General features: G+C 36.8%; 5 protein-coding genes, 1 non-coding gene and 3 pseudogenes across 20 annotated transcripts; 6 read left to right on the forward strand and 3 right to left on the reverse strand.

The window, feature by feature from the left end:
* Positions 1-1,679: 1,679 nt before the first annotated feature.
* On the reverse strand, positions 1,680-3,285 carry LOC147512639 (polygalacturonase-like; annotated as a pseudogene).
* An 839-nt stretch (positions 3,286-4,124) lies between these two features.
* TRNAT-AGU (transfer RNA threonine (anticodon AGU)) lies at positions 4,125-4,198 on the forward strand. Its single transcript has one exon. It is a non-coding gene; the product is annotated as a tRNA-Thr (tRNA).
* A 1,904-nt stretch (positions 4,199-6,102) lies between these two features.
* Positions 6,103-46,495, forward strand: LOC147512641 (polygalacturonase-like; annotated as a pseudogene).
* Positions 46,496-48,671: 2,176 nt separating this feature from the next.
* LOC147512642 (uncharacterized) lies at positions 48,672-54,239 on the reverse strand. Of its 10 annotated transcripts, XM_086595656.1 has the most exons (4): positions 53,718-54,215; positions 52,096-52,146; positions 49,229-49,409; positions 48,672-49,065 (listed from the first exon to the last, which is right to left on the reverse strand). In XM_086595656.1, the coding sequence occupies exons 1-4, from the start codon at positions 53,724-53,726 to the stop codon at positions 48,818-48,820; spliced, it is 489 nt and encodes a 162-aa protein (XP_086451782.1). In that variant the 5' UTR covers positions 53,727-54,215; the 3' UTR covers positions 48,672-48,817. The 10 variants fall into 10 exon arrangements, 2 of the variants coding, with proteins under 2 accessions (XP_086451782.1, XP_086451783.1); XR_015215040.1 differs by lacking the exons at positions 52,096-52,146; positions 53,718-54,215 and adding an exon at positions 49,492-50,104 and having other exon boundaries at positions 49,229-49,420; XR_015215042.1 differs by lacking the exons at positions 52,096-52,146; positions 53,718-54,215 and adding an exon at positions 49,492-50,103.
* A 3,434-nt stretch (positions 54,240-57,673) lies between these two features.
* LOC147512643 (eukaryotic translation initiation factor 3 subunit A-like) lies at positions 57,674-63,020 on the reverse strand. 4 transcript variants are annotated; one of them, XM_086595654.1, is made up of 9 exons: positions 62,646-63,019; positions 61,132-61,237; positions 60,669-61,015; positions 60,552-60,581; positions 59,300-59,527; positions 59,030-59,191; positions 58,338-58,559; positions 58,050-58,256; positions 57,674-57,946 (listed from the first exon to the last, which is right to left on the reverse strand). In XM_086595654.1, exons 3-9 carry the CDS (start codon positions 60,993-60,995, stop codon positions 57,857-57,859), a joined length of 1,266 nt encoding a protein of 421 aa, XP_086451780.1. In that variant the 5' UTR covers positions 60,996-61,015; positions 61,132-61,237; positions 62,646-63,019; the 3' UTR covers positions 57,674-57,856. The 4 variants fall into 4 exon arrangements, with proteins under 4 accessions (XP_086451780.1, XP_086451779.1, XP_086451778.1 ...); XM_086595653.1 differs by having other exon boundaries at positions 61,132-61,323; XM_086595652.1 differs by having other exon boundaries at positions 61,132-61,340.
* A 4,956-nt stretch (positions 63,021-67,976) lies between these two features.
* On the forward strand, positions 67,977-74,813 carry LOC147512644 (pentatricopeptide repeat-containing protein At4g15720 pseudogene; annotated as a pseudogene).
* A 7,310-nt stretch (positions 74,814-82,123) lies between these two features.
* On the forward strand, positions 82,124-83,973 carry LOC147512645 (uncharacterized). Its single transcript, XM_086598757.1, has 2 exons — positions 82,124-82,254; positions 83,088-83,973. The coding sequence occupies exons 1-2, from the start codon at positions 82,124-82,126 to the stop codon at positions 83,971-83,973; spliced, it is 1,017 nt and encodes a 338-aa protein (XP_086454883.1).
* Positions 83,974-91,609: 7,636 nt separating this feature from the next.
* LOC147512646 (uncharacterized) lies at positions 91,610-92,095 on the forward strand. The gene has a single exon (XM_086598758.1). The coding sequence runs from the start codon at positions 91,610-91,612 to the stop codon at positions 92,093-92,095; it is 486 nt and encodes a 161-aa protein (XP_086454884.1).
* Positions 92,096-104,529: 12,434 nt separating this feature from the next.
* LOC147512647 (Ankyrin repeat family protein) lies at positions 104,530-108,600 on the forward strand. 3 transcript variants are annotated; one of them, XM_086595659.1, is made up of 10 exons: positions 104,530-104,964; positions 105,043-105,099; positions 105,179-105,243; positions 105,655-105,883; positions 106,035-106,138; positions 106,894-106,969; positions 107,069-107,128; positions 107,198-107,248; positions 107,700-107,778; positions 108,339-108,600. In XM_086595659.1, exons 1-10 carry the CDS (start codon positions 104,881-104,883, stop codon positions 108,410-108,412), a joined length of 879 nt encoding a protein of 292 aa, XP_086451785.1. In that variant the 5' UTR covers positions 104,530-104,880; the 3' UTR covers positions 108,413-108,600. The 3 variants fall into 3 exon arrangements, with proteins under 3 accessions (XP_086451785.1, XP_086451787.1, XP_086451786.1); XM_086595661.1 differs by having other exon boundaries at positions 104,802-104,964; positions 106,912-106,969; XM_086595660.1 differs by having other exon boundaries at positions 104,808-104,964; positions 106,906-106,969.
* Positions 108,601-125,368: the final 16,768 nt, after the last annotated feature.

Genomic DNA, 125,368 nt, shown 5'->3' on the forward strand with positions numbered 1-125,368 from the left:
AAAAGAAAGTGAATTATGATTATTTTTGTATAAACCCAAAATAGAGGTGATAATTTTATGTATTATACTATATATTTGTGTAAACCCTAAAGAAAACCATATTTTCTTGTTATTTTACATTATATTTATGTATTATACTATAATTATCTAAATTGTATAAAAATTATTAAATTAGTTTTTCAATAGGGATAAATTATAACATAATATAATATATGCACTTTTTGTAATTGATTTAATGATATGTATATAAGTCATACATAAAACAAATCCAACCCTAACAACATAGTTAAGTATTAAAATGTAGATATTTTAAGAATATCATCTCTTCCACCATCTCTATCTATTTTTTTCTAAAGATATAAGAATTAGTTTTGTATACTTATATACATATCATTAAAATCAATTAAAAAAAAAAAAAAAAAAAAATAGTAAACTAGTGAAGTATAATTAGATCGCCCGGGCCGACCACGACCCTCGGTTGAATCAAAACGGAGGGAGGGAGGGTTAAGGGTTTGAGTTTTCATGCTTGACCCTACTGACCCGACCCTCAATATCAAATGGGAGGGGCTTGACCCGACCCGCCCCTCAATCATGAGGGCTTTTGTAGGTTGAGGGCGAGCCTAGCCGGCCCTTTTATCACCCCTACATGGACCCATATCACATAACCTCCATATTATTTAGGTCTCATTAAATAGCCTCTGTTTTTCCAAAAAAAGAGATAAAATCTTGTATGTTTTATTTTTCCATTTTATCTTATTTCCTTTTTACTCTTTTTTGGGATTGAAAATTTCCCACTATATATAAATATATTTTTATATAGTCATATATATATGTTAAACTATATTTGCATAGTCATTGGAACTATAAAAACTTAAATTTATATAGTAATTTTGGGATTGAAAATTTTCCGACACCCTGACAAAATATATGTAAATGTATTTTTACATAGTCATATATATATGTAAAATTATATTTATATAGTCATTGAGCTATGAAAACTTAAATTTACATAAGAACTTTTGGAATTGAAAATTTTCTCGACGACATCAGGGAGAATATAAATTTAAATTTTTCATGAAAAAAAAAATCATATGAAAAATTTAAATTTAAATAGATTAAAAAGATGTAGTAATTTTACATTGTTATATGTAAATAGAAATTTACATAGGATGACGCGTCGATCCGGTTTGTCCTTAAGCTTGAAATTATAAGTAAATATTGATGGCGAAGCCCGGTTTTTCACAGAGTATTTTGGTCTGTTTGGCTTTGATGTCATGTTTTAAATAATAGGAAGGTTTTATACATTTGTCCGCTTATAGGGTTTTTGCGAACCATTTAAATACCAGGGATATTAAACCCATTGTCAGGATATACTTAGGGAACTACAATTCCAGTTTGATTGAGTAACAATTATTTGGGCTGGGCAAAATCTGTTCTATCATTCTAATTATTCTAATTAGAGAGAATCTGTTAAAGGAAAACGTATCTAAATGAACGCATCGTTTCCTCTATATTCACAAAATAATCAGTACAAATTACAAAATGGATAAATAATATTTGTAACGACAATTCCTATAAACAACTTGGTGGGAACACAGAACCAAGAACAACTCCACGAGCATTTTGACAAGAAGATTCAGCTAATTCACCCAGATATGAGAGCTGTATATTTTGTTCTTTTATTCCTTCACATGGAGATGTTTGACTGCAGTCAAACTTAATGGCAACCTAGTTGCTGATGTTCCCTTTATTGCTGTGTAAGTGACATTGCTGATTTGTATGCCCGAATGCTGGTAAAATGCAACGAAATTTAGATACATTCTAATTTTGTAAATTAAAAATAAAATGAGAGAAATTAATTGTTTTATCGTCATGTTAAGCTGTGCCGTGTGAATTTACCTGGCCTGGGCAGCCTTCATTGTTAGGGCAGTAGTTTTGATCAATTAAAATTGGGTTTTGAACATTATTCATCACAACTTGCTTAAAACCACTCCTTTTCACATATCCCTTGCTAGGTCTTCCCCAAGATTTGATTCTCAATCCATTTTGTGTTCCCGTAAATACCACACTTTTTACTACTACATTCTCCACGCCTTCTTCATTCACTTCCTTTCCCAAACTCCCAATACTGCAACATGCACAAGTCATTATTAATTAACTTAGTACTCCACAAACAATATATATGATCATATATACGATATGGCCGTAAGTGCCAATATTTGTTACCTGATTCCGTGCCCAGGTCCACATGCAACACGTTGAATCCATAGGTCCTTGGTGCCTGGTCCAATGGAAACACAATCATCTCCAGTCTTTATACCGCTGTTCAATATACGTACATTGAGCGACTTTTCTACATGTACACCATCCGTATTTGGGCTTTCCTCTGGGGCATAGATTCTGACCCCTTGTAGTACAACATTTTGGCTTGAAAGGATTACAATGTGGTAGAGTTTCGCGTTGATTGATGTCAAATTTTGAATGGTTACATCTTTTGAACCGAAGAAAGTGAGGGACTGCAGATGAATAACACATATCGGTTAGCAAGATTGGTAACACAGTAACACACACTATTATAAATCTATAAGAACTTATCATGTACACAACTTAAGAAAAAAAAAGGCTTTCACAGCTCAGTTCAACTCTCAATGAAAGCAGCAGCTAATCATGTACTGAAAGCAAAAAAATTTGGTAGACAATATTTCTATACATACATTGTAATTTTTGTTCAGATTCTAAGTTTTAAAAAACGATTTGTCCATGCAAAATTCAATAGAGTACTGTACATACCGTTGCACCCACAGGACAATCTTGACCTGCAACTCCCTTACATGACCATAGGCTTGAGCCTTGACCATCAAGAAAACCGCCAGTAATGTTCACACCCTCTACCTTATCGAACAGCATCCAATATTTAGCAGAACCCATTTTCTCATATGCAGGAGAAACCAAAATCCCATCTATTCTTAAAGTAATTCCTGAATTCGTACAAGGTCCTTCGAAGGTGATCTGACCAAGTAAAAACCTTCTACGTGGCACATATATTGTTGTTGGTTCAAGTGAACTGCAAGCAACAGTCCATGCCTTGAGAAATGCTGGGCTTGCATCTGTCTTTCCATCTCCCTCGCCCCAAAATCAACAACATTGATTTCGACCGCATACGTCAATGAAATGAAGGGAATGATCAAGAGAAGTACGAGTAGGAAGTATGTAAGGATGGACATCATTTTCGTTGTCTTTGTTACAGTTAAATGTGTTTGTGATGAGTATAAGTTTACAAGGCAATGTTATTTGAAGCGCCTAGCCTGTTGAAAATGTTCAAGGTTGGATCTCCTCTTTATAGCACTTGGCTAGTGTGAGGTTGTAAATGTTATTGTTTTAAGTTAGCTGCGATGAGCATATAATACAATGGTCAGCATCATATATTTCAAATATAAAGGGATTGGATTGAAAATGCGCTGCCGTTAGCTTCAAAAAGGACATACCTTTTCAATGTGTTTTTATTTAAGTTTTAGATTATAAGCAATGGTGTTAGTAGTCTTTGGTCATGCTAATGGCTGTATTGGCGGTTGTATGCAAAACACTCTATATCCTAAATTCCTAACTGAATGAATATCATTCATGTCCATGCCGGCCTCCATATATGGCACATATAAATATTGATTCTTACAGGAATCAGTCTTTGATCAGAGCATTTCCAAGGGTTCAATTCACTCGTTTGGAGTGTGTCGTAAGTAAAAAAAGTATAAAGAATTCTACAGCCCTACGTTCTTGGACATTAGACCATCACTGTAATATTCAAGGTACTTTCTCTAGGCATCGATCCTAACTCATTGAGTCAGATACTCAGATCACTGTAATATTTCCGATAGATATTAATAATTTGTTTTGGATATTAGTTGTACACGTTAACAAGTTCCGATTTCAAATTTAGAACGTGTAACTTTAGCAATTTGCCTTACTCTGAAATAATTATGTCCTTTAAAATGTGGATGATAGCAAAGAATACTAAACTGATGCAGATTTAAATTTTCACACAAAATGTAAAATAAAACGCAAACATTATGTCAAGCCACATTGCACTATATTTTTCTTTTTTTATTACTTCGAGCTAATAACGTTGTGCTTTCATAGCTCAGTTGGTTAGAGCACCCGTTTAGTAAGCGGGAGGTCTTGAGTTCAACTCTCAATGAAAGCACTGCACATCCAGGTTTTGGTTGCAACATCAACTTATTTGCCAAAATAGATAGATGCCCATAGCTGAATGTGTTTTTGCTGCTACTGCAGTGCGCCAACCATTCTCATGATTATCAATGAAGAAAGATTCAGTCAAAGGGATCATAAATATTGAAATAGACCGATGGAGTGCTATCTATGCAACCATGCGGTTACAGAGTCATATACTTGACAAACTCATCTCAAGGTACATAGTATATTAGTCTATATGAACATCATTTCTTGCATTTTAAGACAAACATGAGAATGTATGGAAAACGGATATCGCTTCATATTCAAGCTACTTGGGCAGTCTTTTCAATCCAAGCTCTTTTTTTTTTTTGCTCTGAAATGTCAGGCTAGCATTTGTTTCCAGTTTCTGTGATATGCGTGGAGAAGAATTTGTTTTAGGTCGTACAACGCAACTGAACACATTTTTATTTATCCGATTTTTTCGAGGCAACTTCTAATGATTTGCTTATTAGCAACCCTCAACTTGGATTGTATCACAATCCAAAGAAGTCAAACACCTCATTCCTGGCTGACAAACTCTTGAAATTGTCAATGAACAAGTACTCGAAGGAATGAAGTACGATCAGCTCAATAGTTTTGAATATGAATTCGTACATGGACATAGGTTAGAATGTTAGATCCAGCAAATGAGTATATACAGTGATTCTTAGACAACCGCCAAAATAGTCATAAAGATGACAAAATTGACCTCAAAATACCACTAACACTGTTTCCTGTTTCTTTGTACGGAAGATTATTATTAAAACTTGCCTGTGGAGCATCCCAATAAGGGTGAGCCACACCACTTTTATTTTTTTAAATTTCCATTCTAAGTGAAATTACTAATTTTCCTTGTTTTCCCAAAATATGAGCGTTTACCTTCATTTAATTACAATAAGGTACATTTTGATTTTCGATGTTGTTTCGGTTTTATAAAAACGAAATATTAATAGTTATTCACTTAGATTAGGAGAAAAAAAAAATGGGATACAAAATATATACATATAAAGCTCAGTAGCAATATCACACAAAAAACGTATAGGAGCAATTTAATAATTTTCAATATATGACACTTTTATAATTTATTTAAGAGCATGTCTTCAGTGCGCGAGATGTATGGTGCGCAGGTAATGTGGGCTTTTAGATCAGTACTTTTGCCATGCAATACACACGCACCCTTTGGTATGAGTGGCCCAGATTTGATAGCATACCATACGACCTGCGCACCATAGATTTAGCCATTATTTAAAATGGGTAGAAAAACATAAGGATGTTTTTGTAATTTAGATAAAATATAGAGACTAATCTTTAATTTAGACAAATATAGGGACTGTTATATAATTATTGTACAGTATAATGATAGTTCTGTAATTACCGTAAAGAATAATAGGGACCATTTTATATAAACTTAGGAATCTTAAAAAAAAAAAAAAAAAAAAAATAAATTTGACAACAATACCTCTGTGACCGAACATAAAATGTGACCTGTAAATTTTCCTATTCATCAACCTCCATATTTTTCTAATATAGTAAGATTAATAATTACTTTTAAAGCTAACACCTTCCTCTTTTGAATCCAAGCGTTTCGTCGAAAATATTAAAGCTAATATTTGTATTTTGAGCAGCTAACTTAAAGAGTTTTCCAATTAAAAACCTTGAAAGGACTTGAATACTATAAAAGGAGGGTGCAAACTGGACAACTTCATTATTTTCAACAATTAAAGGGTACCCGAATTAAAAGCTCAAAGCTCAAAACATAAAATATTCTTTCATTATCATATACACGTACACAACAAATACAACATACACACAAACAAACAATGACAACTTAGAAATATCCTTCTCACACTTTTAATCTTTCCTTTGTTTTCATTAATGTTTGCACTAGATATCAGTGTTATAGATTTTGGGGCTGGGGATGATGGAAAGACTGATGCAAGCTATGCTTTTATTGAGGCATGGACTGTTGCTTGTAGTTCAGATATACCAACAACAATATTTGTTCCTAGTAAGAGGTATTTACTTAGCCAGACTAGCTTCATATAGGACCCTGTAAGAATTCTGGCCGGCTTGGGATCACATTCCGGACGAATGGAATATCAGTTGCCCCAGACTATAAGAAAATTGGTTATACTGATTAATTACTGGCTCTGGTGAACATTATTGGAGGTTTTCTTGATGGTCAAGCAGGCTCAAGTTTGTAAGTTTGTGGGAATGTAAGGACTAAGGGTGCTAATCAAGCTTGTCCGATCCTTCGGTGCAGTGGTAATTAATTCTATGTCTTTCAATTTTACTTTTACGCGATAACATAATATCTTCTGAATACGTCAACATTTTATCTGATGATCGTCACGCACTGACATTTCAACCTTTCATTTGCAGACACTTTCATTCTTCGATAGACATAGCCATCCAAAATGTGACATCGATCAACGCTGAGCTCTATCATATGGTCATACATTTATGATTTATGCCAAAACGTAATATTACAAGGGTTCAGGATTCATGCCCCAGAGGAAAGCCCAAACACAGATGGCATACATGTAGAACAATCGTTCAACATCCGTATATTGAACATTGGCATGAGGACTGGGGATGATTATTGTGTTTCCATTGGACCAGGAACCAAGGACTTGTGGATTCAATACGTTGTTTGCGGACCTGGCATGACATAAGGTAATAGAACCACTTTATCATGCATTTGTCACCAAGTACTCCGGTTTTTTTTAAAATACTCGTTTAAAACCCAAGAAAATGAAGAGGATCGAGTTTTATATATGTTTAAAATATGAGATTTCGATTAAAACCCATATTTAACGATTAAAATCCGTTGTAAATGTTTTAAATGTGTTTATATATTACGATATTTTTAAAATACCTCGTTTTAAACTTTTATAATTTTATTTTGAAAATTTACATAATTTATTATCGAAAACTTCTATATTCTTGTTCTCTATATTCTTTACGAAATTGTAACATCTAAAATTGTTTCAATTAGTAGGTACTTGTCAATTTGTCTTGTAGTGTTGAGGACAAGAAATTTTTAAATATCATTTGTAGAACATTTTCATTTGTGATTTTTTTCAATCATTCATAGACAAACAAAATCCCCACGTCTATCGTTATTTTTTTTTTCTCGTTTTTTATTGCGTTTTTTATGTTTTAAACCCGTTTTCTATTTTACACCAGTTTATTTTGCCAACGTTTTTTTACACATTTTTTTTCCCGTCTTTTTACTGAGCTTTTTATTTTAAATCCGTAATAAATTTTTATTAAACTTCTCATTAAAAACCAATCCCGTACTTGGTGACAATGCATGCATTGATGCATCTGAAAAGTATTTGATATATGATTACTATATATCTAGAAACATTTGGTTATAAATTGATTCCAAATCAGTTGCCCAAGCTTTAATTTTAATAATGACACCATCCCATATCTACTATCTGTATATATATATTATAGCTCTCCCCTCATCAATTGAGGGAGAGTTTTGAGAGTGTCCACGTGTCCCTAAGTAATTACGATATAGTAGGCGTTAAAACAGGAAAGTTAGCAATTCCAAATTCACGCCCCGTTTATTTACGAAACAGGAGAGGAATTTTTGAACAAAACCACACTCCACGAAAAACCTGAAAACCCGAAACTCTTTATTCTCAAATCTCAATCACTTTCGGTCTCCAACTCTCTATAGCCTGTGAAAAAAGAAAAAAAAAGAGATCTACGCCGCCAACATCATCTTTCTTTCTCTCCCCATTCCCTCAACAAGAAAAAAAAAATGAATTTGGGTTCATTGCAAATGTTCAAGTCTTGTTGAGTATGGTGCCCAATGATAGAGGAGATCTTTTGTTGAATATTTGAGAAAAGAAAAAGCAGTCCTGTGTTCTTCTACTTCAATTTATTTATATATTTATTTATTCATTTTGAATAAGTGTATAAGAGCCAATTGAAATTGTTCTCTGAATTCTTATGTTAGGGGTTGACATGGTGCTATAGTTTTAACATCTTATTATTGAACCTAGAAGTTCGAGGAAAAAATACTTCATGTGTACCCCAGTGTAAACCCACATAAGCAAACTGATTGCTGTTTTTTTAATGATGATGACTTTGTTTAATTCATAAAGGTCAAGTATGCCTAGAGATAGTCAATTCCACGAGGTATTTATATGTGAAATCATGTGAAACTATGATTGTGAGCTATACAAATTTAGATTTTCATGGAAAAACTTAAATTTGTTCTTGAGAGATGGTTGAATCCTCTACATAAGACAAAGGGAAGGAAATCTTAACATAGCAAGTGATTTATTCTACATTTGTGTGCAATAGGAGCATAATTCTTAACTAAAAATGTCGGTGTCTCGGAGTGTCCCTGCCGTGTCTCGGTCGTGCCTGCAGTAAACATAGGAGCATATGCTCAGGGATTTTGGTTATAGGAGTTTTAAGGTATTGGGCTCTTTCTTATTGTCAAAAGTTTATTGCAAATTCTAAGGTATTGCTTATCATAGAGCTCGAGGAACCGGGTAGAGACTACCCTAGCGTTATACAAAGTTATATAGGCCTTTCTCAACAGAAATGTTTAAGTGCTTTACAAGTTGTAATTCAAAACCCGATGAAACCCCACAATCATCGACCTTTATCGACACACGCTCCACGAATGTGCACGCACACACCACGATGCTTAGAATAAACACATAAATTTTAAAAAGATGAATAAATTACAGGGATTAAATGGAGTATCTACACCCTTGCTTTCATCTTTGCCCACATCTATCCAACCAGATGGGTGGATGAAAATCGATAAGGCTAGGTAAAAGGGACAACTTTGCAAGAAGCAATCTCCTAATAATTAAGGTTTCAAATCAACCCGCGAATCTGAGATACCTCATAGAGGGAAGACACATAAAAGTGTTTGAATTCGGGATGCCAAGAATGAGGTATGATAATCAACTAACAAAATATAATAAGAGCCTAATACTGTTTAGGCAAACCAAATAAGGGAGTTCATGGATGTCATTGCACAAGACAACTGACCTACCATAACATTTTACAGTTAGAACTGGTTATATTATTAAACTTCATTCCCATATTGTTAAGAAAATAAAAAACCATAAATTAATTACGTGAAAACCCGATGAATGCTTTGCACCTTCAATTAACTTCAACTACTCTGACACAAATATGAAGATGGAGATACTTCCAGGTGTCGGTTCATCTTATCTATTTCCTTTGCTCGAGACTAGGTATCTCTTTCAGATTCATCAAGTAGGGAATTTGCAGGCACATCTTGGATTTGGAATTGCGGTATCTTCTTTACAACCTCAGGAATTCCCTTTCTTGAGGAGTTGAGAAAGAGGGTCGTATATATGGACCTAACTATGGCAGGCCAATAGTCAGAAAGAATTAGCTGAGGTTAGTTTATCTCATATATTTTGTTCTTATAACCATTACTTAAGTCCCAAGTAAATTAATTTCACTACCAAATTGCAATGCTTTGTTTTGTTTGATTATGAATTTCTACATTGGGAACTTGCACAGTTACTCTGTCCTTCATGATGTTAGCTTTGTTAAATTACACGTTACAAGCAAAAAAAAGCTTGAAGATTCTTTCAAACCTAAGTCGGTCTTTGCAATCATAGATACATAATTTCTTCATGAACCTAAGTCTTCCCTCGGTCTCCTTAGAAGCGGCTGCTTATCCATTGCCTTAAACCTTCCGACCTACGACCACGAGGTCTTGGGGGTATCTACAAACTGGAATCAACCTCTTTCCCTCTCTCTTCCACTTTCCTTTTCGGAATTGCCTCGCCCATAGATGAGTGTAATATCAGCTTCGTTACCTCCCTTTACACCTGATGGGCACTCCCTATGATCACGGTGAATATGCAACCACTGATATAAACACGCCCGTGAAACAAATGACCACATGAACTAACAACCGGTTCCTTAGCCACATCCAAACACACATTGCAATCAAAATTAGCCATTCCATTACCTTTTACTCCTTTCCATCCTGTCCTAAATCCTCAACCACAACGCCTTCTATCTTTTTTGGGGACACACCATCCATTTCATTCAACCCCTCGAAACTATAGTACCACCACCACTAACAAAATGCGGATCTGCTAAAGAGATTTGGTCATATTGAAGAAAGACAAACATTTAGCCATTGATCCCACCTCTTAAGCCGATGAACTGCTACGGTTTGGTCTCAAGTCAAGTCCTGTCACCAAGGTGGAGGGAAGAGACCCCCTAACTTTGTTTTGACATCATTTGATTCAAACTTATCCTGTCAACGACATAGTCCATCAATTATTATCTTTGTAAGTCACCATTGTGCACCTTTACTTTCTTCCTCTTCATCTCATCAAGAAGCTGGAAGTCCTTATCCATACTATTCTCTCGACAACCCTTTGACCACCGAGGGATGAATCATTAAACGCTGTAGGAACTTTTACCTACACAAAGTAGAAATCGGGATTAGTTTGGGCGCCTATGATTGCTTTCGGCTCACCCCTATCATCCCATCCTTGAAGAAGTACAACACTAGACATGAAACTCATAATAAACACCACCCTAGAATAAGGACCTTCCTAAGATGGCAGTCCTATGCCGTGATCCTACAACCCAAGAAGGTAAAGCCCGTGTCCTGTGCTTCCGAGACCCTGTTGTCTTTGTGATTGCACTTGGTCCTTTTACAAGGCAATGCACATGGCATTTCTGCAGGAATTAACGCAAAACGAAACAACGTTAGTTTTGTGTCTCTCTAGCCTAGCTTTACACCTCCTCGAGCTGATTCAACTTCATTTGCTTGAGATTTTTCAGTAGCGAAGCTTGATTTGGAAATACATATTCGTTAGAGCTTAGAAATAATCTCCGAATAGATATTAATTAGAACAACGAAGAAGTGGACAAATGAAGTAAAGGCGTCTTTGTTGAGTGTTTTTCTTTTTTTCTATTTTCCTAGCTACCTAAGCAAACAAGCCGTTAAGCTTAGGTTCAAAGTGCTAAAAGGCAAAATTGAGGCTGGTGTTTTAATGTTTAGTCACATAAAAACTGAAATTGGTCATCATCACTCCCATTTCATTGCTTAAAAGTAGGAACTAATCAATGAACCAACCTAATCCCCCTAATGATCACAGAGGGTCACTGAAGTACTACGACTACTATCATAAGCTAAGTTGCCCACCCTCTCCGTGTCTTTCGGACCATTATGTTTTTAGTTAGGTTAATTAATTCATGAAGCCCCAAACATTAAACTAGACTTTATGTTTCGAAATGCGACCTTGCAGACAGTTTAATATATTCACTCGAGATTCTCTTCATTTGTTTTCTCAGAAATCAACTTTGTCTCTTCCTGAATTGAGTTTAGTAATATGAAACTTGGGATATAGACAAAGAAAGAGAGATCCCTTCAAGTTGAGGCAAAGAACTCTACGTGTTGGGATATTTTAGTTGCAACACTAGCAAGTTGCAACACTAGCTCTTGAATTAGATATCGGTAGTTATGAAGCTTAACAGAGCAATACTTGATAAGGTCACAAGGATAATGTTATCATATTGTCGATTATAGTCCAAAACCCGAATACTATATACTACATTTTTATAACATATTACTATATTAGGCTTCATTTTTGGCATTGGTAAAACAGTTTAGTACTTTTGTTCTTATGATTTTGAACTTACAAAGTTACATGTAATGCATGCACTATCTCCTTTAAAACCAAACACGAGAGTTTGTGGTCCGAACTCATTCTTCGAACTGTAAAGTCAAGCTTTATCAAAATCACTATCTTTGAGTGAAACCATTTGAGTAATAATCGTTGGCATATGGTTTCCATTTTGTTTAACCTCCCCTATCCAATTTGTTAGAATGGTTAGAATGGTTCCTGGATTTTTGTGAGACCGTGATTTTTGTGAGACCATGCTTTTGTCTCCACACACTAAAAATGTGGAATTCCCATATGGTAGGCTTTATAGTCGTGTATTCGGACTCAAATGTTGTTTTTGCATTATCAACTATTATCTCCAATTGAAGTGATACTAAAAAGAATTCTATTACACTTGAAAAGAACGTTATATTAAGAAAAAAAAACTTCTTCGCCATGAATTTTAACTCTTTACGCATTAAATAAAGTTTACTCATGATTTTGTGACCCAGTAATTAAGACTTTTGTTAGTTGACTATGCTGAAAAACCAAAGCTTCATGGGACGACACACGTATGTTGTATGTGTTATAATACCTCACTTTGGTTTTTCTCTGTGTTGGACCTTGCGTATCCATGTTGGACACAAACATACGTATCAATGTCAGTGTAAGTTAAAAAAAAAATGTGACTTTCCCATAACAAAGTAGGAATAAATGGATGTATGTTGACACATATATATTTTCCTGAGTTAAGAGTTATTATATATCCCCTCTCATGTTTAACACGATCTCTTTCTTTCTTCGGGCACTTTATGTGATGAATCCAAATAAGTTCGGGCTTGCGAGTTCCCCGATTCAGTTTCATGAACCACGTGCTCACTAAGTATGTCGTGAAGCTCCAGAAACCTTTGATATATGGTGCTACCATGTTTTTATCCGTGTGACAGATTATTTGTATGAGTTTTGCTTTATGTATTGTGAACGTTTGGAATCTAATAGGCGTTTTGTTTGCTCACCATCGAGAGAACAAGAATTCTTCGCACACTTTTAAGAAAAGTCCGGATGTAAACACAGTTTTCCTTTCAAAGGTACTTAATTATATATGTCATGCATGTTTAATACCTTTTTAGGTGAATTTAGACTTCTTGGCTCCATCTCTGTTCGGCTCAAACTTAAGTTACTTAATTTAGACTTTTTAGGTGATTTTTCAATGAGATATTGCCATCAAATCTTTCTTTATGAATATAATCTTGATATGTCTAGGAATCATAATCAATTATTATTGTTTTTGTTGTTGTTACTGTTGTTGGGAATCAATGGTTTTATTGTTTTGTTGTTATAATGCTGGTAGATTAAATTTCAACCCTCGCATATTAATTGTTTGAGGAAAGTCTTCATAACAGTATTACATGAAAGGAACACATGGGTTTTCTTCCGATGATATATCTCTTGCCGCTCTCTCAATGCATCTACTCATCTGTAAGTTGTTAAATCTAATATCAATTGAAGTTTTATGCTACCAACTCACGTTATGTCCTAATCCTTCTCTTTTTTCAAAAATAGTAATATAATAAACAATAAGGCCACTGAAATTTAATTGTATGAAATTTACTTACTATGGTAGTTTGATTTTATTAAACGAATGGTATTACTTGATTATTGATTGATTTTTTTTGTTTCGTAGTAGTTCGAGAACTAAGAATATAATTCACGGAGCAGATATCTACAATTATTATTATTATTATTATTATTATTTTGAAATGTGTGTTGCAATGTAAGTTTTTCATTGAGGTATTGTTGTGCTTAAATTGATAATATTTGAAACGAAAGTGTTAACAATAAGAACCCTTCTTAAGGTCTGTGATTGAGTCCAGCCAAATTGGAAATTGCTACAAAGCTACAATAATTTTTCTAGGCAATGACATACCTACAATGGACCTGGATTGTCCTTTTAAGTTAGAAGGAACAAATGTGAGTTTTTCGACTTCTTATTTTGGTTTTTTATGTTTCATCTTAACTGAAGTTATATGAGATTATACATAGCTATGAGATTATTGGTCGTATTGGTACTTGCATAAATGCATAGCCCGTAAGTTGTACACTTCAAGAAGACTTCTTTTTGGCAAGATTGAATGCTAAATCTTTAGCATTTTTAACATTCAAGAGAAATGTTTAACATATGGACTGATTTCTAGGAGGCTTACATTATATGTTGGTCGAATGTGATTTTGCTGCAGACAAATTTCTGTAGTTTGATGACCTATGGGCAAGGAGATGTGTTTCCTCACCATCCGGGTTCCTTTGGGCTCGAGCTCTAGCCCCAACAGTCACCAAGGATTGCATACACCGGAGGGTCCTAGCAGCCTGTTTTTCTCACAAGGTAACCCTTTACAAGTGCTTGCAACTTCACCAGTTCTTTCGGTGCACAAAGCTTTCCTTGATCAAGTTGCAATGGAAGATACAGAGAGTTGATTTATCTAACACGAGACTTCTAATTGGTAATCTTTATATTGTGACAAATGGTGATTGTTTTGAAAATTATACCAGATACCCACGGAAGAATGCTTGAATCCTGATTGAAGCGAGCCTCTTGAATTGCACTTGATCTTCTTCTAGAAGTGAACGTAATTGGGTAACGGCAGCGCCGGGTTGTCCAACCGCCATGACCGCGTCATTACATACCCTGCCTCATCCGTATTATCTTTAGACAAGCTACTGAGCTTTGCTTTATTATCAGCTCCATTTGATGAGTGAACAGCAGCTCCAAGGAAAACTGCAATGAGAAAGAATCCAACACCGGGAAAAGAATTTCGGCTTTATTGATGCGGTCATCTAAGAAATAGTTCAGGGTAGTGCCTGTTCCACAAATACATTTATCACCATAATCCATAAAAAAAGTATTCAGATGAAATATATCGGTTTGTAGATGGTACACGGTACTATACAAATGACCTATAACAACAGCTATGCTTGAGGTGACGACCTCGATTCGACAGATCCTACAAAAGAGATGCTATCCAAATTGTTTTGTAGAAGGATTTAGTGCAAGGGTAGATTTCAGCACTTTTTGAATGTTAATTATGGTGATTTCCCATGTTGATGGACTTCTTTCTTTTGTTTCGCCCGTTGAATACAGTTTGTTATTTTCTCCGAGCCAACAAAATCACACTCTAAACTGTTTTGATCCCAAACCAAAAAGTAAGCATACCAAATTAACGGATCACGAATTACATTTTCAAAACTTGATTATTAGATATTGTTGCATACCAAAAGTAAGCATACCAAAAAGTAAGCATACCGATTATTAGATATTGATTAACGGATCACGAATTACAAATTAACGGATCACGAGATGCACAAACATAATCGGAATATACGTGAAAAAGAAACGAGATGCGCAAACATAATCGAATATCGTGTAATACAATACAATCGTCTATAGTTGCCATTAGAGTATCCCGTGAACAAGTTCGATAAAAAAATGCATATCTATAATGGATTAGTTAATTGATATGTATTAGTTATTGGATATGGATACGAATTAGTTAATAGATATGGATACGAATTAGTTAATGGATCAACAACAGAATTCTTATGCTATACAACTGCTGTCATATTAAAATCTATATAAAGACATAAATATTCATGAAGCATTCAACAAAAACCTATTGAAACCATACACCAATATAGAGAAAGAAATCCTAAGAAAACACATCAATATTCACGAAGCACACACCATCATCCTTCTACTGCAAGTTTTTTTTTTTTTTCCTGGACTGAAGGTTTTTCCCTGGTACACCATCTTTCAAAGGACTCCAAATTCTTTCCACTGAAGGTTAGTATTTTTTTACTGTTAGTATATATTTTTTGGTACATATTTTTTAGTATGAAGCGTTATTTCCCGTTGGGTGGATCCCGACTCTTCCGGGAACCAGTAACGCGTAAACCATGTCAAACCAAGACCGATCAATATCCGAACGGAATGGATTCGAATTTCTCCTAGAATAGTTTCCGGTGCTATATATAGTTTCCGGATTCGACAAACTGTCCATTGTCGTCATCTGTCTCTCGCCCATATATAGGATCAATGGAACCAAACTCTGAGGGCGTGATTGGCATAAACCTCGAAGAAAATAGGTGTTAGACTCCAATAAATCACATATTAGATATAATTTTATTTTCGTGAGTAAAGATAGATGCATACTAAACAACTAGCTGCATACTTGGGCATACAACATGCATATTAAAACAACCATGCTAAGTTTGGCACGGAGATTGACCAAACCAAGATCAACTACTTCTTCCCGGATTCCCAAATATGAACGGAATCAAAAGCAAGCCTGCATGATAATCTGCCTAATTTCTTTGAAAGAGAGTTATTAAAACCGCTATAACAACACTTTCATGGAGTATTATGTCGACCGTGAGGTAAAAAGCACTACCTATTACATACCCTCGTGGCATGTGGCATGTGGAATGCCCTATGCTTTAGACAAACTGAAGATTCGCGGCACATACACCACGCCGGCAATTGCAGTGGTGTGAGCCAATTTTACTCTTATCCACCAAAGATGGTGATGGCGCAGTTGTCTTAAAAAATCCTCGGATATATTGGTAGTAATACCATAGTTTTTACCGGAAGCCGCCACCAAATGATTTTGATATATACCTTTGATGACGATGTTTACGGCTTTAAGCAAACTTGGTTAAAATTATGGCTTAGTTGAAACTTGAGTAATATATGTTGATCGAAGAAGTGGTTGTTCATGATCGGATAGGATAGTGTGTAAGCCACCTAATTTATATAATGTTATGGCTATATCAATTGTAGAGCCGAAACTTCATTTGTTGCCATCCGCAACTCCTCCAAAAGGCTTTCAATCCTCGGGTGTTACATCTTCACTTTAACCTTCACAAAGAAATGGTTCAAGAACCATGTATAAGCATTGAATTGAACAGGGTTATTAGCTTTAATGATAAAAGTAAATGTATGCCATGATGCACTTCAGAGCAAAATAGCTCGATGCATATTTATCCAAAAGTGACATGGGCCGACTCGTGGAGGCCATCCAGATCGACATATTTTTCCAACCATCGGGTGAATAGCATGCATCAAACCCTTATTGATGCTCTATAGCTGTAAAACTACAAAGATTTCACATCCACCGGTGTCACGCTTTGAACCTAGAAATCTTAGCTATGAAAGGGTAACTTGCTAGCACCGGTATAGTCAAAATAAGTAAGTAACACTACCACGCACAAGAAATATCACTAAATTCACATATTTGTTTGATTCTCTACTTTAACTTACTCATTTCTTTCCAGCTTCCAAAGATTCGTGTTCTACATGATTTCATTGACGAGAATTTATCCAGTAGAAAGCGATGGACACCAACAACAATCCAACTTGAAAAACTACATCAAGTATTTGATCAATTCAATGGAAGTCCAAATAAAGAGATAATTAACAATTTGAAGGCTGAACTAAATCAACACGGTAATGTTTCGTAAAAAATATAGTTACTTGGTTTCGCTGAACATGCGCGTGCTAAGTTGAAAAGAAAAGCACTCATTAACGCAGAGAAAGATTCGGATGAAATTCAAGTAGAGATTGAAATTTCTCCAAAGAAGACCAAGCCTAATAATATGGAAGAAACTTCTGGTGACATTGTTCCTTCACAAGAAAGTATGTCTTAACTTACAACGATTCGACAAGTACTTTATATATTCATGATACTAATGTTACTCTTAAATTGCGGTCAAAGATCAAGTATCGCTTAGAAAAACAACAACTACAAAGTCTACCCCAGCCAAAAGAAAACAGAGGAGGAAAACACAGAAGAGAAGTTATAAATCTAATCGTCTTAGTAGAATGAAACGTTTTGGTAAATATTTTCTTCTTATGTATTCAATTTATTGTTCTTATAGCACCAAATACTTTATTAAATGACATATTATTATTTTTTAAACAGTATCTATGCCCGGAACAAGTGAAGAAGAAGCTAAAATAAATAGAGCTAAACGAAAAGAGATGCTGAATTTGAAGAGCATTGGAAACGATAATTACATTGACGATGAAAGTGATGATGATTACCTATCACAAATGAGTGGATCAGATTCCGACATTGAAGTGGACAATGAAACTGAAGTTTCCATTTCATGTGGAATAGATGTCTCACATAAAAGTAATTTTCTTACAGCAATGTTTTATATTCTTATTATAATTAAATTCAGCAATGTTTTTATATTCTTATTATAATTAAATTCTTTAATTTTAGTAACTTTTGCCTTGCGTGAAGTTGTTTTGAGCCTTTGATTTTGGATGTCCAACATCCATATGTTCTCATCAAGGAGCTATTGTCCGGGTACGAAAGAAAGGAATGATAGGAGCAAAAACCTATTAATCCTAAATTCTCAATATGTTGTCGAATGGAAAGGTTCAATTGCCTCTTCTAAAAAAGATACTCCAGAATTTTTGAAGAATCTTTTGGATTGCAATGGAGGGTCAAAATCGTTAAATTACATGGAAAACATCAAAGATTTACAACTCAATGTTCGCTCACATCTACTGGTGGACAAGTTCGAGCTCAATTAATGATGGAAAGGCACCCTTTGTTTATAAAATAAAAGGGCAAAATCACCACAAAATTGGAACATTGCTTCCAAAAAGGAGTATCGTCCAAGGTTTGCAGTTTGTACATACATGATAATGAAAATGAAGTCACCCACAGTTGAACTCTCTTAGTAAGAAAATTGTTAAGAGGAATCCAAAATATGCTTTAGATTCTAGCATTGTTCAAGGATTGATAAATATGTTGAATGTTACCAACGAACTCACCAAGACTTATAGAATGGCAAGGGATAGATTTAAAGAATGTCATGTGGCCGACGCCGTCGGCATACAATTGATTAATAGAAGACAAAAAGATGGAAGACTTTATAATTTGCCATCATCAAAAGAGATAGCTGGTCTAATCGTTGGCAATGGTGATGAATTTAACGAGCAAGTAGATGTTATTGTGGACAAAAAGGATTTGGCTTGAAGAGAATCAACGAATTGCTTCCAAGTTTCATGGCAATGCAAGATCCACTTTTGTTCCCCATCTTTGAAGATGGATACAGACTTGACATTCCATATAGAAACAATGCATGAGTTGGAAAAAGAAAAATATTAGCATGAGAGAATACTATGCTTTTAGATTACAACTTCGACGCAATGAAGGCCGCACAATAGTTCGGTGGGAAAAAATTGAGACAAAGAACTTTGTGTAGATTCTTATACAAACGTTGAACAAAATAGAATGGATTGGGTTCAAATAATCAACAAACGATTCGCGTAATTGTATCAAGGATTAGTAGATGCGGTTGTTCTTTGGTGACACGAGGCCCGGCATCAGAGGGCAAACGGTTAGTTCTTCCTTCATCTTTCACAGGTGGTCCAGCGGTACATGGTACGGAACTATCAAGATGCCATTGCAATATCACAGCACACAAGTTCCCCGATCTCTTCATTACTTTTACATGCAACCCTAAATGGCCGAAATCCAGAGATGTATTGACATGATAGCTCCCCGGTTATAAACCGTAAGACTTTCCCCGGATATTGTTGCAAAGAGTTTTGAGATGAAATTGCACCTAACCCGATGACTGATTTACAAAAGCGCAAAGAAATTTGGGAAGGCTTGGGCAGGTAACCTATATACTATACTGTTTTAATTAATTTAAAAATTCATAATATTTTATGAAAATATTAATAAATCGTGTTTTTGTTAATGTTTTGCAGCATTATACACTATTGAATTCCAAAAGAGAGGTTTACCGCACGACGCACATTTTACTTTTTCTCGACAACGCTCGGGCCTACTACTCCTTCACTAATCAACAAGCTCATATCAGCAGAGTTACCGGACCCAATTGGTGACAAAATTGCTTATGATTCAGTGCTAGAATTCATGATACATGGGCCATGAATAGAAAACTTAGATTCCCCTTGCATGAATGAGAAAAAAGTGTACTAAGTTCTATCCAAGACCGTTTAGTGAAGAAACAACCATTGACGACAATGACTTCTTCAAAGTTCACGGAGGCTAAATAACAATCGAAAGGGAATGAAGAAGAATATAGAAGTTGATAATCAGATGGGTTGTTCCACACAATGTTGATTTGATAGTTAAGTACCAAGCTCATATTAATGTGGAACACTGCAACAAGGGAAGATCAATCAAATACCTTTTCAAATACATTAACAAGGGAAGGGACAGGGCTACTCAATTATTGTTGAAAACATGGTTACGACAAAAGATAGTACTCATCAAATAGTAAAGGACGTTGATGAAGTTGCAAATTTCTTAGATCACCGATTCTTATTTGCTTCCTCAAGCGGTTTGGAGACTATTGAAATTTGATATTCAAGATCTAAGACCCACGGCGTTGAAAGGTTACCATTCCATCTTGAAGGTGAGCATTTGGTTTATTATAGTGAGAGAGATGATGCAAGAGATGTTGTAAACAGGAAATCTTCATCAAAACCAAGTTCACAGAGTGGTTTAAAGCAAATATTGAGTATCCGTAATTAGCTATGGGTCTTACGTGATGTTGATTTTCCTACTCAATTCATGGGATAAGAAGGAAAGGAAGTGGAAACCAAGAAAAATGGGAAAAAAAATTGGGCGGTCTACTACGCACATCCTACTTCGTGAGAGAGATTTTATCTCATGATCAAGTTGTCAATATCGCCAAAGGTCCTTTGTCTTATGAAGATATTAAAATCTGTTAATGGAAAAGTTTATCCAACTTTCGTGAGCAGCATGTCGGTATATTTTATTACATATTCCATATTAACTTTTTTTTTTATATTGAATTAGATTGGATGGGACGATGTGGAATAAAATTAGAGTTGTTCTCTGTCCAAGTCTGACATAATCAATATGTGTTGAGTAATTATAATCCAACACACTAACATAAATAATTATCCAAAATAAACTTTAACATAACTATGTAAAATGCTAACATCGTAAAGTGCGAACGTCTCAATTCGAGCTCGAAGTTTTAAACTGTGCTCAAACTTGACTCATATTATTGAATGAGAGAGCTGTTGACGAGCCAAGTTCGAGTTACTCACACACCCACGCCTCATAATAAATAGAATAGATGGAGATGGGCATGGCATCCCAGACGGGGAGACTAAAACCGAATCCGAGGTTGCTTCTCAGATTCCAACATTCAACTATAAAACTACCTTTGATGTTTCTTTGGCATTTCATTAGTTATCTGTAACGGCCATGAGCCCATGACGTTGTTGCTCCTACAGTCCTACTTTAGTATCAAGATATGTCAGATTTGGCCGGATTGTGAATATAGGCAGACTAGGCACAAAAAAGAATGCACTTCTAAGTTCTAACACCTCTGATATTACTTTAAAATATAATCTATTCGTGAAAACGATTGTGAAAAATAAAATGAAAAAAATCTTAGTAGTACTGTCCACGGGGATTGTTATGAACTGCCAAAAAAATAACACCCAGAATGGAACATTATAGACACAAATACTTAATTGGGTGCGTTTACAGACAACAACAGGGGTATTAGAAAAGCAGCCTCTAAATCTGATATTTCTTTCTAATGAATATATAACAATTAAGTTACAAATGGACCTATCCTGCAGTCCATAATATGTACTGTGGGGAGCTGATGGTTTTACTCCCCTATCTCTGAACCTCTGCAATGAAGGCCTTTAGGAGATTCAACTTCCACTTGCCAAGTCCAAGTCCACCGTACCGAGATGAACACTAATTTACTGGCAGTTTCTCTTGAATTTGCATCAGCTGAAATGGACCTCCTCCATAATGCTTAAGAGACTCAAATTTGGTGCACTTAGTGTACATTGTCCACCTCTATGCATATTACACAAGTTTGCTGCATATTATGCAAATTTTCAACTCCCAGCAACTAGGAACTGAGCAGATGGACATTCGCGCAAAAATGGTGGGAGATCAACATCTGATGGATCTGTTGCAGGAATGGCTTTTGATATATCTTCGGTAGAAAAGGGAATGCTGCAATAAAGAGATGGAAGAGAATAGGATATATACTATGGTAGAAAATCTACAGAAGTAGTAAATGAGCTCAAGTAATCAATTTCACACGAAGTAAAACTACGCTTCAAATTACTACAATATTTTGAAACAGCAATGACCAAGAGATCTTTCATTATGCATGCACTGTAAGCTCAAATATCTAAAAGGTAACAAGAAACTCCAGATCAAAAAATATTCAGGGTCCGACCTGATTCGTGAAACCAATCCTGCAAAACAGTTATTCCAATTAAAAGGCCATTAAATGTAATAAATATTTGAATACATTAGAAGAAAAATAATAATAAGAAGACAATATTATATATAAAACAAAACCTTAGCTCATTTATGATGGTTTACTATTAAAATGCAATTCATATTGTTACATTATTATTCTAATTTTTCATTTTTATATCAAGGCACATGGATTACTTGAGGACGACAGTGAATGGGATGACGCTATGGAGGAAGCAAGTCATTGGCAAGTTCCAAAATCTTTGAGACAATTGTTCGTCACATTGATTTTGTTTTGTGGGGTGACATATCCTGAAAAACTTTGGGAGAAACATCAAAAGCACCTCGGAGAAGATATTTTGTTTCGATATAGAAAGAAGAACAATAATGAGAATCTCACACTCACCGAAGAACAGATTAGAAATGAGACTCTCTGTGAGATTGAACAAATTATGGCTGAAAAAGGATTATCTCTCACAAACATTCCTGATTTCCTAAATTTAATATGTCTTCAAGGATCTCCACAGATAACGATTGATTGTCAAGAATTAGATTACGAATCGCAATGAGTTGCGAAAAGAATATGAGATTCTTAACAACGGAATGAATGCTAATCAACGCCGTATTCAACTCGCTAATGATGCGCCTCAATCTCAATCGAGGTGTTTTTTCGTGGTAACGGATGCGGAGGAACTGGCAAAACATATCTTTACAAAACAATTATATCTAAACTTCGGTCCGAAGGAAAGATTGTTCTTGCAAGCTCGTCTTCGATAGTCGCTCCTACTTCCAGTGGAAGGACTGCTCACTCTAGGTTTAAAATTGTTATTCGACCGATGAAAACACCAATTGTGACATCTCTCAAGGGACATTATTACACAACCTTATCGACGGGCGATCTAATAGTGTGGGGCGAAGCACCAATGACTCACGACATGGATTTGAAGCAAGAAACCGCATTAATCGGAGGATCTTTTAAATCACAAGGCAAAGAATTTGGTGGTAAAACATTCCTAATGGGAGGAGATTTCGCACGATATTACCACCATTCCAAGAGGCACAAGAACTAATGTTGTTGATGCTTCTATCAACAAGTCAAAATTATGGAAAAACTGCAAAGTCTTTCACTTAACTGAGAACATGCGACTGAAGAATGGAAATATAGAATCAGCTACAACAAAGTCTATTGAAGAGTTTAGCAAATGGGTTTTAGACCTTGGAGACGGAAATCTTCCTACTTCTAGAATGAGTGACGAGGTGGAATCAACTTGGATCAAAATTCCAGAAGACCTGCTTATTCCGGATAGTGATAATCCAGTAGAAGATATTGTGTCATGCATATATCCGGATTTGGTCAACAAATATACAGATATTCAATATCTTAAAGAAAGAAGCATTCTAGCCCCGAGGAACGAAACAGTTGATGAAATTAACTCCACAATAATTTCAGAACTCCCAACAGAACTAAAGAGATACTTAAGTGCAGACTCACTAAGTCCAATTCAAGGTAAAAGTGCTGAACAAGATGTTTTATACCCGACAGAATTCTTAAACACTCTAGAATTTTCCGGCATACCGAACCACAAACTGGATTTAAAAGTTGGTGTTCCGATCATGTTAATGAGAAACCTTAATCAGAGTCGAGGACTGTGCAATGGGACTAGGATGATCGTCACAAAATTGGCTTCCAAAGTGATATATGCGGATATTATTACAGGCAACAGAGTAGGAGATCCAGTCTTTATTCCAAGAATAGTTTTGTCCCCAAGCGATACGAAATGGCCATTTGAATTCAGAAGGAAGCAATTCCCTGTTAAAGTTTGTTTCGCTATGACCATAAACAAAAGCCAGGGACAAACATTCGAAAAAGTTGGAATATATTTGCCAACGCCGCTTTCACTCATGGCCGCTTATATGTTGCGCTTTCAAGAACAAGCTCACGAGAGGGACTCAAGTTTTTAATCGAAGGAATGGGGACGAGCCCCAAGGACATACACAAAACATTGTCTATAAAGAAGTTTTCAATTCAATCTGAATATTATTACACTCAAAGGTATTTTCTTAAAACAAATGATTATTATATTTTTTATATTTTAGACAATCGATTTTATTTTTTTTTACATTGTTTAATAGGAAAATCTCCTTTCAACGGAATATAGGGAAAACAAATAGAGACAAGATGGCCATAAACAAAGACAGAGATCAAATCCTCCTTACTTCAACAGAATTGATTATCTCCTAAGCCCCTCAGAGTACTACGGACAAGAGGGAGATAATGTTAGCTACCTTAACGCTCCCTTCTACTCGCCTTCTTCATGGTTCTATTAAATCATATTGTATGGAATCTTATATATTCTTAATTATTCTTTTTAATGTTTGGAATTCTTCTTAACATGCAAACTTTATTAAGTACATTAATGCTCGGATTGTGTACTCATTCAACAATGCAAAGTTGAGAAGACCATTTTGGAACCGGAAGGTAATGATTCTAAACACTTCGATGCTTCCAAACACCAATTTTTTTGTTTCTATGTCCCGATTTCTGTCCGCTGCTTTTAAGTTTGTTAGAGTATGTATAAAAAGACATATAGTGACATGCAAATAAATTGAGGTGACCAACATGATTACTTGACAGTTCAGTAGGATGGCCCGTGTTAGCGTAGATTTCACCGAGCAAAGAATTCAGAATTCGCACCTACTCCGCTTATATCGATTTAAATAGATCCAAGAAACAAAGATATGTTTTTCATGCAAGGATAAGAAATATTACATAAAAATTAACCTGAAGTCCAAGAGCCCATTTCCGCTCAACCGAAGTGACGCCTCGCCGATTCCCCGATAATCCCTATACCCCACAAAGCGATGCCCCATGGTCAAGCCGCAGTTCACTTGGATGCATACGACCAAACTGCTATCCCGCTTAAGCAATGTCTGATCCACGAATATAATATAAAAAGAGGTCTCAAAAAAGATGGATCTTGATAAAAGGTAAACCACTTTGGGATTTATATACAGATTAGTGGTGCCACATGCCTAGAACATGACGCCAGTGAGAAAGTTAACCATGCTCCCAATTCTGAGTTTGTACATGCACTGCAGAGTGTTGATGGTATCAAAAAGAAGTTGATACCTTCTTAGTAAGTTCTTTCCTCACCAATCTCAACCAGATGAGCAGTTAGTTCCATCGTACTACCACTCTTGACATCTTCGGATGATTTCAGGTACTTACTGCTCAGAATAGTCCCATCGTCGCTTAACACAGTAACCTGATTGATTAAGATGTTAGTGAGAAGATGGGAAAAGGTGTCTTCAGTTGCTTCACTTATCTACTTAGTCGTAACTATGCAACCGTGGTCAAGAGAGCATGTCAACAGCGGATCTCAAACAACTAATTTCATGGTCTCCCCGATACATCCGTACTATGGATTGACATAGTTTTCAAAAATATAGTGCTTTGGTGTCAAAACATCCTAAAAGTTAGGAAAAGAGAAGAAGTTGCATAATACAATGTGGTATTTCAAATATATTGATGGTCGGAAGGAAGAGAGGGGAAAGATCTTAAGTTAAACATAGTCATAAGAACCAAGTTTGTCATCACATTGCTATACATATTAGTGGAAGGACCAAACCAAGGGTCCCGATAAAAGGTAAACCACTATGGGATTTATATACAGATTAGTGGTGCCACATGCCTAGAACATGACGCCAGTGAGAAAGTTAACGATGCTCCCAATTATGAGTTTGTACATGCACTGCAGAGTGTGTGTGTGTGTGTGTGTGTGTGTGTGTGTGTGTGTGTGTGTGTGTGTGTGTGTGTGTGTGTGTGTGTGTGTGTGTGTGTGGACCTGTATATAGGTACATAACCATGGAAACAGGCGGGAACATAAGCTAATTTTGGCAGTGGAACATAATAATTTCAAATTTTGGTCGGATTTTTCAGAATATTTCAGAATTCCAAACGGAATTCCAACAATTCTGAAATCCTTAACTATGGTAGTATTACACATTAATATGCCAAGATGAAATTCAAGTTACAAACAGCTAGCGAAAACGGTTAAATTGTTATACAAGATAAATGTGAGTAATTTGTGTACTCACAATTTGAACGCGACCAATGCAGTTTCAGATTTTCCCCGATCATACACAATCGCGGTAGCCATATAAAGTTCTCTGCATAAGCAATTCACTATGAAGTAATAAAACCAAAGGAGGAGGGGAGGGGAGGGGGGATAAAACATTAAAATTCTGCAAAAGTATCTCAGCTTACGGCCGATGATTCCAAAGTCTCCTTCGATGGACTGTATAGCTAGACAAAATCCGGTGACGAAACAGGTCGAATGATGCAGAACCAACAAGTGTCCCAGGACCTAAGCCTACAGATCATAACAAAAGATGCACTTAAGTGCATAAACAAGATAACCAACATTTATTGATAGGCCTATATAGTTTCTCTTAATTCGTAAAGATGCAAATGTTGTTAAATGCAAATGGAAAGGTGGCTGAGATAACCACGGTAATACAAGTTAGAAAGTTCATATGTGGAGGGGGGGACGGGCATCAAAACACTAATCCTCTTAGTGCACCCAAAAGTACAACACAGAGTAGTGGGTGAATTCAATATACAAATTTTAAATTATTTACAGCTTGCCACTTCATAAGGCTGTTACATTTTTTCAATACAGAGGGTTATGGCCCCTTATTGATGTACTTTACCAAGCTGTGAAGGTGAATAGATTGTCCATAGGTTTATATTTCTCATTGTTATTGTCAATCCTGCTAGGCAAACAGAATTCACTATCCTTGCAGGCTATGTACGCTATGGCGTCTATTCAACGACCACATCAGTTTCACCTACCCCGCCATGGGAAGGAGACTTTCTGATAGATGCAACACGTAGATCCGCCTCGAAGGCTATTCATCGCTACTTCATTCACCGACTGCATAGTCTTCTGTCATCTAGAGATATTCTGCCACGCACCGCAGCATGGCAATGTTATCCGTACTTATTTCGAAGTTTATCCCATAAGAATTATGGCAGAAGATGTCAAATATTATTTTTGCTCTTGGACCTCCATCTTAATTCTAATTCCTCCATTGCCTAATGAATGGCCCATATCATCACCATCAGAATTTATTCAGAGCCTTCAATGCCTTCAATATTCCCAATCTAACACGCATTTAATTCTACTTATATGGGAATTAACATCTTTATATTCAACCCACCATTTCAATCTGTATGGCCAACATATACCTCAACTATTCAACCAAGTGATCACCGTGCCAACATCGGTTTCTCTCTATATTCATGGAAATCTCGCAATTGAACACTACTAAGTTTCATTAATAATGATGAAAAGAGCTCCCAAAAATCACCTCAGCATGAAATATATGATCCCGATCCTCAAAATAGTCGACGCCCCGCAAAATATTATCGGCTTCACCGACGACCCATATTTCCCCTCGAGTCAAGAGTTGCCATGGGCATGCACCCCTATTAATCCCTCGCCTTCTTCAACTCTTCTCTACCAATGTATTGCATCACTACACCGTCATGAAGGAAATATTTTCTCCATTGCAAAATGGCAACTAAAATCTAACTGGTTGCACACATTTTACAGAGACAACATTAAAACTTCTTAGGGAAATAACCTATTGAACTATTAGAAGACCTGGAAAAGTTAGGCGATACATGATTGTTACAATGAGAATAAAAGGCCTATGTCAGATATATCATGTCAAGAATGATTGTGGTATGGAATGACTTTCCATTCAATTTTCCACATAAACATGTTAACAAACCAAGGCAAAAAGTTTGGAAGAGATGATAAATTTGCAATGACATCTTATTTACTGAAGGCGCTTGATTTATATTACTGGTTGGATAGTGTACAACAAAGTCTGATTAGTTCGAGATATTGCTTCTGCATCAGATGTCACTATAGAGGATTTTCTCAAGTCCAAGTCGCATGGATTCGAATACTGACTGCTTATGCGAATCCAATACTACTTAAATGAAATCATGACCAACGTATATTCTCCCTCGACACCAATTTGGTGCGTCGATGAATCCGGGCGAGGAGCTTGCGGCCGCATTGGTGTATGGACGTTATAAAAGGGTTATGGGTGTATTTCCCGGCCCCCAATTTGTGGAGTCGGATCCTACTTCAAGAAGCATCTTGAGTTTGGATTCATTATTGTACTCGAACTTCACTGCCTGAGTAAGATATCCTGAACTAGCAAGGAAGTATACGGTCTAATTCCTAGGCCTACATAACGACTTCTTCTACCTAAAGAATCCTATTTATACTTAACTTCCTAAACAAACATATCTAATAAGAATCCTATTAATACTAAACTTCTAATAACATAATAAAACCTAAACAAACCTATATATAAAAAAAAAAAAACCCACGATCCTCCTAACACACAAAAAAAACAAAGGTAAACTTTCAGGTTTTTCTTTTTAGTCCGATTTACATTAGTTTTACATATATAACTCGAAGTTTTTTTTTTTTTTCATTGCATGCAATAGAAGATATTCAATCAAGGCTTCAGAAAGAGTTAACAAAATCGATAAGGTAAACAATTTCTTTTCCAGTATTTCTCTTTTATGATTCAACTGATGATAATATTAAAGTTTAAACACATGAGATATTAGCGTTTTTTAATTCAAAATTATATTGAACTATATTGAACTTAAGACCTGTATTAGTGTAACAACCACTCACTATTAACTGTTCGCGTGGGGACGGACCAGGGAGGACCGCATTTGATGGGCTTAGTGCTCTTAGCTAGACTAGACTTCAGAAGTTCTTTTCTCGTCCCATCGGTGCGGCTTCTTAGTCATCTCTCGGATTTCATGTTACCATGGGAAGGACCGATCACTACGCTTAGAGTATAAAGGCCCACAGGCTGAAAGAGTAATCACCGTCTTTTTTCAGCTATCCTTACCTAAAGGCCCCCGCCCGATAGAATGGGTAAATCGACTTTATACTAGGAGTCTCGGAACCAAAGAGATTTAGAGGCATAATCAAGCCTGGCCTCGATTCTATTATCCGGGATTCAATCCGGAAGAAGGAGATACTATGAAGCTCATTAATTAGAGCTTTGATTCAAAAGTAAGCTTCTCAATATTGTGGATAGACAAGTCTCGGTCTCCTTAGAAGCGGTCCCGCTTATCCATTGCCTTAAACCTTCCGACCCTACGACACCAGGTCTCTTGGGGGTATCTTCAAACCGAATCAACCTTTTTCCCTCTTCCACTTTCCTTTTTTAGAATTGCCTCGCCCATAGATGGGTGTAATATCGCCTTCATTACCTCCCCCTTTGCACACCGGCACTCCCTATGATCACAAAGTGAATATGCAACCACCGATATAAACACGCCAACGAACAAATGACCACATGAAGTAACAACCGGGTTCCTTAGCCACATCCAAACACACATTGCAATCAAAATTAAGCCATTCCATTCCCTTGCTCCTTTCCATCCCGTCTTAAATCCTCAACCACAACGCCTTACGTGACTATCTTTTGGGGACACACCATCCATTTCATTCAACCCCTCGAAACTATAGTACCACCACCACTACGAATCACTGGGCCGGTGCCGCTGCCGATGAAAATGCCGCACTCGAAGTCGACTCCACCCATAAGGAACCCTAGACCTATACCTCCTAACCCCTCAGTCACGATTCGCCTAATCAATCTCCTAAAACGAAACTCTCGGTATTGAAGAAGGTCTCAATGAAAAGAGCCATCATCAACCCCTCGATACTTAACGAGTGACAGGACCACCACCCAACCCGCCACCAATATTATCGGTATTATTGACTTGATTAGTAGTAGTAGGTGAAACCGAAAATACTTTAATAACATGAGTATGATAACCCAAAACCGACGCTTTCAATCCAACCCAAAGATGAACAAGATCGAAATGCTTAACCTCCCACCAAAAATCTCATTCATTCCGCGACTACTGCAAAGAAAGAAAGACTTCGCACCACTAAACCCCAAACATCTCTCCAACCAAAAATCTCATTCACAAGCAAAGACTCACTCCACTAGACCCCAAACCACTCTTCCACCAAAAATCTCATTAACGGATAAAGTGCAGCAGCAAAAAGACTCCACCCTCGACCCCAAACCACTCTCCCACCAAAAATCTCATTGATCGCTTTCAAACTCTAACGGCAAAGACTCGCCACACTCAAACCCAAACCATTCCCTAACGGCAACCCTTTCTCAAAGTGTTTCTAACAACAATAATGCAACTCTTTTTTCCAATCATTTGCATTTTGTTGACATAACATAATATACAAGTATATTACACAACCACGACAATTCAATAAAAACATTCTAACAAGTGTACCACCAAATAACGGGAGGCCAAAAATAATGCTCGACATTACTCGATTATATACTTTTCTAGAACATACAATGCAAATTAAACACTAATTAAGAAATTATAATCAATAAAGCAAATTAATAATGCGAAAAAAGATACTAACCTCGTGCAATCATTCTCGGTGAAACCTTTCTTAAGTAGACTACATCCGGAATCTCCCTTTTCTCCTGAAGACATTCGTCCCAGAAAATGTGTAGGGCTCGTCTCTCTTTCCCAAGAACTCAAAATCTATCTCATCATGCTTTGAGTTTTGAGATGATAGTTTAACATCATTTCGCACATTTGCGTAAATATAAGAAATTTGGAATACTTCCCAAGTGATTAAGTGAACAAGAACTTTTGGTGAACAGAACCACTTACATAGAAGGCATTGCAGATTCAGTCGCCTCATGCCAATCGGCAATCAGTAGCATATAGGTTCCATTGTTTCCACCGTCCCATCCGGGAACATAGCTTCAAGCTCCGACATTAAATCGACGCGTTTTTCCCGTGTTCGGAGCCCCGCCAAGTTTCTTCTATTGAAGACCTCACACAATCCATACTCGATCGTTACCTTGACCTCATTATCGACGTCCATGTAGTTTATGCGTTTTTGTCGACGGTACATAGTGCCGATACAATCTGTGAAGCCGTTTGTACGCATAACGCAAGAAAGGCGATACAATAACTCGCGGGATTGGTGCTGAAAGATTGTCCTTCAATTGTTTTCCTATGGCGAAAGCTCTAGCTTTACTCCGTGGTCCGGCGGAGGCGGATCCCATGGTCGCTCTCACTGTTGATTTCCAAAGTGGATCTTCACAGCCTAACCGATCACCATGTCTCATCACAATGATACCATCTTAATTTGCATACTTGAAGTGTCCAAACAAGTAAGACCCCTTTGATCAAACCCAAAGACTTGATACACGGATCCAAGTTAAACACTATCAAGACACTTTCGGGTTTTCCCAACAAAAAAGCAGAAACATAATTGAGTATTGCTCTTTACAGTCTTACCGGTGTATTTGTCAACGAGGAGTGAATCTCATTACCACCATTGAAGTACTTAATGTGATCAAAAGCCCATGTGGGCACATAGTTCCCTGTTAAATGTAACATGAATGCGACTTTCTTTGGAGCTGCACTCATTGCTCCCGATGCTAAGAATAAAAACACCAAACACAGAATCCCCATCAAGAAAACGACCATCTTTACTTCTTTTGGAAAAATAAAATGAGAGCTAATGTAACAAGAGCAATGGGGGTCTATTGTGGCTGCGTTTGAGTGTCTAATAACAACTATAATCAATTTAGTTTGAAAGGAAAGCTGTCATACGAGGGGGACCAGTTCCTTGCTTGCGTCGATTCACCCCACGGTTAAGGGTTCATGGTCATTTCAAGCTTTAGACAAAGAGAGATAATGGAGGAAGAGATATGACAAGACGGATTCAACCTCTGAATCTACTTCCCGCTGGTATTCTTTGTGCCTATATGGTGTTTACGGGTGGGACTAAAAGGTGTATACCTTCCCCTCGTCTTCGAGCTATTCGCTATTCTAAGGCGCCTTTTCCGACTAGAAAGGCAGGAGAAAGATGGCTACATATCACAGCTCTATACCGTCCGAAAAGAGGTACCAATTCAAATTTGAATTGATACAAGTTACCAGCTAAAACATAAGTTATAATTTGTTGGCCCAGCCCAAAAGTAATAGTATACTTATAGGTTTCTAAACCAGATAGCTTCTACCTAATTTTAAAAAAATAAATCTAATTTAAAATAAGGTTATTTAGTTTTAGGTCGTCCCAATAATATGGGTATTTGCATTGGACCCAAAGTTTTACGTTTCTTAGCTTTAGGTAACTCTATCGTTAGTTAACGATTCATTTACCAAGTTTGACTGTCTATTGTGGTGTGTATGGTGTTATGCCCTTTCAAAATGCAACAACAACCCTCACACGCTTTGCACGCGTGCCACACTATAAAATTCAAAATCCAAATTATAATCCATGATCCTGATAAAGTGGAGGTTGCAAAAAAGGATAAGCCCACTGTTCCAAAATATCAAAATTTAAGAGATATACAAAACTAAAAACCTACGAAAATTGAACTTCCAATCCCTTAGTAAAACATAATCTATTAACCTAAAAAAAACAATTTAACTACACATATCGAAAAACCAGGTAGCCTATTTTCTTCCTCTTCTCTATTATTTACAATTGTTTATTGACTTTATTTTATTATGTATATTGCAGATAATGGCGTATGAAAATTACAGCTTATGTAAAAAAAAAATGTTAAAGGAGATTCTAGAAGCGGACTTTAACATTCAACAAGATCCAAATCTACAAATACGTAATTAGAGAGCGGACGATTCAAAAAGCACTGTGACATTAAAGTTACCAAAAGACTTATTCTTTAACAAAGAAGACGTCATAGTTAAAGAAATTGATGGAAGCCCAACATATTCTGTTGCAAAAGCAGAGGATTCAGCAGCTTTTCACGCAATACAGTTTATAAAGGATGAACGTGATATGGAAATTGAAGACTTCAATTTCAAAGAACTTATAAAGAAAAGAATAGAAGTTGAAGAAAAACAGAATCAACTCGACATCCTCAAAAATATTATGCTAGATTGTTTGGTTGATGATAAACACAACAAAGATAAAATATATTATCTCGAAGAAAAAATTAAAGGAATGAAAGGCATGGAGAGTTCCATAATAAAGAAAAGAAAACCATGAGGATTAGTACTTTAATACCAAAACTTTATTATGTTGGTCACATAGTATTTTTTTAATGGCCAAGGTTTAACGCTTCTTATTTATGAAAGTTTGTCACTATAGAGTTAGTTAATTTTTAGTTTAAATTTATAATATAAGCACGCTCACTTTTACAATTCTACTACTTCAAGTTATATTGTGTTCGATATCAAAAAAAAAAATGCAAAGCAAAGATAACATATCCATATTAAATTTTTTGGATGTAGATGGAGGAGGAAAACACAGGGTACGAAATCAAAATTATATTTTTTGGATTAAGGTTTGTTTTGATATTTTACATTAGTACAAAACAACATGTAAAGCTGGCTTAGGGGCTGAAAGTTTACAAGCAGAAAAATTAAACACAAATACAAATCAAAGGAATTAACACATCAACATGTTTAATCAGTCTTAACTATCGTATGTCTGAACAACCTATATACGTCTTTCGTGGTTCTTCTGATTTCAGTCTAACCAAAGTGGGTAAGTATATTACATGGGATACAAATGCATTGAACTGACCTCATATAATAATTAATAGGAATCGAAAGCTCAAACAATATATTATTGAAAGAGGTTAGATGCATTATTTATTCGACAGAAGCTTCTAACCAACTCAATTTTTAAATTAAGTTACTTGGTCAAGCAAAATGCGTTGCTTATTCAGCCAAGTCTTCAATTTAGTTCGGATTTTATCCAATCATATCGTTAATAAATTTCACCAATTCCAATAAATTTCAACATAACAAACAACAACTCAGATGCAAATGCATTGAACTAACTTCAAAGAATAATTCACGGAGAATCGGAAATTGGATACAAATGCATTGAGCTAATATCAAATAATAATTAACAAAAATCAGAAACTAGATGCAACTGCATTGAACCAACCTAAATCGAATACTGAAACAAATTTATCAAACTAACCTCAAAAAATTATTAAAGAGAAATCGAGAAATTTGATGTAAATGTAACGAACTAACCTCAAAAAATAATTAATGGGAAATTAGAACATGAATGCAAATGCATTGACCTAAACACAACGAATAATTAATCTGGAAATCGAAAACCGATGCAAATGCATGGAACCCGACCTCAAAGAATAATTAACGAGAAATAGAAAAATAGATAAAACATATTGAACTAGCCTCAAAAGAATAATTAATGGTAAATCGTAAACTGGATGCCAATACATCGAACTAACCTCAAATAATAATTAACTAAAAAATCGGAAACTGGATAAAAATACATCGAACTAATCTCAAAGAACAATTAATGGAAAATTGGAAACTGGATACAAATGCATAGAACTAACCTCAACAAATTATTAACGGGAAATCGAAAACTAGATGCAAATACATCGAACTAACCTCAAATAATAATTAACGAAAAAAATCAGAAATTGGATGTAATGACATCGAGCTAACCTCAAAGAATCATTAACTAACATGAAATCATAAACTAGATGCATAATCGCAAATACAACGAACTAACGAAAAATCGAAAACGGGATACAAATACATTGAACTGACCTCATAGAATAATTAATAGGAATCAAAAGCTGGATGCAACTACATTGAATTAAGCTCAAACAATAATTAAAATGAAATTAAAAATATGATGCATATGCATCGAATTAACGAGAAATTGGAAACTGGATACAAATGTAAGGAATTAATTTAAAAAATAATTAACAATAAATCGAAAATTGGTTGCAACTGAATGGAACTAATCTCAAAGAATAATTGATGGAAAATTGGAAACTTGATGAAATTGCATTTAACTGACCTCAAAGAATAATTAACAAGAAATTATAAAACTGGATGGAAATGTGTTGAACTAACCTCAAAGAATAAGTAACAGAAAATTGGATATAAATACATTGAATTAATCTCAAAGAATAATTAACTTGAAATTGGATGCAAATGCATTGAATTAACCTCAAAGAATAATTAATGGAAAATCGAAAATTGTATGAAAATGCATTGAATTAAGCTAAAAAAAATAATTAACAAGAAATCGAAACTGTATGTATAGACAAGTGTTTGAGTGATAGACAACTACGAGTATATAGTTTGTCTTTTAAGCTATCACTAAGTTTTTGAAAAAAAAATAGATTTTAGTATGATCTCTAATTTATCATAAGTAAAAGTTAATAGATAAATATAATATTAATATATTTTTTTTACTTATTAAAGAAAAAATAAAAATATATGTTTTTTTCAAATCATAAGAAAAAAAATATTTTCATATAACGGCACCCGTTCGTAGGACGGGTTCGAAAACTAGTCTATATACTAAAGCAGAGACCTTTAAAGGAGAATTTTCTCTCTCTTATGTGGCACTCTAATATAAGAGTTAGCTTTTTATCTATCCTATATGACACTCTAATATAAAAGATAATATTTTCTAATAACCTACAATCTCACGTACAAAGAACCTCTTTGGAGAGTTTGAGTGTATTTCTAATTCTTATATTTTGAGAGTTTGAGTGTATTTCCAATTCTTATATATTTGATCAAATAAAAAAAAATACTAAAAAATAAGTGATTTGGAGAATGTAATTTCCTATAACGAATCAAACACTTTAAGTGTTCCAATTTTTATATATTTGATCAAATAAAAAAAAATTGCTAAAAAATAGGTGATTTGAACCTCTTTGGAGAGTTTGAGTGTATTTCTAATTCTTATATTTTGAGAATTTGAGTGTATTTCCAATTCTTATATATTTGATCAAATAAAAAAAATTGCTAAAAAATAAGTGATTTATAGAATGTAATTTCCTATTACGAATCAAACACTTTTAGTGTTCTAATTCTTATATATTTGATCAAATAAAAAAAAACTGTTAAAAAATAGGTGATTTGTAGAAACTAATTCCCTATTACAAATCATACAATTTTAGAGTCTATGATAAAGCACCGACTTATTTCGAATATATCCTTAACACGGCCTCAAAACATAGTTAAAAACAATTATACAAAAAATAACACCACAAACTACATAATAGAAAATGGGGGGAAAAAAAACCGGCAAAGCAATAATGACAAATATTTTAAAATATATATAATACTGAATGAAACTAACGACAAAAAAACAATTAATGGTGAACCAAAAACTGGATGCAAATGCATCGAACTAACCTCAAATAATATTTAACGGGAAATAAAAAACTAGATGCAAATGCAAGCATTAAACTAATCTTAAAAAGTAATTAATAGAAAATCAGAATATGGATACAACTGTATTAAACTAACCTCAAAGAATAATTAACGGAAAATCAAAACTTGGATGCAAATACATCAAACTAACATAAAAAAATAATTGTCAGAAAATCAGAAACTGAATGCAAATGCATTGAGCTAACCCTCAATGATTAAATTAATGGGAAATCGGAAACTGGATGCAACTGCATTGAACTAAAATCAAAGAAAAATTAATTATAAATTGGAAACATAATGCAAATGCGTAGAACTAATTTTAAAAAAATAATTAACGAAAAATCGAAAACCGGATGCAACTGCACTGAACTAATCTAAAAAAATAAACTAGATGCAAAATCTCAAGAAATAATTAACGGGAAATCGAAAACTGGATGCAAACTCATTGAATTAACCTCAAACAATAATTAACGGGAAATCGAAAACTATATGCAAATACAACTTGATCAAATAATAAACGAGAAATTGGAAACAATTAACAGGAAATTGGAAATTGGATGCAAATGTATTGAACTAACCGAAAAGAATAATTAATGAGAAATCAGAAACTGGATGCAACTACATTGAACTGATCTCAAAAAATAAATAACGGGAATTGAAAATTGGATGCAACTGCATTGAACTAACTTCAAAATATAAATAACGGAAAATCAGAAACTGGATGCAAATGCATTAAACTAACCTCAAAATATAGTTAGGTTATATGTTGTAGGAATGTCTCGATAAGTATAGTTTTGCATTTAAAATGGTGTTTATCTTATCTCTTTCCGTATGATTGGGAACTTTTTGCTATTCAAGTAGCTTTAATATATATGAATCTCGCCTTATTAGGCAATCTCACAAAACTTCAATTAAACTTCTATTATTAAACAACAAAATGAAGTTGAAGAGTTTTATCAAAGGTGAGTTTTTTTTTTTTTTTTTTTTTTTTTTGGAGAGTGAGGTTTTCACGTTATAAGAAATTTGGTTGAGTGATCAATATAATATTAATATATAATAGTTCTGCATATTTACAAATATTTTTCAGAATAATTAATATAACAACACCCGTTCGTAGATAATCTTTGAAAATTCCACATAATGAGTCATGAATAATTTAAAGAATAATTTATAATCTTCAATGATCCCACATAGTAAATTAAGCATAATTTACTTTTTATGTTATGTTTGCAAGAACACTACAGATGGATTAGTAAAAGTTGGTATTACACACCACATTGGATAATTATAAGAAAATCGGGAACTGGATTCAAATACATAATTGAGCTCAAAGAGTAATTAACGGGAAATCGGAAACTTTATGCAAATTGCATTAAAATAACGACAGAGAGTAACTAATGGGAAATTAGAAATTGGATGCAAGTCTTTGAAAAATATTTAATGGAAAATCGGAAACGGTATGCAAATACATCAAACAAACCTCAAATAATAATTAATGAGAAACCGGAAACTGGTTGCAAACGTATTTAACTTAACTCAAAAAATAATTAACAGAAAATCAAAAACCGAATGCAACTGCATTGAACTAACCTCATAGAATAATTGGTGGGAAATCAGAAACTAAATGCAAATGCATTGAAATAACCTCAAAAAGTAGTTAACAGGAAATCAGAAACCGGATATAATTGTATCAAATTAACCTCAAAGCATAAATAATCAGAAACTAGATGCAGATGTATTGAACTAACTTTAAAGAGTTATTAACGGGAAATCGGAAACTGGATCAAAATGCAATAAACTAATCTCAAAGACTAATTAACGAAACATAGAAAAATGGATGAAACTGCACTGAACTAACCTAAATGAATAATTAACAGGAAATTATAAATTTGATGTAATTGCATTGAACTAACCTAAAAAAATAATTAATGGGAAATTGGAAACTTGATGCAAATGCATTGAACTAACCTCAAAGAACAATTAACATAAATTTGGAAATTGGATGCAACTGCATTAAACTAAAATCATAGATTAACTAACGAAAAATTAGAAATTGGATGCAAATGCATTGAAATAACCTAAAAAAATAGTTAACTAGAAATCGGAAGTCGGATGTAACTACATCGCACTGACCTTAAAGCATAAATGTCCACTTTTTTAGCCTTCTCACATGAATAATTACGAGTAATTAGGAACCCAAAATGAAAGTGAGTTTATAAAAACAGACTCTTACATGTATACAAACTGTATATAAATTGTAAACTATCGAACTAACCTAGAAAAACAATTAACGATAAATCAGAAACTAGATGCAGATGTATTGAACTAACCTCAAAGAGTAATTAACAAAAGATTGGAACCTGGATGCAAATGCAATGAACTAATCTCAAAGACTAATTAATGAAATATCAAAAACTGGATGCAACTGTATTGAATTAACCTTAATGAATAACTAACGGAAAATCATAAAGCGGACGCAATTGCACTGAACTAACCTCAAATAATAATTAATAGAAAATCAAAAACTTGATGCAACTCATTGAACTAACCTCAAAGAATAATTAATGGAAAATCAGAAACTTGATGCAAATGCATTGAACTAATAACCCTAAAACATATTTGTATTATATGTAGGGGGAATAAATGTCTCGACAAATATAGTTTTGTATTTTAAATAGTGTTTATTATAATTCTTATATTGTGATTGGGAATGCCTTGCTATTCAAGTAGCTTCAATATTATCTTCGTCACATTGGACATTCTTACAAAACTTCAATCAAACTTCTATTGTTAAACCTAACAATAAAAAGAAGTCGATGAGTTTTATCAAGGTTTGATGCTTTCTTTTTATAGAGAGTGGTGCAAGAAATTTAAATGAGTAATTAATATAATTTTTATATCTCGTAGCTATGCATAGTTGCTAATATTTTTTTAGAATAATTTAATATAACGACTCCCGTTCGTAGGACAAGTTCATGTGATAAATCTTTTCAAGTGGGAGTAGTGTATTCTTTAAGGATATGGAAACAATCAATCTATTTTAGTTATTTGTACACATTAGTACGTAGTTTAACGGTGATGATTTACCGTTAAATTACCATAAATCTAATAAAACTATTATACAAGCTAGATCGAGTTTAAGATAATTCTATTTGAAAATTGCGGATTAATATTCTAAAACACAAAGTGAAGAGGCTATCTCAATTTGATCCTTTAGTTTCCAAGTACTTCTGCACTATAATCGCTGCTCATTAACGTATTTCAGTTTATTTTAAATAAAAATATAGTCTGATTCGAAAATTTGCCACTAAATCACCATAAATCTAAGAAAACTATTATACAAGCTAGATCGAGTTTAAGATAATCCAATTTGAAAATTACGGATTAATATCCTAAACCACAAAGTGAATAGGCTATCTCAATTTGATCCCTTAGTTTCCAAGTACTTATGCACCATAATCGCTGCTCATTAACGTATTTCAGTTTATTTTAAATAAAAATATATTCTGATTCGAAAATTTGCCACTAAATCACCATAAATCTAAGAAAACTATTATACAAGCTATCTAGATCGAGTTTAAGATAATTCAATTTGAAAATTACGGATTAATATCCTAAACCACAAAGTGAATAGGCTATCTCAATTTGATCTCTTAGTTTCCAAGTACTTATGCACCATAATCACTGCTCATTAACGTATTTCAGTTTATTTTCAATAAAAATATATTTTGATTTGAAAATTTGACGCTAAATTACCATAAATCTAAAAAAACTATTATACAAGCTAGATCGAGTTTAAGATAATTCTATTTAAAAATAACAGATTAATATCCTAAACCACAAAGTGAAGAGGTTATCTCAATTTGATCTCTTAGTTTCCAAATACTTATGCACCATAATCGTTGGTCATTAATGTATTTCAGTTTATTTTCAATAAAAATATATTCTGATTTGAAAATTTATGTGAGACATTTTGTAAAGCCTTTTTAGCACACAAAATATTTAATAGATCCCGGATTAAAATATTTTAATAGATCTCGGGAGTAGTGTATTCTTTGAGGATATGGAAACAATCAATCTGTTTTAATAATTTGATAGATATTTTAGTTATTTGTATACATTAGTACGTAAGCCGAGCGGTGATGATTTACCACTAAATCACTATAAATCTAGGAAAACTATTATATAAGCTAGATCGAGTTTAAGATAATTCCATTTGAAAATTACGGATTAATATCCTAAACCACAAAGTGAAGATGCTATCTCAATTTGATCCCTTAGTTTCTAAGTACTTATGCACCATAATCGCTGCTCATTAACGTATTTCAGTTTATTTTTAATAAAAATAAATTTTGATTTGAAAATTTGTCACTAAATCACCATAAATCTAAGAAAACTATTATACAAGCTAGATCGAGTTTAAGATAATTCCATTTGAAAATTATAGATTAATATCCTAAACCACAAAGCGAAGAGGCTTTCTCAATTTGATCTCTTAGTTTCCAAGTACTTATGCACTATAATCGCTGCTCATTAATGTATTTATGTTAATTTTCAATAAAAATATATTCTGATTCAAAATTTTGTATAAGACATTTTGTAAAGTCTTTTCAGCACACAAAATATTTAATAGATTCCGGTGTATGCCCGGGTCTAAAGTCTAGTATGGAACCTAAAACCAAGATGGATTAGAGATTTAGAGCCACTTCCAAACTACACCAGTGGAAACTATCACATAACTGGAGGCAAATTTTAGCGCTGATCAGACTTGATCTGCCGCTAAACATGGTGCTATTCTAAACCAAAAAGAGCATGTATGGAGCGAATGTAGACAATCATTTGTTCCTAGCTAGACTAGAAAACCCTGACCAGATCTATTATAGGTTTGTTTAGTATTTTTTCTGTGTCCATGATATAAATCAATTTGTCTCACATGTACTCTATTTATATATTTAATATAATTCACATTTTTCTTGCTAAAAATAAACCCTGAAAGTATCTGATATATGATTATTATCTAGAATGCTAAATGACTTGTGTGTGATGCAGTACGTGTTGGGAGTTTGGGAAAGGTAGTGGATGAAGAAGGCGTAGAGAATGTAGTGGTGAAAAATGTGGTATTTAATGGTATTACAAATGGATCAAGGATCAAATCTTGGGGAATACCAAACAAAGGATATATATGTGAAAGGAGTGGTTTTTAAGTAAGTTGTGATGAATAACGTCGAAAATCTGATTCTTATTGATCAAAACTAGTGCCCTCACAAGAAAGACTGCCCTGGCAAGGTAAATCTATTTATCTAACAAAACAGGGAGAGTGGGAGTACAGATTCCATGTCATAAGGTGAGACGTGGTCGACACACCCCCTAACCATAGCCACTCAAAATTCATGGAGGGTAAATTAAAAAGCTTTTATGGGGTGAGTTAAACAGTTTTTCTCACCTCACCCACCCCCACACAAAAAATTCAACGTTGCACAAAATTTTTATGGGTTGAATCTTTTATGGGCTTGGAACCATGAGCATGGGCTCAATTAAAATTTTTTGTAATAGTGGGGGTAGACATCCAAAAATCAGCCAAAAGGCTGGGCTTATAAACTGTTGGGCCTCCAAATTTGACATGATACTGCACAATTGGCTGACCCAATTGATGTTATTGGGCTTATGGATAATGGGCAATTGGGCTAGCCTTGCGCCGCGACGAGTTGTTTCGCGCCAAAGATGCACATACACCTTGTGTCGAAGGCGTGATGAGTTGTTTCGCGTGGGCGTGGCGGGTTGCCTTTACCGGCCCGGCGCGCGTTTTTTCGCGTCAAGACACGTGTTTCGCACGCTGCGACGCCTTACCGAAGGCCTGGCGAAGTTGTCGGGTAGCGGCAGCGCGTGTTGTTGAAGTCTCACGGGTCGTAGGCACGGGCATACCCTAGGCAGGGGGCCCAAAGGGACCCATCTGTTTTATGTGCGTACGCCTTGCACCGAAGGTGATGAGGCAATGGGTTGGCCTTGATTGGGTTTTGGCATCTTACGCTGTTGTTTCGTGCCAAAGACGTGCGTACGCCTTACGCCGAAGGCGTGACGAGTTGTTTCGCGCCGAAAACGCAAGTCGAACGTCGGGGTAGCGCCGCAGGCGCGTCGAGGTCTCGCGGGCCATAGGCACGGGCATACCATAGTAACTATATAAATTAAGAGTGATTTTTTGCTCCCTACTATATTCCCTCCAAAGGCTCCAAGCCCAATTAATAAACAACACTTGTCAATTATATTGGAGATTCAGCTACCAACATATTTCTTTAGATTTGCACTTCCGATTTTACTTTTAGAATATTGGTCAACAATTCATTATTTAGTTATTTAATTTAATCAAAAAATTCAATAATTATCATTTGAGCCCCGATAAAAAAGAGATTTATGGGGAATCACAATAATCATGAGTGGACATAGAAGATGAAAAAAAATAACACTTGAAAGATCATTTCATGTTATTTTTAGCAAATATTTTAGATTTTCTATTTAAATTTTGACGAGAGCAAATTGGTAAGTCTAATAAAAGGGCAGTTATTGGTAGTTGGATTTCAAAATATTATAGACATGTGTTGCTTCTTGATTGGGTTTGGGTCCCTTGAAGGAAATATGGCTAGGAGCAAAAATTCACTCATATATAGTTTATGTACTTAGAGCATATTTAGGAGTGATACTTTCCTTGCATCAAACACCAAATTTCCAATAATTTGGTGTTTTTTCAATTTTAGGAGAGTCACATGTTGATGAAAACAACAAAAAAACACCAAACCAAACACCAAACCGACCAATATTTGGTTCCAGCTTTGGTGTTGTACCAAATCTCGCTCTCACGCGGTTTTGGCAAAACCGCGCGGTTTTTCCAACTCCGCATGGGCTTGGGCTGCTAAGTGGGCTTCTATGGCGCGGTTTTGCCAACACCACTTGGGCTTGGGCTTCTATTGGCGTGGTTTTGCCAACGCTTCGTGCGTTTTTTCTAAAAATTAGGAACTGTGCATTGAAGTTCAAAAATTAAGAATTGTGCATAGAAGTTAAGAAATTAATAATTGTGCAATTGAAGAAATTAAGATTTGTGATCCAAAATCTAAGAAATTAAAGAAATTAAGAATAATGCAATCCAAAATCTATGATTATGATCTAATATCCAAAATGATCCAAAACCTATCATATTACATAAAATTTATTTAGCTCTCTTCTTACGCCTCTTACCACTCGATGCCTCTCCTCTCTCTATTTGGATGTTCCGAAGCTGCTCCTCTAAGTTCCTAACCTGAGAACCAAGATCTTCTCTGTCTGCACGAATGTTAACTACCTCAGCTTGAAGTTCCTCATATCCCTGATGTTGTTGCGTGTACACCTGCTGAATATCCTCATACGCTTTTCACATCTAGTCATACGCACGTTGGGATTGCTGATATGTTTGAGAATATGCATCCTCTCTTTCTTGGCTATAATGATACATGACAGTCCTCATCCCATCAAACATATAAATCTGGTTCTAATATCTTTCCTGAACCTCAGCCTGAAAATCTAAGAAAATACATTGTGAGTACATATTATATATATAATGAATAAGAAAAATAAAATAACTAAACTCACCGTGGTATACTAATCAATCTGCGGCTCTAACTCATGGCAATGAGCATGAGGCACCTTAAGAATGGAAATATAAGTAGCCTCCCCATCAGGTCCACACACGGCAAACATCTGAGGATTACTGGTAGACACAGGAGCTGGATTATATGCATTCAAAGGTTGTGGGTTGTAAATAGGCTGTGGCGGATGAAGAATACGTAGCTCACGTCTCATCCCTTCTAGGCCCACAAACTTGAAGTTGTTAGCCCGACTAACAGGGGCAACAACGGACCCATGGAGACACGGTTCCACCATCTATAATACTGATCAGCAGTTTGCTCAACAACAAAAGAAGACACATCTGGCCAAGGACCATAACTGACATGAACTTCATGAACTTGAGTTCTACTCTACAACTTCGCATCACTAACATCTGGCATGGGAGCACATGGAACTCCATAACGTCCAGTCATCTATCTCTAACATCTGTTGCCATAGTACCAAATCTTACAGTCACGTGCGGCAAAAACAATTCTGTGATGTGACAACACACAAGCATGCTGAACAACTGGATCGTCAAAGGCAGTAGACAAATGCCAAGGTCTCCACTCAATAGATGACAATGATCTAATATTAATCTGAGCACGAGCCATACAGACATTATTTCTAATCTGCCCTTGTTACGAGTCAAGTGAGGCCCTGACCAACTAGCAAATCTTGGGCGAGTATCAGCAATCATGTCTATGTTAGAACAAAGACATCGAAAGTACTCATAAAACCAAATCTCTAAAAGTCCTGTGAATCCTGCAATCTGAGGACTTCTACTTTCAATTCGAATGTCTGTGAAGCTTTATCTAACGCCGATATCAATGTGGCATATACTGAGCTACCAAGGTCATAATCTATCATATTATGCAAATCAGAAACATAAGCATAATATCCAAGTCGTACCGTAGAATGACCATTTGGAAATAGAACATGCCCAATAGAAAACATAAAAAAAACCCTAACATACACATCAGCATCCTCACTACTAGGTAGAACAGTCAAAGCTAACTCCGCTCGTGTATCATGATCCAAGAGGGGTTCCATATATGCAGTCTTAATATGAGATAGCTTAATACCAGAATAATCATAAGTATCCGCATCCAAGCGAGGAAAACTCATAAGCATACTACCCATATTCTCATAATTTGTATCAAAAGGTATCGGTTGGCCTATACCGATACTCAACCTAGAAATCATGGTAAAGTCTAGTGGTGTGAATCCTAACTCCACACAAGGAAAATGAAATGTATGAGTTGTATTCCACCATCTTTATACTAAAGCTATAACCACTGCCCAATCAGCCTTCTCATAATCAACATCAACCAAAAGACCCAAAGGTGTACACAAAATACTATCTCTAATATATACAAACTCATCCAAACTCTTAATAAACTTCCACCACTCTCTAACACCAAGTAAAGCCGATCTAACTCGGTAGTCAATAACATGTTGATATTATGAAAATAATAATAATGCGTATAAGATAAATAATTAATGGGTCCAACTCAACTAATTAATGCATAATATTCAAAATATTTAATCAAAACTAATTAATTACCTGAGTATTAGCCACTGCACCGACACGTGTTTTGTATTACGTGTAGAAGACACAACTTGCATATCAAGTGCTTCATCGGGATTAAATTGCCAATCGAAGTCGTTCATTTGATACTCAAGTACATACGGATGTCTATCAGTCGGCGCGACATCCTCGGCTTCTTTTTCCCCACCGTCTTGTATTTCCTCGGGTTCTTGTACCTCTCCCCCATCGCCAATGTCGTTTGTGTACTGCCAATACACATCGTCATTATCGTCATCACCCTCGAAAGGTTTAAAAGGATCCATATAAAATTTCAAGAGTTTAGGTAGGTTTTTGTTTTTTTTTTACTAAGGAGAGGGTTTATAATTGAGAGAAAAGTTGAAAGTGATTGAACAGCGCGGTTTTGGTCATGTATATATAGAAATAGCACGCGGTGTTGAGAACATCGCGCTGTTTTTGGAAAACCGTATGGGCTTGGGCCTGTCACATGGGCTTAAGTGGCATATTGTTGGGAAAACCGCATGAACTATTTGGCGCGGTTTATCCCAAAACCGCGTCATTTGATGTCGAAAATTTGATGTTGCTCCTAAAGATGGTTGGTGTTTTTTTGGTTTGGTGTTTGATTTGGTTCAAAATTTTGGTGTTTTTTCGGTTGCTCTCCTAAAGATGCTCTTAGTAACCATATAGTTAGATGACATACTTTTTGTGTCTTTGACAACATTTTGGGATACAAATTAGCGATGTCATGTTCTCAAGAATAAAAGGAACGTCATCAACCAAAATTGCTATGAAGTTCGACTGCATGCAGTACATCCAGGGCCGGCCCTAGGGACAATCCACACAGACGGCTGGCTGGGGGCCCGAAATTTGGCCCAAAATAAGGGCCCCCAAGTCGACAATCAGTTGGGATCTACTGTTCTTTGCAGTCCAAAATTCAGCTCTAAATTTGGCCCAATATGAAGTCTTTAACAAATAATAAACCCGCCTGTTCTTTTTTCAACAAATAAAGCCCAAAAACCACAACAGTAAAATCATCGCACTCAATCCTATTCTAAGTAGCAGACTTGATTAAACTACTATATATATATATATATATTTATTTATTTATTATATTATTTATTATATATATATATATATATATATATTTATTTATTTATTTATTAGGTTTTTTTTGCACTTTGAGACTATGACTCAATTCTGGTCAATCAATGCAGATGTGGCCACCAGAATACACAACGTGTCCGTTCATTTCATTAGGTGGCACAAATAATACATGTGAGAAGCATGTGATGTTGGTTTTTATTTTTATTTTTATTTTCTAAAAACTAAAAATTAAATACCAAAATTCAAATCCAGCACTCAAAACCAAAAATCACAACTTCTTCTCTACAAAACCAAAAACAAATTCAACAATTTCTTAGGTGATAAAAAAACACAAACTTTTTGGAATGAGACTTGGTCAACAAATTGGTGGGTGTCGAAATGGGGTTGGAATTATTATTTAAAAGTTCTTTATACAATTTCTTGATTTATGAAAGCTTATGAAGATGAGAAACTGCGACGCGATTAGCGGATTTGATGTTTTGAGGAATGGATAGAGAATGAGAAGTTTGTAATTGAAGATAAGAAAATTTGAAAGATGAAATTGTAATAAAAATAGTGGAAATTAGGTTTTGGTAATTGGGATTTGTTTGTTTTGGTGAGTGGAATTGGGTTTAAGTGCTACAATTTGGTAGTTGTTAGTGATAATTTCTTATTCTGAAAGAGAAAGTGGGGAAGGAGAGTAAAAATGTGGTCACATGCCTCATGGGTTTTTTTTAGCTGGTGTGGCATACCAAACAGACGTGACGCCACATTAGTAAGCAAAAATAACATGTCAGCATTTTTTTACCGAAATTTGTCCCATGGTCGTTGTCTGAAAGAAAATTTATTGTACAATGTACTGCAGTGCAAAAAAAAAAATAAAAAAAAATAGGGTATCTAAATTGCAAAAAAATGTATAGTACGTTGTACATTTTGCCTATTAAGTGTTTGCAAAAAATATGACTTATTTATAAATTTTGTTATCCTTCATCGATAAGGGCCACACTTTAGGAACTCGCCTAGGCCCCCAAAACTCAGGGCCTCCCCTGAGTACATCTCCATGCAAAGGGATCAATCAATGTACAAAACATATAACTCACGTATCATCAGGGCAATTCATCAGAATCCTTTTGTCAAAATGTTCATGGAGTTGCTAGTGGTGCTGTTTTTCCTCCTAGTTGTAAATATAAGAATCATTTGTTGTAAATATTTTTTCCTTCTTTCCTCTCTTTCTGTGATTCTGTTGTAAAGAAAATAAATTCAATTCATTCTTTCCCGACTTCCAGTGCATTCTCGTCCAGTTTATATAATAACACAAAAGAAAAAGATACCAAACATTTTATGTGATATATAATGCTAGTTAGCGCTTGTCAGAGTCAAAACTGGAGAAGTAGTAGGCCTGAATTTGTAAGAGTTATAGAATGTCCTCGTAGAACTTACTTTAGGTTCACCTGAAAGTTCTAATGTTGTAAAAAGATCTTCCCAAAAAAAAAATGAGAGTCAAAACTGGAGAACAAGACGGCTTAAACGGCAGCCTAGTAGGTTACTACACATCCTCTTGCAGAATTATGTAATCTTAAAGTATTCAGTTAGCAAATTCTGAAGATTAACAGTTCTTTCGCTTCTCCTTCTTGAGGAAAACAATTTAGTTTTATCAGTCCAGGCAACACAAAAACATTATTCTCTGTCATTTGCTTGCTGCTATTGCTGTTGGTCAAGGTCGTATAATGCAAGGTCCAAAATATCAAATTTCTTGGATCGGTAATATCATGGGAATGGCCGAAGGTGTGTAAAATTGGTATATAAATTGGAAATATTAATATCCATTACCTGATTTCCAACATATCACCAACAACATCAGCTGTAAAGACATTTTTTTTTCTTATCGTTTCTTTTAGTTATAATGCTGATATTCCAATATACATCTCTAACGACTCCAAATTTTATATTCAAGTACTTCACATTTACCTGGATCGTAAAGTGCAAAAATCACACAGTCAGCAAAATCCTATTTTATATTAGTTTGGTTTTGACTGGTTAGAAGGCTCGAGGAAGACATCAATTGGCTTCAACCAAAAGATCCACGACCTGTCGGTTGCCTTGCAATTGGTGATGACCTTGACCAACTAGCTTCAGAAAATAGCCGTCTGCGATCATAACCTACGCCCCCGGCCAGACTAGGGAAGTCAGGTTCTAGCGATGAGGTAGCCCCGGCGACCACCCTCTCGCAAGTGTATCGGCACATATCTTTCAGAGGCCGGTGCCTCACTTCTAAGCCCTCTCGCAAGTGCTTCTTCCCTACTTTCCCTTCTACCTCTGCAAAAATCAAAGTTTTAACAATACATCAGACTATCGCAGTGCATAAAAGCACCCTTATTACCAATTCTCGGATATGTGACTAATCAAATAAGCTGGTTGTCCATTAGAAAAATAGAGTATTAACACAATATTGGAGCACTTAAAAGAAAGAAGAATATACCTTTACGAGTCCGAGCTTCCTCCTCTTCATGCACCTTTTTCTGCCTATCCTCTTCCGTCCTTAAGAAGAATAACATCTTCCGTTTAGTCTCATTTTGATTCCGAATTTGACAAATACTTTCCTCCTGTAATTTGCTAAATTCGGCTTTACGACACCTGAAAATTCTATCCTGGAACATGATCTGTAATAAGACTAATAACAAAAACATGATTAGTGAAAGCCGCATACAAAAAACTACAGATCATTATTTGTAGAAGACCTACATGGAAGAAGAAGTAGCAAGACCTACAAACAACACCCTCCCCCTTCTCCCCCAAAAAAACACACAGAATGCCAGAAGTTCCAGAAAATAGACCTTCGTCAGAGGGAAAGAGCAAGAGATGACCAGCATTGGGGCCAATGGAGTTGTTTATATGAGGAAAGCATCTATATGTGCCTCTAAGAAAGATCGAAGTCAGATTCTTTTAGTTTTTCTTTTTGTTTCTTGTATTTGTAGGATATCTCATCCTTCGTGTAATAGTTTTTTCTTTAGTAATAAAAATTCTCATTTTACCGATTAAAAAAAAATATTAGTCAAGCCCTTGTGAACATTGGGTTGCATCCATATTATTCTTATCAGTATACCAAAAAAATCTTCCCACAAAATCAGATCACCAAAGGCCAACAATTCAACTATTATATTAGTGGAGATAACATAAAGCACTAGCCAATTATATATAAAACCTAGACTCAGCCTAATTTGCTTGCATGTTCTAGTGCATGCAGGTAACCTATGGGAACCAATATATAGCACAGGAAAACAACAAAATCAACAAAGAAAAGCAGATGATAAAGCAAGGTGTGGACCCAAAGCCCAACTTTTGCCACTGTAAACGAAATGCATAAACAAGCTTTTTATAGATGATATAGAATCCACACAAAATAGAATTCATTTCCTTACTTTCAAACAGATGATATAATTACAAAAACAATTAAGAAAAACAGATAAACGGGTGTTTGTATTATAGATTCACTACATTAAAGTATAACTTAGAAGATTATCAATTCATTAAAAGTTAGTAATATCATAGCTTATAACCCACACATGGGATTAGTAAAATTTTATTATAGCTAATGAAGAGAAAATTTTGGGGAGAAGAGAGAACAGCTTAATAAGTTTCTGCCTTCTCTCACAGTCTCACACTGTTGATATTAGGAAAAATAGTCGGTTTACAATATGGAAAACAAACAAAGAGTTGGGATTCTAACAGGGTAATATAACCCACACATGGGGTTATAGATGTTGAGATATTTTAAATAATACTAGTAAACGGGCACGTGTGTTGCATGTGTTACACGAAGACGGTGAATTTTTATTTGTAAAGAACGAGACTAAGGTATGACATGGAATGTTAGCCACTGACACAAAAGCATTGCACAAAATAACATTTGAACTTGCACGTGTTCTTGACTAATTTATCTGGCCATCAACATTAAAATAAAGTATGCTCAGGATTAAAGTTTTGAATGTAATCAAATAGCATACTACTCTAACAAATACCAACAAAGATTTGCAATTACTTTGAAATCAAATATGCTCAAGCAAATTCTGTGCGTAGTCCTTACAAAGAAACTATAATAATTTTCTTGATCAGCCTTGAAATGAAAAAGCCTATCAGGTTTTCTTTCCAAATTGCTTTATGAATACAAAGTGAAAGGGTCCGACAATGAGCATCTGGTAGAAGACGATAATCCACAAAAGTTGTTAGAATCCAAGATAAGACTGATGTTCTCCCTGAAGTCCGCTGCTACTAATCTGTTGAAGTTGATAGCGGAAATCGAATTCGATCTTAAGGTTGTCACACATTGGTAAATGATCATCATATCCAGTCAGTAATTGATTGTAGTGTAATATCACTGAACTAACGAGTAACGAATGAGGGAAAAAAATGATACCATAAGTAAGGATAGAAAATAAACATAGAAAATAAACATGTAACAACTAATTGTAATATTCATTATTGCCAAACATCATGTCTTGGAAAACCCACAATTGGCTTGAGAAGCTGAATCGATTGGTATGCGTTGTCCAAAACTCAAACAACCACATGATCAAAGGATGATCCGTGAGGAGGGCTCACATCATATGCACCAAAAATCTTGCTACATGTACTGCTAACAGAAAAGGATAGCATATCTATTTAAATGAGGAAGATATTTGTTACATTATCCGTTTTATTGAGTATACCTATATCTATTTTAGCATTCAAAAGAATTTAATTGTTCGGGACTTACTATTTTAGCGCAGAATATTTAAGCACACTGCATAAATCCTGAGTTTCCTACCTCCATAAATCCAGAGGCTGCTACTTCCAGCAAAACCTCTCTTTCTTCTTTATGATTGATTTCCCTCTTATTTGACTAAATAGATTGGTAAATGAAAATTCGAATTATAGAACCCAGACTTCTCAATTTACTTACCCGACCTAAAATTTCATTTATTTAAATTATTAAGCGAAGGGCAAGATGGGTGCTGAGTGTAAAGATCGAAATAAGAGAATGATGAGTACATCCTTGACTTGGTTTGTCTATATCTCAGAAAAGAGGTGTAAAACCACGATGATTCTAAATACTTCCGCGAGAACAATCCAATAATCACCTAGTCAGTCAAATATATTGGAATTACTATTGGACCTCTATTCAAGAAATTTAAAAAAGAGAAATCCTCAATTTTAAACATGAAGCTAAAATTATTTGTCAAGGTTAATATTAGCATTTTGAATTGAACATAAGCTTTTATTTGGTAGGTAAGTTCGGTTTGAACGCACAATCTGAATCATGAAAAAGAAAAAAGAAAATAAAAATAATAAGAGTACTAATAAACTTGCCTGGCATTGCTTAGACACAGACCATGAAGTATCATTTGGACCATCCCTGGACTGAACATAGAAGGCAGAGATGACGCCACTAACCAATCTTTTCGTAAGCAATAGAAACAATTAATTCAGAGCTTTGAACTTCAGAACTTGACAAGTATATACAGACCTAAAACAATTTATTGTAGTATTATTAAAGCTAAAAATGTATCATAATTTCCCTTAGTGAAGAATACCACTGAAAAGATGACCAATGCAAAAGCAAAAAGGAATGAGTACGTCAAAAAAACAACAAACTAAGAAAAAAAAAAACAGATATAACCAAAAATTAGTAAATGAAAATGCCGTCAGACCAATGCCAACTTTTTTCATCTTTGTTTTGTTGAAACAAAAATTCTTAGTACCAGGTTTCATGAATGACTTGAGTACATTTACTTAAAGTACAGAAAAAAAATACTTGACCTACCAGGTTTCATGAATGACTTGAGTACATTTACTTAAAAGTACAGAAAAAATACTTTACCTTACCTAGGTTACATTGGCACGGACACGTGTGCCCGTATCTGACACGGATATGGAGTGTAGGACACGGAAAAATATCAAAAACTAAGGTATATCACACAGAATATGTGTCCATGTGTATCCCAACAACACACGGATATATCCGACACATTATTTTTGAAATATGGCGTGTCCATGTAACATAGGACCTAAATAAACTAAACAACTTTGGAAAATTGCAATCGCAAACAATGTACTGCATGTGTTTATCATTCACCAACTATTTATTTATTTAATGTGTTGACAATAAATAAACTTACCATTTACTAAAACTGTTTAAAACTCCGATCCATAGTCAGTAATCACGGCCAACAAACATAGCTAGTAAATTAAACACGGCAAAAAGTTCGGCACGTCAATTATTATCCTAAGATTCAATACTTTTAAATATTCAGTCCAATAAAACGCTAACGGTAAAAATAAATATATATATGTTTTAAACGGGTATATACTGAATATATTTCTTTAAAATTCGCTATATATTTTTACATTTAAAATTTTGATATATAAATATATAACGTTTTTATTTTTATTTTACAATTTTATTCATGAAAAATAATACAAATATCATTTTATTCGCCAAACCTTATAATTCGTGAATAATTCGCTAATAATTAGCAATTATAAGCCCGACCCAACCAATTCGCTAATTAAACCGTGCATTCAAAAATTACCGAATTATTCGTTTTATTCGCCAAACCTTATAATTCGCGAATAATTCGTGAATAATTCGGCGAATTACTAGCTATGCCAACAAATACTAACAGGGTAAAAACTTAGAATAGAATAAAACACATAGGAACAACAACTTGGTTGAAATTTACGCATGACAGATAAAAAGTAGGTGTTCTAGGTAATGAAATTGTTGATATTAAAGACATCAACGAACGTGTGAAACACTGCAGAACATGTGAAACACTACAAATGGAATCACGTACCACTGTGTAGGCACACGATTTAAAGAAATGCAGGAAAATAGAAATTCAGGAAGATGAAAAAATAAAGAATACCGTTTAAGATCAAATTGAAAGTTAAAGGAAAAGTGAAATTAGAAACATTAAGATCAAACTAACCTCTTCCATTGAACAGAGGAGTGAAATCGGAATTGAACTATGAAGGATAACAAATCGCTCGAAAGGAATGAGGGAGAGAAATTGTTGGAGATTGGGAATAAAGGGATACAAAGAGAGAGATTAAGAAATCTGGAAAATTAGAGGGTAGAAGACGAATGGTTTAGTTTTTCTAAATTGGGGTTTAAAGATTGTAACATTTTTCTAACATTACTAATTTGCCCTCTCACTTAAAGAGTTCCGAAAATTTAGGGGGTGAAACTTTCGGGTACCCTTTTGATTTAAAAGATTACCAAAATCAGGTTATATAAGATTAATATAAGCATCAACCTCTAAAAACGGAAAAAGGGTTGAGTTCTGAAGGCACAGGTATGTTAAGTCAGTGATTGTTGTGAGTGTCAAAAAAACTGGCAATGCCGGAGGTACCTAACTGACATTATTGCTGAAGGCACGGGGTATTCTTGTAACATCACAAAGATTAAAAGAATAATTTGAACAGCTAGTTCATTTGCCAAGAAATGGGCCTCAGCCCCCTCAATCAAATCCTGTTATATATAAACTCCCCAGTCACGAGCGTATATGTAAAACCTCCCTATTATTTAGGCCTTGCCAAATAAACTCCTCGTTTTTGAAATTGTAAGCGATTTGCGGTCTAATTTTTATCTCCTTAAATTTTTGGTTTCCTATTATACCCTTTTCAATAAATCAAGATCGTTCGGAGACAAACTACCTTTTTCAATAAAGCAGCAAAGATTCTTCGTTACACTAAAAAAATAACATTGATTTCTTGTGATATAAAATGGGTTCATGGATAACCATATTTTATAGGTACAAATTTGAGTGGTATATATTCAAGGTGGGGGAGAAGTTGAATATGCTCACTACGTATTTGTGGAAATGCCCAAGAGGAAAATAAAATGAATGAAAGCAGTAGTGTTGCAAGAGGAAAATAAAAAAGCGCAAGCCGCAATTGAACTAGCAATTGGCACTGTACCAAATTTTTAAATTTGAACAAACATGACTTCTGATTTTTCCTGTGAAAATTTATATTTACATAGTTGGTTAACATGATTTATTTACATATGAAAACTGTCATTTGCATAGTAGTTATTGAAACTGAACATGTTTGTAAATTTGAGATAACGTATGAAAGTTTATATTTTCATAGTAGTTAACATATGCAATTTTATATTTACATATGCAAACATATATTGTCATACTAGTTAAACTATGTAAAGTTATATTTACATATGAAAATTTAGATTTTCATACTAGTTTAAACTATGCAAATTTGTATGTACATGTGAATATTTTGTTCTAGAAAATGGCTACCTGAAAAGAAGATGAGAAGATTAACAATAACACTTTCTTCCTATTTTATAATTTTTTTTTTTTTACATTTGACTGCATTTATTTTCATACACGAAGATGAATAACGGATACCATTCATGCATTACCATTGTAATCAACTAAACTAATCATACAACATTAGCTAGATTGGTACTATGCAAACGTAAAATGTATAGTAGTAGTACTATACAAACTTAAAATTACATAATACCACTAAAAAAATTTTAATTTGCATAGTTTAACTCTCCAATCTTTGTGAAAGCTAGAACCAAAAGAAAAAGGTCCCTAACAAACCCAAATGACCAAACACAAGTTTTGTTGGAAAACTTCTACAACCAACGAATTTTAACCTTCAATATTTAGTATATGGATTTCTCTACTTGCATAGGTTATCAACAACCCCAATAGAAAGTTTAACCTAATATATAATGAGAGAAGATTTAGAAATTGAATTCTCTTTTGTTAATTATCTTCAACTTGTTTTCGATCTTCAAAATTTGTGGTCGGAATATGAATACTAAACAATTGCAATATATTAACAGTAATAGTACAAAGATAAACTCCCGAAGTTATGATGGTTATCGAAACAACTTTGAGTCGGTTCCACCCACTTATTTTTTTTTCAATTTGAATTTTTAAGCCTTTTTTTTTAACTATGCTTGTAAGACTTTGATTATGTGTAGTGGTTGTGTTTCTCTAACATTGTCTTTGTGATTGTACTATCGTGAAACACCATAAACAATTTTCCAAATGGCATTTCTTTCAGCTTCAATTCACAATATGGTCATCTCTAAAAGTTTCCTTAAAATCTTGCACATGACCCCTACTACAAAAGCTATGAATTTCTTGTACACCTTCTTGTTTACATTCTCTTATAATAAGAGAAAACCAATTAATAACAAATATCATCTAGGAAAACTTTAAAATGCATAAATGTATTACTATGCAAATTTAAGAATGCGAAGTACAAATACTATACAAATTTAAGAATGCAGAGTATAAATACTATGTAAAGTTAAAAATACAGAATAAAACTACTATGCAAAGTTAAGAATGCATAGTAAAATTACCACCACACATTACACAAACATGAAAAAGCAAATAAAAAATATTGTGCAAATTTAAAAATGCAGAGTAAAAATACTATGCAAAATTAAGAATGCAAAGTATAAATACTATGCAAAGTTAAGAATGCTAATAATTACCACCATACATTACAACAAACATGAAAAAGCAAATAAAAAATACTATGCAAATTTAAGAATGTAGAGTAAAAAAACAATTACGAAAATATAAAATGCATAGTAAAACTACTAGATACAAAACATAAAAAATCTAAACTTGAAATTGCAAAACTATGAAAACTTGAACAAAAGATTTGGTTTGTTCGAGTTTTTTTTATATAATCTTTTCAATTTCATCTCCATCTCTTCTAAACTTGAAGGTTTGATTTTTTTTTGTTTGATTTTTTTTCGCTTTTTCAAATTGTAGAGTTTTATTTTTCTCTTTTGTTGCTTTCATTTTTTTTGTTGACGAGAAAATAGAGAATTTACTCGTGTACTATGAGAATTTGCAGTAAAATATGCTTCAGATCTAAAAAGCTAGCCTGAGAGATGGAAGCGATAAGAAAGTGTGGTCAGAAAACAGAAAGTTCACGAGTCTATTTACGTGGGGGTATTTTGGGTAGTTTTTTATTTTATTAAATGCAGGGAGGTTTTGTGGTGAGAAAAGAATTGAGGGGGTTTTAACGTACCGGTTTCTGTGGGAGGGAGATTAAACCCAAATCCTGGTTCATTTGCACGGTATTTGATCCATGGCACAACGAACTAACCTTATTGTCCAACATTCGGACCAACCTCCTCTTCCCCTGAAGGTCTCCAGCATGGCGTTGCCTGCTCAGGTCAATCTCTTGCTGCAGATTGACATCGAACATTCTGATTAGTTTTTTCTTCTTATGATAAGGAGAACATTCAGATTAGTAATAGTTTCATTGTTCTGTACATAAATTCTGTTAGATGGATTTGATGGAATTGAACTTGAAAACATAGATTAAATAGGCACGCACTGGTGAGGAAAAACACAAAAAAAAGGGGCTTATTCTGTGCAATTTATGTTGGGAGAGATAATTGCAAAGATTTTCTAAAATACTGCATTTCCAACCAAGTGAAATTTAAAATTTGAACTACTATGTCTAGATAACTTAGGAATAGGAGAGATGGGTGAAAAGCATTTCACCCATAAGGCCATAATAATAAGCGCGTAGGTTTACAACGAGACATTACCAGATAATATCCAAAAGCAAAAGTGAAGGCCATAATAATAAGCGCATAGGTTTACAACGAGACATTACCAGATAAGTGATGTAGAACATTAGTGTGTTGCTGATGTTGAGCGCGTGCGCCCCTTAGTTGAGTCCAAACCCATGGTTGTATAGGAGTCCATTAATTAGTTGTGGACACATTTCTATTGGTTTATTGGTTTCTAGGTTTAGTATAATAAAATGGTTTGTAATTAGGGTTGGGGGTGTTGAAGTTTATGAGTTGTGAGATTCAATAAAAGAGTCATCAGTTTAAATCTACATAAAAAAGGAGAGTAAATAAGGTCTAGTAGACACTATAAAATGCATTATGGAATATATATCAATATATGTATTAAGGGAAAAACATATTTATTGACCAAATGCAGCCTCATGTTCGTGGAGTATTTTTTCTTCCATCAAAAACTTCTAAAATGCAGCCTCAATTAGAGGTATCTCCTCCTCTCTTTTGGCCCTTTCCATGTAATCCATTGTTTTAACAAGTTTCAGCAATTTCTTCTCCATTTCCTGCCTCTCTGAGTTGCTCAGCTCTGGCTAACTCAATCAAAGCGTCCCTTGTAACCTCCTTGAACCCATAAAATTCATATTTAATTAAACAGGAATATAATTTAAACAGTAAAGAAGAGAAGCAGATATTCGGATGATAATACATGAGAAACTACACTTACTCCTTTTATGACTGGCTTCTTGCCCTTCATTTTACTTCGCTTCACAACTTCCTCGAGCAATATCTGAGCGTCGTCGAGTTCCCTCTGAACAACTTCTCTTTGGATCCTTTGTGCTTCCCTCTCATTAGAATCTGAGGCAAGTCCTTTCTTCTCTGCTTCCTCCATCAATTTTTCTAGCTTTAATCTCTTTGACTCTTCGTCCCGTTCCTTGTGGAAAAGAAAGAAAATTGTATTATGTATCACAAGCAGGTTATCAGTAGGACACGTATTAGCTTTTACAACAAGTACCATTTCAAGCATATGCCGTTCTTGTTCTTCTTTAAGTTTCTCGATTATTGCTTTGCGAGCCAGAAGCCTTTTGTGTTCCTTATCCACGATATCTGCTAGTACAGGTAAAGCGTTCCCGAGTTTTGATGCCTTCTTTACTGGAGGATAGATCAGGGACCTCACTTTATTCAACGATTCAGCAATAATAGTCAGGTGCACCCGCAATCTGTCAGATTCAAGATCCTGAACAAATGTGTATCAACTTCTATACTTAGGGGAAGATGATTAATGTTCAAACAGTTTTGATCAGAATGTTAAGAACTTGCAGACACACAAAAAAAAATTCGAAGTCAATTTTAGTACTTTACATTAAAAAATGTGAAACAATATTATATATATATATGTGAATGATGTAAACCATTGCGTAAACAAAAAAAGAGCAAACAGAACCCTTCCCATATACAAAACCTATACAGATGCAGATAGGACTTAATTGTGCTATCTGGGCATGAAAAACATTCCTTTAAAATCAATCTTGGACAAACTAAGAAAAGGTTTGAAAATCATTTTTGAACTATAATATCTTGAGTAATTTAAGTAAACACAAGGTTATATGACTATTTAGCAGCAGTAAGTTTAAGTGTAAGTGTGTTTGAGTGTGTGTTTACTGGACTACATAGATGAGTTTTTGACTGAATGAAAATTGAACTTACCGAATTTCCAAAGAAAGCAACACCCTTAAAGTGATCAAATTCGACTGCAGTGCAATTATATTTAACGGCATCAACAGAAATTTTTTCTACGACAGAAAGGTCAAAAAAAGGGATCATCCTAGATAGCGCCTCAATCTTTATCGTCTGATACACATGAGAAACCTAGAAGGAAATTTGGTAAAAATAATAAAAAATTAATTAAGCAACAAAATATCCACAAAAGAAAAGAAAGAGAGAGATCAGTAATGTATGAATAATATCCATGCAAACCTGCTGTAGCAATCTCAAGGTAGCCATCTTTTCAAGGCCAGGAACATATTGTGATAATTGCACCTCCGGAACAGATGAAGCTGAAGAAACCTTCCCCCCAAGTTTGGAAATTTTGGTTAGCAAAGGTTGGACTTTTGATGCAAGATCCAAGGTGAGAAAATCACGTTCTAAGAGATTGTATAGATCTTTTACTTCCTGAGAAGCACAAGACATTACACCTTTGGAAACCTGCACATATTGATCAGACTAATTAACATCCATAGTTACATGTAAACTCCAGAACAACTATAATGACATGTAAACTCTTAAACATCTAATGTTCCCAAGTGTGCACAATTCCTACATATCATTATGCAAAAATCCATGAACATGGAGCAAAGTCAGCAAACCTTGGCCAGCGCTGTTGCCAAGGCCTTTCCGTATGGTCCCTTGGCAAAGGGTAAGCTTAGCTTTTGATACTAAGTGACTTCAGATGTAAGACAAGTATTAAGTAACATTACAATCTTTTATAGAATCATCTTTAGAAAACTGTAATGATACTTCAGTTTCGTATTAGATTGAGGAAGCATCTCTCTCACACAATTTTTAGAATACAATTTCCTCAGTTGCACTAAAGAGGCCCCAACAGACAACAAATAGCCTTTAAATACATCAAACAAAGTGAACAAGCTCCTCCTCACTGGTACTAACTTCTGACGCAAGCGACCTCATAGTTCATCCACATTTCAGTATTAACTGGTTAGAGGAACATATTGCGAGATCAGCTCTGCGGGATTTGCAGAAGAAGAAAAACAGAAGGCCTTTTAGCAAGATAGGATGTTCATAGATAATTCTCGATCGTAAAGATTTGTTGGATTTAGGCAGGAGCAAATTCAACCATTAGGTGGCTGAAATATCGAGATTTTGTTTGTGATTGGGAAACTGTTGTCACGTAATATTCATGTAAATCGTTTGGGTTGTACTTTTCCCATAGTCTTGCTAAGAGAGTGAGGGATGGGATCCGTTTTACTCCCTCTATTGGTCGTGATGTAAGTCTATTATATCAATTACCTACTTATAGCACTTTGAAATAAAGTACAAAGCAAAATCTGCAAGGTTATAAGTTAAAACAATATCTTGTTCTCTCTGTGATTATGGGAGTTACTACACCCATTTTATTTTGATATGGGTGCTATTTAAGTGTTGCTAGATGGTGCCTGTTTCCGTAACACTGTAAATGTGATTACTCTAAGTAGATGGAAAACCAACTTACAAGTTCCGAGAGTAGTGCCGACCTGGAAAGCTGAAAAAAGAAATGCACTTTGTAAGGATGACATTGTTGAGAGCAATAATAATTTACAATAAAAAAGCAGCATTCATATTACATTACCTCTTCCCTGCTTTGAGATTTAGGATCAAGAATAAACCCTATAAGGCTAGACATCCTCAAACTGCGCTCTTTTTCATTTTGAAGCTCCAGATGAGCTGCACCACGCATGTGATTATAAGGAACCACCGACAGTGCAGCTAACACAATGGAAGAAGCTATTAATTGTAGATCATTCTGTGTCAACTTCTTATTATAACTTTTCTCAAGTGTAAAATTTTTGAGCCACACATAGGCATGAAAAAGGTGACTATCTGACGCCCAAAATATATCTGTCAGCTTAGCATAATAAATGACCAGCAGGGATGCCTTGGGGGATTTCTTAACCATGCATATCAAACCATGGATATCTGCACAGCAAAGGCTAAATGAACAACGAGAAACACAAAGGATCCAAGTACTGTAAATGAATATATTTTATCATATATGCATGTAAATGCACAGAAATAGTCGCATAGACACGCACCTGCCAGAGTCCAAGTTCAGTTGCAACCTTAAGCTGTTCAAATCTTGTGTCCATGTAGAGCTGCAAACTCTCAGGATCTGACAGATCAGGTCTGTCCCTCTGGTCTCTGTATTTGTTCAGGTTTGCCAGATTAATTCTGATAGTTTCACATAGCCTATGAAACTCCGTCTTTCGATTATACTGTTTACAGAACTGGAAGGTGTGGTGTGCTGTCATTTACAAATTAATAAAAATGAGGTATGTTAAACTTAGCATTATTGACGCCCGTTAACCTCTGAGTCTTCGTAAACCCATCTTTTAGTACAACACTCTAATCTAAACTCAGTATCATTCACAGGAAGTTCCTGGTAAGAGTATTAACGCAATGGTTCATGCTTATACGTGATGAGATAGAAAGAAAAAAAACTCATGCATTTTGACAACAAATAACCTACATACTAGTATACTGCAAAGCAGTGGGAGTGAGCGGAGCTGCTGAGTGAGAGAGAGCGCAAGTTAGGACTTTGGGTGGGTGAAGAAGGAGAAGGAGTGTTTGGTGAAGAAGAAGAGAAGAGAGATTGAGGACAGACATAAACCTACCAAACAACGTTTTGGGCCACGCACCCCCCACCCGGCCCAAAAACGTTCACTCCGCTCACTTGATAAAAGTTCCTAAATAGGGGATGAGACAATAAGAACTACTCCAATTGTCCATCACACAGATAACTAGCCAGTTAAGCATTCCATCCTTAACTGACTTCAATAAAGCTAGCAGCCCTAAGCATAACATAAAAAGGCCATATGCTACGTGTTCTCCTTAACACACAAACCGAACAATTATACCAACTCAAACCAAAATATTCTGAGTCCTCATTATTGTGCCCAAAGACATTCAGAGAATGCAGCTCGTTTAACATTCATAGTTCACAATTACAACACTCAGATACAGATACTGAGACAGATGAAAGACTTGAGGATCAGTAAATCATCAAAATCAAGGACACAGACACAGACACAGAAATGAACAGGAGCATCCTACAACGACATAATTTAAGTACCCTTTCCCCTGCTCCTTTAACTGGGCTTGGGACCAGCAATGCAGGATTGCAGTTGACACTGGCGGATTTGAAAAGGTCCAAAAAGTATTTAAAAAAAAAAAAAAAAAAAAAAAAAAAAAAAAAAAAAAAAAACTTTGAATTGCATTTAAATAACTAGAAATTAAAACTATAGGAGCTGATTTTTAGTTATACATGTATAAAAATGCTCTACACTAACCCTACTCCATAATTAAGCTAATTTAAACTTCAACAATCAGCTCTTAGCATCATAATGATGAATAAGATGTACAAGTTTAATACCCCCACTGCAACGACTTTGACGGTCAAATGAAATCTAACCATATTCCAAAATAGGGTATACAAGAAGAGAAATTAAGAATTTTAACTCCCATCTGAATTAAGGATTAAGAACAGCATGTGCACAAGTTCAGACACGCGATTGCAAATAGTTTTTGATGAGAAGGAAAGATGACTTACTGCATATAATGCTTCCAATTTGGAGTTGTTGCGAAGAATAACGAGAACTATTCTGTATGTTTCCCAAAGAAACTTGAAGCTCAGGATCAGACCTATCCTTTCCCTTCTCTCCACTAACATAACTCAGCATCAAATCTTCCGGCCTTCCGTCATCTTCTAAGTCATCAACATCTAAAGCCTCCTCCAAGGCCTGTGTCTGGCTTCCAGCTTATTCAGCTTTCTCCATAGACAATTGAAGAAAGTGCTTAACAACTTCCTCTAAAGAACTAACATTCACTTGCTGACAAGCGTTACGGTACTGAATCCCCGTGTTTTTATTATTTGTTTTTTCTATAATAATAATAAAGATAATAATAATAGATAATCTTATCTTTATATATAAAGCGGATACCAGATTTCCCAATTAGTTCCTGTATTTTCGGTTTTACACCAAAGTTTTTGATGGGATGGGTACCGGAAAGTTAGACAGCCACTTTCCTTTTGTTCTTCATTGAAAGGGTAAATCGGTAATTTACATCATTTTCCGGACTATAAAACTCAACTTCTTCGTAAAACAGAGACCGTTTCCAATTAAAAAAAAAAAGAAAACTGTTTCGTTCGTCTTCTCCGCTCCTATATTCCCAAATACTAAAATAACAATTTCCATCCAGTTTCTTCAATTCTTCCCAAACTATGAAGGTCAACTTATTCAGCAAACAGAGACAGAGACACCGTTTCGGGGGTTTCACAATTAAAAAAAAGAAACCCACTCGTGTTCTTCGTTCCTGACCAATACCCAAATTAACTTTAAAATCGAAACTACAAATTTGATAATTCCTAACTTGCTCTCCATCAGAATGATTTCTATTGAACCAATAGCCAATCATTTTAAAAGGTTAGTATGCAATTTTCTCCGGTGTTTATACTTTTTTCCCTCTTAATTCTTCTTTTCACTTCAAACCCGAATTCTATGGGAATTCTTAATTTTAATTTCAGTTTCTTAATTTTAAAGTTGTCACCGAAAGTCTTGAACTCTCCGCTTTGCCAGTGTTTTAAATTTTATTTTTGGTTTGTTGTTGTGTAGACTGCAACATTCAAGCAAGCGATCAAATCATTGTGTGCTCCTCGTCTCCGCTAAAAATCGTTAAAATCTTATGTTCTTCTCTCCACTCTGTGGGAAAACTTGATAATTCTTCGTTTTTGTTTATTGCCCACTATTATTGGGTCTCATTATAGGTGCATGGGGAAAAGTTAATGGGCCTCCACAATCATAGTGGTGTTGTCGGGGCTTCGTCTCTAAGATAATGCACGGATCGAATTGCAATGCCACACACATATCACTCCGACGGAATGGTACATGTCGCGGGGACACTTTTCATGTTTATTTACTTTTTCAAGTTATATGCTAATTATTTTCTCTTAACCGCCAATCTCTAGGTTGTTTTAACCGATTTACTGAAAAAAGATCGGAGGAGGTAAATAAAGATGCTTTTACTCCATGTATAAATGCTTTCGATGTATGAATGTCTATACAAACTTACTAAGTAGAATCTGAATTCTTAGAATAAAATACATTTTCCCTTTTAATTGCGGCCGGCTTAGATGATATAATCAAACAATTAGAGAATGATAAGGAATCTTCGGTCTTAGAAGAGGTAATCATGTTTTATTTTAATAATAAGCTTTCTTTAAGGTTTCGAAAGAGATTAGATACCAAGAGAACCAACTCGTGTAGTGTCCTCGTTAATAAAGCATATTGTTTAATGCTTTGTTTTTCGCCTCTTGGATTTGGATGAAATCTATTGAAGGAAACAATTGCTAAGATGACTAAAAATCAAATGGAAGTATAGGCTCTCGTATGGCTCATTGGCTCCACTGGATGGAGTCCATCTAGAAACATTAAATACCTTTTGATATAGCATTGTGTAAGTCGTTTGTTAAACTAATAAAAAATCATAAGTTCGGATAACCAATTTTTAAAGGTGAGAAAAGACAATGTTAAACCACCAAGAAATATGACAAAATGTAAGAGCATAAGAAAAACTAAAAAACCTCTTTATAATAAAGGATGTTGCTTACAAGCAACTAGGTGTAAAGAAATGACCCCCCACCCCAAAAAAAATGTAAGTGAGAATCAAACCTAGGACCTTCTGATACAACCACGAGGGCCTTAACCAGATGATCCACTGGACACTTACAATACACACAAGCTTTGGTGGATATCATTTTAAAAGTTTGCTGGTGAGAATAGAACTTAATCTAAGGTGATTCAAGGGCTTTGGTTGTCCTAGGGTTAAGTTCATAATCTAAGGTGACAAAACACTGGTGTGGCTTTTTGTTTTTAGAACATTTTGTATTTGGATTGAAATTTGGATTGTATAAAATTTGTCTTTAGTATGTGGCTTTTTGTTTAGTAAAATTACACAGGCACTACGATTTGCAAGTTTGTCTTATATTAATGTGTTTTAATTTTGTTTGGTACTCAGTACATACTGGTTCTTCAGCGAATTACATTATATATACATATACATTCTTTTAAGAAATGCCAATTATGAATTTCTAACTTGAGTTCCAAATTGGTGTTCTCTCTCTGTTTGCCTTCTCTTCTCAGGCCTTTCTGGTTGACAACTATGGCATCACCAATCCAGTCATGTAAGTTATTTTTTTATTTTTTTTTATTTTCTTTCATTTGTTTGTTAGAATGAATTGAGAAGTTTATTTGAGAGATTGAGCTCAATGGAATGTTCAAAGCACCTTCTTGATATGCATTACCGAATGCATCCTAAAATAAGTTGTTTCCCAAATTCGAAGTTCTATCAAGAGAAGGTCTTGGATGCTCCAAATGTTAAAAGTCGGAGCTATGAAAAGCATTATCTTCCTATCTTGGAAGAGAAGAAGTTGATGATGTTGGTCATAGGAGGAAAAAACATAGTAGAAGTAGTTGTTGTATTCACAATTGTCTTGAAGTCTTTTAAAGGTATTATATGTTCTAACCCACCCCCCTGTTTTTCCCCTATAAGATATCTTGCTTTTGTATGGTTCAAAAGAAAATTTTAATTACACATTATACTTACCATTTGCCCTCCCTGTTTTGCTCATTGTTGGAGTTAGGACCGAAGGAGGGTACTAAATTATTCTCCACGTGTATACATGCGTTATTCACCTGTTGTTTTGATATTAATGACTTCATACATTGTTGCTTTTTTTTTTTTATGGGAAGTATCCAAGCAAAAGATTAGCATCGTTATAATATCTCCCTATGCCGCTTAGGTTGCTGCAATTCAAGAGAAATTTGGAAGGATGTACCAGAACATTGAGGACTTTGATGTAAGGGTGAAGTATGTAGACGGATTTCAAGGTGGTGAGCAAGACATCATTATAATCTCTACTGTTAGATCAAACAGTGGTGGAGACACCGACTTTTTATCCAATTTCTAGCGTACTAATGTTGCTTTAACAAGGGCTAAGTATGTTGATCTATGGTTTTTAATGGATCAAAAGTTGTTATATCCAATCTATTACATTGTAACTTTTTGTAATTTAATTTCCTATATTAAAATACAGGTTATGGATGACATTGCGAACAATCGTCTCTAGATTTTGGGAATGAAACAACTCGGCTAATAGTGACTCTGTCTAGGCGGCAAAGATTCAACATTGTGAAGGATCACAAGTGTTTCTTTTATCTGAGATGAAGATAAGGGGCCTTCGAAAGCAGTAATACAGGTCAAGAAAGAGCTTGATCTATGCTCTTAGTGAAGTTATGCTTATATGAGACAGATTTCGGGAGTAGCGGTCATGGCCATTCACTCAAAAAAGGATACGGGGTAACTCATAGTTGATGTTGCATCACCTTGCTATCATTACTGGGATTCATGAGTTGGATAATTGTAGATTCTGTGGGATTCAATGAATGTTACTAGATGGAGGTAAAAAGAGGTATGTCTTCATTCGAATTTGTTAGCAAGCTACTTTGTGATGTGGTCTTGGGACAGTAAATATTTACTGTGAGAGCACGTCGCGTTAGCTCACAAAAGAATTGTTCTATCTCTTTAGAGTACTAATACATCGTCTTTTAAGCTTATTTTCCAATTTCTTTAAAAGTGAACTTTTTAAAAAGACTGGCAATCGCAGGATCAGATGATAAGTGTTCTTAAAAGTAACAAATTCACAATATCATGAAGAGAAAAATAATCAGACTTTGTTGGTTATTGTGTTAGTAAAGTATGTTTTTTTACTAAATTACATTTGAATGGTTTATAAGCTTATCGTCCTTTTTATTTTCTTAGAATGTAACTATGTAACCATTAAATCTTTTAGTTATTCTACTTCTCATCTTCTCGGATTGTTATTTTTGTATTCCTTGATTTGATATTCTCAACTCGTCTTCTCTTCCTGTAGATCTTAAGAAACAGATTCAAGCTTTTGCCTCTCGGACTATTGCATCCCGTTTCTCATCTACATTACTGATCGGCTTTCATCGTTATGCGAATTTTTTAGTTCAAAAATACTATTGGTTTGCATAGTAAACTAGAGTGACTGAATCAAGAGAACGAAAAAAATGGAGGGTTGTACCTGGTTTTGTTTGTATCTGTATTTTTTGATACCTCCTAGGCTATTTCAGGCTGCGAATAGTTCTTCCACGCTTTAATTTCTTGATCACTAGGCCCAAACTCTCGGTTTCTTTGTAAAATGAGAATACAAGAAGGCTGATAGAAATTGAAGTTCCAAAAAGTGTATTGGCTTGGTTTGTTGCATTTGTATTACATGGTACTCGCAGTTCAACCTCTGTGTAAATGGCCTCCTTATATATGAGAATTGTTTTTCATGTCTGTTTTTGGAAATGGTTATAAAGCTTTTCAGTTGCATCAACTTTTAGTTTCTATTTATTTTCCTTACAGGGTTTCTCTAGACACTCAAGGGGAGCCAGAACAATGGATATTATGTCTTTTGTTATCAATCTGAAATAATAATTACCTCGTGCTTTTTCTTGAATTTACACTTCATATATCTGTACTCTCTGTGTAACCTCCCAGCAGTAGTTAGCAGCTCAATGCTAATCTATCTGTAGAAGAAAGTCGAATCTTTTTTTTTTGTTTTTTTTTTCCCGGAAAGTTCAGTATTAAATTAACCAACTAAATGAATGATTTAGAAGCCAATTAACTTTTTTACAGTTCTTAATTGATTCAAAGGTTGTTGAAACGCAGATAAGCATTCAGTACTTTTCGTATGTTTGAACTTCGAAGTTTCAATTTCAAACTGGGCTGCTTTGAGTTTAGAGAGATAACAGTGAAAGGAGGTAGCTAGCTAAGGCCCCATTTCTCATTTCTTGGAGATAACAATGAGATAGAAATGGTGGAAGCAACTGGATTGGTGAAACACGTACTGATGGCAAAGTTTAAGGACGTGATTACCCCGCACCCAGTTGATCAACTCATCAAGGGATATGGCAATCTCGTTACTCTCATTGAACCCATGAAATCTTTCCAATTGGTATATCTCCATTTCTTTAGTCAACTTATTAGCGGGTATTTGTAGTTAAGCTTAATTTGGGTGTTACAAACTTTTGGATTAATTTGTTATGATGATTAGTAGGAAGTTATGCCCTGACCTGCATGTGCATACCTGAAATTACCAATCATGGCATGTCTCATCTTTCGTTGAAGCAATATTAGAGTTTTTAATACCAATCCAACAATTTTTTTTTTTTACGAAGATCACTACCATTTTTCCCAAGATCACTACCATTTTTCCCACTACACCAGTCTGTATTATGGATGTTTCTATAATCAAAATGTTGCCGCTTGACAAAATGTTTCTATAATCATCTAGGCATATCATAGTTATTATGCACAATGGATCACGCTTATAATGCCTCTTTTACCATGCACTCTGCACCTGCTGCTAACTACTCAATCATTACACTTAATTTGACTCTCAAAGAACCAACATTCCATTGCATTATGTTAATCAAGTTGAAGCCCAAAACTTGCCAAAGTTCTGCATGTGGAGTTGGGGGTGCTAATAGCATTTTTAGAATGTGGACTAATAACCAATGTAAAAATTCAGCGATGCAACTAGCTAGCATCCATAATTTCTTCCTTTTGTATTAGCCTCCATACGATGGATTGAAAAAAAACAACACCATATCATTTGAATCATTCAATCTCTATACACATGAAATAAGATCCACATTATATTGAAAGCTTTTAAATTGTAATCTTGCCACATAACCATCTTAAAAAGCTATTATTTACACATTCAATTCACACCACATATTCACTCCAAATATTAACAAAGTTAATCCAATGCATTTTTTTCTAATTATTTCCAAATGTGATCGTTTCTAAATAATAAATAAATAAAAATTGTTTTTTAAACTAGCTACAATTTTTTTCTCAAAAGCTACCTACTTATTTAAACCAACAAAAAATTAATAGCCATGGTAGAGCATCAAAAATCGAATCAAACAAAGAATACAACTAACGCATTGAAGTGGTTTTTTCCTTATTGAACTTTTTAATTTACTATTCTAATTTACATGCGTTTATTCTTTTCCCCAATTTTTCTTTCCTAGCACGTGCAACGCACGTGCCCGTTTACTAGTAGATATAATAAAAATAGGATAAGTGTTAGTGGAAATGGGAGACGTGGGTTTATGGGATAAACTCTCGTCCCTATTTCGGGGGTTTTGTTTTGAACAGAACAAAAAAGAAAAAAAATAGGGTTGGTGAAAAACATAGAGTTTTTCAGAAAATAGAGTTTCACAAAGAGGAAAGAGAGAAGTTTCTTGCTGGAGATTTTGCTGGGAACAGGAGCGCGCTAAAGGTGAGTAGCTATTTTGCTATTTCACCGGATTTATAGTTTTCGGGTATACAGACAAAAAGTTAATGTCTAAGGTTTCGTTCATTTTATGTAGATATTCGCTATAATGTCGAGTCTAAGGTCTCGCTTCATTTGCTTGTAGTTATTCTCTATAATGTCTAAGTGTTAAATGGGCTAATGTTAGTATAGTGTTGGCTTCTTTATTTTGAATCCAAAGCTTCAAGGAGCGCCAATGGCCCTCCTGTCCCGTCTAGCGTGGATCGAGATCTTGTGGGGGTATGGATATATATATTGTTTTGAAACCGTATAAACGGCTATACCGTTGTTCTATGGTTGATTTGATTTTGATTTGGTTTATGTCGGGGACGTCGGGATTGAAGTTTGGATGCTTGTTGGAAGCTTGGAGCTTAGCGCTTAATGTCGCCCATCCTCGGTTCGTTGGTTTGCACTTTTTGTAGTGAGGTTAGTTGTGATGTTGGTTGTTGGTGTATGGATGATTGAGTATTGGAGAGTTGGGTGGGGGCTGTCGAATGGGGATGACAAAGCTTGAATGAAGCGTTAATGGCGCAATTTGGGCTGAAATTCTTGGCGTTTGTTGTGAGGTGAGGAATCGAGTTGGAGCTTTCATTAAAGCTATAGGGGTTTTGATTTGGAGCAAAACCGCTGGAAGGAGGAGATGAGATAGTGGTGGCCGGGATTCTAGCCGGTGGTGGCTGGTGAGGTGAGGAAGACAACCTGATGGTTTTCATTGGGCCTGGGGCTTGGGCCTTAGGTGGTTTAGGTGGTTGGGCCGGATTCTTTTCATTTACTTTTGGTTGGGCCTTTTTCAATTAGATTGTTTTGTTTGGGCCCGATTTCATTAAGTGTTGGGACCAGTTTTAGTGTTAGTTGTGGGCCGAGTTCTATTTCAGTTTTAGGCCAGTTTCTAATATTGCATGGGCCAGTCCATAGGACTTAATATAGATCCCAATTGGGTCAGGTAGAATAAATAAGTTGGTTTTAGACTTCCGGGTTCTAAGGTTTGGGCTTGGCCAGTTGGGTCCGAACCATTACCTTGGTCAAGAGCTCATGAGCCATGCACATTGACCTTAGCCATGAACCATGGCTAGCTATGACCCTGAACCTGTCGAACATGGAAATGACAGTTTGACTTTGACCATGATATGTTGACTTTGACGTTGATATGGCGTATTTTAGACACGTGACAAGATTTATATTTTAAGAGACATAGCCATAAAGACCTTTGACTTGGCTATGATTAAGTCTATTGGGATAGGTGCTTAACTTTAGGCTAAGACCTGTATATATATGTGTGTGTACGTGTATTAACTATTATGTGATATTTCAATCTTTTATGATATGCAACGTTATGACACTTAGACATCCATGAAATTAATAACGCGTAAACCAAAAATACATGAATCAAGATACTCTTTCGTTCTCTGAAATAATATATGATATAAAGTTCAATAATGCGTAAACAAATTTACCGCACTCTTTTAGAACTCTCCACGCCTCAAGTTTTGAAATTGAGTTTTTATGACTGTTGATGTCATAGGTTAGGTGGGCATTTATTGAATGTGCCATAAATGGCCCGTTAGCGTTATCTATGGGTATTCATTGAATGTGCCATGAATGACCCGGGTATTCATTGAATGTGCCATGAATGACCAGATTGTTTGGACTACCCTAGAGAGGAACTAAGGTATTCGCCTTGCGGGTTAGTTGTATTCCTTGAGTGTACGGGAATGTAGGGTTGGGTATTCCTTGAATGTGGCAGGAATGACCTAAGGTACATAGGTTGTGAAATATGTGTATAAGAAAAGTAATTGATTATTTGATAAGAGAAATTGAATTGATTGTGCGAGTGTGTTTGGGTTTACTTCAATACCCTAGGATATCTACACATATTATATAAAAGTTCTAGCTTTCTTTTGCAGGAGGGTAGGACTTAATAACATTTTGTGCAGGGACGCGGTCCTACCCTTATACAGCCGTGGATATCGGTAAGTGTTAATGCAATGATTTAGATATTAAAATGAGTGATTTGAATGAGTTAATATAATGGAAGTCTTGCTTGGGAAGACGCTATGCCGGTTGAAATGACGGAACTACCTGTCTTCCAAGCTGATAATGATTAAGTTATGGGAAAATATAAAGTGATTGTTTGGATAATTAAAGTATGATAATGTTTATATGTGGTTAGTCTACTCATACCAGCAAATTCTATTTTGCTGACCCATGTTTGCTTTATTTTGGCAACGTGGGTGTGTTCTTGGGAACATAGGTGGAAGGCAGTGGAACCATGGCGTGTGATTGGGATTCTCGCCTGGAGCAGTCTGGGAGTTTAGTTTATTAGGTCTGATCTTTTGGAAGGATGTAATAACGTAGGTTACATTTTTATATGACATGAGAATACGATGTTGGAAATTGTTATTCTTAAAGTTTGTTTATGTTTGTATTGGGATGGAAGAAAGTTTTTAATAAAGTGATAGTTGAGGAATTTGGAGATTTTTGTTGTTAAGTTGATCCTGTTGTGATGTGGGTTTTAGGTTTTGACATGTGTTGTATCCACCCCGTCATAGCCTGGGTTTTTAGACAATTAAACCAAGTGATGTTTGAGATATTTATATTTCAAATGTTCATTTTTTTTAATTGTTTAGAAATTCGGGCTGTGACACCATCCTTTGCAAACCTCCCCATACACATATCCACACAAACCTCCACATACTTGAACATTATCAGTTCAAGTGTCTTGTTCCATCATGGAGTAATTGCAAGGCAGCTTGTTTCTGTCCAACTATAATCAACTCTGCATCCATGTAATAAATAATTCACCACAAGTTTTATTACGACAACCTACGCCATGATACGAATAAAAGAAAAGAAAAAACAGTACAGTTGAATGAGTGGATTGACCTTCAACACGCTTCAGAGCGTTTTCAGGTCTTGAAAAGACCGTCATCGTAATCACAATGAGTCAATGACAATGTAGAAGTGAATGTGTATAAATAAGAGTAATGAATAGTTTTTTTTTATTAGGGAGGTTTAACGAGGGTTTTGTCAAGTACTAATCAAGTGAAGCGAACGTTCTGGGCCGAGAGGGTATGCGGACAAAAAGTCATTTGGTTGGTTTCTGTCTGTTTTCATTCCTCATCTCTTATTTTAGTCCCTCTCCCTCTCCACGCCCTTTCAATCTCTCCCTCTCCGCTGATGCCCCCACCCATAACAGTATTGACTAAATTTTATCTCTCCCTCTCCGCTGACGCCCCCACCCATAACAGTATTGACTAAATTTTGTAAAGACAAGGCAAAGATATGACCAAACTTGCTTCGTCTAGAAAAAGGAATAGTAAGAGTGCATCACTTTTCAAACAAAAAATAAGATAACCACGAGCATTCCAAAACGATTTAAAAACACCTTAAACACTTTAAAAAAAAATTGTCTGCTTCTCTTTCTTGGACCTCATCTTCGATTTGTGGCCTCATCTTCAACTTTTGCATACTTGTTTTGTATTATGGTCACAATTTGTCCATGTTACAATGACCAAAATACCCCAACTGAATATAAACCTGTTTCCTTGGAATGAAGATTCACCTTAAATCCAAAATATTTCTTCTTAATAAACCTTTCCCGCCAAAACCAACATACAAAACCCCACTTCATTCAACACCTCCAAAATTCTATAATTTCAGTCCGTAAAATCTGGATTCCTGGATGATACCATTACAGCAAACCATCTTCTGAACGCCTATGTAAGACTTGAAAATATTAAAGATGCTCAAAAGCTGTTTCACGAAATGCATGATCCGAATGTCATTTCTTGAACATCTCTCATGTCCGGTTATATTAACGAGAAAAACCTCAAAAGGCTCTTGGGGTTTTGAAATGATGTTAAAACTCATGTTTTGCCTAATTCGTTTCGTTCACTACCTCTTGTCATAAATGCTTGTTCCATTCTTTCGGGACGTTGAAAATGGTAGAAAAATTCATGCCCATGTTGAGATTATTGGTTTAAAAGATGATATTGGAGTTTGTACTTCGCTTATCAATATGTATGGGAAGTGTAATGATGTTGTTGAAGCTCGTAAAGTTTTTGATCTGATGGTTTATAGGAATGTAGTTTCTTGGACTTCTATGATAGCGGTGTATGTGCAGAATGCATTAGGGGAGAAAGCACTTTTGTTGTTTAGGGAATTTATTAAGTCAATGTTGCCGAAGTCATTTTACTTTAGGAAGCATTATTAGTGCTTGTGCAAGCTTGGGTAGGTTAGGCTGCAGGAAAGTGACACATGGAGCTGTATTTCACCGTGGTTATGATGGTAGTAATGTGATTCGCGAAAGTACAATCGGTTGACATGTATGCCAAATGTGGTTGCATTACATATTCGAATAAGGTTTTTCGGATGATTCAAATCCATATGTTATTCCATATACATCAATGATTGTGGGAGCTGCAAAGTATGGGCGGGGGAATTTGTCACTAGACCTCTTTCAAGAGATGCTTGAAAGGGGAATTAAACCCAATGATGTAACTTTTCTTGGCGTTTTGCATCTTTGGTAACCATTCAGTCTCGTTGACATAGGCCTTGAATATTTGAATTCAATGTACACAAAGCATGGGATAGTTCCCCGATGCAAAACATTACATCTGCACTTGTTGATATGCTTGGTCGCCTGAGTTGCCTTGATGAAGCTCATCCGGGTTGGCTAAGACTATTCGTCTGAAGCCAAAGAGGCGGCATTGTTGTGGGGTTCACTTCTATCGGCTAGTAGGACTCATGGAAGGTTAGATATCATTGTTGAGGCTGGACAAAGGCTAATCGATTGAGACCAACAAGTTGCGGGTGCATATGTGACAATGTCAAATACATTTGCAAAAATTGGGAAGTGGGATAATGCCTATAAAAAATACGGTCCGGAGATGAAGCGACATGGTATCCGAAAAGAACCTCGGGTGTAGTTGGGTTGAGATCAAAGATGCAACTTACATATTCTATCAGGGGATTTGTCTTCATGCACGCAAGAAAGAAATCAATCACAACCGTTTGAAGGAACTAGAACGAGAATGAAGGAGAGGGGGTATGTAAGTGCTAGCAAAAGGATTAGTGTTTGTTGACGTTGAAGAGGAAGTGAAGAGACTATTGTTGGTCTCCACAAATGAAAAATTGGCGTTAGGATTTGCCTTGATAAACATTCCCAAAGGGGTGGCATTAGAGTGATGAAAAACTTGAGAATGTGTTAGAACTGTCATGAGGCCTTCAAGCTTATCGGTGACATTGTGGAAAGGGATATTATCGTTAGAGATTTAAACATATTTCATCATTTTAGGGACCGGGTCATGCACTTGCGGGATTTCGTAATCGTACATGTATCAAAATTGTTAATATGGGGAAATGGTCTTTACCTCGGCCTGAAGTTCTAAATATGGCGGTACTCTCGAGAGCACTTCTCACACAAGATAAAACTGGTGAGGATCAAGATATTAAACAACTCTAATTGCCTCTAAATGTATATTCTGCAACAAAGAGAGAAAAACACTAGTCACTTGTTCTTCAACCGTGATTACACGAATAGGATATGGAAGGAGGTAATCGGCCGTCTTTGGGATTCAAAGAAATGTACAAGTCCTGTGATGAAGAATGGGGATGGATCTTAGACACAACAAAGAAGAGAGAACACTGCTCTGAGATCTTTAAGGTATGCCTAGCCACCACTCTAAATTGGACTTGGAGAGAAAAACGTGAGAAAGATTAAAAAAGAGGCTACGAAAGAACAGAATTACTAGGATACAAGATAATCCGAGGAATAGAAACTTATTAGCAAACTGAATATCTCGGTAAAGTTCAAACTCCCTAATCTCATCTCCTTCAAATGGGAGCCACCAGATCTAGGAATACTGAAGCTTAACACATATGGGAGTCTTAGACATGATGGGGCTAGTTCAGGTGGCATCATTAGAGATCATAATGGGGACACAAGGTTAGGCTATACAACAGAAGGAGGAACAAGGTCTGTGTTAGCGCAGGAGATAATTGCAATTTTGCAAGGGCTGAGGATATGTGTTTGAGAAGGCTACATGAAGATCGAGATAGCCACAGATTCCAGACACGCTACCCAAATTCTGAATGAAATAGAATATATTCCATGGACTGTTGAGGATGAGGTGCGAGAAATATTGGAGATGAACAACAATATCAAGAAAGCCCTAATTGTCCATGTTTACAGGGAGGCCAGCAGAGCAGCGGATTTTCTTGCATCTTTAAGAGGGCCAAAGTGTAGTAACATTTTTACTAATCCCCAAATGAAGGAACTGCACAAAATCCTTGAAGAGGATAGGAATGGATTACAATATGTAAGGCTAAGAATATAAAGCCATAGGTAGAAGTCGCTTGCTTTTTTTGCAAAAAAAAAAAAAATTTGTTAATATGTCTTCATCTTTGTGTTAATACTAGAACCTATTCCTACACGTCATGATATTGTTGATGCATCACAAGTTCACAACTCTTTTACGGCTAGTGGTATGCTGTTGAGCCATCAACTTGCCCTTGGTTGTTCAGAAACTACATGCCATTTTTATGTTCTTCTGATTCTCAAATCAACCTGGAAATGAAGCTTTAAGAAAGGAGGAAATTGTTGTCAGTTCCGCTAGGGTACAAAATTTACAAGGTAAACTAGGCCAAGCCAAGCACAGTGAGATCGGACTCACCTAACGAAGTTGAAATCATTTACTCCGGATTGCCGTCAATTGTATATGGCAAATGTCTTGTACATGTGATGTGAGAAATCAATAAGTTGTATTGACTTAATTTGGCTTTTACTTAGGTGGTTGTACAATTGTACCTTCAATTGGTTGTTGTTCTATTCTCCTACATTGTTGAAAAGTACTATATGAAGTGTTTATGATATCCATGGCAGTGTTGCCATTGTTTTTGTTCTTTGTTATTTTCTCTGAAGAATGTACCAATAGTAGATATACTTAAAAAGCAAAACATTTAATATACACCCAACTTGCCTTTCAAATATAGAATCTTAATTACAACATGTGAATCATGATACGTATATACAACAAAAAATAAAAATATGAGATAATCATCTGGTTTTTTTTTGTTCTTTTTTTTAGTCTTTGCACCAAGTGACTTCGGGCTGCCTCGCGTACCACAGGCCAGGGACATGAAACCCTGCCTCACTTACTGGGATCAAGCTAACACGTAGTTCTAAAAGAAATTAAAACAACCAATACAAATTAACCCTGCCTCCTTCTCAAACTGCTAGAAACTTGCAACATCTTCAGTCGTATCACCATGTTGAGGAGGCTTGTCCACCATTAGATCACTGAGTAATTGGCTGTTTGCTGGATTAGTAAAATACTCCAAGGCGTTCTCGAACTGCTCGAACCTTGTAATATCTTCAGTCGTATCACCATGTTGAGGAGGCTCCATATATTCTCTCTGTTGGTCAATACCGATTTCACTTGATGCCTCATACTGATCTTCGTTGCAAAAAGTTGCAGCATAATAATCCGAGAGACCCAGTAGATATTCCGCCTTCTGGGTGTTCGCTGGATTGTTAAAAAAGTTGTCAATGCCCTTCTTGAACTTGTCACTCTCTTCTGTTTCTAAAGCGCACCGCGGATGTTCTTCTCAAGCGTTTCTTTTCTGCTGAGCATCGGTTTTCTAAAGGCGGTCGCGGACTTCCATGAATACGCAGTCTCATTACCGCAATGAGGAGGAGGCACGGAACATTCTTTCTTGGACGGGGATGAAGATACATTACCCCTCCCTCTCCTGATCCTACATAGAGCCCACGATTCTTGATCACATGGATGTTCTTCCAACATGTACTCATGCATTATCCAGCTACCAGTAGCATCTTTTTGGGTACCAGCATCCAAGAAAAAATTCAAAGTCCTCATATATCCTACTATCTTGGACTTATTCTCGGAATCGTAAATCTTCTTGGCTTTTCCCTGACCCTTCCACGTTCCTGTCGCCGTCTTCCGATCGAAGTAAGTTCCATTACCAAACTTCTTCTTGACCAGAGTATAAAAAAAAAACTCATCGGCTGAACTCCCCTTGAACATCTCCCTGGCTCCTTTCCATTGCTCCCATAAATTTCTACTGAATCCTTCATAATATTAAGAAATCCTCCATCAGCTCTATTTACTAAATAATAAATAAGTTCTTCATCCGTAGGTTGGAAACGAAACCCAACAGGTACATTCACCATCTTCTCTTCTATTGGTTGTAAAATAATGAGATTTGTGGTGTGGCTGAAGTCCCTTATATAGCATTGTGTTGTGGCGGTACCTGTGGTTCTTCGATCCACTTGTTTACGTTCATCCGATCTAAACACTGCTCCAACTCCACGCAGATCACAAAGGCTTCGGAAACTTTTAGAAATGGGTTCGAGTTGCGAGTTTTTAGGACGTTAGATAGACTGGCGGGAATAATATAGTTCAACTTTATACACTGGATTGTCATTGAGATACGAGCATCATCATCATATAAACTTGATGGCACCAGTTGACACACATCTGCGGAGCCATACATGCAGGCCCACTAGCTAGTTCGTGGGCAAGCCCATTACAATCTTCTTGTTTTTGGAATAAAATCTGTATTTAGGCTAACAGCCCAATCAATTAAAGCCACATCATAATTGAAAAACTTACGACAAATACACGAATCGGACCCCAAATTAGCATATATACCACTATTGGGTGTTGAAATTGTTGACCCATGTTTTGTACTAAAACAGGATGTCGGACCCACTTGCTAATGTCAGCAAACAAATATGAACTTCCTACCATGCCCTTCTTCCTTTCTAGTGTTAATACTATTTTACCCTTGTGTTGAATCATGCCCTTTATTAGTCTCTTCCAAGTTAGGACCTCATCATCTTCTCTCTCTACCCATCTTCTGCAGTTTGTTTCAGAAGAGAATGAAGCACATTTCCCTATCTTTTTCCTACCTTTCCCGCCCAATGTTCCCTATATTTCCTTCAATTTCTTTGGAACACCTGTTCTTGGAGCAAAAGAAACTCTTATCCCCACACTTCCCGCCCAATTTTGTATCTTATAATTCCAGTATAGTGCAGTATATTTTATCAAATCACTAGTGTGTGTACATATTACAGCAAATAAATATGTTACATGTGACAACATCTTCTAAATGCTCGGGTATGGTCTTATTGTGGGTAGGAAGTACCAGAACACACTTTAAGTCCAGGTCCTGACTAACTCACTTCCTAGGTTCAGGAGTGAAATAAGAAGAGGAGGTTTGAAATTGGTTGGAGTAGTAGGTTTGGATTGCTAACTCCTAACTAGGAACTCCAAATCTGAAACTACTATGTTTGGAACTCCAACTTAATTCTAACTCCAAATCCGAACCTGAACATGTTTCCTTGTTGTTCGAGTCAATAAAGAAGACTTATTGATTTGGGAAACTAAAGCTTCTAGAAGAGTCTAGATAAGACTTAATAAGAGACGGTCTCCTAGTTAAACACTAATTGGGAAACCTCATCTATTCTTATAAATATAATAGCTGAACTACGTTTTGAGTTTGATTCCTATTCACAGGATACGTAGGCAGCCATCAAAGAACGTGGTTCTACTTATCATCTTCTACATCTCTTCTTCTTCTTGATCCAATACTTCTCATTGTTCTTTGATCATCAACAAAATACTTGTGTTTCTAGATTACGAAAAATCATCACACAATTGACGTTGTTTGTGGGGAAACTATACATAATTGATTTGATTTCTTGGTCGAAATTTTTTTGGTTCTAAGTTCTCCTACCCACAAATTTTTCTTGGGTTTGTTGTTCTTTAAAAAAAATATATTTTTTTCACTTTGATTCAAAATCATGGTTACTACAAGAGCCAATGCGAATCAAAGTAACAAGGGGAATAATGAGATCAATAACCCACCTGTTACTTCTCAAAGACAATCTGAACGTAGAGGAGATCGTCGTTTTGTACAGGGTCGTGAAGAAGATGAGCCTAACAACGATACTCCCCAATCTTCCATAACCAACCAAGCCATCATGGATGCTGTAATGGCCGAACGTGGTCGACAAGAGGCTTGTTTGCGTTTTTTACAATACTACTACAGTACGTAGGAGGTCGTTCACCTCCAAGAATGTTGCCTACTGGTGGAAACTCGAGGGGGCAATTTTGGCCACCAAGTCTCGACCATGGTGAGGGTTACGTCCCTATGCCTTATATCCCTTACTTCATTGGGTATCATAGCGACCAACTAGATTCGGATTATAATCCGGAATTGGATCCAACCCGACACTCAAGTTCACACAGAACTGACTTCTCTTAGTATTCAAGTTCTCGAGGTACGAGGGATGGACGCCCGAATGTGTTTGCCTGGAATCCACAACTATCAAGGTCACCCTCGGTACAAAGAAGACTTTCAGTTCCAAGGGAACCTTCATTGCCTCGGAATCCCTCAGTTCCCCGACCCAGTTTTGCAAACTCCTCCACTCGATCTTGGGAACCGGAACCACGATATCATCAAGATGAGAACTATGAGAGTCCAGGTCCGAGGTATAACAATGAGAGAACTCCAATTCATGAACCGACTACTCTTGCACAACTCAAGGCGCAAATACTGGAGGAACTACGAGGTTCGAAACCAACCAAGATGGATGAGTCAGTTGTTTAGTCAGCAATCGAGGGTGACATTGGAACTCCTTTTTCATGGCATGTTATGAGTGGATACATCCCCCATGATTATAAAGCACCGAAGTTCTCTAAATTTAATGGCAAATGAGATCCGGTCTCTCATGTGCTTAATTATCGTCAAGCAATGGTGGGTCTTTCTAAGAAAGATCATTATTTATGCCGGTATTTTGCTTCAAGTTTGATAGATTCGGCACTCATTTGGTACACGAAGCTGCCCAGGGGCAGCATTCATGAGTTTAAGGTGTTATCCATCAATTTCATTAAGAAATTCAGTTGCAACCGACCCTACATTAAAACCGCTGATGCACTGTTTAACATGAAGATCCGGAAGGACGAACGTATCAGGGATTTCACCAAAAGATTTAACGAGGTTCAATTGTATGTTGACAATGTCGATGAGACCCTCTCCATTGTGGCCTTTAGAAAGGGATTAGATCCCACTTCTGGTCTATACATGTATTTGAAGAAAAAGAAGCCTACGAACATGACATAGTTGCAGGCTCGAATCAATAAGTATGCAGAACTAGAAGGAGATCAATTGGAGAGGGAATCTTCTCATAAAAGAGTGATAGCTAGTGTCACTGCCGCTCCTGTTAGTAGGAGCTCTGCTAGTTATTATGATGATAGGAAGTCCGAGGAACCACAATCGGAGCACAAGTCAGTCGACAGGAATTCCTATTAAGATAAATCCAAGAGGCAGAAGATTGGTGACATGTCAGGAAGTGAGCAACTACCCCTGCTGGATAGGGATTTTACCACTTTAACTCATCCTTATGAAGACATCTTCGACGCCATCAAGAACAAAAACCATGTTAAAGAACCCTCCAAAGATGAAGCCCGACGCTATTAGAGTCAGGAATACTAACATGTACTGTAAGTTCCACAAACAGGCTGGTCATGGAACTAAAAATTATAGGTCTTTTAAACATGGGATTCAAGATCTCGTAGACCGAGGTTTACTAGATGAATATAAGGGTACTCTAATTCAGAATACTGCCGCAATTCCTGACACCAATGTACACAATGCAGAGACAAGAACTGATAAGATAGTGATTCACACGATCGCTGGGGGCAATTCTAAATGCCCATTTGAAGAGTTGAGTAGAGGGCAAAGGTACCAGGCAAGACAGGCGAAGCATTTGCGCATCATTAACAATGTCACTTCCACACTCGGATGCATTGGTTATGTCTTTAGAAGTTGCTGGGTGTGATATGCACATGATCCTCATTGACCCTGGGAGTTCTGCAGATATACTTTATTATCATGTTTTCAAACAAATGCCGATTCTAGATACAGAACTTCATCTCGTGAAATCTTCTTTGTATGGATTTAATGGTGACATGGCCGATGCAATAGGAGAGATTGAATTGACAGTCAAAGCTGTTAACGTCGCTCTGAATGTCAACTTCACGATTGTCAGGGGAGTTACACACAATATAATGCTATTCTTGGTAGGAGTTGGCTTCATCGCTTGAAAGCGGTTCCAAGTACTTATCACCAAACCTTGAAGTTCCCTCATAAAGGCAATATCGTGGTGATCAAAGGATATCAACAAGCTTCCAAATGATGCTAGCCAAACTCTTCTAAAAAATGGTTCCGGAACTGCTCCAATAACACTGGGGGCAGGTTCGGTACCTGCCAAATAGCAATTACATAACGAGTCTCCCTCTCAAGACATAGTGTTGGCACCTTTGAATGTAATTCCATTAGATTCTATAGGGCTGGATGAGAGGAGGACTCCACCAACATTAGAACTAGTTGACGAAGTAGACATAGGAGATGGTTCCGAACCTCGACTTGCCTCAATTGGCACCATATTGGACCCGAAAACAAGAGAAGAGTTGATAAGTTTCTTACAAGAATTCTGAGATGTATTTGCTTGGAGTTATGAGGATATGCCTGGAATTGATCCCTCCATAGGCTGCCATAAGCTCAATTTGGATCCGAACGTCGTGCCAGTTAAGCAGAAACTCAGAAAGATGGGTCTCGAACGTACTGAGGCTATCGATAAAGAGGTGGATAAATTGCTTAAGGCCAAGTACATACGAAAGATCACATACCCTACTTGGATCTCTAACGTTGTCACTGTCAAGAAAAAGAATGGGAATTGGTGAACATGTGTCGATTATATGGATGTGAACAAGCACTGTAAGAAGGATTGTTCTCCTCTTCCTCGTATTTACACGTTGGTCGATGCCACTGCAGGACATGAGATTTTCTCTTTCTATGATAGCTTTTCGGGTTATAACCAGATACTCATGTACCTCCTAATCAAGATCATACTACTTTCATCACGGCACAGGGAACATATTGTTATCGGGTTCTGCCTTTTGGTTTAAAGAATGCAGGGGCAACGTACCAACGCTTGGTCACAACGATGTTCAAAGATCATATCGGTGATTTTGTCGAAGTCTATGTCGACGACCTTCTAATCAAAAGTAAACAGAAGTCTGATCATCTTGCACACCTTCGTGCGTCTTTCCAGATCCTGAGGAAGTATCGGATGAAACTTAACCCAACTAAAATAAATGTACCTTCGGTGTTACCTCTGGGAAATTCTTAAGACATCTTGTTACTAAACGTGGAATTGAAGCTAACCCGAACCAGATTAAAGCTATTCTTGATATGCCTTCATGGTCTTCAAAAGAGGTACAACGGTTGGCTGGGCGTCTTGCCACACTTAACAGGTTAATTAGTAGAAGTTCGGATAAGTGTCAGGTGATGTACAAGTTACTAAGGAAGAATATACACTTTGATTGGACCGACGAATGTGAGATGGCTTTTAAGGACCTAAAAAATTATTTGTCCTTCCCCTCCTGTGCTCACTACATCGAAGCAAGGAGACATTTTAGGGTTATACTTGGCCTCTTCCGAGCATGGCATCAGCGCCGTATTAGTACGAATTGATGAGAGGAATATCAAAAAGTCTGTCTACTTTGTTAGTAAAGCCCTCCTGGATGCCGAAACACGATATCCGAATATTGAGAGAATAGCTCTAGCTCTAATCTTTGCTGCTGAGAAGCTACGACCATACTTCCAAGCTCACACCATCAGAGTCATCACTGAGTATCCTTTGAAGTCGGTCTTGGCAAGACCAGATAGGGCTGGACGTCTCTTGAAATGGTCTATTCAATTAGGGGAATTTGACATTATTTATGTGCCGAGAATTTCTGAGAAGGGGCAAGCTTTGGCTGAGTTCTTGATTGATTTTCCTCTAGATACCTCAGCCTCGGCAATGGTAGCAAATTCAGAAAAGTCACCTCCTGCTTTTATGGAGTTAGACGAACCTAACTTACTTCCTCATAGTCAGGTTCGACCTTGGAGTCATATCCCAGGTTGGAAGTTGTTCGTAGATGGATCTTCCAATGACCAAGGAGCAGGTATTGGTGCGGTACTCTTGACTCAAGATAACACTAAGTTAGAAAAATCAGTGCATTTGGGGTTCAAGGCATCTAACAACGAAACTGAGTACGAAGCTATGCTAGTGGGCTTGTCTATGACATTAAACTTAGGAGGACGACATCTCACAATATTCAGCAACTCTCAATTAGTTGTACAACAAATTGAGGGTGGTTACGAAGCTCGAGACCCTCGTATGGCTCAATATTTGGAGTTGGTTAGATCTCTTACTTCTCATTTTGAAGATCTAAATTTCATAAATTTGCCTAGGCTGGACAACAGGCATGTCGATTCACTTGCCTATTTAGCTTCTTTACTTGGGGATGTCGAAGCTTGTTCCATTCCCGTCGAATATCAGTCAGCGCCTAGTATTGAAAGAGAATTAGTTTGTCTTATGGCTCCAATTTTGCAAGCTCCAGTGGGGACTTAGATGGATCTGTATCGTTATTATCTATTAGATGGTACTCTTCCGGCAGAGAAAACAGAAGCACAAAAGTTGTTAGCCATAGTGGGACGTTATTTACTTGTTGGTGACAACTTGTACAAGAAGTCTTACTTAGGACCTCACCTGCGTTGTGTTACTTATGCCGAGGCTCATACTCTACTTGAAGAGATACACTCGGGCGAATATGGAAATCATGCTGGGGGCAGATCTTTGGCACTTAAGATACTCCGACAGGGGTACTTTTGGCCTTATATGCTTAAAGATGCAGACGCTTATGTCCAGAAGTGTGATGCTTGCCAGAGACATGCTAACTACATCCATGTTCCAAATAGCTCCATCCTCTGGCATCTCCGTGGCCATTCTCTCAATGGGGAATGGACATTGTTGGTCCTCTACCTATAGCTCCTGACAACATGAAGTTCCTTTTAGTTGCAACAAATTATTTTACTAAGTGGATAGAGGCAGTTCCTTTAGCGAATATCAGGGAAGTTGATGTTACGAAGGTCATCTAGAACAATATCATTTGCAAGTTCAGATTACCTAAAGTCATTCTTTCTGATAATGGGACACAATTCCGGGGCACCAAAACACATGCTTTTTGCCGAGATTGGGGCATTGTGCAACTTTTCTCTTCTCCTGGATATCCTCAAGGTAACGGTCAGGCGGAAGCCTCTAACCACGTTATTTTGGATAATTTGAAATGGAAACTCATTCAGAGAAGCGGATTGTGGGTTAAGGAGTTGCCTAAAGTACTTTGGGCCTACCGAACAACTCCTCGACATTCGACTGGAGAATCACCTTTCACTCTCACTTATGGTACCAAAGCTGTCCTTCCTACTGAGATGAGGGTCACTACTCAGAAGTCAGATTTAGTACTCACCCTCGACAATGAAGAAATTCTTTGTCAAGAATTGGACTTGTTAGATGAAAGAACACTGCGAATTTCCGTAAGTATTTTTAATGGAAGTTATCTTTCTCTTTTCAGAGTGTTAAGTTGTTTCTTTTAGTATTTTTATGGTGGGATACTTTTTGGATGTTGGGTGCAAGATCACATATGTTGGCCAAACTTGTATTAGAACCTTAAGAAAGCTTTCTTTGGATAATGAGTGAAAGATCTCATATGTTGTTCCATGTGTGGACACGCGCTCCTTTTGTGTTTATTGGATGGTATATGGATGATGTAGATAGATGATAGTCGTTGAACAAAATAGAAGCGCATCAAAACCTAATTATCCCTCAATAAGTAAATGATGAGTAGGAAATCGTTCCAACATAAAGTAAAGGATAAGTAGGATGAGTAGGATAAGTAAAGGATGAGTTGGAGTTAGAGACGCTTTTATATGGAGAAGTTTCTTAGTCATGGGGGCCATAAGTGGGGCGATTGGGTGTGAGATAACCTAAAGCTATTTGCGATCCAGTACTCCCTATTTTTGCCGCTTATAGTAAAATACAAGTTTCTCCACATAAACTTATCTTCTCAATCTCCTTAATACATCCCTTTTCATGGAAAACCCTCCACTGATTTATAGTGTGAGTTATGGAGAGTGGGTGTTCCTCCTTTGCTTTTGGGTAAAATCCCTCATTGTAAACAGTGAGAGTTCCAAAAGTTTGGAGTTTTCAGCTTAGTATATCCTCATTCTATTTTCCAAGCTACAACGAGAGTACAAAAAGTCTGGAGTTTTCGGCATTTGATTCTCCTCTTTCTCCCTTTCAAGCTTCATCGACCTTCAAGTAAAATCTCTCACTTTTACATGTAAAAGTGGCTCATCGACCATCAGGTAAAAGGGTTTGTTCGAAAGTGTTAGAGAAAGTGTTCGAACATCAAGTAAAGTGTCTGAAAGGTTCTGCAAAGGTCTCCATAATGGACCTTTATGAGTTTGGAAGGCCCAACAGAGAAAGTTACGGTCAATTGAACCTTCCTTCTCCAACAGAGAAAGGAGCTGACAAAGTTCAAACAGGAGCTCGGAGAGTCTCTTACGCCGATGCCGCTTCTCAACACCTTCGGCAACTGGTGGAATTCCATGAACTCCCAATTCTAGAGAAAATGGGAGAATACCCAGCAATCACAATACCAGAGAAAGCCTATGATAAGGGCTTGTTGTTTTGTAAACACTGTCTGGTGGGAAGAATCGATTTGCAAAAGGTATCGCTGGAGAGAGTTAGAGCAATTGCTTCACAACTCTGGAAACCAACAGGAGAATGGCTCATAACGCCCATTGGAAAAGGATTCATGTTTCTCCGGCTTTCGAATGCAGAGGATCTTAATCGAGTCTGGGCGAAAGGATCATGGGACTTTGATAGAATGCCTATGAGAATTAGTCAATGGACTACAAACTTCAATCCCGACAGCCAAAGGCAATCTCATGACTTGGTTTGGATTAGACTGCCTGGCCTCTGTCAGGAATATTGGGAGCCAAAAGCTTTGATGGCCATTGCTCGGGGAGTGGGGTACCTGATGCAAATCGACAAGAAAACTCTCAACCGAGAGTTTGGGTATTATGCTAATATTTTGGTTGATGTGGACCTCTCTGAACTGATACCAGAGCAGATTTATGCCAGGACAAAGAATACCAATTTCTGGCAAACAGTTGAGGTGGGCAAGCTTCCAAAGATGTGCACTCATTGTAAAATTGTGGGGCATTTGGTTACGGAATGTTGACGGCTTAGAAGCGATATGCAGCACAACAAAGACAAAGGTAATAAGGAAAAGGAGGTTGTAGTGGATGCCACTCCCTCCTTGGAACTGGTGGGGAGAAAAGAACCAAAAGATATAGAAAGAAAAAGAATCCAGGGGAGTCGAGTAAGCAAGGGGAGGGCATATGGAGGGCGAGAAACACTGGCACGCCTTTTGGAGTTCAGACAAATAATCGGTTTGAGGGGATCGAAGTGGCTGAAATCCACACGGTTGAAGATCATCAGCAACTTGCGGCTGCACATGAGGTTGCGAATCATGAGGCTGTTGATTGTGAGGATGATCTAGTGGCTGCTGCTGCTGATCATGAGCATGAGGCTGATTGGGAGGAAGAATTAGTGGCTGCTGCTGCTGCTCGTGAGGATGTACTAGTGGCTGTTGCTGACCATGAGCTTGAGGCTAAGCAACATGTAGTTGATTCACAGGTGGGAGCTGTCTATGCGGCTGAACACGAGGCTACTGCTCCTGAGTTTTTTGCCGCTGAGCATGAGGGGGCTGCTGTCCGTGTGGGAGATGCTAAGCATAAGGGTGTAGAGGGTGCTACTGTTCATAAATCCCAAGCGGCTATTTCAAGTAAGGCAATTGTGTGTCGCCTAGCAGAGAATCATGCCCCAGCCTCAGTGGGTGCGATTGCAAGCTCTTATTTAGAGAGTGCGATAGCGGATTTCTCAGCAGTAAAGTCTACATAGGGGGCTGCTGCGCTTGGTTCTTCAGTTGCACACATAAGGGTAGTGAGCGATAAGGTTGATGCCGCTGAACACGTGGGTGCTGCTGAGCATGTGGGCGCTGCTGATCTTGAGGGTGCGACTACAGAGAATTCCCAGCAGAGAAATTCAGCAGAGAAAGCACAAGCGTTAGTTACGGACAAGGCAGTTGAGTTTCGTACAGCAGAGAAACATGCATCTGTGGGGGCGATTGCTAAGGTGGCTGTTACGGCACTGACTAGGACCGAGCCTTATCGGGATGCGTCCCTTGTGATAAGAGCGACTTCAACATTGGAGGAGTATGAGGTTAAGGCTACAGCGGCAGCAACACCGTTAATATCTCCAGCTGCGGGGATTCCGGCTTCTCTAGTTCATAAGGATCTTACACCTAATATAGTGCCTAACTTCCGTCGTTAAAATGTTGTTGGGTTATAGGTCTTGAATTCTCCTGTGGGCGAGCTCTTTGCCTCAACTCCGACACATGGGTCTTCATCCAACATAGTGTCTAACTTCACCCATGAAGAGGCTGTTGGAGACCAGGCCTTGAACAGTAGAGGGTCTAAATCCTATACAACATCATCAACAAGAACGGAGTCCTCGTTCTCCACCTCAGATGCGGACAAAAGCAACAATGTGGTGAATGAAACCAATTTTATTTCAAGAGCGGTGAATTGGGCAAACTTGCTTGATGAGGACATATCGGATGATGGTGATGAACCATGGCAGACGATATCCAAGAAGAATAATAAGCCACAATGGATGTTGCAGGATCACTCTCCTCCATCCACAAGGGCAAGAAAATCTCCAAAACATAAGAAATGAATATTCTCTTTTGGAATGTTCGCGGCTTGAGAAGAACCTCGCCGAACAATTACTTATAATTCAGGAGTACAAGCCTGATCTCATTGGACTGGTTAAACCTCTTATTGCTCCCACAGAGACTCCTAGGGTCCTTTTAAAACATGGCTACAGTACAACTTTTGCTCATAATCACACGCCGCTTCGTACAGGAAATATCTTGATTTTTTGGAGGCAAGAGTTAACGGTGAATGTGGTTGCTTCATCCAAACAGCAAATCACGGTGGCAATTAACTTGCATATCATCTCTTTTATCCACGCCAAATGCTTTTACATTCAAAGAAGAGCCCTCTGGGATGAGCTTGGTGATTTTGGTGCACTAAACTGCTCTTGGATGGCTATTGGGGACTTTAATATTGTTGCTACAAGTTCGGAAAAAAAAGGAGCCCGTCACCCGAATCAGAGAGCTAGGAATGAGTTTGTCGACTTCATTAATAACAATTCCCTTAGGGATACTACCACTCTTGGCCTCAGGTATTCTTGGTGCAACAGGCGGATAGGGAATAAGAGGATTTTGGCGAAGCTAGACAGAGCTTTGGTCAATAACAGTTGGCTTTCGGAGAATCATAACTGGAGAAGCAAAATTTTGCCAAGGAAATTCTCTAATCACTCTCCAGTCATCGGATGGTGCACTAAAAACCTGAGACCATCGAACGTTCCTTTCAGATTCAGAAACATATGGCTGGAGCACCCCCAGTTCATGGACTTGGTGAGAGAAAGTTGGCAAGAGCCCATGGTTGATGGTCCTATTTGACTAGTGATGCGCAAACTGAAGAGGCTTAAAATCGCTTTGAAGGAATGGCACAAGATAACTTATTGGGGGAACATAGACAAACTTAAACAAGCAAATCTATCTCTCCAAGAGTTACAAAAATAGCAAGAATATGAGTCTTTGGACCTTCAAATGCAACTCCAGGAACTGGAAATGGAGAAACTCATTGATCAATTAATGCAAACAGAAGCATCCATGTGGAAACAAAGAGCATGCATTAAGGAGGAGATTGAGGGAGACAGAAATTTTGCATACTTCCAAGCTAAAGCATTCATTGAGGAACTAAGAACAGCTGAGGGAAACGTGCTGCAAGAACAAAAGTCCATCAAGGAATACTTAGTCCACTCTTATGAAGAAAAGTTTAAAGTACGATCGGTAGAGCATAATCAGGAGCTTATGGAACATATCCCACTTCTGGTTACAGAGTCTCAAAATGCTTTTCTCATGGCAACTCCTGATTGGATGGAGATCACTACCACAATTATGAACATGGACCCCAACAGTTCTCCAGGGCCGGATGGTTTCCAGGGCATGTTCTTCCAAAAATGTTGGAGCATTGTTAGAGTTGATGTGTGTCGAGCTATCTGTTCTTTCTTCCATAATCAGAACATTCCTCAAGGCATGAACTCTAATTTCTTAGTATTGATTCCAAAGTGCAAAAATGCTATGGAAATTGGCCAGTTTAGGTCCCTTTGCCTGAGTAACTTTCTTTTCAAGATTGTTACTAAAATTCTAGCAAACCGGCTATCCTCCATAGCCACGGGCATTATTTGTTATGAGCAGCATGGTTTCTTGAAGGGAAGAACAGGTAGCACTGCCATTGCCATGGCATCCAAACTCATCAATGACATGCATATCAAAAGAAGAGGCGGCAATGCAGTTATCAAACTAGACATTTCCCAGGCATTTGATTCATTTAGCTCGGAATTCTTGTATTTGGTCCTTAAAAGATTTGGCTTCAGCTCAGCATTCTGCGACATGATTATGAAGGTTCTCAGTAGCGCCAAAATCTCTATTATGATAAACGGAGGACCCTATGGCTTCTTTGGCATAGGGAGAGGACTCTGGCAAGGGGATCCACTGTCCCCTATTCTCTTTGCCCTTGCCGAGGACACGCTAAGTAGAGCCATTATAAGGCTCCAACTCTCAGGCAGAATCAACCCTATGGCTTTTGCGGGAAAATGTTCGTCACCCACTCACCTCCTTTTTGCGGATGATATCATATTATTTGCAAATGGAAGTCTAAAAGGACTAGTGCACTTGAGGAACGCATTGGAGGCATACCAAAAGGTGGCTGGTCAGCTGATAAACAAAGGGAAAAGCAAGCTGTTCCTTGGTAGCATGACTACAACAAAGAGAAGAAAAGTGTAAGCTTTGTTTGACATGAAGGAAGGCCACCTACCAGAAAATTATTTAGGAGTTCCCCTCTTCAAGGGCAGAGTCCGCCATGCCAACATTCAGAATTTGGTGGACAGGATTAAAAGGAGAGCAAGTGGATGGGCGGGGATCGGCTACTTTCCTTTCGTGGTCGAAGTTGTCTTGGCACAATCTATTCTTCAATAGCATTCCGTGTATAACATGGGCATCTATAAGTGGCCTAGGAAAAGCATCAAAGAAGGAGAAGAAGCCATCAAAAATTTCATATGGTCAGGCAATCCCACAGTGAGGAAGTCCATTACTCTCAAATGGGCAAAAGTTTGCAAACCAAAAACTGAAGGAGGGCTTGGCATTAGGTCCCTCAAGGAGTTAAATCTGGCGCTCCTCATGAAACTAGCATGGTAATTGCTTACCATGGACAACTCTTGGTCCAAGTACATGGAACAGAAGTATAAAATGAAAAATGGCAAATGGCTTGCCTATTACAAGTGTTCCTCCATTTGGGCCGGGATTAAGTGGGCTTTGGAATCCATGAGAAACCACATTTCTTGGGTCATTGGCAATGGTACTACAGTGGATATGTGGCGAGATGCTTGGGCTGGACCTAGTTCAGTGGCTGACTTGCTCCCTCACATCGACTGGCGCATCCCCAAAACCAGAGTTAGCGACTTGATAAGGAACAACCAGTGGAATTTCCGTATCGTAACTCAGCAGCTCTTTGAGACACTGGGCATGCCACTTCTCTCTTTACCCCCACCTTGCAATGAGCTAGACAATTGCCGAATCTGGAAGCCTGATAAGGAAGGCAAGTTCACGGTCCTCTCGCCTTATGACACTATTAGGGAAAAGGGGAATATTGTCTGGTGGCACCACAACATCTGGAACAGCTGCATTCATCCCAAAATTGCTGGAATGGCTTGGAAGATTCTACAGCATATCATACCACACATATGACAAAGTTACAAGCATAGGTATCCAGTTGGCTTCTAGATGTAACAGATGCAAGGAAGATGAAGAAAGCTTTGACCATCTATTCTGGTACTGCCCAAACACTCAGGCTCTCTGGGATTGGATTAAAAGCTTATTCCAGATGAATGCATTATCAGTTACTGGAAACAGTGACATGAAATAAATTTTGAAAGCGACAAATCATGCAAGTCCACTGATTAAGGAATTGTGACAGCAGCAGTATTGAGTCTGTTGGTAGCAATATGGAAGATGAGAAATGCGCAGAGGTACAATGACTCAAACTTCAACCATCGCTACATAAAAAAGTTGGTCTGGCAAGGAATGCATACGACGGGCATACTATCCAAGAGCTACATGTTCAACTCAGTCAAGGAATTGGAAATTCTACACTCTCTAGGGATCGAATGTAAGCCCAAGCCAATAAAAGCAATTCAACAAGTCAAATGGCACCCACCAGAGGAAGGAGTGGTAAAGATCAATTGTGATGGTAGCTCTATCGGTAATCCTGGTCGAGGGGGTGTGGGGTTAATCTTCAGAGACCATCATTGCCACTTGCTTAGAGTATTGGCACAAGGACTGGGAATAGTTACCAACTATGAAGCAGAATGTCAAGCACTAATTCCGGGCAAAGTGGAAGGTGCGGTTTGCAAGAAACCGGACACGTGTTTGGCTAGAAACAGATTCACAATCGGCCAGCACTTGCCTTCTCTAATGGCCACATTCCTTGGGTTCTGAAATCGAGATGGGCGAGGCTATCTTTCGCTACCACCTACTATATAGGATATCGCATGCCTGGAGGGAAGCCAACTTCAGCGGATGCTGCGGCAAAGCATGGAGCCACTTTAGACCATGATGATTTTGTATGGAGCGTGGATAGACCACCTTTTGTCACAAGTTTGGAAAACCAGGACCAGTTATACTTTAGATTTTCTTAGAGTGTAGCAAGATGCCCTTTTGTTCCTTTTGTAGTAAGAAACTCTAATATGTAACCTTTTATTTATCTTTATAATATATTCACATTTGCTTGCAAAAAAAAAAAGATATCGTTCCACTTTTAAGTGTATGTTATGTGAATGACAGGATTGGAAAGGGGGTTTGAGGGATTAAAAACTATGATTATAGATATTGCAGATTCTAATGCTAAACTAAACTAAACTAAACTAAATAAACTATTGAGAATTTATAAGAGAGGGAATTCAAGAGATTAGAATCCACCGATACCTTTGATCTGTGACCTTTTGTTTAATGGTTGTTCTCACAAATAGACTACAATTAGGCAATCGAGCGAGTGCCGATGCTCTCTTGGACAAAACATCATTAACAAATAACTCTACCTGAGGTTGTTCCTACATTTATGCTATTAATATCTTCTTTCCTTTTATGTGAGCTTGGGCAGCTATTCAATGAATCACCATCTACAGCAAACACAAGGAATACTTCTCTTACTCTAAAACACTACACAACTAGAAGAAAATTAGAGAATAATAATATAATATTTAATTACAATAAATAAAACTCTATTCTAGTATTATATTCAATTACAATAAATAAAATCATGTCACTAGCAAATATTCAATTGCAATAAATAAAACCCTAAACTAGCATGATATTCGATTGCAATAAATAAAAATCTTAATCTATACTTCCATCCCCTAGTCTGGGCAATAGAATTAATAACTTAAAATATAAAAAACTAACCTAATTAGAGAATATCATGAACTAGAAGAATCAACGAACCCTAAGCACCGGCTTCATCTTCTCTCTTGAAGGAGAAGATTAGCCTTCCATAAAGAAGAAAGAACACGAAGAACGAGAAGAAGAAGAGTCGAAGAACATAAGACTAGAAAGACTAATTTATCAAGACTCGACTAGTTAAAAACGAATCTTTTATTATTAATCTCTCTGCCTCCACTTCGAGACAAGAATGTAAGTGAATTGGCAAGTTTTATGAGGCACTTAGGTCCTCTATTTATAGGGGTTACAATGAGTTCCATAAGCATCCCAAACCGTGGTTTATTTCATAATACAAATCAACTTATTTCAGAGTCCAACTTTGTTTCTAAAACTGTGAAAGAAGTGGCTACAGTGTCGGTTTATGCGTCTGGACGCACGATCCTTGCGTCCCAGACGCGAGAGTCCATTTTTCTCTTTTGCTCAATCTTTCTTTCCTCTTTTGTGGGTTTTGGTCCAAGCAATGAATCCTTTCACCTTGGGCTTCCAAATAGGCTTTAAAATAGGTCAAAGTCACATATTTCATAGCTTCAATTCCTTGGCCTTCTCCATGATTGTCCACGGGCTTCCCATATGATTTTTAATGCTCTGAATTGCTCCGTTTTATCCCTTTTTCTCTAATATTCTATAAAACTCTTTTTTTTACCTGTAGAATCATAAAACATGACTTACAAGCACTGTTAGTCCACTAAGATGGCTAAACAAGAGATATAATCGAGGGTTAAAATGCACTTTTGAGCACTTATCACAACTCCCAACTAGCCTTTTGCTAGTCTCTTAGCAAATAAGATAAAAAGAGATAAGTGATCAAAATCACATCCTAATAACAAAAATAAAATCCTAACTCACTTTTGCAGGGCATCATCAGATTGCATTGCATTTACCATATGCAACAAGACTTTAAACCTTTAAGTTCCCCAAAAAGGACGAGTTATAGTCTCGTGAGGGTTTTCAGGTGATATACCCACAAAATCAATCAATAGCATGTTCAATAATGATGACATTTTTTAGAGAGAGAAATTTCCTTACCAACTTAGTGCTTACTCTAATAGATGGGTTTCTATTTCCAATTATATTGCTGCAAAGACTCATAGATTATGATGGGATATAGTAAAAATTGACAAAATTCTCAATCAAGATTTATGTGTGTACTCAGTCAATCTCCTATAGTCTCCTATCCAAGAAATGGAATCCCTAGTTTACCATAGGTAGATAATCTCGACTTTCAATCCTCATCGGTCATACTCTCAGAAAAGAATCTCTCAGAAGATGGTCTACTATTTTACCTTATGTATGTGGGGAAAAGAATAATGAATATGAACATCCCACATACTACCTTGAAAAATGAACTTCTGAATGAAAGTAGTCTCATGGAAAGAATGTCAATCACATATGAAGTGTCGGGTCTTTCACTTTAGCATCCTCTTACCTATTCTAGACTTCGTACTATACTATAGTGATAAGTCATGGGTTATAACTTGGCTTGAGTATTGGTTTATGAAAGAAAGGTAAAAAGGATTCAAAGGTTGTTTCTGAAAATACTAAGGGTTTTGCTTCTTTCTTTGGAAGATTTCTTCAAATCCTGTATTGCAGAGAAAATTCTTCCTTTGTTTTAGCTTTTCTATTCATTTTGTTCAACTTTTTTTTTCCTTTTTCCTTAGCTCAGTGGTATATCCTTGATTAGTACTGGATGTGCTTGTTTTCCACTAGCTTCTTTCACTTAGAACAGAATGATGGTCTTCATTGTATCTCTCTGATATTTCCTTGTAATCTTCCTTTTGTGCTCTTTCTTCCTCTTTGTGCCCTCGTATTCTTAGAAACATATGGGTATGGCTGATAAAGATTTTGGGTTGTACTCCTGTCTGGAGTTGGGTAAAAGATAAAGGGTTTTGAAAGGAATGGCTTGATGTAAGTCTCAAAAGGGTTTAACATAATGGTCTTACTAAGTGGGATAAAGGCTGAATAGGTTCACTACTTGACTTATCAGTATGATACTCTATTTCGAATAGACTACAAGACCTAATGGCTATCTCCCCAGTTGACGTCACTTCGTGATTAACCAAATCAACGAATAATGAGACTATATTATAACGACATAAAGAACTGAAAGATGTTGAGTCACAAAGACTTGGATTTTTCGTAAGAACTCTCCAAAGAATGGGTATAAAGCTCAAGTCTCATGTGCTAAGTCTAAAAAAATCTACTTCCAATTTACTAGGGGTAGCAAAAGTATACAAAACTGACCAAGTACTATGGTGGTGTCTTGATAAAGAATTCTATCAACAAGAACTATGTCCGAGCATAATAAATAGTCTAAGCGGTAATGAAATCAATAATATCAACTATCTATCAAACTTAACACTAAGCAGTATAGAATCTATATCCCAGACTCATTTTTAAAATTCATTTTTCTCATGCTATTGATATAGAAACAAAAATATTTTTGTTTTTGAAAACTAATTTTCGAAATTCATTTATCAAATACACCATCCGCCAACTTAACATATGCATTGTCCTTAATGTATAGAAATTAAGTAAATGAAATGAATGAAAAAAAAATGTTACCATTGATGCCGAATTACATCATTCTTTCTCTGTCAAATAAATGTTAAGTTCACAAAAATAGAGAAAATTATGTATAATTAGTCCAAATTAATCCTAAAAATAAGAACATTTCCCTTTACCAAGTTTTTTTTTTTTTTTTTTGCTAGGTATTTTTAAGTCAGATCCCTAAGACTATATATTATATCATGTATTATCAATTTGGAGTGAGGAGATAAGATTTTCTTACCCAAATCTGACGAATGTTTAGAGGACGAGGAGGTCTCACCTTGTGGGTCGTCAAAAATACTCCTTGATATGCTGGAAAGATTGTTGGTGAAGTTGCTTCTCTACCTTAAACTATTTCAGGTCTGATGATTGTGTGATAGGCCTTGTGGTTCCTCAGTGTAGAAGATTGACGAAAATCTTTCTTTCTAACAGGACAATAGTATCTGATGTGCCCTTTACCACCACAGTAATGATAATGGATGTCTGGTTGACTGCCCTCAAGGTGGGTGGTAGACTGGTTCACATACTTCTCTCGTTCAGACAATGATGGTCTAGAAGAAGCTTCAACAGTGCAATGCTTCTTATTAATATGGTCCACTTTCTGCTTCAGAAGACTCATTTCAGTTTCTAGATTCTGTTGTTTTTCCAAAACTTTTTTAAACTGATTCTCTAGCAACTAATATTTATGGGTAGAAGTTTGTTGTTCATCCTTAAATGTAGAGTTCATATTATCAAGATATGATACTCTCTCTGCCAATTTTCCATTCTGCTCACTTAAATCCTGAATTTTCTGCAGAGATTTTAAGAACATGGCTAGCAACGCCTCTATGGTTGGGTTCTCAGGTTTATCACAGTTTTCTGTAGATTGAGCACTCTCAATTGTATCTTTGAATGGGAAGAATTCTTGTATCATGCTATCAAAGAAGTACACCTCTCCACTTTCGATGTCATCACAATCCTTATGCAACAGGTGAAAGATATTTATGTCTATGGACATCTTACCAAAGTTGATCTTCATTTCACCGTTGTGACAATTTATCAAAGCTTTTGCAGTAGTGAGAAAAGGTCGGCCTAGAATAATTGGTATTTTATCAGAGGCTTCCTGGGTGTCTATCACAATGAAATCCACTGGATAGTAGAAATCGGCTACTTGAATAAGAACATCCTCAACTATGCCTCTGGGAATCTTGGTAGAACGGCCACCCAACTTTAGTTTGACTTTTGTAGGCTTTAGGTTCTCCAAGCCCAATACTTGGTACACATGATATGGCAAGATATTAACACTAGCACCAAGGTCTAAAAGAGCATTACCTGTGAATTTTTCTCATATCTTGCATGATATTGTAGGACTTTTTGCATCTTTGAGCTTGACTGGAGCTTGCTGATGGATAATAGATGTTGTTTGTCAAGCTAGAAACGCTCGCTTTAGAACATGAGTACTTCTCTTTATGTTGCATGCATCATTTAAGAATTTGGCATATGATGGCAACTGCTTGATGGCTGTGACAAAAGGGATATTTATTTTATCTTTCTCAAATGCCTCCTTCATCTCTAAAAATTGCTTGTCCTTTTTGCTTTGAGCAAAAAACATAGGAAAAGGTGTTTTTGGTACAAACACATCAACATGTGCCTGCTTTTCTTTCTCTTTGGCGTTCTTGCATATATTGTCTTGATTATCTTGATAAATGGGAGTTGAAAGGGTTTCTCCCACTTCCTTTTGAACTTCATTTGAAATATTGATCGATTGCTCTGTAGCAATGTCATCATGAGAAGGTAAGTCAACCTTGTTGTCTATCTTCAATCTTGATCTGAGAGTATTAACTGAATTGACATGATCATGGAGGTGATCAATACTAGAAGTTATCCCAATGTGGCATACATCTTCACTCCTCAATAAGCTAGGTTGAGTGGCTTGTGTCTTTACAGACAAAGTAGTAGTGAGTTGGTCGACCTTAGCCTCTAGAGACTCTATTCTAGAACATTGACTTGCCTGAGATTGCTGGAGATTGAGCTGAGACTGTGCAAGAAGCTCTAGAACACTTTCAAACTTCTTATTTTTCTGTGATAACAAAGTAATAGCATTCACCAAGTTGGCAGGTGCGACATAATTTCTCATAGGATCAGACACTAACTCTCCACTTGTATTAGAATTATGTTGAGAGTATAATTGTTGTTGAGGAACCAACTGCGAAGATTGACTTGTCTGTGGAATATAACTTTGATCTTGAGAACCTGGGGGTCCAGCGTTCTGTCTCTAATAATTGCCTTGAAAGTTATTACCATCTTGGTTGGGCTTCTGAAATGAGTTCATATTGTACTCTCCAACTGATGCATGTTGATAGTAACCCGGACATTCTAGAGTTGCATGGGAAGTGTCCGAACAGACTTCGCAGTATCGGCTAGCTTGCATGCCTGGGAGAGATTTAGCTTGAGACTTGTTGATATTTGAAGGATTCATGGAGAACTGGTTGAATTTCTTACTCGGAGTTTCAATGCTGGTGGCCAGGCTGGCTAATGTAAACTTCAGTTCTTGATCTGATTGTTCATGTGCTTGGTAACCAAATTGCTTTGGATCCCCTTCCATTCTAGCTACATCCTCATTGCTAGTAGTCCATTGTTGTGTTTCTTTAGCTAAATTCTCGAGAAAGTTGTAAGCTTCCTCTCTATCCATTGATGTAAACTTGCCTTTGTGCATTGACTGTATAATCTACTTGTTCATCATCGAGAGTCCTCGATAGAAAAAATGAGCCAGTGTGCTATTGTCGTATCCATGATGTGGACACGAGACTAGCAGATTATTGAATCGCTTCCAACTATAATGATATTCTTCAGTCGCTTTTTCTTTGAAATTGTTGATAGCTTGCTGCATTGCATCAATATTCTGGGGTGGGTAAAACTTGTTCATAAACTTCGTTCTCAACTTCTCCCAGTTATCTATTGAATTGATCAGCTGTGCAGTTAACCATTCGGAGGCTTTACCTTCGAGTGAGAGCGGAAAAAGAATCAACTTGATACTCTCATCTTTGATATTCTGGTTCTTGAAAGTTCTGAGGACTGATAAAAATTTATTCATGTGAACATATGGCTGAACATTGTTTGAACCATTGAACTTTGGAAGCATAGAGATTACTGATACTCTAAGTTCAAACTGGTTAGATTCTGTCTCTGTAAAAACAGTACTGCTGGGTGGGTCTCCAATGATTGGCGAATAGAAATCGCTCAGCTTCTTCCTCTACTATGCTTGCATGGGTGGGATAGCTTCAGGATTATTCAGGTCCACAACACCTCCATCATTGTGTGCGGTCATTGTATCAATCTTGTCTAGTATTCTTGTGAGTCAGTTGTTAAACCTTGTCCACTGTTGTGTTCTTATTGGACGATGATTGGGACAACGGGGCTTACACTAGAAAATGCTATGCGAAGATGATGAAAAACTATCCTACTATGCTTGAATGCAATTAAACTAATATGCAACTATTCTAAGTTATACTAAAATGCAATTATACTAATTTTTTGGATTTTTTTTTAAAAATAAATAAATAGAAATAAAACTACTTTCCTTCAAATGGGTTGGGCTTTGTAGCTAGTATCTCGCCCGTTATCTAAAGCTGTCTCTTCTAGGGTTATGGTGAATCACTTGGATTGCTTAAATACCACGGCCCACAGACAATAGTTCGTTTGTCAAGATTCAGACAAGAAACACTAGAGTTTGATGTTTCCCTGTGTTGGCTTACAACTTCAATTGTTGAAAAGATCCTAAATGCAATTATACTAGAAAGCAATAAAACTAAACTACGATGCAACTAAACTAAGAATGAAATAAAAAGAATGAAAATTCGACTAATCTGGATGGTAGATTTTGTCTTCGAGATGTCCTTCAAGCTTTTCTCTTTCTCAAAAGGATGGATGATGTGGCTAAAATTACCTCAAGATCCAAAGTTCTAATCTTGAAAGAAAATGTTAAACATAAACAACTTAAAATGGCAGCGGCGCTATTTGACACGCGCTTCTTTTGTGTTTATTGGATGGTATATATGTAGATAGATGATGGTCGTTGAACAAAATAGAAGCGTGCTTAAGAAAGTTTACACTTAGCTTGGATTTTATCTAGCTAAGCGCAGTTCTAATGTCTTATGTCTATAAGTGTTGATTTATGCATTAGCTTTTCCGACATTACAGTCTTTGCAGGAACTGACACACGGGGCATACCCTACTTTCCTATATGATCTTTCTTTATTGTCTAAGATAACCTCGAGGGCATTAGAGGAGTTAAGATATCTTATAGCACGCATACTTGATTATTTTGAAACAAATTTAGCAAAGTTTAACTCAAAATAAACACTCAAGTATAGCTAATCAAAAGTCAATTGCTAATAGATAAGCAAATTGCAACTTAATAACATTTTAAGGATTTACTTATCGGGAGAGAATCAGGTTTCTTCAAGAGTTACAGGCTAGTTATCAAATGGAGCTAATGCTTCAGGAGTTGATTCGCGAGTTGTCTTAGTAGGCCCTGCAATTCCTGACCCCTCAGTCAATTCCTCTTCCTCATACACATCCGCATCATGGTCTTCTTCAGAATCTACTTCCGAACCTTCCCCCTTGGAACCTTGTTAATAATTTTGTGAGGCCCAATCATCCTCTAACTTCTCTTGAAGTTTGTCAACATCAATCTCAAGATTGGGATACAGGACGTCATCATCGTGAGGGAGGGTTCCAGACGCCCAAGCTTTATCGAGTTTCTCACCATATCGCTTGTCGTACTCTGGTTTAAGAATGTCAGGCACAGGACAAGCGGTGGAGATACCATTATTGTATGCTTCAGAATTGACCACATCAACTAGCTCGGTGTAGAATTCGGTCACCTCCTTTACGCTCCTTTTAGGAGGTTCGAGAATCGGAACTAGGGCAAGCATGGAATTGGAAGGAGATGCAAGTTGATCTCTCAGTAGCTCAAGCTCTGCATTAGCTTTACTTAATGATTCTCCCAACTCCCTATTTATCAACTGAGAGTCTATCAACTCTAGTTCTGTTAACGTGGCATTTTTGGTAACTTCAGGTAGCTCGGACTTTAAAGGGTCCAGTTCTTTTTGTAAAGCTGTGGCTTTATCCTCATAATACATCTTTTGATTCTTCAACGTTGCAAACTCGCCATTCAAACGATTTCGGTCAGCTTGCCATGCCTCATGACAGCCGTCGAAGTGGGAAGCTCGTTCAGCTAGGTTGTTTTTTACTTTAAGAACTTCCCAGTGCTCAAGTTTGGTGAATTCAAGGTCTCTTTCAAGATTCTTGTTCTTCTCTCTAGTCTTTCTAAGATCTCTTTGAACGGCTCTGACCTGCTCAATCTCATCGGCTAGGATTTCATTCTTACTCTTGCTTATATCATAATCACTTTCCAATCTTTTAATCTTTTGGTTGGATATGAGGAGTTGCTTCGTCAAGTCATCTTTCTCTTGTGTGAATTTATCCACTTCATCCTGATTCTTACGCAACAGAGCATAAGTCGGTGGGCGATCCATGCTAACTGCGCATCTTTGGAAGAATTATAATTTATGTATCAGGAGCTAGTGTATATAAACAAAAAGACAACCTGAAACGATGTAAGGAATTGAAATACAAAATAGTTACCTTCAACATATGTCGACACATTCGTTCCAGGCCTGCCATTGCGCCAAGTACTCTTTTATGTTTCACTTTCTCTTTGGGAAGCCTCATAGATTCAACCAATCCTAAAGTAACTCCAGGGTCATTAAACGTATCTTGGTCAGTAATCAAGGGGTTCCCTGGTAATCCAAGCACTCTGGGAACTGGAACAAATGGGTTTGGAGCACGTTCATAGTTTAGAGATGTCGATTTACTCTTTTTCCTTAAGCAAATGTCCTCATCTTGAGTAATCTGAGAAGGAGATTTCCTTTTGTTTGACTCAATGGATGGAACACGGTTATTGTCAGATACAATACTGGCAGAGCAGGTTTGTTCTGCATTTTCGAGGTTCGTTATCAATTCCGGATCGGATTGCACGAAGTCCACATTCTCAGTATCAATCAAGGAGAACTTGACATTATTGTCTACACCCATAGTGTTGACACCCGCTTCAACATTTGCCTTATTTGTATCATAAACAGAAAGTTGTAGGTTCGATGTCTCCACTGTACTCTTGATTCCTGATGGTCGGATGCACTCTAGACTTTCGGTTCTAATGGGACTTACATCTTCATCGAGAATGATAGTGTCGGACGCTTTCCCCATTCCTCGTGCCGCATGATATTTTTTTGTAACCTTACTCACCTTCGGCTTACTCACCTTCGCAAATCTAACAACCTCGGGAGGAGGTTTATTTGATTTTTTAGGAGCTCTCTTTTTCATATTAGAATCTGATTTGGAAATAAGACCAATGACTTTCTTAGAAATAAGGGCCTCCCTTGGGTACGAAGTTATAGCAGTTTTGGGGTTCCCACCCATATACCCAACTCCGAGCTACAAAGTTTGCAACTCCATTGGTGGCATAGTCACATACTCTGAGATTAATAATGGGTATGGAACTATGGACGCAGGGGATTTTTCGGAACTTGGGAGTGCGATAAGGGCTGTCACAACATCTAATTCCGCAATAGGTAGAGGTAGGAATCCCACGTCCACTCTCTCCTTTGATAAAGAAAAGCCAGACTGGATCATCTTTCTATTATTTTCAAAGGTGACATCACCCCACTCACCACCAGTTACACGGATAGCATAATTACGCCAATAGTCATCGTTGTTTTTACCTTCATAACCTATGACGCGTTCAACTCCAGGTTTAGCAGAGAGAGTGCAATCTCCATTATTTAGTGTCATTAGTTTATAAAAGTATGATATAACTCCGCAAGTCACTACTATATTGTATTTTCGTCCCAATATGTGCATGTATGTGACGTTGCGAACGAACCAAGGCATTACTCTATTGATGGAGACTTGGAAGTACTCGAGGGTATTTGCCATAAATGAAGGCAAGGGGAGTCGGAGTCCGGATTTCAGCAGTCCAAGGAATATCAAGGGACTTTCGTCGGTTCCAAGGTCGGCAGTCCATGGATATTCAATTTTGATTTCTTTTGGAATTGCAAATGTGTTACATATCTTTCACAAATCTGAAATATCACCAAATGGAATAATATTCCAATCAAAAGTGGGGATTTTAGTTTTCGGCACGGTCGAAAGAGGAACATCTGTAATTGCTCTATAACCCGGAACTGCTATAGCAATTGAACCTGAAATGGCATTGCCTGGTATTGAATTTGGAACTGCCTCACCAATTGGAAAACTAAAAACTGATTGGTGTGACATCGGAATTGAGAGTACACAATCAATTGATAAAGTCGGAACTGATTCTTTTTACTTGATCGAACTAGGAGTGATGGTTCAACTAGTGAACCCGAAACTTATCAAAACTGGGTTTGACAATTTAGTTTTGGCAGAAAAGGACGAAGTTGTTGACATCCAAAGCTTCAATTTTCTCTTGTAAAAACTTAACAAAATATAACCTGATGCAAATAGAGAAAAGAGGATTGGTCAACACAAACAAGATAATAATTTACACGCTTAATCCTCTATTTCCATCAGTGAAAAAACTACCACACGCTGATGGTGATTTACTCCCTTTTGAATCAAGTATGGTAGCACAAAAGGCTTCAAAACATTATCAATGGCAGAGGCAAATTCAAACTTTTATGAATATTTTTGGTGCTTGTTTTCTTTATTTTGACAGAATCGATAAACGACGCAGAAACAAGATGCTTTCGAAAACACCTTGACCGTTTAAGTAGTGGTAGCAAGCAAGCTTGTATGTATGAGATTTGTATTCCAAAGTAAAGTTTACTTGGAGAAATTATCACTGAAAGGTCTAACTATAAATTTGAGGTGCTAATGGAGGCTCACAGGAGGTTTATATAGTGTTCAGAACTAAAAGGAGCTATACAAATAGAAAGAGAAAAGGAGTTTAGCAAGGAAAGAATTCAAGGAGGCTTCAACAAGTATAAAGATTTTCCTTTATTCTCTCTTCCGGATGACTCAATTCCGGATGAGTAGTGGGCTTCACATCTCCTACTCAAGTATTCCCAACTCCGGAGGATAAGCGTGGGAGCTTGATCTCTTATTTCACAACCGAGTATAGGCAACTCCGGATGAATGAGTGTGGTTTTGAGTTTTGACACTTAGACTTTTTATTTGTCAATTCCGGATAAGTGATAATGGGCTTATGGGCATATGCTGATCAGCCCAAGTTCGGCTCATGGCAAGATATGTCCTGATTTGAGAAAGTTTATTTCCTTGCCACCCTTGACATCTTCTAATATCCGAACCAGCTGAACATATTTCCTTGTTGTTCAAGTCAATAAAGAAGACTTATTGATTTGGGAAACTAAAGCTTCTAGAAGAGTCTGGATAAGACTTGATAAGAGACGGTCTCCTAGTTACACACTAATTGGGAACCTCATCTATTCTTATAAATAGAATAGTTGAACTACACTTTGAGTTTGATTCCTATTCATAGGATACGTAGGCAGCCATTAAAGAACGTGGTTCAACTCATCATCTTCTACATCTCTTCTTCTTCTTGATCCAATACTTCTCATTGTTCTTTGATCATCAACAAAATACTTGTGTTTCTAGATTAGGAAAAATCATCACACAACCAGTATCAGTATATTCATGGAATTTTATGATTTTCGTGAGGGTCGTGAAGAGGAGAGATATGTAAGGGATTTTTATAGAAGGGCGAAGGCGAACATGTGGTGGAAATAACATGTAGAGGAAGAGACTTTTGATGAATACTAGATAGTGGGGAAGAGTTCGGTTGCGCTAGTAGCTATTGTGAATGGTCCTATTTTTAAGGGTTTCTTGAAATGGCATCCCAATCACCAAAGTACCCAGATTACTCTGGCTCATTTGTGGGAGATTTTCATTGTGGCCGTGAATAAGTTGTACAAGTTCAAGCTAGATGAAGCTGTATTATGGTATAAAATATACTTCAAAGATTTGTAAGAAATTGAAGTTCATTTTAAATTGTTTAGAGTTGAGAGATTGGGAGTTTAAGGAAGAAGGTTGACTCTTAGTTTAGGACTTTAACGAAACAACTGGGTTTTGAATCGAGTAAAAATCGGTTGGGCATGGTACGTTAATTTGCCGACATTCGATATTTGAGATCCCGGGAACAGATATTTGATTGAAAACTGATCGGCCTTGACTCAAAACTGAAAAAATCGAGGATGGCATCGATAGAACCTCCCCAATTCCAGGAATCTGCTCGATGCGATGTCTGCAATTGCAGTTTCAACGCTTTTAGACGTCGGGTCTGTATATATCCATCAGCTCCGTCTCTTTTTATATATATATATAATAATAATAATTGTTAGTAATTGTGTATGCAGCACCATTGCCGACGTTGTGGCAGGACGTTGTGTAACGAACATTCATCTAATCAGATGGTACTTATTACTTCATTATATATATTTTCACTACTTTCCACTTGAGTGATTTTCATACACACAATTTTGTTTTCTGCAGGCTTTACCACAGTTTGGCATTTACACAAGCGTTAGAGTTTGCTCTGATTGTTTTAATGATCCAAAGTAATTCTCTATTTCGCCTTGTGTTTCTATTATGTTATTGATTTTACTTTACGGTGGAGCTTAAACAAGACTCCACAAAGCTTAGTTGTGTCATACTGTCTGGTCTGGTGTGCTACCAATGCTTCGTTTGGTTTTAAAACTTATTTCATGAACTAGTAATGATTGCATTTTGTTTAAATGTCCAATCCGAAGTCATGGAAAGATGGAACTGTATTAATACTTTGGGGATACTTGATGGAGGTGAAAAACCTTTAAAACTTTGCACCTTCCCACAAGCTGCACAACTTTGATCCTTTTCAGTTCCGTACTCGCAAGATTTTGACAAAAGAAATCCCGAACTAACTTCAAACCTTAGTGAAAAGAAATTGTGCATGACACATTATATTACATATATTTTCTGGTGTTTTACAGATCTGGGAAATATGACCCTCCGCTTACTTCCAATGGGATTGATGCTACAATAGATGCTTTATCCAGAATAGACGTTACTGAGGATGATACCACTGCAAAAGCTGAATCGAGTGCAAATCAGCAGCACTCCGTTGTAAATGTCACAGAGTGCAAGTGTGGGATGCCTTTATGCATTTGTGTAACCTCGGTTCCGGATTCATCTCTAGAGATAGATCCATCGCCGTTGCAGGTACACAAAAAGTTTGTGTTCTTGGATGGATTTTTTCTTTCCATTTTTGTATTATAGTATTCTTGTTTAGGTTTTGGCGGCTTAGATGCTATTTATTCATCTTTCCTTTCCTTTTTTGTCTGTTATTTTATTTTCCCCCTCTTTCTCACAGCCGGTGCAAAGTGCTTCTGCCCCCCAGTCTCAGCCCAACATTAGACAGAAGAAGATGGACCACGCTCCAAAGAATACTAGTTCTGCTTCAAACAGTAAGCCTAGGTCTGTCTCACAATCTTGTTCTTCTTCATAAACTCTCTTTTCCTTATTTCATAAAGAGTGTAGCGTGAAAAATTTACTTGTGAATACGGTGGATAGGCACATCCTTCCTTCAGTATTATCTGACGGCTCTAATAGAAACGTTCCTTAATGAAAATGGAAGTAGGATTTGTGCATATGGTGCATCGAAACATGCTATGGATGTCCTAAAGGAAAGATAGGATTCATCGACTTAAAAATTGTTTGTAGAAGAATAAGACAATAAGGGCCCTAATCCAGTGAGGGGATAGCTTAAATGACTTGGTACCTATTTATATATGATTATAACAAAACAAAGTTTCTGCACTGTCCTTCAAGTATTAATACTGGCGTATTCGACTTGTTTGTTAAGTATTAAGTTTTAAGATAGTCCATGCAACATATTTTGGTGCGCTTGACTTTAGGTCATCTTTTAACGAGACTTCCACGTAAGTCACAAACGCCTGGTCGTCTGTATATGTTTGGTGCTCTTGAAAAAGAAACTGTTTCCCAAATGTTTCGATCTGTCACTAGAATATGCAGACACATCTGGGGACAGGAAGTGTAGCTCTTGATAAGTCGATTTCGTCAAATACTGAAATGGCAAAATAACATTTGTGTTAGAAGGGGCTTGTGTTGTAGGACTTAGATTACAGATGTATTTTTGGTAGACTCAAAGGATCCCTACTTCTGTCATACCATATGATATCCTTGTAACTAATTTGAGAGAGATTTCACAGTTCTTTTGTTAGTCACAGTCAAATGAAAAATGGAAGCTGGAATGCATCTCGGACAGATTATGAAGTCAATGGAGAGGTATGTAACTGCATAACCCTTTGCAAATGGGGATTAAAGTGTGTTTTCAAATACTCAGAGTGTGTGTGGATTTATTCCATTTTAATTGGTTTTCCCCAGGGTTTAAAAGAAGCCATTAAGAACAGTGATACTGCTGCAGTACAGAAGCTTTTGAGTGAGGTATATAAGTTTGCATTCAGTCCTTGCGCGGTTAATGGATAACATATCTAAAATCATTAATGTCGACAGGGTGTGGATGCTAATTATTCTGACAAGCAAGGGTTCTCATTGTTGCATCTAGTATTCTCTCTCTCCCCCCTTTATTTTTTTTTTCATTAAAAGGATGCAGTTTTATAGTTCAAATGATATTTTGGCAGCAACCAGTGAAATAGTCGGTTGATAAGCCCTTTGGCCATATTTCAAGCTATGGGCGAGGCAAGGCTCAAGGTGTTAGGTTTCATCAACTAACGTCATTGGCCGCCTTAGGAACGCCTTTGACAATGACCTACCACTACTTTTATTAAATTTACCTCCTTTGCTGCCTTGGCCATTGGGTCCCCATGGCCGCCTTGGCGCAGTCTTTGTAAGCATAGATTTCAAAAGTAGAAGGGGTTAACTCCCATTGGATTCAGGCCTTCATTAGAGGCACATGGTTTGGTTTGAAACAGGTTTAGGTGTTCTAAGTTCAAACGTCTTATATTTGTTCTTTTTGAGAAGAACTCACACTGTAAGATCTTTTTATTGGTTCCAGGCGGCACTCTTCAATCAGACTGAGATAGTTTTCATTCTCATGGACCATGGAGCGAGTCTGGAGTATAAAAATCAACAAGGTAATTCAGTCTAGTATCCTTTCATTTTGTTCCTTGCACTGCTTAAGCTGGTTGATTAAGGTAGCCTTATTGGGCTACTACCAGAGAATCTACAGCATTTTCTCTTTTGTACAACCAGTCTGTTTGGTAAATGTGGTAGGGGTATATTCAAGGTAAGAAACAGATGGAGATGATCAAAGTTCATACTCCGTACTTTCCTTGCTTGTGAGCTTGCCAAATTGTAGAGTCTTTTGAGAGAGGTGGTACAATTGAGAAATGCCAAGGACCTACCTTTAGGAGGTAGCGTGGAGCCGTGGACCCCTCTCAAGATACAAGTTTTGTGTGTGTGTGTGGAGGCCAAGACAGATTTTCCAATTTTAGATTCCCAAGAAATTGGTATCTGCAAAAAGTTTGTATCTTAAGGGGGCATGTCCATGCTACCTCCTTATAGTTCTTCTTGCAGAATCAGATGGGGCTCTAGTGCTCCTCTGCCACCGATGCCCCTTTCTTTGTTTTTGTTGATAAGCAAGTCAAGTTGTCTCCTATAATCGAATTCTGATAAATACCCATTCTATTTTCAGGAGAAACACCGTTGGATTGTGCACCTCCTATGTTGCAGCATAAAATGAGAAACAAGATTGAAGGAGATGGATAATTTTTGCTGCACGGCCTTACTTTTTCAGAATGAGTTGAGTGTTATCTGCTCGGCTTGTGACCATCAACGTGTAATAGCACATATCTGTTATATAATTGTCTTGATACAAACTTTTTTGTTGTGTTACCGATCAGTTTAATGTACTTGAATATATAGTATCAAAGTGAGAATTTGGCCCATGTTTGTAATATTTGTGTCTATTTTGTTTAGTGGAAGTAGTTCAGATAGTTGGTTTTATAGAACAAAATGCCCTGAAAGCTGTGAAATGATATATGTCGAGATTTGAGGAATATCGCCGCATACTCTTAAGTCTTAACCCAATAGGAAAAGAAATACAAGCTGTCAGACAATGAGGAATCCAGAGACTTTGTTATGGTTGGTTTACTTAGTCGGTGGAGAAGATAAGCTGATAAGGTAGGTGAGGCCACTGCTTTTGGTGGAATGACATATGGGATAGGTCTTCCTTTCTGTTTGCAACTCCTGTTATAGATTTGATTCTCAATTCTGCCGGACTTGAGATGAAAAGGGTCATGGATGGTGGGGGCGTTGATATGAGTTGAAATTGCTATTCCACTTTCTTTGTAGGTCAGAATGTCAGATACAAGGTTTGGAAAGTTTGTTACAACTTACAAGGCCCCTTAAACTGTAGAAGGTTACACAATTCAAGTCATTGACCAATTTCCCGAAAAGAGCTGTTGTATTTTGTCACTTTGAAAAGAGATCGATGTCTTGGGAATCATCTTCGGTCGTATTCTTTTCATCCTTAATCCTGGCTACAACAGTACTACCATACCAGGGACCCCAATACCCCATCGTGCCTTCCTTTGGGGGTCGCAATTACATATATCCATTTAAGCTCTCTTGCCAGAAGGTTAATAGAATAATATACGGAGATAAATAAAGTCAACACCTATGCTTGGAAGTGAAAATTGTTAGTCTAAGTTCGCTCCTAGTTGAACTCCTTGAAGTCTAAAAGGGCGGATGAGAGGTTTCTAACTCCTAAAACAATGGTATTGCTTAAGCTACGTACATGATTAAAAATAGAATATGGCATGCACAGTAACTCCCAGAAGTTGGGACTTATTGTTCCAAGTTCCAAGTTCCAAGTTCCAAGTTCCAAGCACAACTTTAATATTCAACATACCCCAACCACAAACTGTACAGAATCATTTTCGTTATACCAAAATGAGCCTTAAATCTATGGGAGTGGAACTGAGGAAGTCATGTTTCCTTGCCTCTAGGAGTCTAACGAATGTACTTGTATCTTTGCTCAGGTGTGCAGATGTTACTATCACTAGACAGTTAGAATATATACTAAGAGCACTAAAATTATAAATCGTAAGTACCGGCCTAAAATGAAATGGAAACTAAATAGTATCACAGTACAGTGTGGTATATACTAAAAAGAAAGAGAATTAAGTCATCAACCAAGGGAAAAAAAGCTATTAAAAAAGACAAATTGATACCTCCCCATGAACATAAAAGCATAAAACTAAGCTACAAATCTTTTCCCTCTTTCACACTAAGCCACTTAGCCACAATATCTTTCTAATAATATAGAAACATACTTCTTTTGGCTTTTCATAAGAGTGGGGGCAGGCAGATATTGATGAATACCTACACCTCCGGAAGTCTCATGTAGGAAAAAACAATACAAGAGAATCATGATTTTGATGTGTAGACCTTTGGAATTTGGAAAGCGATGGTACAGTATCTATAGGTCTCCACTAATAAAGCTTAGATGCTGACACCGATAAGTCCATATAACACGCGTATATATCTAAATTGTATATTCTTATCGACTCACAAAGCTTAATGCTGACACCATTCCACGTGTAATTATCAATGTTTTATAATCTCATTGGGTTAAAAAAAAAAAGGAAAGAAACTTCTTTATTCATAGTGGACGACACTAAAGCAAATGACTCACCAAACTGTCATCACCACTCCCATCACCTTTTTTTCTCTTTAAATACACACCATTTGCCTTCATAAACCCTCCCCTTCTCCCTCATTCTTCTCTTCTTTCTTGTTGGTTTTCATACTTCTCTTTGTCTTCTCTATATTCGTCCTCATTTTCATATTGAGATATTATGGGATTTTCAGTGGAGTATTCTGGTTTGGTTTTGACGCATTTTTTATACAACGCTACTTTGATATTGTCTCTTTTGAGATGTGTGTTTTGCTGGGTTACTAGATCCATGGGCTTTCATTCTTCCTATGATCACGATCATTCATCTTCTACCGTTCCACAAGTGGGCCTCAGTTCTGGACTTACGGCCCAGATGATCAGAGAAACACTTGATGTTGTCACCTACGGAGATATCATGCATAACCTTCCAGGTACTTGTGACACGTGTGCAGTTTGCTTGAATGAGTTGAAGAAAAATGATAGAGTTCGAGAATTGAGGAACTGTTGCCACGTGTTTCACATCAAATGCATTGATAGATGGCTTGATCATGGTGATCAAAAAAATTGTCCTCTTTGCAGGGCCCCTTTGTTAGTGACAAGTTGTGGATCAGGCTTGGATGGTGGGTGGGCCAGGTCTGAACCAAGTTGGGCCGTAGAGAGACTGCTTTATTTGTTTGGAGATGATCTACATTGATCATCTTTTGGCTGTTAATTATTTTGTTTTGTTTCTCTAAAAGAGGATGAAAAGAAATGGCTAGGATTTGAGTAGAGTGGTGGTTTAGGACGCAAAAGACAGGAAAGAGGACTTTAGGTGATATTGTATAATTAATGCTGTAAATATACTACTAAGAAATTTATGAAAGAAAAACCAGAATGTTAGTTTCAAATAAGTGGGTATTCTCAATAATTGTTATTTTTTTGTTTATGAAGTCCCGATATCATAGACATAGGTACGCTTGTGTGTTAATAATACATATAAATGGTGCGTAAATACTACATTTTGGGTTGACATTTCTTCAATTTCATGAAATAGTGTATATCCAGGAGGCCTCCATATCCATAGCATCCAATAATGACAATGGTGCGACATGACTATTGGCCAGCCTTGAGATTGCAGTGGTCCTAAGCGAACTTTGGGAATGTGGCCCTCAATATATGCCCAAACACACAATTAGGTTTAATTTGAGTGAAAGATGATTTTTTTCGCACTTGTTAGTTTATGCTAGTCATATCTTTTGAAATCAAATTCGTATTCAAAAGTAAAATTATTGTAGGTATACAAGAATATATAAATACATCCATTATGACATGTGTATGATAATTGGTGGCCCTAAACATTGTTAATATTGTGGAGGCCCCAAGCGGCTGCTTGTGTGGTTTGTGTTCAGTGTTACCACTAAATTTGTTGTGAACTTGTAATGTGTTGTAAGATCAATTTTTTTAAAATACTTCTGGTATGGTTGCTATTATGACAAATAAATCTCATGATGTTTATTCACCATAGAAAGTTGTGAATTTATATAATCTTTATCAAACTTTCCAAAAGAAAAGCCATTAGTATCACATGTGATGTTAAAGCACCCCAAGTTAGTATATATTTTAAGAGACTTTGTGTGGTGATTTTAAAATATTCTTTCCCCGGTTTGATGGGGAAGATGAGAAATAATCATGACTTGAATTGATTAACTGAACCCATTTGGTTCGTTTATGTACTCTCTTACCGGGGATCAAGCGGAGCCGTAGTTTTTTTTTTTTTTTTTTTTTTTTTTTAACTTTCTTGTGGAGTACATACCATCTTCTTTTCCTCCTCCTCAAACCCTATTTCTTATGGGTTTTATACTTTTCCTTAAGTCTTTTTTTAGCCTTTGATCTTTCTTTCCCATCTCATAGTCCAAAATTACCCACTTGTCTCTCTCTACCCATTTTGAGTTAAGTTCCTGTGTTCACATCTCTTGCAAGTATTATGTTTTGGGTCTTTTATACATGTGATGTCACTGGTCACAAATATGACTATACTATAATCAATAATAATGAGATTGTTGATGTGCAATGGAGATGTGCTTAGGAGGCTTTTCACTCCTAGGTAGGGTAGGGAATCGAGTCGGGTTTGATTTGAATCCGACCCGACCTGAATCCAAATAGTTCGGGTTCAGGTCGATTTTCATATCTGTTTATTTATTTGGGTCAGGTTCGAATTCAGGTTCGGATATAATTTTTGGGTTTTTTTTTTGAATTTTTAGTGTTATCCGATCAGATTCGGGTCGGGCCAAGTTTAGATTGAATTTTCGGTTTTATTTAGATTCGGATTCGGGTTCAGATATTGTCAAACTATTCGATTCAGATTCGGATATAGCCATATCCGACCCGTTCCCTGCCCCTACTCCTAGACGATTAGGAGCGATTTTTTTTTCATTTGTCTAATATATGCAAACTTTGATTTTCCATAGTTCCCTTATATAATTTTATTTATGCTTTTGTAATTTCAGCTGAATTTTATGATTTCCAGAAAATCAAATTAAGCAATTAAGCTTCTGATGCCATGGGGATCCACTATATTTGTGGTTGGTGCACACTGCACAGTCCATATCCTTTCAGAATCCTATATAACCATCATCAAGGTTCAAGCTATATCAGTTTACGACTCATTCCTGTTGGTCGAAGAGAAATTTGATTTCATCATTTCAATTGAACATGATTGCTGTAAAGGCGTGTTTTTCCTTTACATACAAACAAGGAAGAAGAAGGGGTTTGGATTTGGGAAAGACCGAGTTCGCTAAGGAGCAAGCTACCTACGTATCTTCTCTTGATTCTGGGGGGAGAGAAGAATCAGGTCTCACGTAGTTCAAGTAGGTGGTATTTATAGGCACAAGAGAGCGTTGATCTTCGAGACACGTGTACTCCCTTGTACATATGTAGGGTGGAGCTTATGAATGTGTGTTAAGTTGGTTTTGGTAGAAATTGTATGATGATGGGGAGTGGAGTGCAGTAGTTCATATTTCACGGTGATTGGAAGTACAGGTAAGGCTGTGATGATGATTACATCTGGATTAGGGATGATGTCTTTATTCGAAGCGTTCTCCTTTAGGTCATTCATTCGTCTTGAGGTATTCTTAAGCGAGCTGAAGTGTATCACCTACATGAAGCGAGCTGATCAGGACTCGATCTTGGAGGTTGATAACATGAGTTCCTTATGATCTCTGCTTATGCTTAACGCGTGCTTAATATTCCTTAATGAGAATATTACTTCCTTACAATTGCCATTTAAAAATACATGATGAAAAGATAAATTGGCCGGATTCATGTACTCTTACTATGGCCAAATATGCAATAGTTGGGGTATTGATCTTAATACTTCCTCACGTTAGGCTACAGGTATACCAAAATGTCGAAGTACAAACGTTTTTTTCATTGATAAGTAAAATTTATTGATTAGGATGAAAAAAGAGTACAAATGTGAGAGAGAATCTCACTAGCGGTGTGCCCCAAGGTATACAGTGAAACAGTGGCGAAGCCAGAAATTTATTATAGGGTGAGCCAATTAGCACTACAAATTTTCAGCACAATTCAATTAGTGTACACGTATCTTTTTTATTTTTTTTTCTTTAGTTTAATATTTGTCAAATTTTCTTTTTAGTTTTTTTCTTATGCCAAAAAACAATTGTACTGTTAGTTTAGTTTGTCAATTTTCAAATTCAAAATCATATTAAAGTTTACGTAATAAAAATTTTTAATTTGAAAAAACAATCGTAACTCACACCTAATATACTTCCTAAGGAGTAAACAAAATCATTAATTGCATAGGTTATTTCATCAAATTGTTTGTTTTGTTAATTGATAAGGTGCATTTAAATATCTATACTCTTTTACTCCATTTTTTTGCTCTCATTTTTTGTTGTTCTTTTGTCAAATTATAATGTCACATGGCCTATGATGGTTAGAGGAGCATGCAAACATTCATATGACAAACTTACAATAGCACTGCTGTGTACGTGAAAGTGTGAAACCCATGTGCACTTGTGTTTCAAATGCGTTAGGTTCAACTCAAACAACTAATAAATTTCAAAATTACTTTTAAAACCTTAGCCTATCTAACTAGAGACACTTACTGTATTTTACTCTTTATAGGCATAATTGACAATTCAAAGCATAATGGGTATGCCGAAGCCCTTAAGGAAAGTGAAAATTTACATATATAATTACCAATACTAATTGCTTTTTCTACCAAAACTTAGGGTGAGCCACAGGACGTACCCTGGCCCCCCCTGGCTCTGCCACTGCAGTGAAAGACCACTACCTTAAACCCGTTCTAAAGACCTCCTTTAAAACACTTATGCCCCGTGGTGACCCCAAATACAAACTCCCAATTGACTACCCATACGCTGGTGAATGTGAAATTACTGGCGATAAATACAGTTAGTCTACATGTCGAAGTACAAGTGTGCAACACCGTTGCATTGGCCAGAAACCTCACTAGCTACTACCTAGTAGTACACCTGAAGTGCTAATGCATGGGCTAGTAGTAGTACACTGGCTGTCTCAGCCTCTTATGGAAGAGTCAGGCTCCTCTACAATCGGGTACAGGGATTGTATCTCTGTAACTGTGGTAAACTACAGGACAGTTGTCCATTTTAACAACCCCGGCCTTCAAACTCCGTTATTTTTTTACTTGTAATTAAGTGTTTAATATATATCGCTCGCTTGTATTACTTAGAGCATCTTTAGTAGAGCAACCAAAAAAACACCAAAATTTTGAACCAAACGAAACACCAAACTAAAAAAACACTAAGCAACTTTAGGAGCAACACCAAAAAAACACCAAACTACAGCTGGGGTTTTGCCAAAACCACAGACATATAGCCCACGGGTTTTGCCAAAACCGCTTCCACTAAAAACCGACAAAGCCCAAGACCACGCCGGTTTTGGCAAAACCTCGTGTTCTCAAAGCCGCGTATATATACAACACCAAAGTCGCTAGGTTCAGTCACTTTCACCTCTTCTCACAATTATAAAATCCTCTCTTTAGTTAAAAAAAAAAAAAAAACCTACCTAAACTCTTAAAATTTGATATGGATCCTTTTGAACCTTTCAACGGTGATGATTGGCAGTACACAGACAACATTGGCGATGAAGAAGTAGAATCTGATGGGGAGAAGACGATTGGGGAAGAAGAACCCGGATGATGTCGCCGGTGATAGACATCCCTATATATGGAGTATCAGATGAACAACTTTGATTGGCAATTTGCACTTGGATAAGCACTTGATATGGAAGTTGTGTCTTCTACATGTGATACAAAACACGGTCGAAAAGCGATGGCTAATACTAAGGTAATTAATTAGTTTTGATTAAATATTTTGAATATTAATTAGTTGAGTTGGACCAATTAATTATTTATCTTATACACATTTTTTTTTTTATAATATCAGTATGTTGTTGACTACCGAGGTTAGATCGGCTTTTACTTGGTGTTAGAGAGTGGTGGAAGGTTATTAGGAGTTTGGATGAGTTTGTACATATTAGAGATAGTATTTTGTATACACCTTTGGGTATTTTGATTGATACTGGATTATGAGAAGGCTGATTTAAGCAAAATGGTCATAGCTTTAGTAGAAAGATGGTGGAGTAGAAATCATACATTTTATTTTCCTTGTCGCGGAGTTAGGGTTCACACCACTAGACTTCACTATGATTTCTGGGGTTGAGTATCGGTATAGGCCAACCAATACCTTTTCATACAAATTATGAGAATATAGGATAGTATGCTTGTGAGTTTTTCTCGTTTGGGTGCGGATGCTTATGATTCTTCCGGGATTAAGCTATCTCATATTAAGATTGCATATATGGAACCCCTCTTGCATCCCGATACACGAGGAGTTAGCTTTGATCGCTCTACCGGGGTAGTGAGGGTGCTGATCAGTATGTTAGGGCTTTTTTGATGTTTTTTATTGGGTATGTTTTGTTTCCCAATGGTCATTCTACGGTACGATTGGGATATTATGCTTATGTATCTGATTTGCATACTATGAGAGATTATGACCCAGGTAGCTCGGATATGCCACATTGATATCGGCGCTAGATAAAACTTCAAAGATATTAGGAAGTAGAAGTCCTCAGATTGCAGGATTCACGGGACTTTTAGAGATTTGGTTTTATGAGTATTTTCGATGTCTTTGTCCCAACATAGACATGATTGCTGATACTCGCCCTAGATTTGCTAGTTGGTCAGGGCCTCACTTGACTCGTAACAGATGGCAGATTATGAATAATATCTGTATGGCTTGTGCTCAGATTGATATTAGATCATTGTCATCTATTGAGTGGAGATCTTGGCGTTTGTCTACTGCCTTTGACGATCCAGCTGTATAACATGCTTGTGTGTTGTCCGTCATAGAGTTGTTTTTTTACGACGGATCGTATCGGGGGTTTGGTAATCGCGTGGCGACGGATGTTGTCGAAGCGGATGACTGGACGTTATGGAGTTCCATGTGCTCCCATGCCAGATGTTAGTGATGCAAAGTCGTGGGGTAGAATTCAAGTTCATGAAGTTTATGCCAATGGTGGTCTTTGGCCAGATGCGTCTTCTTTTTTGTTGTTGAAAGCGATCTAGCGATCGGTTATTATAGATGGTGGAACCGTGTCTCCATGGGTCCGTTGTTGCCTCCTATTGGTCGGGCTAGCAACTTCGAGTTTGTGGGCCTGGAAGGGATGAGACGTGAACTACGTATTCCTCATCCGCCACAGTCTGTTTACAACCCACAGCCTCTGAATGCATATCGGCCCGACTCACGTAATGGTTCCGCCAAGAATCCTCAGATGTTTGCCGTGTGTGGACCTGATGGGGAGCCTACTTATATTTCCATTCCTGAGGTGCCTCATGCTCGTTTCTTTGAGTTAGAGCCGCATATTGATCAGTATACCATGGTGAGTTTAATTGTTTTATTTATCTTCTTTATTATATATATGATATGTACTCACACTGTATTTTCTTGGATTTTCAGGCTGAGGTTCGGGAAAGATATGAGAACCAGGTTCTTATGTTTGGGATGAGAACCAGGTTCGGGATGAGGACTACCCTGTATCATTATAGCCAAGAAAGAGAGGAGGCATATTCTCAGACATATCAAGAATCCCAGTCGTGCATGGCGCGACACTTTCGACACTCTGAAAGTATGATGAGGATATCAAAGCAAGTGTACACGCAAATGACATCGAGGGATATGAGGAACTTCAGTAGTTAACCTCCGTCTTGCATGAGAGAAGATCATCGATCTCGATTAGAAACTTAGAGGAGCAGCTTCGGAACGTCCAAATAGAGAGAGGAGAGGGATCGAGTGGTAAGGGGCGTAAGAAGAGAGCTAAATAAATTTGATGTAATATGATAGGTTTTGGATTATTTTGGATATTATATGATTATATCATAATCATAGATTTTGGACTGCATAATCATAATCATGGGTTTTTAATTTCTTTAATTTTTTTTCGATTTTGAATTACAATTCTTAATTTCTTCAATTGCACAAATGTTAATTTCTTAACTTCTATGCACAACTCATAATTTTTCAAGTTCTATGCACCACAGTTCTAATTTTCAGAAAAAACGCACGCGGTTTTGGCAAAACCGAGCCCATTGAAGCCCAAGCCCACGCGGTTTTGCCAAAATCGCGCCATAGAAGCCCATTTAGCAGCCCAAGCCCACGCGGTGTTGGCAAAACTGCGCAGTTTTGCCAAAACCGCGTGAGTGATTTGATACAGCACCAAACCTGGAACCAAATATTGGTCGATTTGGTGTTTGGTTTGATGTTTTCATCAACATGTAGTTCTCCTAAAGTTGAAAAAACACCAAATTCTTGAGAATTTAGTGTTTGATGCTAGGTTGATATCACTGCTAAAGATGCTATTATACTTAGAGGAGCACCGCTAGGTGTTGCAATGATGATTGCATTCTAATAAACAAAATACAATCTAGCTATTTGCGCAATTTAAGAATTTTATTGATGAAACAATAAAATTTATTATTGTATACTGATCTTCACGCAATTATACGCATCATCACATTGGGCTACAAGCCTACAATAAAAAGTCGTTGCCTAGCCAGAAACATAAGTAGCGAAATGTCAAGCAGATACATTTAGGGATGAAAATCTCAAGCTAAGATTGATAAGTAAATGAGTAAACATATATGCTTGTTTCTCCATATCAGCAACCTCATTGGCAGGCCTCAATAATCTTCACTGCCTCTGCTACATCAACTAACATTTTTCGGCACAAAATTTCTTATTAATCAAAGTCGCCAGTATGAGAGTATTAATGAACAAAACGACATGCATATGATGTGCATTTTACCCCAAGATTTATAAACTTCAGGCATATTTCAGGCTAAAGTCACGCCTTACACCAGAATGACCAGAGAAAAAGAAATCAGCAATGCCTCTTACTGTCAACACTCGCTCATATGCCATCTTAGCAAGGGTTGGTTGGTGTAAGCCAAAGTGGAGGAGGCCAAAACAAGTGTGAATAGTTCGGATACTTTTTAACTTGGCAAAACTACCATCATCCAAGTTAAAGACCACTGGATCATGTTTCAATGCTTGCTCACACTCAATGAAAGAGAATTCTGTCATTGAACAGAATCCTGCATACAAGATACAGTTCCCTTTACACCTAGAAAGAAACTCTGATGATGAGATGGAAAATGAGTACGAGTCACCAACAACAAAAACTCGATCTCCTAACTTCTCTAATTGAAGCCAAGCGAGTTTCTTCTCCACAGCCAACTTAAACACTTTAAATCCAACCGGTGCGAGTATATCAAACCAAGGAGTAGTTGGTTTTTGTTAGGAATATACAACTTAATTGTACTTACTCTTTACCAATTATCAAACTATACAAACCTTTTGTCTTGTACTTCTTAGTTAAATCCGAGTCTAGTGTAGATACACTATGTCCTTAAGACAGATTTTCCCCCTCACAGTGCTTGAAGGTTGATGGGAAATTGTCTCCCAAGATAGAACGGATTTCCTTCTATAGAAAGTTAGCACTTCAATTCTATAGAATCAGCGAACACAACATAGTTTTTGACTAAGAACATGGAGAGAAGAAAAAGATCAGAACTCTGTGTGATCTGGTGTGTCTTTCTCATCAAATTCATCCACTATTTATAGGTGAGTGGTGCCTCTTCGAAATAACACAGTGACTCTTGGGAAAAAATAAGCAACTCTTTGAAAAGTCACATGTTTCCAAAAGACACATCATTTCGGCATAAAGCATTGTTTCGAACTAATGCCTATTTCGAAAGGTCACACTTTTTTGGCATGATGCACTGTTTCGAACCAATGCACATTTTGAAAGGTCGCACCTTTTCGGCATAATGCACTGTTTCGAACAAGTGCATCCTTTTGAAAAGGTTTTTCTCACTTTACGTACTGTTTCAAGAAAAACCCATTTCATCTGAAGTGGGGTAACTTGGGAGACAAACTACTCATTCATATTTTAATGGATTTGTGCAAATTCATTTTTCTAATAATCCCCCACATGAATGAAAATTTGGCTTCTTCTATCATAAACATCAAATTTCTGTTCTTTTACAAATGAAAATATACCGCATCAGGTCAAGTAGCATGGGAGGCCTTAAACTTGCCTTAGTGAAAGACAATCGAATTTAATTGGACGATTAGTAGACTTCCATTAATGTCCTTGAACTGTCAGCTGTTTGTATAAACCTAGATAATTATTTTCACGCAGTACCTTCTCGAATACTGTTGGTTCTCACGTTTGTGTTCATTTTGGCCTTGAACACTTCTTGGTTTCAGATAATGCTTTTGAGATATTTGCCTTTAAAATTTTCATAGAAGTGGCCCCACTTCGCACTAACATAGGTGATTTCTATAAAGAGTATTCTGTAATACTCCACTTGGATAACATAACTTTCCAAGATATAATAAATCATTAAAAGCTTGACTTATCTTGGGTCTTGCGGCAGATATACATTGTCTTATATAGGAATGGGTTAGAGTATAATATTACTCTCCAGTGCTAACTGAGTCACAAACATAATTTAGTTGGCCCTTTGAACCTAGATCTTGGGATCTCCAGTCAACTAGGTTGGTTTTTCCATTATGATGACTCTTGGTTGATTATCTCAAAGGCTTTAAGTCCATTCCCCTTAATAATCTTTTAACTTGCTCTCTTGTTAAACCTTTTGTAAGCGGATCCGCAATATTATCTTTTGACCTTACATAGTTGATTAAGATAACTTCATTTGAGAGCAATTGTCTAACGGTGGTATGTCTAGTACGTATGTGTCGAGACTTTCCATTATACATGCTACTCTGTGCTCTACCAATAGCAGATTAGTCGTCACAACAGTATACACACCGGGTAATGTGTTTAGCCTAGTTTGGAATATCCTCTAAGAAATTTTGAAGCCACTCTGCTTTTTCTCCAGCCTTGTCCAATGTTATGAATTCTGATTCCATAGTGGACCTCGCTATGCACGTTTGTTTTGAGAATTTCCAAGAAACAGCTGCACTTCCAAGTGTAAAGACATATCCACTTGTGGACTTTGAGTCTTTAGTGCCAGATATTCAATTAGCATCGCAGTACCCTTCTGGAACGGCTGGATATCTTGTATAGTGCAGACCAAAATTCTGAGTATACTTTAAGTATTCCAAAACTCTCAGTATGGCAGTCCAATGATCTCTGCCAGGATTACTCGTATATCGACTTAGCTTGCTCACATAGTATGCTATGTCAGGCATTGTACAATTCATGACATACATTAAACTGCTAAGTATACGAGAGTATTTTAGTTGAGATATGTTATCTCTAGTATTTTTGGCTAAATGAAGATTTATGTCAACTGGTGACCTTTTTGGTGTGATGTTATATTTCTTAAACTTTTCAAGAATCGTCTCAATGTAATGAGATTGTGATAGAACAAGTCCATCCTCCGTCCTAGAGATCTTAATTCCTAGGATAACATCAATGACACCTAAATCTTTCATGTCAAACTTACTAGACAATATTTGTTTGGTAGATTTTATGACATCCATATTACTACCAAAAATTAGCATATCGTCTACATAGATACAAACAATAACACATCCCTTTTGAGTGCTTTTGACATAGACACACTTGTCACACTCGTTTATTTTGAAACCATTTGACAACATTGCATTGTCAAATTTCTCATGTCATTGCTTAGGTGCTTATTTTAATCCATATAAAGATTTAACAAGCTTGCAAACTTTCTTTTCTTGTCCAGGAGCAATAAACCCTTCGGGTTGTTCCATGTATATTTCTTCATCTAACTCACCATTCAAGAATGCCATCTTTACATCCATTTGATGTATCTCAAATCCATGTATTGATGCTATTGCTATTAGCATCCTTATGGAAGTTATTCTTGTAACTGGAGAATAAGTGTTAAAATAATCCAATCCTTTCTTTTGTCTAAAGCCTTTGGCCACAAGTCTAGCTTTATACTTGTCGATTGATCCATCAGTCTTAAATTTCTTTGTGAATATCGACTTATATCCCAAAGTCTTGGATCCACCAATTCCCATGTATGATTTTGCATTATGGATTCAATCTCGCTATTTATTGCTTCTTTTCAATAAATAGCTAGCTTCTGGAGATGACATTGCCACCTTGAACGTTGGAGGATTATTTTCCAATAAGTATGTTAGAAAATTAGGTCCAAAAGACGTTAACGTCCTTGACCTTTTGCTACGTCTAGGTTCCTCCTCAATTTCGCTTTGTGTAGGATTGTTACTAGTTGTAGCATCTAAAGTTCTCTTTGTTGAACTTGGCTCTATACACATGTTATATGGAAACATATTTTTAAAGAATGAAGCATTCCTTGACTTAATAATCGTATTAACATGTATATCTTGAATCTCTGATTTATGAACCAGAAAACGATATGCACTACTATTGTTTGCATATCCAATGAATACACAATCAATAGTTTTGGGTCCTATCTTCACCTTCTTAGGTTTAGGGACTTCCACTTTAGCAAGACACCCCCACACTTTTCAGAATTTGTAGGAAGTCTGATGACCTTTCCACAATTCGTATGGTGTTTTAAGCGTCTTCTTGTTAGGAATCTTGTTGAGAATGTAATTGGCAGAAAGCAAAGCTTCCCCCCCACAAATTCTGGGGTAAACCAGAACTTAACAACATAACATTCATCATCTCTTTTAGAGTTCGGTTTTTGCGTTCCGCAATACCATTTGATTGAGGTGAATTAGGAGCCATAGTTTGATGAATGATTCCATGTTCAGAACAGAAATCTTCAAAAGGTGATTCATATTCACCTCCTCTATCACTCCTTATAGCCTTAATCTTTTTGCTTAGTTGATTTTCAACTTCATTTTTATAGTGTTTGAACACTTCAATTGCCTCATCTTTACTTCTCAACAAGTAAACATAACTATATCTAGTGTTATCGTCAATAAAAGTAATGAAATACTTTTTACCACCTCTAGTTTGCACGTAGTTAAGATCACATATATCTGTATGTATTAAGTCTAGAGGTTCAGTACTTTTTTCAATGGAATGAAAGGATGATCTAGTCAACTTGGATTCTACACAAGTTTCACATTTATGGTGTGGGTCTATTTTTATCTTTGGTATATAGTCCAAATTAATTAATCTACGCAAGATATCATAATTAACATGTCCTAATCTACCATGTCATACATGTGAAGATTCAATCAAGTAAACAGAATATTCAACTTTATTGGCGCTCTTTGGTGCAATAGTAAAACAAGATATCCTAAAGAGCCCATCCTAAAGATAGCCCTTTTCCACGAATACATCATTCTTAGTTAGTACAAATTTATCAGAAACAAAGACTAACTTAAAGCCATTCTTGCTCAGCAGCGACCCAGAAACCAAGTTCTTGCGAATGTTAGGCACATAGAGCACCTCATTCAGAGTTAGTTCCTTCCCAGAAGTCAACCTCATCACCACCTTTCCTTCGCCTTCAACCTTGGAGGTGGAAGAGTTTCCCATAAAGAGTTGTTTTTCCTTTTCCACAGCATGATAAGTGGTGAACATCGACTTGTTGGAGCATATGTGGCGAGTAGCACCAATATCCACCCACCATTCCCTTTCATTTCCAATCATGAGACATTCAGAAACCACAGCAGATATGTTCATGTCATTAACATTATCAAAAAGTATGTCCATTATCACATTTGCTTCAGTCTTTTGCTTTTTGTACTTCTTCGGCTTGCGACATTCACTTGCCTTATGTCCAGCCTTCCCACAGTTGTAACATTTGCCTTTAAACTTAGTAGGCGTACTACTCTCTTCGCCTTGAGCTTTGTCTTGGCGCTTCTTCTTTCCCTTAGCACTTGATCCTTCCACAACATTGGCTTTTGCCACCATGGGATCCTTGCCCTTCTTCTCAGATAGGCAGTTATCTTCCTCTATCCTTAGACGGACAATCAGTTCTTCAAGTGTAACGCCCGTATTTAAAATACGTATTTATCTATTTATTAATTTATTTATTTAAAATTTGATTTGGATTGGATTTGGGATATGTGGGCCTGGTTTTTGGGCCCGAGTCTGTGTTGGGCTTGGGTTTCAAACCCAAGTATATATTCGTATTGTTCTGGAGAATAGGATTCTTAGATAATAAAATAATAAAAATGGAGGCAGCTCGTTTGGCTAGAGCATTGGAGCGCGACGATTTGGACTAGGAGAGATTCATCGAGCTGTTAATTAAGGTGAGTAGTTATATTTTAAATATATTTCACCAAATCTACTGAAAAAGCTTTACTGTCAGAGTTTTGTTTCCGCTCAGTATATTTTTATGGTTCTCGTTACTGTCGATTTCTTTTATGTTGACATACTGTATTGTGATTCTGTTTTGGGTGTGTTATGGTTCTGTTTTAGTATTGTATATTATTTCGGGTTAACTGCCTTTACCATATTGATTATTGTTTTAAGAACCAAGCTGTCTTCGGAGAACTTGTCCAAATCCAACGATAAAGATTGAGAAATTAATCGATTAGGGATTTATGTAATTAACTTTGTAGATCTAGATATTCAAGATGCGTTTTCGCGTTTTGGTTTGATGGTGAGTTGGTGTTGTCGAGTTGGGAGATTGGTGGTTAAACTGCCGGGTTTGAAATCGATTGTTTACTGTCGGGTTGTATGAGAAGATTGTAGTGTTGGATGGACTGTGTGAAGTGTGTTGATTAAACTGTGATTGGGTCGTGTACTGAAGGATGGGGGTTGCTGAAGCTTGGAGGTCGTTAATGGCGGCGACCAGAAATCGCCCAGTTTTCATTAAATTTTGTTGTTTGGGTTTTGGTTGTGTATTTGAATGGGTTGTTGGTGATGGGATTATGAGGATTGATTGAGGGGATGAGGGCTGTCGAATGAGGGCTGTGGGGGAGCTTGAGCAGCCGGCAATGGCGGTCGAGATCTGTTGGAGAGTGATCTCGACAGTTGCCAAAACCGGTGTTGGTGTGAATTAATGATGTCGGTTTTTTCTTTAGGAGACCAACCGCTTGGTTAAAAAGGGGTGGTGTGTGGAGAAGTGGTGGTCGATTTTGGTGGCTGGTGGAGCTGAGGGAGATGAGGAAGAAGACTGTTTGGTTCGTGGGCTTGGGGCTTTGGGCCTAAATCTTATTTTGTTTTAGTTGGGCTGACCTTATTTTGTTTTGGTTGGGCCGATTTTATTTTGTATTGGTTGGGCCGGTTTTGATTTAAGTTTTGGGCCTAAACACTAGTTAATTGTTAGGCCGGATTAAATCTTTTATTTTGGACCAGTTTTAGTTTAAGTTTTGGGCCGGTTTCAGTTTAATTCTTTGGGCCGAATCCATTTGTGTTTTGAGCCAGTTTCTAATTTGGCTTTGGGTTGGTCCATATAACTTAAAATAGATCCAATGGGGTCTTTAAATATTTAGACTTTTGGGTTTTGGTTTCGGGCTTTGATTATGGACTTTTGACTATATTAGGAGGGGAGTGATGGTGTGACGCCCCGAGACCCCAACACACATCCCGAGGACGAGGAGTGAATCTCGAGG

The sequence above is a fragment of the Coptis chinensis genome, chromosome 3 (genome assembly GCF_015680905.1).
Source record: "Coptis chinensis isolate HL-2020 chromosome 3, ASM1568090v1, whole genome shotgun sequence".
Classification (NCBI taxonomy): domain Eukaryota; kingdom Viridiplantae; phylum Streptophyta; class Magnoliopsida; order Ranunculales; family Ranunculaceae; genus Coptis; species Coptis chinensis.

Excerpts from the sequence above, each read along its gene's own strand:
- LOC147512642 (XM_086595656.1), bottom strand. Across the intron at positions 49,410-52,095 it reads CTGTGTCTAAGCAATGCCAG|ATCATGTTCCAGGATAGAAT; the intron begins GCAAGTTTATTA and ends GTCTTATTACAG. Across the intron at positions 49,066-49,228 it reads GGAAGCTCGGACTCGTAAAG|AGGTAGAAGGGAAAGTAGGG; the intron begins GTATATTCTTCT and ends TGATTTTTGCAG.
- LOC147512643 (XM_086595654.1), bottom strand. The coding sequence starts at position 60,995 with ATGGTTAAGAAATCCCCCAAGGCATCCCTGCTGGTCATTTATTATGCT. Across the intron at positions 60,582-60,668 it reads AATCTCAAAGCAGGGAAGAG|CTTTCCAGGTCGGCACTACT; the intron begins GTAATGTAATAT and ends TTCTTTTTTCAG. Across the intron at positions 59,528-60,551 it reads CGGCACTACTCTCGGAACTT|GTTTCCAAAGGTGTAATGTC; the intron begins GTAAGTTGGTTT and ends CAATATGTGCAG.
- LOC147512645 (XM_086598757.1), top strand. The coding sequence starts at position 82,124 with ATGGGTCTCGAACGTACTGAGGCTATCGATAAAGAGGTGGATAAATTG. Across the intron at positions 82,255-83,087 it reads AAGAAAAAGAATGGGAATTG|TAAAGCCCTCCTGGATGCCG; the intron begins GTGAACATGTGT and ends CTACTTTGTTAG.
- LOC147512646 (XM_086598758.1), top strand. The coding sequence starts at position 91,610 with ATGAGAAATGCGCAGAGGTACAATGACTCAAACTTCAACCATCGCTAC.
- LOC147512647 (XM_086595659.1), top strand. The coding sequence starts at position 104,881 with ATGGCATCGATAGAACCTCCCCAATTCCAGGAATCTGCTCGATGCGAT. Across the intron at positions 106,970-107,068 it reads ATTATGAAGTCAATGGAGAG|GGTTTAAAAGAAGCCATTAA; the intron begins GTATGTAACTGC and ends GGTTTTCCCCAG. Across the intron at positions 107,779-108,338 it reads GGAGTATAAAAATCAACAAG|GAGAAACACCGTTGGATTGT; the intron begins GTAATTCAGTCT and ends TTCTATTTTCAG.